Consider the following 144,179-nt stretch of genomic DNA (forward strand, 5'->3'; position numbering starts at 1 on the left):
TCTAAACTAAAATTCTAAATGAAGCAAATCCTCCAAACCAAATAAATTCTATTTATCTTGAATTGTCTTTTGCTCACAAATCAACATTCATATTTCACTCGCAAAATCCCTGTTTGCATTATACAGAGATGCTATCTAGAAATTAAATCGCTAGAATGATCAATCTTTAGAAACTACTTCATCCACACTGTCTAATTCTTATCTCTCATACTGACTTGAAATATGTCAAAAACACCAGTTATTTTACTAAATACTTATCATCTTTATTGATAACTACAAGCTCAATTAATTTAGTCAGGAAAAGTGTGTTTTAACCAAGCTTATGTGGCACTGTGAGTTTATAGCAGATAATTTCAATGGCTCTGATATATTTTATGTCTTACAATCCCTTTCTCATATAATCAATAATATCTTGCTGACAGTATTCTTTAGCTGGAGTCCAGAGACAGGGAGACAGATAAGCCCGGTACTGTGGCATGATTAATTAGCAAAGCAAATCCACATACAATTGAGTACACTGTTAGGTCTACAGACAGGCACAATTATGCAATATCATCAAGCATATATGATGCTTGGACTCCTGTTTGTTTCTAAACTGGAGCCATTATATATTTCTCAGAGACAACCAGAAGATTGTTCCATTTACATGCTGGCAAAATGTACTTGTTCAACTATATTTAATGTTGGTCACCTGCAGAGAAAATTCTGAATGGAGAGTGTGTTTGGCTTTTATCTGAAGGACAAAGGCAGAGGCTCGATAGGCTCTAACTTTTGAACTGTTTCACAAACAGTGACCACCTCGTGATATTTTCTTGAGTGAATGGTACCTATTTACATCTGCTCTTACTCAGGTCAACAGGAGTGCTACCACTCATTGCAGCGTTAGCCCACTGCCGCTGTCTTTTGAAAATGTCATGTGCAATGAATATGCAAATGATTGCAGTAATTTTTAAAGTCCATATTAAAAACTAAATTCTAAAGGGTATCTGCTCATCCTGTTTATTTTTTCCTTTTAGTTTGTAGAGTTGTGACACATTTAAACACACGCAATGGCTGTTTTTCCAGGTAGCTCCTCATAAACATTACAAAATATTAATGAAGTTGTTAAGAAAGCAAAAGGCACAAAATATCAACAGTCATTGCATATTTAATTCACTGCTTTGTTCATTCTTTCCCCATTGCAAATGTACTAAATGACAATATAATTATAACCTAAAGCTGTTGATAATTATATGCAAAGTGCTCTAATAGCAATGAAACCTTAATGCTGAGAGAGAGCTAGAAAGAGTCTGAGGGAAGACAGATTCAAAATAACCATTACTCATTGTACTCCTGAGTACCCCCTAAAATTGTTTGATTCTGATGGGTTACCCAACCTGCAAATTACCTGAAAGAAATTCAGGTCAGGTAGAAAGAAAACAAATTAATTACCAGGAAATTACTTGCTGGTGTTGAGCCAAGTATTAGCTCGTCAGAATTCAGCACCATTGGAAGAGTGAAGGAGAACAATACAGATTGCATCAAGAGCTGGAAGAGGAGAACAGAAAAAGGAAAAATCTATTAGAAACTTTGTTTCTAATGCTGTCACCTTTCTTCCAACCAAATCTGAGCTCTGCGTCCAGCGCCAGAGTGTGTGCTGCCAGCAGATCACCATTCTCCTCACCCTCTTGCCCTGGATAATGGCTGCACCACCTGCAGGAGCTACTTTCTGGCTCTTCATAGGGCCTGGGATGAGCTGTTCTGTCAGGTGCCATCCCTACACCGCCTGGTATTTTATGGGTTCTAGAAGAGCTCCTCTATTCCTTTGAAATTTGGAATAATTCCACCAGCAAAGCAGCCAAGACCAACAGTCTCAGAGCTGAGATGTATAGTAACTTAGATATTCTCTCCTCTTAGCTAAACAGATTTTTTTCCAGGATAGAAATGACAGCCATGCTCACACAATTTGTCAAGGGAATGTTTGACTTCTGCTTATTCTGTGTTTGCTGGAATCAGAAGGAAATGCCATATAGCTATCACTTCATTAGCAGAGCAGTAATATGCAACAGAGCAATGTGCTCTAGAGATGGAACTTAATTGAGATAAAGCACATAAAAACTGTGAATTACATGACAGGAAGAACTGGCAGCTCATAATGGTGAAGTGAAGTCCCTGCTTATCTTACTGATATGTACAGTATGCTACAGCTGAATTAGTTAAACTTAAACAAATACCATCAGAAGTTATGGCCCCTGCTACACTACTTGCTCTTGCAGACTTTCTGCCATGTTTGAAGTTCTCCTGCTAAAATATGTTTAGAAGAAGAAAAGGCATGCACCACAGAAGAGAGCAAGAAGCAGTACAACTCAAAGATTCTGTTCTGAACTGTCCTTACTGTCTCCATTCTTTCCCAATTCTTCTCCCTAGCAGTGAGGGGAAAGTGAGCAAGCAGATGGTGGGTGGGACTTTGTTGCCAGCTAGAGTTAAACAAAATGATGACTTAGGAAACAAGTATAATCCTAAAATTTAAAACTGTTTCCATTGCACAGTGCTCCTTTGGTGTTCACCCTTTCCCAGGCTGGCAGCTGAACAGTGAGCTATGAACTGCTTGGGCTCTTAGACCCACCTCCAGGGGCTTCCTCTGTCTGTGCTCAGGAGATCTGCCTTGCAGCGAGACCCCTCTCTGCCTGTCCTGAGAGCTCACAAAACCCTTCCAGTCTCACTGCTGAAGGGGTGGATGTAAAAATGCTCAAAACCACTTGCTGGCTGCCCTGCACCTTACACTGCAGCTGACACACATGTAATGTAGCACCTCGTGTACGTCATGTGCAAGGGATTTCACAGGTGGCTTTAGCTGCTGGCAGGAGGGAACTGGGGTTCTGCAGCAGCAAACAGTGAGCAAGAACAGCTCATTACTCCTTTAGTGTACACAAGTTTCCCACTACGCAAGGTATTTGAGCAGGGTTGTTTTTAAAAAAAAAAAACCAAAAAAAAACCCCAAAAAAACCACAAAACAAAACAAAAAAAAACAAAACAAAACAAAAAAACCCCACAGGTCTGAAATATATGAACAATTTTCAAGTAAAATCACTTCTGCATTTTAATATCCAAATATTGATTTGTTTGCCTATGTGCTCACTTGGTTCAGTGTATAGAGTAGACAAGCACTGACATATGTGACCATGAGTGCAAAGCAGCTGTAAAAAATTATTGAATCTGAAAGGCTGTGATAGATATCTGCACTGCACTGATTATGTCCTGGAAAAAATATTATGTGTGATTCATAAATGCTTAAGCCAGAAAATAAAATTACAGTTACCAAGTATTACTTCCTTAATTTTAGATTTTTATCTTGTGTTTTTATCTGAATTAAAAAAAAAAAAAAAAGTTTTGATAAGGAATAAATTGCATAAAGATGCAAATAAAGGATGAAATTATTTTAAGTAGTCTGGGCACCTACCCAAAAAATGAACACACCACTCCCAAATGAATGGGCTGCTCTTGAATATGTGCTTGAAAAAGAATGACTCTTCTGATACAAGACAAGATTTTACACTGTTTATACCTTTCCAAGGTTTCTGGGATGAAAGAACATTCATTCCTTCAGTTTGTCTGACAACTGACAGCTTACACGTTAACATGACAGAACAAGAACCAGAATCCCTTCTCCACCTGTCCTCACAGCACAGGTATAACATGGGGGCACTGCCCTTGGGGTGACACCAGAAACACAGGCAGGAGACCCACCACAGTTCCCATCCACTGCTGATTCTGCCAACAAAACCAGCCACAGTTAGTTCTAATTGCAGTAATGGTGTGTTTGATACCTGTCCAGGGATAGTCCCATCTCTGAGTTGCTCTAAGCCCATTTTCTGCTTTATGTGGTACTCTCTGCCACTCAGGGATATCAGGCAGTATGTGGCAAAAAGCCTAACTCAGCACACTGCTGTCCAACAGCTAGCTTAGCTATGCTGCCAGAAAAAAATAAATAAGAAACCTGAAACTACAAAAAAAAAGGATTGCCCTTGTATGTTTAGACAAAAACTTGGAAATGTACTGGCCTTCAAACTCACAGCACTTTATAGCTCAGGATAGCCAGAGCCTTTTTCTCCAGATCTGATTCTAATGCAACAGGAATGATAAACAAGAATCACTGCAGTCTTGTATCCATGCCGGTTCTGTGTCACACAACAACCTCAGCTTATTTCTCTCTAGAGAGCCACCCCTCTTTTGACAGCTGCTAGCAGGGGATGCTTATTGGCAGGATTTGTCACTGATGAGTGACCACCAACTTGCTGTGGTGAGGCAGTCTGATTTGACTGCTCCATGGAAAACTTCTGCCAGCCTCAGACATGCTGGAGAACTAACAGCAATAAATACTTGTAATGAGCAACCACACGTCAGGTACTCTACTCAATACCATCACCACATGTCTACAGACAGGTCAGATCAGGTCTGGAAGTGATTCAAGATATCTTGAAGAAAGCATCATCAGGAATTAAAAACATGATAAAAGATTCAGGAGATGAGCTGACATGATGAGAGGGCAACAACAGACTGCAGACTGAATTGGGACAGGAAAGAGGGCAAGCTAAGTCACTGTGGGTGAAAGCAAGTTTAGCACTGTAGCCTGGTTCTCTAAGGAACTGAGTAGAAATTTCATTGGATAATCAGAGTTGACAACTCCACCAGCTTTCACATGGGCAAATAAAGACATATCTCATGTGACAAGGCATCAGATTTCTATGTCTCAATTAGGTAAATGGAGCCATTTTCCATCCATCTTTGGTTTTCATTTTGTTGCTTGGTTTTGGCTGGCTTTTTTTTTTTTTGTACAATCAAAACAATTTGATGGACATTGTGCAAGTTGGTTTTGATTAATTCTGTGATTTTTTTACATGCAAAACAGTACAGATATGCTTTGAATGGGTGAAAGCTTTTGGTGTACTACTACCAGCAGTAGTACCTTTTAAGGTGCTAAGGTATCAAAGAAAAGAAAGGAAATAGACATGAGCTAAAAAGGCATCAGTGAAATTGGTTGAACAGCCTGCATTTCTCTAACTGGAATTCAGAGTCACTCCCAGTCTTTACAGCCTGGTCTGCCCCAGGAACACGTAATACCTATAATTCCAAAACAAGGTTGATGCACCTTTGTTCTTAAAGTGTTTTACCAAAGATTCTCAGTACACCGCCTGGATTGATCTACTGAGCTCTGGGGCTCAGGAGCATAAGAAGGACAGGGACTTGTTAAGAGTGGGTTCAGAAGAGGATTATGACAACGATTAGGGTGCAGAACACCTCTCCCATGAAGACAGCCCATGGAAGGGAGATGGAACTAGGAGATTATAAAAGTCTCTTCTAAGCCAAATCATTCTGTGATTCTACAAAGCTAAATACATCACAGTAAATATAATTCTAGACCATCAAATTGTTTGGGGTTTTTTTTCAAAAGAAAAGGAAAAGAAAAAAATGTCCAGGGAACTTCTCTGCCTCAGCTAGCTAAAAACTAGCTAAAAAGCAAAGGAGAACTCTCTCTTTCTGTCTGTGCTTCAGACAACACAGTCCAGGAGGAGAATGCATTGGAGCGAGTGCAGTTTCTGCAGACAAACTGCGTGCTTCTTTTCCCCCCTTCACTCTCAGAACAAGTCTTAGAGATGTAGAACTTAATATCCAGCATAAACAGAACAGACAACTGGGGATACAGGCATCATGAAGTCACCCCAGGATGAAGTTGTACCTGTGTTCAATCTAAAACATTTTGTTCAAACCAAAATGAAATATTTTATGAGCTGGGCCAATAGCCAAATTCCCATCCTCTGAAAAACACATACATTTCTCTCAACATAACCCACCTGGTTATTCGGGGGTTTATGCTTTTCCTGCTTGGGTCACAACGTATATGTGAACACAATGAGACCTTAATGACAGAGTGACTTTCATTAGCAACAAGCCCTCCAACTCCAAAACCTTCCTCATCACAGTAAAAATCACTTCAGACCTCTCCCTCCTACTTAACCTTGCTTTCTAATGCCACACGTGTTTGTGTGTGAAGAGATGATTGCAAATCATGTGTTTAAGCAGCAGAAGCAGGATTTATACATAAGCTTCAGTGTGGGGTTAGCTACAACCTAAAACAAATTTTGCAGTGGATCTCCAAACTTAGGTAAATGGAAAAGCTAGAAAAATGAAGAGAAAGTGTCTTCACTCCTCTACTGCCCCAGCCACGCTCAGGGAGTTCTTACAAGAGGTTCTATATGTAGATAGAATGGATTCTGAAGAAGGTTTCTTTCACTCTGAGCTAATGAAAACATTTCCTGTGCCGTTCCCTGTCCTGAATTGGAAAAAAAACCCAGACTTTTTACAGCCTTCCAGATCTGAGCTGCCAATCAGCCAGCCTTGCACTGGATGGTCTCATCACTAGGCAACCATCTGTGAAGGCCACTTCTCCTTGAGGCTGTTCACTTATTGTTTAAATGTATTTCATTTCCGTGGAAGAGTGTTTCACCTGAAAACTGTCTTTTGTTAACCTTGTGCTGGTGGCCTTTAGAATTATTTTCTGTTGTGGAAGTAAGAGAAAGACAGAAACCTGACTGCACAGAAGAATGAAATTTTCCTTTTGAATGCACGTCCTGTAATCTGAACAGTGTCCATACCTGAATAATCCTGTTGAAAATAGTTATTGGGGCACATCAAAAGGTGTAATGTGGTCACACTTTCACTGTAAGTGTAGACTAATAACAGAGAAAATATTTCTATACTAGTCTAAGCATTGTAGAAGGTATCCTCAGAACTGACCTAGCTTCCACCACAGAGAATAATTGTATCATGTGGGGCAAAAGGCTCCATTTATTGTGGGAATGAAAAATGTCCACAATGGTGGTGAAGATTATGGGAAAACTTCTGCAGGAAGCTCCTATCAGACATGGCAGATGTGCAGTGTGACTCTCCACTTCTGTGAAAAGCCAAATAATGCAGGAGCCCTGACTCATACAGTGGCCCAACTATCTCAACAGCCTGGTGTAGCTGTGCCCTCAGGCACCCTGCTCTGTGTGCTCTGACTTCAGGGCAAAGGGAGCAGGGAGAGAGGGACAAGAAGGTTGCACAATTAGTTGATTAACTGCAGTATGGATAGCCCAATTCTGCTTGCTGAGTGAGTTTGTAAGTGATGAGATTTAACCCTGGCTGCTTATTTGTTGTAACTGCACATTGTTTCTTGTCCTGAAATAACTTCACCAACAATATTGCTTTGTCTTCAGTTTGCTTCTGGGATAGCATATCAAACAAAAACCGAAACCAATCAAACCAAAAACAACACCCCACCCCCCCCAAAAAAAAAGACATGAGGCAATAGCCTTGAAACTCCTTTTCTGATATGGATAGTGGTATAACTTCAAAATGCAGCACTATTCTACAAACCTGGCCTGTAAAAACAGATAAATCAACAGTACTTTGCAAACAGAAAATAGGCATGTATATATACGTGGCTGATTCTTTCCTTTAGCAGAGTAATTTCCATCTCCCTGATGAAATTATAATCAGTGTCCTTTCTTCCGAGGTAGAATAATTAAGAATCAATTACATTTTAAACTGTAACACTGACTACTCTGTAACTATTGTGTAATTGGGAAGCAAGTATATTGTCATCGTTATGTAGTTACACTGAATTACACAATCCTTTAAATGGAGTTATATTGAGACATTGCATGTAAAGTTATTCATATTAAGTTCTGAAACTTAAGGAACCAATGTGGAACAATTGCCCACTTGGAACAGTCTTTGACTCTAACATGTACAGCCCTGTGACTTTGAAGGGAAAGAAAAGGTTCCTTAATAAGTCTGAAGTGTTATCATTAGTATCTTTTAATGCAAAGTGGTTACATGCTAGTGAATTATTTCAATTACTTTATTATATGGCTGAGCTAAATAAAAGGAGCAATTGGTAGAAATGTGGTGAAAACTTCATAATATGCAGAAATTAAGAACAGGGCTCGAAAAGCTATTATGGAGTGCATTCAGCTGGTACCTTCAAATTTCTAAAGATACTTAACATTAAATGGGAGAACTTCAAATCACTAATTTAGTTCACAGTGTGCTTTGGGGATTTGAGTGACTTCATATACATAGAATGTTATAATGCTGCAAAGTAAAAGCTGAGCTAGGATTTTAAATGTTTCTTGTGGCACAGTGAGATATAAAACACTCCTAGAGTGAAGCAATAACTAAAGTTTTCGGTTTGAAGTGACCCAATATACGAACCTTAGGGCCTGAAAGAATTGAAAATGTGGTGCAAAAATAAATGCTACAAAGGAGAACCCCACCTGAACACAGCAGAAAGGTATAAGAGGAGAAGGGTCTGGCTGGATTCATGAAAAAAGCTGACAAAGACCATTTCTTGCCCTTCAGGGGACTGATAACTGATAAAGTTTGAAAATCTGGGACTGATAAATAGGAACCAAACCTGAGCTAGGTTAGGGTCTAAATTAATTATTTAAGGATTCTAAAATATTCGCCAATCCTACACCAATTTAGCTGACAGAGGAATACAAAAAGAAAGCACAACCATTTTGAGAAGCTCTGTTTTTTCCTCAATAGAAAACTTTCCCTTTTAAGCACAGTTTTAAAAAGAAACACAGAACTTAAAAATTTTATCAACTCTAGGGCAGGGACCTATGGCTGAAAGTAGGGTGCCGTGCTCTAAAACTGCGAACGTCGCAGGATTTCTCTCAGACCAGAGCTGCCAACAACTAGGACTCTGGCTGCCCTTGGAGCCCCAGGTGCCACCTCTGGCCTGACCTCCAGACACTGTGGGAATGAGTATTGTCTCCTGTGGAAAAGGGGCCACCATGCATGTCCAGGTGCCTGTGGACAAAAAGGGGCATGCTGGCTTCTAAAACTGTGAATGTCGCAGAACGTGGCCCTTTTCCACAGGACACCATACTCATCCTCCCAGTGTCTCAAGATCAGGTCAGAGGTGACATTTGGGGCCCCGAGGGCAGCCAGAGTCCTAGTCCTGGTGGCAGCTTTGTTCTGGGACAAATCCTGCGATGTTCATGATTTTAGGAGCCAGCGCCCCACTTTTGGCCACAGGCTCTGTGCGCCTTTCTGTTGAGAGCACAGAGATGTTCACATTGATCATCTTTCTAGCACGGTCTGGGAAATGTCAGATTCAGATGTAAATATTGAACAATCTCGTCATTAAGCACAACATATTAGTCACTCTCATCCTCACAAGAAAACACATTTTTAAGTAACATAAATTTTACTGAAGTTTTTCTACAATCCTCAATGTCATTAGACAGCATTTGTTTTCAAGTTGGTCCCTTCCAAGGTACTTTTTTTGTTTGTTTTGGACAGTAACCACTACCCTTTGCTCAACTGAGATTATGACTTTGTACCTGAATCTGGTAATGCCAGTGCAAGACTTTGGCTTCTTTCTCAACTAAGAACAGTGCTTTCTAGCCTGCAGACTCCAGCAAACCTGCATTCAGTTTGGCCAAAATAAAATCAGGCTTTACTGGAAAATTCCTTAATTAGCAAGGAAAGCTGGAAAATAAGGCATACAATGAGACTCATTTAGTGGGACATCATCACAAAAATTCTGTTATGGGAGAACAAAGATTTAATTAGAGTTTGGGAATATTACCTGCAATGCTCAGAACTGAATTTTTTCTCTTATTTTTAAGGTTGTCTCTGACTACATGTCTGAAGTCCTGCATAATTTGACAAAATTGCCCTGCAACATACCTCATAAATACGACTCATTCTCTGCCTTCTCTACTGCCCATCCATCTCATGAAAAAGGTGACAGCTGATTCATAATGCTACCTTATCAAAGTGTTTTGTTTTGATTCATGTGACTGGCCTGTTTCAGCCTTGCATAATCTAAATAAATGTGAAGTTATTTCCCAAGTAATACTTTACATAACTGCACCAAAAAATTGTTACTATCTTCTGCTAATTCAGCTTCCTTATCAGCTTACAAGAGGTCTGTCTGAATATACTAATCCAAAGCTAAATGTCTGAGGACAGTGATATAGGACCTTAATACAAAAGAACATCACAGGTTTTGTAACGAAGGATGCATTAGCCACATCTGATGAGATACCCATCATAAGTATCAAGGCTTCCGAGAGATTTCTTAATGGGCTCCACCCCTGTTTTTAGAAATGGTTTTGAAATTTGTTAATGATAAGATGGCACCAGTAAATGGGTGGATAAACTCAGGACTAAGTAGCATGCTCTGAGCTGGTTTATGGTTGACTTTGAAAAAGACCCCTTTCCTTCAGGCCTCCTATGAGAGCACAGTGTTGGTATCTGCCAATAAAGTCCTCGCCAAGCACCACCACTGACAGTACTCCTGCAACAGTGGAAATCCTTGCCACTTTCAATCCAACAAACTTTATACATTGTTATATAAACACTCTAAATCTTCACTAACTTGTATTTTTACTGTTCTCCGTGATTTCCATTTTATAGGTGGATAAATTGAAGGACAGAAAAGCCATGACTGCTCTAAAACTGAGTCATATTGACTTTCATCCCTTGGCTTCAGCTGACAAAATGTGCTCGATCCCTTATGTCCCAGAGCAAATCAAAGCAGCTTTTTCATTAAGTTTCAGACATGTCCCATCCACACTGTTGTCTGCTGGTCATGGAAAACATAATGAAGTAAACTAAGTTTGCACATGCACCAAAGTGACCTCAAATTTTTTCTCTTCTTTTTGTACTCATGGAAAGTATATTGTCAAAAAAATTATATCAAATTTTATAAATTACCCAAGAGAGTTTCTTTTACATAATAGGGCCCTGGAAATTTGCAATAGAAAAATTCTGACAAGCTCTTAGCTAAAGGCACTAGCAAAATTCTCTGGTCTGTGCATTCTGACTAATTCATTGGTACATTTTACATTCACTTATGCTGTGTACCCTCAGTTGATCTCATTTGCACTTGAAATTTTGGCTAAAAAGGAGCAAAGAGCGCAGTTAGGCATGTTACCCCCGTCCAAACCATAAAGACAGTGTCAGCCTCCACATTTATCATTAGATTTCTATTAGACATCTAATGGAGAATCCAGCTTAAAATTCTGGCTAAAACGGAGGAAAAGTAATTAAGATTGACATAAGGGGTGCAAAATCTTCTATCTTCTTTTGAGGCATTAATTAAATAGAAAGTGTTTAGTCTTTTGATCTCCTTTATTCAAACACTACAATCCCCTTGTCAAGAGTATTTTGACTAAATGGGCCTGTGCCTAGTAAAATGTGGTTTATATCCTCCATTGTGATTTGGCTAACAGTAAAGAATTTATTACACAGGCAATCTGGATCTAAGTGTGTTGAAAATCTATCCACGCTTTCTGCTCCACGAAAATATGTTTAAAATTATTCCAGTGATGTTTCCTTTCTGTGATATTAGTTTGCCAAAGCCTCTGTATGAGCCTCCCTAAGCAATGAAAAACGAGGTCTAAGCCCTTGGTAACCCACAAATCACTTCATGTCATTTGTGGCTAAATGAATGCATTAGCCAGTGAAGTTATCCCCAGCTGACACAGTGGAGATGTAACACAACAGCACGATCTTCAGAGAAAATTTTAGCAGCTTTGCTACATCAGTGGGGCATCAGTACTCAAGGTCACCAGCAGCATTAGTTAAGTAGTTATGAGTTTGTCCATCATTGTGAGCAACTTCTCCAAGACTGCAACTAATTTACATGGGGCTTATGTATATTTTAACTGAGCTGTAGTGGTGACAGCAGTTGCAGCATAGACTGACTCCTCATCATTAATCCTGGAGCTCTAACATGCAGAACAGCTTTGGCTGCAGTTTTGTACTGTGTACAGCTAATACAGATGTATGAATTTGGGTGGCACCTTGAGCCCGCTCCTCTGCCTCCTTATTTGTGTTCCTGTTCAGGGGCAATAAATCTCTCAAATACAAGCTCCTTAGTTTTAGGCTATGTGAGAAATAGCCCAGCAGCAGCAGTAGCAAGGAGTAGGGGTAAAATAGGAGATGTGGAACCTGCTGAACCACCCTGCTCTGGCACCACGCAGGCCCTGTCACAGGGGAACATCACCCCATACAATGAGGTACCTGCCAGGAGAGAAACCTCAGCAGGACAGTCAGAGGAACGAGCCCCTGCCCACACACCCCCAGGGGTGTCACAGGACAGCCCAGCTGGGAAGCCCAGCACCACAGGTCTATGGGAGAGGCTGTCTGGAGCACCTCAGGATCTGAGAGGTATGGGGCACATTATGGGATGCCGGCAAGACCATTTGGGGATGGCACTTATTACAGAACCACTGCAGGAAATGAGGATAAGGGGATAAAAGGGAGCAGTTACTTAAAAGCATGTTACTTTACAAGTATGTCTGCACATTGGTTTGGCTATGCCCTGCACCTGATCTGCACAGTCAGTTCTGTTGTCTTGAACTCTCTTTTCCCAGATGAGGAAAATCCCTAATCTATGTACATGAATATGCATGGAGGTCTAAGTTCCAGCAGCTGGACTGAGGACCCTGTGTGTGGGGTCAACTAAACTAGGTCAACAACTAAAGGGACAGCTCTTAATCCTGATCAGCAGAATGGGGATCGGGAGGAGACTGTTGGGACAGCTTATTTCTGTGTGTGTACTGCATACTTAGTTCATCTGTGTGGGCTGCTGTGCATATGTGTATTTTACACCTGTCTGCATGTGTACCTGTTGAGATTACATGCTCTGTCTCACCACTGCTTGGACCTGGAGCACTAACTGTGGCTGCCTTCCATCTATCAAAATTGCTGGACTTGGTGATTCCCTAAAACTGTATCCTCTTTTGAAATTATACATCATCTATCGTAGCTCTGGAATGTAGTTTCTACAAGTAATGTGTAGTAAGTGACAACCTAGGCCTCCTTTCCACCTGCAGACAGCAGTGCACTGTCACGGAACTCCCACTAAACTCCTTTTTCCATGACTCTGCAAACACTGCCCAGCAGATCACTGGTACAAGAGCTATTTCCCCTCCCCTGCTGTTTCTGCAACTATTCCTCCTGTGAAGTACAGTAAACAAAACCAACACAAACCAAAAAAAGAAAGGGAGAGGCATAGCCCTAAAACAAAATTCTTTTGAAGTTGATGAGACCCAAACTCATTACATTTTAAACAAAAGCTTAAGCCTCTCATACAGATGAGCTATTGTATTTTGGTCTCCTTTTTGATGTTGTTTTGAAGTGCCTTGAGGATACTTGATAATAAGGCACTCTATGAGTTGTGTTACCTTGCTCTGTATAGCAATGTTTTATTAACAACAAATGCCAAATGAATAATGAAAACACAAGCTGGAAAATTACATTTTCTTCTTCCATTGCCTGTTTTAGCCTGATCTAAGCAGCTTATTAATTGCTTTCTTTTTCATGGTATGGATTTATGTTTGCTTAATGTGAAAGAATGGAAATAGCATCTATCAATACCAATTACAATACCATCTTTCTTTAAAGGAAGGGTCTGAGGTAGACAGTGCTGCTTGATGGATTTCATGGAAACATAAGGATTTTGCACAAAACGTTAAAAAAAATTTCTAAAATTAAAACAAAACAAACAAAACCCCCACAAACAAACAAACAAACAACCACAAAAAAAACCACAAACAAACAAACAAACAACAAAAAACAAAACAAAAAAAAACCCCAAAACCAAAACACCACAACCAGCAACTCCCAAACTGTAAACTGGAGTTTTTCCATCCTAGTTTTGACTAGGAAAAACAGCACAATTCTCCTACAGATGCAATTACTAAAGATGCAAGCCTACGAAAGCCATCCATAACAGCATTTTATACTAGAAGCAGTTTTATGCCAAGCGGTTACTGAAAAACATACCATGAGAACAGAATTTTGGATGCTGTCCCCAAAGTTAGAGTTAATCTCCAATCTGAAGCTCAAATTCTTTCACATTTTTCCTTCTCCATCACACAGTGTTAGTAAAGACTAATTTATAACTCCAGGCTTTCAGGTCTCATAGAAATTGACTGGGTGATTTTGTCATCAAGAACATAAATTCTTTTATTGTAAGCCGGATTTCATCCAGGATATTTCATCTGTAATGTAATTAAAGAGGTAGTTTAGAAAAGCTACAGGGAATAGACGCAAAAATATTCTCACAAATGCTACCAGTAGAGTTTAAGGTGGTGTTGCCACAAACTCGCTGGGGAGCTCCAGGTTATGGTACTTTTATTGTCCAACTGTGTAACAAGGATAACATCAGTCCCTGAAAAAACAACATTGCTAACCCAGCATTCTCATGGTCAAACTGCACAAAAAGCACTTTAGCAGCAAAAAACACCTTGAGCCCGTGTTTGAGTACGGGAAGACAAGATCAAGTACTTCTATGTATCCCAGATTTAAAGAGGGCCTGTCTGGGATGGATCAGCTACAGGGCAGTTCCTCTTCAAAACAGGCAAATGTAAATACCTACTTTATATATATTAAATAGCAAGACCACTACTACTATTGTTAGAAAGACATGTACAGAGATGAAAAGGAAAATTCCACTTACACATAACTAAATATTAATTCATCTTCATGGGATTTTTCTATGTCTTCCAAATACAGAGTTACCAGATATTATAAATAGGATTTGGTCTTCAGGTAAGACACATTGGGTGATGCTTTTTTTTACCAGGGTAAAAGCATATGCCGATTTCTGTCTGAGATTCAAGTCAGAACCTTATTTAACCCATCCTCCCAGGATTTTCTCTGGCTTAAGCGCAAGTATCAATTACAGATACAAGTATCAAACTTAATCAAAATATCAAGTTGTGAGACAATAATTTTCTTTTCATTTTTCATTCTAATTTCCCCCAATATTTGAGACGCTCATCACTGTGGAATTAAAGAATTATCTGCTATTCAAACATAAAGGAAAACTCACTGCTGAATTTGCTTGAGCCCAAAGGTGCAACCATAAATGACTATTCAGTTCTGTCCCCATTAAGAGGGAAATGAGTAGACAACCCAGCTAACTGGCTGAAACATCAAAATGCAATTTTCTTTTGTGATAAAAACACATTACCTCCAACAATACAAAGTATAGTTCATAGGAAGTAGAAAATTATACCTTCAGATTGTTGAAAATTCTCAACGGAGACTAGACATAATCAAAAATATGTGAGCAGCAATATTGGACAGGGAGGCAGGTTCAACTTTCAGAGGACATGACAAACCTGAAATTGTGACTGATGTTTATACAAAGGGACTTTCGTTCTTCCCCTATCTCCTTCACACCTTGTGCATAAACAGCAGCTTGATCCTTGAAGCTCTCAACAGCTATGGATAGGAAAACTCGATGGGTGCCCAAATACTAAAGTCTTTCCATTTCCTGCGTAGTTCCAAAGTACAACTGCTGAATAGAGAAAACAGAGCTTTAAGCTTGAGAGAGAGATCAGGCAACCAAACAGACCTTCAGATGTCTTCCTAGCTGAGAAAACTGACAGTAGTCACACTTGTGCGCCATTTGTCATGGCAGTGCACAACCTGTGTGAGACATTCCCTATTTAACCGCTTCAATTTAGTTACGGTCACACCTGTAATAGCAAACCAGAGAAATCACCACCTATTCTGACTGGAACACATGAGGATGTAATGTGAAGAAGGAAGGGTAAATCATTGACTCATTTTCACCACACACCAGTAATACCTCATGAGACCGCATTTTGAAAATAGCTGCACTGCTGTAACGTGTCATTAGTTAATTTGTGAATTTACAAATATGTTAATGAAATCAGAGGGCTTTTATAATTTTTAACCCAATACTGTTGCTAAAAACACTGCCAAGAGGATCATATAAACTGTACAGTAAATACTTCTATTGATTTGCTTAGAACAGTAATGGTATTTGGAAACTTCTCCATTCATAAGCTTCTGGTAGAAATAAATGCTATTTTTTGTGGACTAGACATTTTTAAAATATTTTACAGTACCTTAAAATTACTATGAATAAAAAATAATAGAGCAGAGAGACAGACATCTAATGAATATATCTGAACAATGCTTCATAGCATTCTGTACTTGCAAGAATTTCTCAAAGTCAGAAAGTGGAGTTAGTTGTCCAGTTCCTATTAAAGGCTCATAGATGTCAGGCACCTTTTTCTCTTTAGAAGGTTCTCTTTTAAATAATCTTGACATCATTAGCTCACTAATGACAATTTTAAGTGCAGACTGTGTATGAAATCTAGTTCTACACTCTTTCCTCTTTTGCTCAACCTGCTACATATTTTTCTCATAGGATTTTTCTTTAATTCCTTTTAAAGTACAATTAACACATTTTCTCTTAAGTAATTGGTACTTCTAAAGAAAATGGATTAAGACAATATAAAGCTGGTTTATTTCATCATGTATCACACTAACTGTTCTAAAACCTCCGGACTTATGGACTGGGAAAGCATGGAAACAGGTTTCCTTTCCTTTCCAGAGGTTCCTGGTCCAGGCTGAGACACCTCATGAAATGGAGATGCATGCATACGTGATAGGGTTTTATCTTATTTATGGTTCAGAAAGAAAGCAACTGCCTTCCATATATTTGTGAATATATATATTCATATGTTCAATGACATTATTCACATTTCCAAAGCTCATTATTTGCTTAAGCACCACATTAACATAGAATCTGTATTTCCATACTATTAAAGGACTAATGCACATCTTCAGGGCGCAATACATAACTGAATGGCCCCCAGCACAAAGCTTAGGAAAAAGACCTTGTACAATCTTCTGATTTTATATTTTTCAATAATTGAAGTTTTATTTCCTCCTATTCCATGACAGAATCCTTATTCTATGTTCTGTTGAAAAATCTAGCTGAACTATAAACCTGTTACTTGAAACACCGAAGAAGAGAAAGCATACTTGGAAAAATTATTTGTTGTCTAACTTTGAGATCAAGACAAATTCGCATGAAATTCTGGTTCTAAGGAGGCAGCATGTTTATCTAGAGTCAATAGTACTTTCTTTTATCGTTTTACCTTTCATATCAAAATTCAGTGGCATTCTATACCATTTTCAGAATTAGATTGGTCTTTTAGACCACATCAAGCCACTATCTTTCAGTTTATGGTGGGGTTCTATTTTCATGGACTTCTCAAAAGATACTTTTCTCACTTTAAAAATGGAAATTGACATAAATATCTTTCCAGTTTGGAATTTGATGATACTGAATTTTTTTTTATACAAAGCAGTATAACAAAGACTGATGAAAAAAAAATGGGAAAAGTTCTTCAGAATTCATCCCTTTCTAATTCATTTATTAAAATTTTAATTTAAAAAAAAATCAGAAAACCCTGCTGCTTTAGAAGATGCATTATACACTCAAATGTCACCAGTACTAAATCATTCCAATGGGAACTTTGGCAACCAGATATGATGGAAGTTATTTTAATTCCTGCTTTGTCATGAGTTGGATGTCACTACCCTTCACCCAAAGCTCAGTCACATTAGCAATGCTTTCAGTATGTTCCAAAAGGAATAGACATTGAACCTGCCTGTGGATTCCTATGTTCTATCTCCTCCAAGATCTGCAGGAATTCAACCCAAGACAAGATCCACGACACAAGGTCAGGTTGTGCAAACCCTCAAGCATGTATGTGCATTTGCTTATGTGAGAAAAAGCTACACGTATGCTTCAGTGTTTGCCACATGAAATATTAATTTGCCTAATTTCCATTATGCAATGCAGTACCTTTACTGATTAAATACATTAGGTGATTACCTCAAAAGGATGATCATTTTAATAATGCAGTGTGGCACTACTTAGCTTTTCGAAAATAAGTTCATCACTGGGACATGACCTAAGAGTATGTAGAAAATGAGGAATTCAAAACCAAAAGGAAAGAGGATATTAACAGAGAAAAACAGGAGAATGAGCAGTACCATGCAGATAGATTAATTTCAACATCTACTGAGCAATCCTTTTATAAAAGATTATTACCAACATTATTTTAATTCTCACAAGGTCAAACTGATTTATGAAATGAGTTCTTGTTAGGCATTCACAAAAGTACCTAGGGTAGTTTTAAATCACACAACCATTTTCTCAAGAATTTTAAAAGTTTTTTAGAATGGGAATTTAATTCATCAATTAATATTCACAAGTTATTTTTAATCCTATTTCAACATACATTTATCAAGATATATACCAAACCCTAGGAAATGAAAAGATGATTATTAATTCCTTGAAAAAGAAATGTTAACTTTTTTCAGTTCCTTTTCATATTTAAAAAAAGTCATCTGCAAATTCATCTGCTTTAAGGCACAATGCTGGCACTGAGATGATTTTTGGTTTTAAAAGCTGGCAACGAAACGGAGGGGGTAAAAATTAGGATGTTATATGTTGAAAGGCACAAGAAAATAAATATTTTCAAGATCTTTCAAATAGAGCTGTCAGTTTCAGCCATATTTTTTTTGGTTGTTGGGTTTTTTTCATGAGGTACATGTATCTTTCCAGACAGCTGCTCCCTATTTCTTATTCTCTCTTTTGAAAACATTTTTGTTTGCTTTCTTTCTCTGCCTTGTTTGTAGCCTTTTTTTATTAGGCAAAATGTCAGAAAAGATTGATCCTTATTTATCTTTGTAAGGGAGGATGTCACAGTTTGCTGTGTCTTTGACTAAGTGTTTATATAACAGATGAAAGAATATCAAGCAGTAAACCAGAAACCTATTATTACATTGAGAATCTAAGCAGAGATGGGCCAAAGTATTTTTATTGACACAATCAGTTGCTTTGTTGATCAGATGAAAAAATCCTGTACACCTATGCTATACAGTTAGAGACTCACTGAAAGTTTGAAGATTGGAAATGCTCCTGGATTTCTGCTACTTCAGCAGTGATTCAAGTTCAGGTTTGGCTCCTCCCAGCACTAGGTCATTTTATGTAAACCTATATCCCTAAAGATAAGTAGGTAAGTAAATAAATTAGCTTATGCTCTTCCCCTGTTTCCAGGCTTTGCCGTCCTTACTCCCCGTGGCTGCTCCATCTTTATACCTGGAGATATTACACACATCCTTTCTGTATGCACAGGCTGAGGCTAATGTGTCTCTCCATAAGGAGCTTGGTGCAAACACAAGCCTGAAATCAGCATTTTTCCCATTTACACTTGAAGCTTACCATGTTAGGGATGCTTTCTTGCATGTTTGTGCAGGGAAGAGGCTCAAGGGAAGGCTATCAAGGAACAATGAATATATAACAATTCTAGCCTGTCTCACATGGACATTATATTGATAGATTTTTATTTTATGTCATATGGAAAATTTTAAAAGAGTGTGTTGGAAATACAGATATGATATAGAAAGATTTCTTTCTGGCTATTTCAGTAAATCTTAGCAGTTTACAAAATATGCTTGTAGAGCAAGCATTTGAAACGTGTTTGGTTTTAATTATTCTCAGAAGTTGCCTGCAGAATCATAAGTTGGTACATAGCAATTTTAGGAGTAGTTTTAGAATATCTGAACTTAGTGCATTTGAACTGATTTAGTGGAATCTGTCAAAGAAAAATAAAGTAATGTGGAACTTTTAAACCTACTGAAAACTAGTCTCAGAGGTGGTTTACTGGTTCATACTGGTTTTGAAACAGACAAGGAGATGGACTATAGGAGATGTCCCTACTGCTAGGAGGTAAGGAAGAGCAATATTCCCCCCACTACTGATTTTATGTCAGATATTTCTTTGTTCAATGACAAGCTGTGAAAAAGAGGCTTCACCTGGTATTCAGGATGAAAACAGAGCATAATCTAAGATCTTCAGCCCTTTTCAACATCCATCTACATATTTCAGCAAGTAAGATAAACATTAGACCCCGGAGTTAAGAACCACCAAGGGGAATCCGGGCAGGACACATCTGTCATTCTTTGGCTGACTCAAAGCTAGCTAAGGGATAAATTTGGACTGTGTGCTTCAGTCATGAAAATTGTCTTCAGCCACAGACAGGATCTTTTTCTCATTTTGTTGTAATAAGTGTTTAACACATCAAGGAGTAATTCTGAGGAGTAAACACATAGTTCTTATCAAATCAAGAATTCAAAGCACTTACAAGTAAGGCACCAAACTGGAGTATATGACTGTAGAATGTTAATCTGACAAAGAGGAAAATGATTCCTTGAATACTAGATATGTTTATTAAATACTAAAATTTCCAAGCCCTGCTGTGACTGAGTTACAGAGGATTCATGAATGAACTCTATATTTAGTCAGTGTCCTGCTAGAATGCTCTTCAGGATTCAAAATGACTCATTTATCCCCTTTCCCTTGTCAGCATAACCTGCCTCTGAATTGAAGTTCTAAAATAAAGTCACTGTTGACCCTGTCACGTGGCAAAACTACCCACTCTAAATGGTCCCCTATACAACAAAATGTCTCCTTATCACAGGGCTCTCTCACCTGCCAATGACAGAGAAAAGCCAATTGCCATCTTGCCTGAAGGTGAGAAAAGAAAGGAAACACTAGTGATTTTATGAAGTCTGTTAATGACCGTCTCCAGCAACCTTGGTTAGTAACACAGCACGTGCCTTGGTGCTGCAGTGTGAGCCACAGCCCACAAGTCTGTCAGAGACTGATGTGAGCTCTGGGAGCTCTGACAGCTGAGTACCTTTCATTACAATTAATACTGGGAATATGTGGGTTACCATTGAAATATTCAGCAATCCTCACCAAATTATTTGCCCATCGCAAAAGTGCGAAATAGCCCAAGCAGAAACAGAAGAATTAAAAATAGCACAGCACTGTCCATATTCCATCAAACCCAGAGCACTTTTAACACAACAGAGTTGAAAACGAGGGAATTGAATGCTACAGGTTCTTGATTCTTTAAAAAAAGACAAAACATCAACAGCAGCCCTAAAAAAACTGAACAGTACCTCAACGAGCCAGGAAAATTTTACTAAAAATAAGAGTCGTCTGTGGTTGCCCATGTTACTGACTTCTTCCCAGAAGAAGCGTGAAGTCTGATAATTTCTCTTCAAGACAGAAATAATGCTTAAAATCAATTGTTGACAGAAACACAAGGCTCCTCTTAGAAGGAATTACAGACATTGAAGGGGATAAATTGTCTAGCTGCCCAGGCACTTTGATTTACTCGTCTGCCTATACTGAATAAAACCTCCTAAGAAACATTTTGGGCCACCAAGAGCACTTGTGTATTCATCTACATGATGCTGCAAGGAGGCCTCAGTTTGCAGAAGCTGTTTGTTCAGTGGTGACAAAGATGATGGGTGGATCCCTGGTTTGGGGTGTCAGACAGTGTGAGGAATTTACAGAAAGCAGGCCCAGCATGAGAGTTGGAGGAACAGAAGCTCTGCAATGGATTGACCTTGACTCTACAGCTGGTCTCCCCCTGCTCTGGGTACCCCTGTTAAAAGCCTGTTGTACCAGCGCACTATTAGCAGCCCAGACCCAGGAGTGGCAATGCTTGCACAGTGCTCCTCATCTAGGGATGGTCGAAAAGGCATCATGTGGCAGTTAAATTCTGGAAGAGTGAAGTTTTACTGGATGTAAATACCCGCCTCTCACAGACTTCTCACAATTTGCAGCCTCCCAGCATTCTCAATCCATCAGCATTGTTTTCTCTTAATGTAACAGATGAAGGCTAGGTCCTTGTAATTAATATAGTACAGTGGCAAGTAAGCAAAAGAAAAAGCTGTTAATAAGATTACATGAATGGTCTGTTCTTTCATGGCATCAAAGTGCAATACAGGACTCTGCTTTGCAAGATCTCGTGCATGTAAATGTGTATATATCCATATGGGCAGTGTGTGTGTATAAATATATATAAACATGATTCTTCCTAGAAAGAATTAAAGACTTCAGCCCTTCTCCTACTTTTCAAAGACCAGTAAACCACTAACATCATATATACAAATGCCAAATTAATTTCTTTAGCATTAAGATAGATTTTTTTTTGCTTTCTGAACTATGGGTAAGAAATCCAACAGAAACTAAATCATAAATTCAGCATTTTCCTTTTCAGTCAAATTACAGGAACAGTACTAGACAGAGACAGTGATATAGTTGTGCTATGAGCCTGACATCCATAGCATATGCACTTCCCAGGATTTTACTTCCTAGCAGCTCTAGCCCGGTTCTGTCAACTGAGAAGCCATCAGCAGATGCAGCACCAAATGCAGTTCCAGACTGCAGCTTCCAGTTCAGCTTCAGCTGAAAGGAAACAGTGAAGAGTGAGACTGCTCTACGGAGACAAAGCACAGCCACAAGGATGCTGCAGAGGCCACCTCAAAAAAGTGCATTTCTGGTTCCAACTAAAATGCTGCAATAGGTGCACCCACAACTTCCATCTAGGCCAAGATTTTTAAACTTCATAGTTTTATTCAAGGACAGTAATTTTTACACATATTTCTTGTGACCTCTTTTCCCCGCCCCAGCTTTAAGTGTGCTTTAGTACTAGTTTCTCAATTAATTCACATAAAAATATTACATTCTTTTTATTTGCTATTCTGATCTCCTTCTTTAATTAAGATTAAAATCTTTTTTTTTTTCAATATGCAGATGCACAGAATGACACACACAGTGTTCCGGATGAACCAGTGAGATACTCCCTGTCACTGCTAGCTCTCATGGAGCTTGTCTAGAGTATTTTAGAATGGCTTTTGCCTTTTGAATGGCATAATTGTAGGAACAGCTCCTAATATCTCTGTGAGCAACTACTAGATGCACATCCTTCTCCTTAATGATTTCTTAATGGTCTTAATGACCAAGGAGCGCCCCTGATAAAGGATAAATTCTGCTTAGACATTACTGACTTTTTAACCTTCACTTCCATGATTATCACCTAGGTCACCTGGTTATTCCTGAAAAATACCCAGTTTCTTCCCTCTACTGTTATCTTTTGGACTGTGCCACCAGCAAACTTTTCACACCACCAGACATTGCAAAGCCCTAACAAATGTACCAGCTTAAACACCAGCATTAAACAGAGCAACTCCATGTTACATCCCTGAGAAATCAGACTAGGTAAAGTCTCCTGGTAAACTTCTCCTGTTCCTGTTCAGGGCATTTTAACCATTTTCTTTGTAGATGTATTCCATTTAGATTATAAGTACCTATCTGTATCTCCTCTGTTTAATGTAGTGTTTCCCAGATGTTCTAAATTTCAGAAATCAAAATTACTTCCATTATAAAAATAGTGGCTGCACACCTGCATTTGTTGAAAATTACCTTCTCAACCTCTTATTTCTCTTTTCCCAGTAAAATATTTAGCTATTCTATGCCATTAATTAAAATATTTTTGAAACTAAAGAACTTATTTTTTCTTCTTTTATTGATTAAACAATCTTCATATACTTATGCAGTGATGATATATTTTCTGCCTTTCAAACTATTGCAACTTATACTTCAACAGAAGAATTCTGACTTACTGCCATTAAAGAATAACTGAAATTATTATAGGAAACAAAGAATTTGATATGCTCTTACTGAAACCAATGAAATTTGCATTGCATTGTTTCATCAGTGTGACTTCTTAGATTTATTCCTTTATTACTGCCCACTATACATTTCTGAAACACAGCAAGAAATGCCTTTGTTTTCCCCGCCACAGCTGACTAAAGCTATCAAGAGACATAACAATTTTCAGCAGAGCTTTATCTTGTACTCCCATGCTCCTGTGTTGTGACACTTCTGGGAACAACCATGACATTTTGCTCAGATTGAAATCATTTTGCTTCTTTAAAGCACTGTGGAACTGTGCGGTGATTTTTTTCCCCTTCTTCATCTCAGTACAGCTATGCCAGACAGTGTCTTGTTTATTACAGAGGAGCATTTCCCTTCTAGGCTACTTCCTGGAGTGAACAGTTCTTCAAGTTAGCCATGGAAATACTGCATGAAACGGAGAACAGTTCAGATAATTGCTCAAAGACTTAGGATTTGGAATTGTATTTCACCTTCTCCTGAGGCTGTGTAAAGAAATGAAGACCCTTTCACTCCAGAGATGTGAATGAAGCTGCCTATACCTCAACAGACACCACTATTGTCATCAACAGCAATAACAAAGGACAGAGAGAGACGCACACAGACAAATATTAGATGTCCTGTTTTCATCAGCTTTGTCTCTGCTTGGCTTTGAACTCCCCATTTCACTCTGCAGAATTTTATCGCAAGCAACCAAGGACAAAACTCTGACAGAGACACAGCACTCCAGAAGGATCCCTTGTGTCTGAGCTTTTCAGTGATCCCCATGTTTCTTTTCTGGCAAAACAAATTTCTGGCAGAGATCTGCTGCTGTTGTTCTTTTACTTTACAAACTTTGAGAGAAATTAAGTTAATTATATTTTTAGCAGATACAACCCATGACTCAGAGCGCTGTTTTTGTTCTCAGTCTTTCATGGTGTCTTTAACAATAAAAACAGGGGTTTAAAATGCTCTACAGTCCTACTGCTGTAGTCACAATGGTCTAAGGATATAAACAATAAAAGACATGAGTAGCATATTTTCTCTGAAGAGTTGCTAAAAGTTAAAAAAATTACTGGAGAAGATTTTGGAGCCTTCATAAAGTCTGAAAAATACAGACATAATATAGTGACTAAAAAAACCCCAGTCCAAATCCTGTTATAAGTGCTGAAGGATAACAGTGGGAAATAGAAATGCCAGTATGACAAAAAATAAGAGCCCATTAAAATTACTGAAGATATAAACAACAAAAGAGCAGATATTTTAAAGGCCAGAAGGAAACAAGGACAAGGAAATAGAAGTAACTTCGATGGGTCAGAACGTGACTTAGCATAACACCAGTTTGACACTGTAATACACTATTACAGGATGTGATGAATCATTTCAAATACCGGTGCCTGTAGGAGGATTGGATTTTTTCTTTCTTCTTGATGGAAAGCAGCATGTGGACGTAATTGGAAGATGTAGAGTGGTGCAGTGTAGAAAGATCAGTGGTTAGAGCAAGTCTGTTTCTGTTAAGGCTGTTAATTCTCTTTCTGTTCTTTTCACAATTCAGGGTTTTGTGTTTTTGTTTTGGCACTTTTTTTCTTAAGCCTCTTTTATGTTCATTTGCTTTCATACTTCTTAACTTGCCAGCTATGTAAGCATTTTCTCTTGAGTTTCCAGAGGGATAAATGCAAGTTATTTGCAACATTTGCAAGTACTCAGGTATCCAACAGGTAATTTAGCACACTGCAAGCAGCACCTGCATGTGGATTAGCTCTTTCTCAGTTTCCACTCTTCACCTTCTCCCACAACTAAATGTGGCATATGGGATACGTGGTGTTAATATTTCCAACGGAATACAAACTATATGACTCGGATCAGTGTAATAATTTCCTCATAGGCTGCACAACCCGCTTTCTTTTACAAGCAAATAACACAGAGATAAAGGCAGTTTCTACAAGCATGAGGAGTTCCTTCCTTCTCACTTACATCCCACTTACTTCCATCTGCCCCAGATTCAGAGCTGGATAGTACCAAAGCTGATAAGAGATACCCAAACTGGGCTCAGAGCTTCTTCTGAAGTTAAACACACGCAGTGTTATCTGCAATCACAGTGGCTTGTTACATGAGATAACGTGAAATGGTGTAACACATCAGAGGGAGAACGGAGAACTTTGAGACTGACTAACTGCTGGCAACGCCACAGACAACAATCCCATCACAAAACAGCATTACAGATAAAAGCAGAAAGGGCTGCTGTGCACTGTACATTGGGTACTGGGTGATCTGTGGGTGATCTGTCTGCTCAAAAGTTCTTCTGCAAACCTTCTATGAAAGGCTGAGAAATGGCTCCTCATTTTCTACTTTCATAAGCATTTGTTTAATCATTATTGACACAAAATGTAAAAAGCTGTAAGTTCAGATAAGGAGAGAAATATCTAATGAGGCTATCTGCCAGGGCGACATAGAGATTCCTGGCACATTAAAGAAATATTGAATACTAACTTAAAGAACGCTCTTCTCTCTGAGTGCTGCTTAAAAGCCATTTTTTAATGGCAGCTCTATTCTCCAACATATTTATTTTTAAAAAATATTTTTATTGCTAGGCTTTATTTTGGTGATAAATAAAAGCTTAACAGGATCAATAATGAATTAGAAAACAGCTGTCTCGCTCTACCTAAACTGGACTGCATTATGGCTGTGCTCTTTCTCATTTTGACTTTGGCTCTACAAGGTAGCTGGTCTCAATTTAAGCAGTGGTTTGTGCCACTGGCTTAAGGACTCTGATGGTCAGGCATTTGTCCTGCTGCCCAGGTGGCTCAGTTAGACACAACCTCGCACAGTCCAGTGAAAGGAAACATCCATGCAGATGGGAATATCATGGTGTATCATATCTGGAAGACACAGAGTGTTCTGGATCCAACTTAATTATTTTGATAGTTTTTAAATGGGTTTATACAGTGTTTAGCTAACAAGCATTTAATCCAGAGGTTAAAAAAGGAAGTAACCCTAGAGACTTGTGTTGTAAAGGGCTGTAAAGATTTCTGAGGTAGAAAGTCATCTTTAGCCCTAGGGAGTGGACTTTAAAGGCTGAAGGGGATTTTATTAGCATCTTTAATTAAGCATTTATTTGACTCCTTTATTTGGCATTGAATCAATTTGTCATTAGTTGTTTTGTTATTTAATTAGTGCTCTTAATTACTGTAAATACTATTAGGGCTAAATCCTGCAAGTTGCTGAGAATTCTCACAACTCCTAGAGTTGCTTTTGAGGTACTGCTTGTGACAACCATAATATTACTGTAAATTTTTTTTTGTTCCTGAAGTGACTTGAGAGCAAAGTCACAGTGGTTGTTCGATGTACAAGGAGCCATTGTGACTCCATGAAGTGAATGGAAATTTTCATTTGACTTCATTGGGGTAATTGTCGTGTCCTTGGAAATGGAACACTCAGAAAAAGAGCACAGAATCTGGCTTTCTTGTTATGGGAGAGTATCACAGAAAATTTAGTGAAATTCACTGTTGATGTGAGACGCTCCGCAGGAAGTCACAGGACGGTGGTCTTGAGTGCAATGGGGCGCAGGCAGCATTATTTGGAGAATGCAACAACAATTATTCCAGTCTTGTACTAGACTGAAATATCAAGGAAATAAACACCCTGTCAAAAAATAAAACCAAATTCAATGGTAGAGCCACAGCAACCCTGCCCTTTTTTTCTCTTTTTCATTTTCACATCTACGAAAGACATGGATGATTGGGAAGGATCTCAGCAAGAAAAGGGGTAGCTGGTGTTTTGGAATACAGAGGAAACCATGAGAAGAAATAGCATCAAATAACTGAGTAATTAATTCACCACAAAAGAAAAATATGTTTTGGTGTTATTAACATAATCCATGATCTGGGGGGGGAAAAAAAATATATATATATATATTTATAGAAAACTGCCTACATTATTTCCAGAAAGGCAAAATATTTCACTATATTTCCAAAAGAGGGAGGCCTAGCTTCTCTTGACATGATTTTTCATTTCAATTAAAAATTAAAACTCAAGTGAAACAAAACATTTAACTTTCATTCCCATAATATTTAATGCAAGATTATGTTCCTGTTTTATTTTCTGGCTAAGTGGGGACAAAACTAATGTTGTTTCAGAGTAATCCAAACCAAAAATTTTTATAGGCTTTCTTTTGAGCTACTGACCCAAGCCATATCCATTCCACACAGCTTTCCTGAAACCCTCCTCTGCTCTGCCAAGGCTTTTGGCAAAGTGCAGGAAGTGAGAGGAGAGATGAGGCACAGATAGGATCCAAACTGTTGAGAGGTCAGAGCAGGAATTTGAGTCCAGGCATTGCTGAAGGGAGGGGAGATGGCAGGGAGCGTGAGGCAAAGCCAAATAAAGTCAGTGGGAGATTTTTCCATTGACTTCAGCGGGTGTTGAATCCAAACCAAACCGATAGAGGAGTGTGAAAAATGAACAATGGGGCATGAGGACGGAAAGGACAGAGAGTGATGTGAAGTGGGGGAAAATACCATCTGCTCTACTTGCTGCAGCCATAGGAAAGCAGGTATATTTTTTCTCGGCTGTCAGCACAAGCTCAACATCCCCCTCTAACTTCATGTAGTGTAACGCTGAGCACACAGGGGAGATGTAGGATTTTGCAGCGGATGCTACCAGCACGCTTGCTCAAGCTGGGGAAGTTGTTCTTATATAATACAGTACCATTTCCACAAGCATCTACTATAAAAAATGTAATCTAAAAGCTTTCACTGAGTTAAAGAGATGAAGCAGATGGACAGGGAAATTAAAAGAAATTGGCAAGGTAGAAAAGATAAATGGTCAACTGAGATTTGAAATGAAGAAGAGAGTCAATGAGGCAGAGAGCCACAGTGAAGCTATTCCAGATGGTAGGGGCTGCAGAGAAGGCAGCTCTCAAAACACTTGAGAGATTTGGACCTAGAGAGTGGTCCAGTGGCAAGGAGGGCATGGAGACTCAGAGTCCACCTGAACCTGTGAAGATATTTGGGCCAGAAAAGAGGTCATAGCCCAAGAGAAGGACTTCAGTGACTCAACAGAGGCCAAACTGTTTCTCTCAGACTTTAAAATCTCAGCCTGCACATTGCACTGGTCACTCTCTGCCTACTGTTAAGGTGCTTGCTACAGCACTCCCTTCTCATGAATCAATGGACAGTATGTTCCTATGTGGGAGAAAGAGAAAATGTCAGAAACAACTGTTCAAATACAAACAACTCTGAAAAATGGGATTGTTTGAAACCCTGACTCTCATCCAGATCCAGCTGTGCCTTAGCTTTCCTTGCCTGGATCTGAATTCCTTTTCTTCAGACTGGCTTTTTTCTTCTGGCCAAACAGCAAAATTTGCTGGACTTGCTGTTTGTTGTGTCCAGTGTGTTATCTAGACTGCTACAAAGAGAAAACTATACCTAGGGATAACAATTGTTAAGTTACAAAAGACTTACTGAATGTGTATTGGCTTTAACAACTGCAGATTAGTTGCCTAAGAGCAGTCCACAGAACCCATTGACTGTGTGTGACTGTTTCAAGATGTTATCCTTACCCGATCCTGAGCAAAGATGCCAGCTAACAGCCTCGGAGCACCTCAAAGCAGGAATTGTCACCTTAAAACTTCTTCAGTGGCCTGCTATATTTTGCAATAAAGTGCAGCAATCTGCTCCCAACCCTTCTTTTCATAACCTATACTGAAGTAATGTTGTAAAAATGAGAGTCTGAAGTCTACTTCTAATTTTTAGTAATATTTTGGAGTGCAATCTTAATAAGGTGAGGGGTTATATTGTCAAAGTCCATGGCATCAACTGTACAATTTTACAGCTCCATTTTGTGGTAAGATCCACGTAATTGAACCTTCAACATCAATTTACTTGATTATAAGTCTGTGCCACTGAGCAAATGGCCGTCAAAAGCCTCTCCTGCTACTTCAGATTTCCTGAACTTCAAAATGGAATATTAAGTGCCATTTAGCCACTGACAGTTGCAATACCCCATTTATCAGCCTATTAGGTACAGCAAGTAACACTAATGGGGGTGAATGTAAAATAACAAAAGACTAGCACCCATGTTGCTTTTCCCCTGCTGAAAGGAATAATTCAGTAATTACTGAGCATGCCTCATTTAGTACCCTGGCCAGAGGATGGGAAATGGATTATTCTCAAGATTTCAGATGGCTATATTAAACAGCTGCCATTATATGTATAAATTAATTGAATCTTTTTGCATACTCTAATAGCAAAATTTCACTGAAGAAAGATTTTTTTCATTAACTTCACATGGGAATCTCAGGATTTCTCATACACACTAAAGTCAGAACAACACATCTAAGATACAACCTGTCATTCTCCACACTTTAAGGTGCTGTGAAACCTGTTGTTTCCAGTCAGTTTGATGAATTACTACTTGGTTGAAGTGAACAGTGCAATCCATACCAAAATACAACTCTGAATAAGGGATCTTCCTTTTATGATTGCTTCCAAAGCAGGAAACCACAATAAATATTATGCACAGCATAATATTTTGAAATTAACAAGCAGATTGTCAGTTAATGTAAATAATTCTGCTTATTTGAGTAGAAGGCTTTTGCTAATTGATACCATAAATATAATTAAATATTCACATATTTATGTATAATCTGGCTTTATGGGAAGCTAAATATACTGAGGATATGGTACTGAAATACCTTTACATTTGCTGTCCTACCAAAAAGCTTTATACCTCACAACTCCTGTTACTGAACTGTCCCTGCCTCATTTCATATCACAGGGTGGCCTCAGCACAAACTAGATTTATTCTGCTTCAAAATAAACCAGAATAACTGCCCCAGGGCTTCACGTGATCTGCTTCAGCCTCTAAAGGGTGGGTCAGGGGCCTGAAGCAGGGCAAGGTAAATCCCACGAAATATGTACACTGTGGACCTTTCTGCTCTACAAATCTGCTCATGCAGGCTGCAGAATTTGCTAACATAGAAATGGTTTGTGTGTGCTAAACCCAAATACCAAACAAAGTGATGGCAGTACAGCAACAGAAAGCCAGGACAGCAAGGAGAAGTACCATTTTCCAGAAAAATCTGTCTGTAACCAATATGAAGGTTATATGGCTAAGCAAAAATTTGGGCTTGGGTTAAAGAAAATAAACAAAAATATTTAGGGAATAAAGGAATTTGCTGGTGTAATCAGTATTATCACAGGACAGAAGATGTTGGTTGCCAGCCTTTGATGATGCATAATAGGGCATCAGAGCTTGGAGTTTTGAACTACAGCATAGCTCTCATCTCCAGTTCCCCAGATTAATTATATAGATTTCTAGAATTTCAATTTCCTGCAGAGAGAGTTTACAGATTCAAATCAACAAGGTATTATTTATTTACAAATACAATTATGCTCCCTCTTTTTGGCTGGAAAAGGTAGAAATCAATTACAATTTAAAAAAAGGCCTGACTGAGCCTGATCTGGCCAGTACTATGGCCAATAAGAAAACTCAGCTGAGTTGTGGATAAGACCTGAATTTTAAACTTTTGACCTCAACCTCGCTGGACTTTTCTGAGCAAAAGAAAGGTACATCAGACTAATTTATTTCCCTTCTGCACAAACACACAGATGATATATCAATGCTTTTGTGAGATTTAACAATATTCTTATACAAAATTATACATTTTCCATTTTTGTTTGTAATTCCACTTTAACAAGTGAAAACAAATATATAATGGTTTTTTCTCTCTTCTCTTTGAAATCTTTTTTTCAGAGTAAGCATGCATAGAGTATCATGCTTGTCCCATTTTAAAAAATAAAAGGTAATTGAAGGATTATCAATGCAACAAAGCAAAACTGTGGCTGTGATATATAACAGTGTTCTGCTAATAAACTTTTAACAAGAGCTGATATTAATTACACAGAAGATCAGGCAGAGACAAGTAATAAGGAAAAAATTCTCAAGAACTGCAAAAGAAATGGTCTATCACTGGGATTCTGGATGTCCATCACAAAGACTCACCTTTAAAAGCAGTAAAGCTACAGGAACAACATTTATAGTAAAGAAAATTTTCAACAAATAATTGCTCTGAGGGTACAATAAGAAAGACAAACCTCAATGCCATGCTGAACTGCATAAAAGACAAGGAATGTTAGACAGACTGACAGATGTTAGTAACCCAAAGATAGCAGCTAATCTAAAGGGATTTTTGTAGCTTTGCTTTGCAATCACAAAGTCCTACATAAGAAACACTAAGTTCTTCTAAGCGTTGCTCTTTTTCATCCTAATTTTGTAATTTTTCAATGTTTTCTGAGTTTTGAAGAGTATATAAATTTGCTTAAGTCCCCCATAGGAAATTCCTGACGTGTAGCTATTAAGGCAGTATTGGGATGTCATCTGGAGATGTTTACAAAATACAAGAACTCTAGTTTCCCTAATTCCACCCTTACCTCCTCTTTCTCAAAATGCCAAGAACTCCCAAAAATTTTAATTTTCCCTGAAAGCAACGAAGATCTCACAAAATACTGACTGAAACACTGACATGGGTATTGTTCCCAGGAACTGTGTTCTTCAGGAGTCGGGCCTGGCTGTGAGGGTTGGGTGACACAGCTGTTGTGCAAAGACTCACACCTGGGATGCTAGCACTAGAGGGTGGTAGGGAAAGAGGGGAGCTCCTTGAAATGAATGCTTTTCTTTCCCCAGCTCTCCTATTGCATCACCTGAACATAACAATTCTTCTCTCTCTCTCACTTTTTTAAGGCCAAAGGGAGAGAAAAAAAAAAAAAATTAGAGAGATCACACAAGTTAAAGGTGTGTATACAAGTAGGTTGTAATGTAGCAAAGTAACCATCAACAAAATAAAAATACAAGTGTGAATTGGGGTTCAGAGAGCAACTCCGTACTTTCCTGCTGTGTTGGAGAGACGTCCACATTTATATTAAGAGCCAATTTTGCCCTGAGTAACACAGGGAGTCTAAAGACTTACATAGCTGCAGAATTACAGCTGGGCTATTTGACCCTGAGGATTCACAGTCCAGCCAGAAAGAAGATTCAGTATCCTTCTCCCTGAATCGCCATGTTTGCAAACATGTTCAGAGACTTTCACTTGCCCTTCAAGAAAGAGGTGTTGCACAGTTACACACCCTATATAAACACGTATATAATGTAACTATTGTGTATTTGCCTCACAAACACACTTTTTATTTTCCAATACTTTCCAGAAGAAATTAGGCAAGAGTCTCTCACTTTTATCTTGCAGGCACATATTTTAGCTACTGCAGGCACATTCTTGGCTCCAAGGAATAGAATCTAGCTAGGCAGAAGACTGGCACTCATAAGGAATCATAAAGGAAGTGGCACATTAAACAGAGGTTTGTACATCGAAGTTTCATTTTCAGAAAGAAAAGCTTACATGATTTATGAAATGTTTTGTCTTCAGTCAGAAAAAGGGTTGATAATTTTCTCTAGATTCAATCCTGACGTGTTTAGATTTAATGATTACCATCTACAGAAATTCAAAGACCACGGCAATCAATCATTCCATATTTTTGAAGGAGGAGCTATTGTAGCTGATGCTACAGTTCAGATTAATATAAATCATTTTTTCCCCCCCTTTCAGTTCTTGCTTCTTTATAGCAAGTTGCTACTGTGTTACATCACAGTCAAGCTTTTACATGGTTTCTTAACTCTCTGTGGAACCAAGATTTCAGTCCAGATATCAAGAAGGTCTAGGGAATATAGAATTAATTTTCTCCTTTTTTTTCTACAGAAATTAGACTTTTATTTTCTCCACTGATAATTCAAAAATAGATATTTAAGAAATATGGAAGTTCACACTTGAACAGCAGTAAGCTGAGTAGCTGTTGACATTTTAATTAGAATTAAATTAGCTCCACTTTTAGTGGAAGAAGTTCCAAGAACAAACTGAAATGAAAAAAACCAAAATCTACTTTTAATTAAATAAACCCAAACAAATAAAGCCATATCTCTAATTTGAGAACTGTCATTAGTTTGTTTAGTTGGGGCCTTTATCCCCAGTTCTGGAAAAAAGGGCAATATAGTTTATTAAATTTGATATTATCATACAATTATAAAAAGGTTCTCATAACATTTAATGAAAATGATTACATAAATACTAATTTATTTGCTCTTCCAAAGCAACTCCCAAGTCCCAGTTTCAAAACAGTTTGCAAATATTACACTCTCAACCTCACATCAATACTGTTATCACACTGCATCCTATTAGCTCCTGCTACTGCCAGCAAAAGTGCCTGAGGCAGAGAGATGCAACCACTTAGCGGGGACAGGGCTCATCAGTACTTCTAAAGACTAAACAGTATCGAGTCTTCATTTGAAAAGTGTACAAAACCAGTTAATAAGTGGACTAAACTTATTTGGTCTCAGATGTCATAAACAGCATTCACAGTAAGGAGTCCATTAAGACCTTAGCTGTGAGAGTGCAAGAAGGGGAAGCCTTGCATATCCATGCATGAATACATCTCATTCCAGTTCATTCACAACATTGTGCCTTATTTTAGGAATTCAAATCCTGCTCCTCTTCCAGCAGCAGGTACAGCTGAAATGAATGGGATCATTCATCCACATCAGAAAGAGAGCAGAATTTGCCTGGCAATAATGAAAGGAATTCTTCCAGCCTATCACCGCATGCTTCACTTGCGGCAAAGGGACAATTTAACGGTACCGGCTCTTCCCACATTCACCGGCAGAAACCCCCTCATCTCAGGGGGACCATGCCTTGAAGGACTGACCTCTATTATCTGAAATGTCAAACTGTCATAAATTTGCCTGCTTGATTCCCTCCCTCCATAGCTGTGGCAGCTCCTGACCCAGCAGAGCTCTCGGGCATTTCCACATCATTTCTACAAAACACAATTCTGAAAAAAGATCAGTGAGAGCTGGGGATAAATGTGTGGAAATGCACGCAGTCGGACGGGTCCAGGAGGAGACTTATTTTCAGATTAAAAAATTGAAAATAACATTTTGTATTTGCCTTTTAGCTGTTGAAAAAAAAACCTCAGCTATTTTTTTTTTTTCCTAGTCTACATTTCTTGGGGATAAAACATTGGATTTCAGCCAAAATACAAAGGAATTATCTTTATCCTTCTCCCTCTCATACACTGGCATGCAGGCACATACTCGTGTGCTGTTGTCTGAGAAGAGGTAGCAGAAGAGCCTGACAATGTTTTAGCCAAACTTACCTCCGTATTTTTTTAGGTACCATGCACCCAGTCATCTCCAGTTAAGTGACTTAAACTGCTAATGAAATTTCATGCAGCTCTCTATGAAAATGACACCTTAAATTGTAAAAACTGCTGTGTAACTTCAAATTCCTCAACCACAAAACAAAAAGGTTTTGACAAATGTTTACAAGAACGCACCTGAACATGAGGAAGCTGATGGAGTGCAAGTAAATGTTTTCTGAAGTAAATCCAGAAACACATACGTGTTGCCATAAGGGACACCCACCTAGCTTAATCCATGACCTATGCCATGATCTTATCAGCATGGATAAAGTTGATACCTCTGTTTTGTAGACCAATATCTTTACAGTCTCAGAGGTCTTTTTTTTTTTTTTTTGTGTCAAATACCCTTTCTTCCATCAGGAATGTCAAAATGCTGTCCCATCCCCAGTGACTGAGAAGATCTCCTATGCATAAAGTGCTGCAATATTGTGTTGTGATTTAGGAATGGCAGTCTCCAATTTAGTGTCCCTGCCAAAAAACTCCAAATCTCGTGCCACCCCCCTCCCCTGCACAAAAGGTAAAGATCATGGGTTGAGATGAGAATGATTTACTGGAAACAGCAATGGAACAATAAAATGAACAGTAGCAGCTGTAGGTACCAATAACAAAGAGTACATGAGAGGCAAACAATTCACTCACAATTTCTCATCCTGGAACTGGCACTCCCCTGTTATGTGACTGGAAGGGACCCCTTCCCCGCCACTGCCCCCACCAATGAGAGACATGGTACAAAATATTCTTTGTGTCCTAGCCATGCCCCTTCTTGCTACTGAAAAATTAACCCTGTCCTGGCTGGAACCAGGACATTTTAACATTTCATACTCCAGTAACAGTAACCAGTACCAGGAAACGTGTGTGAGACATGCAGTGCACATGCAGAAAAAAAATGTATAGTCACTGCTTGGAAGATAGAGAGGGAACTATTCCAGAGGGTCAGCCCAAATCCAACACATTGCAAATAGGTTACACAAGCCCAGAGGCTTGAGCTTGCCTTTTAGAAAAGAATAAATTTCGGTCCAAATGAGTGACTCATAAAACAGCACTTCTGCCACTCTGCTGGCCTGGGGGTGGCCATGTTAACTCTGAGAAAGGGAATACTTTGGGTTAGGAAATGTTTTGCCACGGGTATGACTGCAGTAGTTCAAGAACAGTGAATCACAGTGTATCCTAACAGTGCTCAGAGAAAGGAAAGAAAAAAAATTTAAGTAAGTTAGGCTTGCTTAGATTGATCAAGATATGGCTGAGAATGAGGAGGGATATATAAAAGCTGCATAACTCTAGGCTGAAATTCTATCTCTAAAGACACAGTGATCTTGAAACAGGCATTGTGTTAAAAAGTTCTCTTAAAATCTATGAACTCTGCTGTTAGATGGTGCTTTGAAATCAGATATTGGTTTCAAGGAAGACTTCAAGAAGGTTGGGAGTTTTTTTCATATTGGTTCTCTTGAAGCATAATCCAGGAGATGTTAAATGAAAGGCATTTTACATAACCCACAGGCTAGTTAAGGGAAAAGAGATCAGCTGGTGAAAGAAAACTCCATTGAAAGCCCATGTAGCAAAGTACTACATAGAACAAAATCCAAAGAGGAAGGCTGGAAGAAAGGGAATGGGGTTTTTGTGTGATTTTATGTCCCTCTGTCCCAGTTCTAAAATGAAGATTGTGTAGGTTTCCCATGAACTGGATGGTGTCAACTTTTGCAGTTTTGCTTTTGATTTAGTAGTGCTAATTTCCTAATCCATCCCTGCGTTCACGTGCTACAACATTCTCATGGATTACCTAGGCAACTGGCTCACTTAGTTTTGGAGTCATCAAACTTTTACCTCTAGTCATTACCCCTTCTTTTCCACACAGGTGACTTTCATTGCCTGTTTTAATTTCCTCCACAAGTTAAACCTAGAGCAGATCTCATAAGATGTGTCTTCAAAAAAAACCATAGATATATTTTCCCTTATGTGCTTTTTGTAAGCTTTCTGTTCTCATTTAATATCCCTCTAGGTTGTCACGAAGACTAGAGCCTCTTTGTTTGCAACAGACTTTACAGGCTCCAGGAAATATCAACGCTTCTTAAAGTCATGCTAAATTTAGTTGATTTGTCTTTGTCACCTACATCATTTATGTCTCTATAATTGTTAGAGTCAAACTTCTGTAATGCTCTCATCTCCTTCTTGCTGCAAGTGATTTTGACCCAGATGGGTGGTATTGCTGACAATCTATTCCTGTATTAGCACACACCAGGATCTCTACCTTTATTTTTTTCTTTCCTTTATATAATGTACCCCACAGTACATGTACTGTGAATCCATATTTCTGCTATCCTGTAACACTCAATTTCACATTTTCCACCAGCAAATCTCTTTCTTCCACCTTTTTGCCCATTTGTCTTGCATCATTACAAGAGCATTTCAGGTGGTTTTGAAACCCAGTAAAGAAACAGCTCTTAATTTTCCTTCACTACATCTGTCTCTTCATGACACACAAGAAGTACCGCTTTTTCCCTGATCATCCTTCTACTCTCCAGTATCTTTCACCCTTTATGTTCTTTATTTTGCCGCCTCTGCTTATTTAAGAATGTCTACCAGCCATGCCTAGCTCAACCCCAGAAAGGTACTAGCCCAGCTACGCCAGTGGAGTCCATCAGTCCAGAGGAACTCCTGTTCCATGAATGACTCCTAATGGTCAGACATCCTCAGACTTTCCTCACAGCATTTATCCTTGAGCCATCTGTTCATCTTTGCTGTCTTGCCATGCCTTTGCCTTCCTTTTCTGAGGACTGGAAAGCTTCCACTGAATGTTACGGACATGGAAATATCATCGCCACCTGGCAAGAAGAAAATGTCATCCATATCATGGATAATGCCTATAGTCTTCATTGTAAACATGGTTTAGTTTTAAAATGCTGCTTCCTACATTCAAATTCATTCTTCCAGTGGCTACTGGGACAGAAAAGTGAAGCCACTTTCCCAGCTGCTTTTTGCAATCCTATTAGACAGCAAATCAGAGAAACAAAATAAGGAAAGATGCTGGCAGCAACACTATCAGAGGAGATATCCAAGGCAGATATCCAAGAACAAGATGCAAGTTTTCTGCAATTATTTACAGGTAACATGTATTTGTGGTTGGAAAAAGTTACTTCTTACAGCTACTGTGACCTTGTTGGGCAGCATAGTGTGCTGTTATTTTATAGTAGATATTATAAATGGAAATATGGAAAAAGATAATAAATATCCTCAGGTAAACCCCAGCCAAAGTCAAGTCAGTAAATACTTTTTCTTTTATTTAAACATGGGTGAGATTTCACATCTGTTATTTAGGAGTACTGAATGTACAACAGTAAAGAAAGAAACAGAGGGAGACAGAAAAGCAAGTGCTTGGAATACTTTCCTATCAGACTCAACAGTCCTGGTTCAGAGGCCTAATAGTTTTCTGAGTTAAAGGACTTTTATACCACTGCATCAAAACCACTTCACGTAGGAAGATGCCCCAGCATTGTGTTGGCACAGCTTATCTGATGGCAGCTAACATCAGCCTACAGAAAAAAGGAGTGCATGCAGCTACCAGGGGAGAGCAGCTCTGCCCACATCCCGCTCAGTCAGTACAACAAAGCCCAAACTCAAGGGCTGTGTGACAATGTTAGCAGGGTGCTAAGGCTCAACAGCTTTGCTATCCTCAGCTAAGCTCAGCTCAGCACCCTGGCTGCTTGGCTTCTGCTCACCTTGGACACTAGGCAGAGTACAGACAGTTTAGACCGGAGATTACTGCTCTAAACCAATACCGCAGCTCTTGAACTATACCATTTCACACCCTCTTTTTTGCTTTGACACACCAATGGTACCAGTTTAGAATTCTTACATATTACTATTCTGAACATATTTAAACCTTTAAAATATTTTCCACTGTTTTTCACAAGGACAAAAATTAACACTTTGATTACCCCATGGGTGGCTTTTCCCACCTAGTAGCACCATGCAGACAAGAGGTTTCTATTCAGCTGAGCCATTTGTTCCTGAAAATGGCAAATAAACACAGCTTGGTAATTTTCTTTCCTTTTTCCTATCCCTCTCTATTTCACTACTCAATAAGCAGTAACCATTTAACATTAAGTCAGCATCGCCCTTAAGAGCCACACAGCACGACTCGGATACAAAGGCCATGTTTGTGATGCAGCTCAAGTGCAGCTCCATCACAGCACTAATGCAAGCTGTGCAACTTGACAACAGAGAGCCATCACTGAGAAGCTAGACAGGGGTTTAAGGACACAGAACTATTCCCTGACTTAATAAATGAACTGCAGTTTGATATGCTCCATGGCCACACTGGTTTCAGTACTAGGAGATGCAGACAGTGTTTAGATCTATGGAATTATGTCAACTTCACTGCATAGATGAATGAGAACCTAAAGAGTTTTGTACTTTTGTAAGTTCTTGAAGAGTATACAGGAAGAAAACATGAGCTACCTCAAACAGGAAGAAATGAAAGACTTTGCTTTAGCTAGTATTTCAAAAGGCAAGCAGTTTTCTTTGTATTTACTTCTATCCCTGCAGCTATAATGAATTATTTAAGCAATATCTATAGAGTACAGGATTTGTGCTTTTATTTTATTTATTTGTCTATTTTATCACAGGCTACTTACAAGGGCAAGTGTGCTGAGTCAACACAGGTGTAAACCACTGCACTTTTCTTTTAATCAGCGGAACTATTCAAATTGACACCCATCACAAAGCTGACTCAATCTATTTAGTGATGAACACTTTTTATTGGGTTATTAATAATGGCCTTATTTATTACTATTTCTCTAAAAACAGGGTCGGCAAGGTGTACTTCTTCCCTCTCCCCCCCTTTTTTTATTTTGCACCCTAGCAAGGTGGACTTCTTCCATTTCCCCCCATTTTTTATTACCCTCTCATTTCTTTTCAAAAACATTAAAAACTTTGAAAGGTCCAATGCATCTAACCAATCCCTAGTTTAACTCACAGTACACACCTATGGGAAGGACTCTCCAGGTAAATCCTGCACTGTGAAATGTGCTGCAACACAGAAATCTCCAATCTACTTCTGAATGACCTGGTAGAGCCACTTGGCAGAGCACTTCACTACAGAGAAGTGTCAGATCGGTTTCTAAAAGCAGCAAAATTACATCAGTGCTGCCTTCTGCCAGGACTAACTGGGTCAGCAAAGCAGCCCCTGAAGGTGGCCATGTGGTTTGTAGCTCTAGAGGTCCTTGTTTCAGAGCTAGGTCATACCTCTGCATAGTGCTCACCCTCCCACCTTAAGGTCTAGATCTTCAGCTGATTACTCCGTGCACAGTTGAGCATTAAGTCTCACTCAAGTTTACTCAATTTACATAAAAAGATCTCCTCATCCTGCATTTTTTTATAGGATAATAAGAAAGTTGATCAAGTTAAATGCTCTCAAACCCCATTATAGGAATGTGATAACTTTAGAAATCAGCTCCACCAGAGAACAAAAAATGTAAGTCCACACTTCCCACTGGCAAACCTGCCCTGCACAGGAAACACACCAGGGAAAAGGGAAAAAAAACTGTTAAAGTGGCTTGTTCCCAAGGCCTAAGGTAATCTCTGAAAGGCAATTCTGGCTCCTATCAATACTTTCTTGGCACTAGGAGGCAAAAACTGTAGACAGGAGACAGGGCATAAGTCCAAAGAGTCACTCTGTTCCAGGTAATGTTGGCATGAAAACCCCTTGAAACTGTAACCGGCTATTATTGTTTATAGCAGCACTAAGAATAGAGAAGCCACAGACATACAAATCACAGCTGATAGTCTGGGCCCTTAAATTGTTCTGTGTTGTTTATAGAAATGTATTAAAGACTATTCGTATAAGCTACGCAGTTATACAAGTGTTTTAAAATTTAAACTGCAATAATACTGCTCTCTGTCAAATCCATTCCTTGAACTAGTAATTGAAGGATCTGACCCTAGATCAGTGTAATATAAAATGCACAGACCTCCAGGTATTGTCACTGAATGTGAGCCGGTTGTGTGACATTGGTTTATTAAATTGCCATAGCTGCCCTTCACTCCCTTGCTGAAACACACACAGGGGGGTCAATAGCCTGAATTTGGTCATTGCACGTGAAATGAATTGTATCTGTCCTGCTGATATTTCCAGGGATGTTGAGACATGTTTCCTTATGAGTTTCTGGAGGTGGGAACCACACTGTCTGAGGGCCAAAAAGACTGTGATTGTTGTGTAGGTCCTGCAGAGTTTATCCTAAAATAAATCAGTTCCAGGATCCTTTGAGATATGAACTGTAAGGTATCTGCCTGTCTGGGCACATATTTCATAACAATGTGACACCCCAAATAGTTAATGCAGGTCTGCTAACAGATCTAGGATTGTTGGCCAGTAATATCAGCAACATATTGCAAGTTTGCAGGAGGTTTTAGCTTTGAGATGATGGAGCATGAGTTTGGAGTCAGTCAGGGAATCCTGCTTTCATCCAGGTTGATAATTCTGATCTGAACTGGCCTGGCTTAGGTTTTTCCCTAATGTGAAGGTGGGATCCATTACACTGCTGCTCATCAAAACAAACAAATAAAGGAACAAACAAACAAGCAAACCTCCAAACAAAAGCATCCCCTAAAACCCTACACGAACAAATCTGCAGATTTCAAGTTAACATAGTCCATGTTTTAAGGAAAGTTCAGGACAGCTGCCTAGTCATTTAGCTGTAACAAGCAAGAGAAAGTACAAGTGAAAGGGCAGAAAAGCCAGGGTGCTTATTAATTCCAGAGTTTCAATTTGATGGCATTTTGTAAAGTGTAGAAAAAAGCTTTAATTCTAGTCATTCAGGACTCTGAGATCAGAAGCAGCTTTTGGCACCTGAAGAGCAAGTTCAGGTCATGTGCACTGTAAGACTCAAAGACAGAAAAGCAGAAAGACCAAAACCTTGTTCCAGTCAACATCTTTCCAAACATTTTGAACTCAAATGAAAGTAGCAGGGTTTTAGGCTACTGATATTAAACCTATATCATGTAGACTCAGAGTTTACACGTAGATACACAGGTATCTAGTTGTTTCACAATATTTTGACTCAGCAGTTAAGTGCTTCAAACTGAAAATGCAAATGAATTCAAATCCAGTTATTCTGCAGCTCATGCAGCATTCGATTAAAACTAGATTTAGAACAAGATCCCAAAGGCTACAAGAAAGAGACTTGTATGCTGCTGCTAAGACTAATACAGACATAGTTTATTAATGTAGATGGTAATGCATAATGAAATGTCATTAATTCCTGTATGTAATACTGATTTCTAATTTGAGAAATTGTGTCCATTTATCTGTAGTTTAGTTATTTAGATTTATAACTTGGCAAGTCAGAACAGGAAAGTGCTGAATTCTCTGTTACCTGGGAAGTCTGAAAAATAAAATGTCTATTCCTTATTAAGACAACCTGTATATTTCTCAACTCTTTTTGTTCTGGATTTATGATTCAGTTCTTCAAGGGAGTCAATGAAAAGCCCTTTGGTAACATCCACAGCATGCCTCATCCCAGATCTTTTCTCTCTCTATTAAGGCTTTTATCTGTAAAAGGGCATTTTATTTCAGTGCCACTCTTAGGGTTGACTGTTGTTTTGGTGCTCAAAGGCATCTTCATGAAATATTTGTCAGGCTTTCTATCAGTTATGAAGGTCACCAAGATGATGTTTAGCGTCTCAGGCCATGCCTTTCTGTCAGGCAACTAAGGATGTATTAACATCAACCAAGATAGTACTTGTAACAGCCAAGGGTCATTTTTTTTTAAAAAATGCCCATTGGCACTTCATTTATTCTGCTCCCTAGTAGAATCCAGGGACACTCTGAAGTTCTTTGCCGAAATAGCTCAAGAATTGTATCCTTTAAACAAAAAAAATCTCAGTCATTCCCCATAGAAAGCACTTTGGATCTCAGCTGCAAGGCTCCCTCAGCCTGCTCAGCAGGGAAGCATGAAGATGTCAGGTAAACATAATCATGCTATTTGTGGAAAGTGTGAGATGAGAAAGAGGGAGGGTAATGAAGCATAGACAGAGCAATTCAGTTTCCCAGCCTATTTAGGTAGATTGTCTTTCTCTAATTGTTTTTCTCCCTGGAGGTACAAACACAGCAAATTTCAATACCATAAAGTTAAGCTTTATTATTGCAGCTTTCATTTCTTTCACAAAGAAATATGTACTGTATTATAGCAGTGCCTAGTAGTGTACTATAGTTAAGGATGTCAGCAGTTGTGCTACAAACCTCTATTTTTCCATGAGAAGTAAAAACTAGTGTTAGGCTAAGATGATGCATATAAAGTGGGTGTCAAGTTTCCTATCAGTTCATAGAAAAAAAATCCTAGGCATGTTCTCTGGTAATTGCAGATGATAAAAGTCCTTCAAAAAAAACCCAAACAAATGATCCCCCACCAAAACAAACCCCACAACAAAACAACAAAAACAAACAAACGCCCCCCCCCCAAAACTCTGACCCAATATCATCTATGTTACAAAAGGTTTGATAGATATAAACATGTCATTTTGCAAATGTTTAAATACTGACCCCAGTGACTTCAGTCATTATCTTCAGGATGAAAGGAATTTCATCCCAGTGTCGTGAAAGACTTATATTTTAATGGGTTTTGTCCAGCAGAAGCCAAACCAACAAAGCACATATTTATCTCATTAACACTTAAATACATGAATGGCTCATTTGAAACCATCAGGACAAGATTATTCATCACCTTGCAGGACAAGTTCAGAAGAAAACAAAATGAAGACATTCCTTTAAAATTCATGCAGACACTCACATATTTGTGTGGTCAGTTTTATATTGAAAATTAGCAACTTTAGGAACTAAAGATTTTATAGAAGTTACTAGACAGCAAATACTCAAAGAAAGATTATTCTAAAAAGTAAGGGCGGTAGGCATGCGTTTACATGTAGACACTGGGCATATGCTAAGATCTGAAGATACAGCTACAAAACTGCAAGACATCAGAAAAGTAATTAACTTCAGAGCAACAAAGAAGAAAGTGAACCCCAAAGACACACACAGTGACTGACAGGAAAGCAAATTGATGATGAATTAGGAAAACCTAACTCTTATATTGTCTCCTTCTGACTAGATCTTAAGGGAGCTTTCTGAGCAATCTGAGAGCATTATACTCAGATTTCACAGAGAGGGAAAGCAACATATATGCAGATCAAGAGATTTAGCCAAGGTCACCTATCGGGCCCATGACAGGAGTAGGGAGCAGAGGCCCAGCAGGGCAGTTCAGTTGCAGCTCCTGTGATGGTTTTTCCTGCAGCAGAGGAGCAAGGCAGTTTAAATGCCAACCACCAGTATGGCTGCTTGAGCCATTGCCTGGGAGAGGCAACCTGAGCTGCCCTGCCACGCCTCAACTGCCTCCTGAAAACTGCCTCTCACCTGTTTTCAATAGGAAACAAACAATCGCTGGCTGCTCAGCACTCACTGCAAAGTGCAGAAACCTGCCCTGGGGTGGTTAGAGCGGCAGAGGGGATGCAGAGCATCTTGCTGCCCCTCAGTATAAATTGGCCGCAGCTGTGCACTCCCCTCACTTGTGCCCAGACTGTGACAGCCCCAGTCGAAGCAGGACTTGTTGAACACCTGAGTTAGAGGCAGGGCTTGCACACCTGCCTGCAGACACAGGGCAGAAGCGGAGGGGAGACAGGAGCATGCAGTAGGAAGGAAGCGGATCTTTGACAGACAGGCTCCTGGGGTGACAAATGTGGGGGGGAAAAAAAATCATAAAAGATCAAAGCATGGGTCTAGAGGCAACAAAATGAAAGCTGAAGACACGAGTACAGGCTGTGCTGGTGTGCAGAGACACGATAGCAGGGGGTGTGATGGCACACTTTCTCATAGTGTATGGAGACACGTACAAGGAAACGGCTGGAGGAAGCCTGGAGAGTCAGACCAAATGCTAATGGACACCATTATTTAGAGGACTGTGCTAGAGGATGTAGGAACCTGGGCTTGTGCATGTGCAGCAGATGGAGTGAGCTGACCCCTAGATCTCACGTAAAGGGAGTAACAAGACTGTTTCATTAGCAGCAGGTCTTTAATGGTCTACGTATTTGAATTGCATAATGATAGATCAGAGAATGATTTTGACTATTCTATCCAAAGCCATTAGCTTAGGAAGAAAAGTAATATTGACTTTATAAAAAAGAGTCCAGCAGAAAGGTTTGAGAAACAGAAATAAAGGCTACAGTTAAAGAACACAGAAAGGAGAGCACATCGAAGGAAATTACATCACTTCCTCAGAGACCCTGTCACAAGGATTACACTTGCTCAATTCTGAGGTCTCTGCTACAGCAAAGTGTCAAAGACTAAACAGGTTAATGAAGACAGGCTGGCATTTTACCCCCCTGGTTGAGGGTATGATGCATTGCCTTAGCACACTGCCCACAACATTTTGCCATTGCTGTATTGCTCTTGCAAATCCACCATGTGACATTTTAACACAAGGACTTTTCACTTCTTTTAGGTGTAAAGCACCTGAAAGCATAAGCACAAGCCACAAACAGATTGAAAAATTAAAAAAAATCCAACTGCCCTTTTTTTTTTTTTTTGACCAAGTTTCTCATTAATTATCCTGTGACCTGTGAACTACAGCAAAATAGTTTTTTAGCAGAATAATTGCATTCAACAAAATTGTTTTCAGGCTGCCAGCAACGGAGTTAAGATTTCTGCAGGTCCTATTTTTTTTCTCTTTGTAGCTTTTGCCTTTTACATTCCCTTTCTCTTCCAGAATCTCATTTGCAATCATGAACATAAAAGTAATTTAGAACACACCAAGAAGCACTTGCATTGGCAAAAATGCCTGGTTGAAAAGACACCAAACTATTCAAATTAGACGTTGGTGGACTAAAAGTCTGGAGGATGATCTGCTGCAAGTAGTATCATGCAAAACCACAAAATCATAAAGTTCTCTGATTTATGTGTTTTTTTTTAAAACAAGAAACACTGGACCCTTGCAGTAATGTAAGTATTTCAGTTAGTATGTACATGTATGTAAATATATATATACACACACACACACATCCTATTATATATCTGAGAAGAAAAGAATTGAATTAAAGGGCTCTAACCCCCTTCACCCCTCCCAGGTATCAAGGAAAAGTGAAAGAGTAGGTAGCAGCATGTGTATGAGGCTAAAAAATTTCTGACAGGACACAGTATGTGATTTACTCATAGTGCACAGATGCAACACTCAGTTTATGCAGCTGGTTGTCGATACTCATTGGAATATTTTGATGACTTTGTCCCCTGCAAGGCAGTGGCACCTTAGAGCAAAGCATTTTGTATGACACTAGAGCACTTCTGTAGTTGCTGTAAACCAACACCATTCTTTAAAGCAACAGAGCCACACTTGTGTAGAGTGACTGAAGACTTCCCATCATGTATGCTTTCCATAAAAACATGGCAAGAATTAGTTCACAGATAAGAATAGCTTGATAGTTTTATAGGAAACCTTACCAGGATACAAATTTTTGAAACCAAGTGTTCACAGAACCTTATTAGAATATTAAATAGCTGCCTCAATTTTTTATTAGGTCTTCAAATTTTGGGGGAAAAAAATATAACCATCAAACCAATATATTTTAAATACTTAAGAGATAAAACCTCAACAAATTGATTTCCTCAGTGATGTCATGAGATACACACACTGAAGAATTAATGGGAATGTCATGAGTTGAAGGCAGTATTTTGAGATTATCTTACTTGTGTGTACGCTAACATGTGTTTCAGAAAAAGAATATACCTAGTTGACTACACCAAAAAAATCAGATTAAAGTGTCACTTTGCTTTGACTGCACTGAATCCATGTCAATCTAATGGCAAGATGAATAGTTTATGAAAATAACATGCCAGCGCATAGAAGCAAGATTCTCTTCTCTACCTGGCAGACGGTGCTTTTGTAATTAGGAAGAATAATTACAACTTTTCTCTTAAGTGCATAGTCATTTGCAAGTGTTAAAATGCAACTCCCATCAAGCTGCACAGCGCCCATCACTTGCATACTTTTGGCAGTGAGGCATTTAGACTCATGATTAACAATGTACAGCTCACTACACTTGAATCCAGCAGCAATAAGTATTGATTTTTGAACTGATGTGATTTCTTTTTGTATTAGAAAACCTCTCAAACTGTGGCTTTTGTAGCATATGTTTTATTGCTATGTTTGCTAGTTAGCATTTATTTTCTATTCCTATTGGCATATACTTCCCCTCACACTGGCTGGAAGTTTTAAATATGCATGTATGTCTTCTCCTACATTTTAGTGATTGCTTCACTTCAAATTACAGTACCGCTTGTGCTGAGAAGTCAGTTTTATATCATACTGGAAACAACTTTCCTAAACAAAAATTTAAAGTTGGAGCAGGTAGAAACTCCACAGGGATCCTATTTCTTGTGGAGCTGTTTTCAAGCTATTCCTACTATTTAATTATTGAAGGGGAGGGCTTGCATTTGCACAGATTTTGTCTACCAGCAGCTTTGCTCCTCTGATAATACAACAAAGTTCCCTTCTAACTTCCCTACTTACTGTTATTACAAAACACAGATTCCATAAAAAGCCAAGGGTAAGATAGTTCCATTTATAAATCTAGAGATGTCAGGAGGGGTCACCTTCAATAATTCAGGACTTTTCATCCTAATTCCATATATTTTAAAAATGCCGATTTATCGTATTTTCAGGATTTTTAGCAAACAACAGAAAAAAAGCACAAACTTTTCCCTACACCTCAATTTATTAGATGAAAACAGTATTTCCTACTTAATATTCACTGAACTTCTTGGAAGAAAAGCAGTTTCACACAGGATGTGATACAGAGTATTGGAGAAAGATTAATTAAAACATTACAAAGTCAAAAATCAGAAAATATTTAGAAAACTCAGGAACAAGAAGAAATAATACCAGCTAATCTGACCTCTTATGCAGTATTAATTACTGTGTAGTGTTACTGTTATTGCTGAGGTGCTTACACAATTACTACTCCAGGAAATTACTGAAGGAGTTCTTGATGGAAAATAAAGGATTAATGTATTAAATCCTTTTTAAAATACATCATTGATTAATAGATAGAACAGTAATGGCATAAAAGCTATATGCTATATCTGAATGCCAGTACACAAAGGCTGATATGAAGCCTAAGACTTATATTTCATTTCAAACATGAACAATAAACATTTTAAAAATTAATGTAGTGAAACAGGGTTTATAGTAATTTATCCTGCAGAGAAGTTCATATTACCATGAACACAGTAGGTAGTGCAAAGGGGGAAAAAAAAAAAAAAAAAAGCAGCTTTTCTTTCCCCAAGAGTGGTTCAGAAATGGCACATTCTGTCAGCACCATCATTCAGTATATCATAGGCCTGACTGCATGTTACCTCATCTTTTATTCCTACAACTTGAAATTGCTGTTTTGTACTGTGCCGTGCTGTCTACTTGATGCCCATTAGGAAAAGTCAGCCTGTGGACACTGGGAATTCGTTAGAAAGCTATCAATATTAACAGCAAACAGTGTCCAAAGAAATAATCTGTGTTTAGCTACTAAAATGAATGAGTCAACTTCTGTTTTGTCTTAAACAACACGATGTTTTCATATATGATGGAGCCATAAAATAGAAACAGGTATTGTGACTGCAGTTTAACCCACTAAGTATTTGCTGAAGTCATAAAAGAACATAAATCAGACTGGAACAGCTTAAAAATTCTGTATAGGAGAGAAACATTTCCAGAAGAGAGGAAGTAGTTATATTTATAGTGCTGGACACTGGTGTATAGCTTTTTATTGACTCAGTAGGGTTTAAGATGTCAAAATGAGTGGTAATTTTACTGAAGAACAGAGTAAGTATTGTGAAAGACATGAGACACTTCAGCATCCATCTCTGGGTACTTTAGCTGGGCATCTAAAATCGCCAACTGAGATTCTGAAATCTGAAGCCAAGCTATTTGAATTTACACCACCTGCCCTAGAAGCAGAGCACTTTTCCTCATGCCAGCATTGATCACATTGTGGTTCATAATCAACTATATTTTCATATCCTTATCCTCTCTGTGAACAGTAGTAGCTCTCAAAGTATTTTAAAAAGTGACAAGCAGAGTAAGTGATTCTACCTGGCATAGTTAGGAGAATGACAAGGCACATTTCTGAGTTGCCAGGTGAGATACTAGGCTTCCTTGTAAGGGCGCCAACTTCTTCCTTTTATCGATTTTCAAAAGTACATGCAGTTAGCTCATTATATGAAAACGTCTTTCAAATAGCGCTGAGTGGGTAAAATCTCCTCCATAAAACAACGTTATTAATAATTTTCCCTTAATCTTTAAACCCTTAGGTCAATTTTTATTTATTCACATCCAGTAAACCTTAGTAAAAATGTTCCCAGCAACTTCTAGACAAAAAATACACATGGACCAAAAAAAATCAGACAGTCTCAGGAGAGGGGCACCACTTGAAATTTTATATGAAGCTTAGATCATTTTTCCATCACAGTTTTAGGCCTGCTCTACAATTGCCCATCAGATGCTGAAAGGCAATGAAAACACTACAGTGCAGATAACTGTAAACTGAGTACAGGGCAGGGGGGGTCTTACACTAAGGTCAGTGCCAAAATAAAGCAATAGAGTGTTAGCAGTATTTCTTATTTCACATGTGGGCTGTATTTCAAAAGGAGAGTGGTAATCTATATCTGAAATATAGATAAAAATCAGCAATATACTCCTGTGGGGGGTTTTTGTGGTTTTTTTTTTTTTCTTCTATGGTGTGCTGCACATGCATGGCCAACAGAAGAGATAATCTAGGATTTCATAACACATCCAAATAAAAAATATTGTGATTTTGTGGTTTCAAGAAAAAAAAAGAATCCAACCTGAAATTCAGTAACTTTAAGGTTTGGCTTAACCAAGGTATGAAAGCCTTATTTCATCAGTCACATAGGTAGATCAGTTCAGTAACAATCAAGCTCTGTAGTGTGGGTGCTACCTGAACCTGAAAGTCACTGTGAACTAGGATCTCAACAGATCCAAGTCCTTTCAGACCAAAGAGCCTTGCAAAAATATTGGTAAAAAGTGTTTGTGTGGTAAATGTGCCAAGTTTGGTTGTTCTGTTAATTCACTAAACAATCTATTTCCCTGAGAATGGCACATTGAGAACAACTTTTTTTTTTAAATCAAGGATTCTCAGGCCAGCTCATTTAAAAAAAAATCTTAGTTTTGAGGATATTCTTGCCTATTTTTGCTGTTTCATAGCAGCAACTGCAGCATAGCAATAGGACAACCCACAGACCGAATTGTCCCGGCCATCTCAAGTGACTGATTTGCAGAGCTGCATTTGCAAGCCTACAGTTCTCAATGTGAAACAGAATAAGCTGTTAGAAGCAGGCTTTTTCCTCCTGGTGCAGTTTATTGCACACATTCTTATGTAAAGGTAACAAGCAGTTCTTCTGAAGTTGTTCTCACGTCTAGCAAATCTAGAGTTTGGACTGCAGATTTTAGAAGATTATGACTTCTTCTGCAACTGCAAGAGTACCTACAGCCTAACAAATACATTTGAGGCCCTTCCCTTTCAGTGTATTTAACTACTACCACTCTCTTCTCTAAGCATGAAGATTGATGACCTTACCAGTCAACAGCACTCCTACTGCTTCAAGTACCACACTTCCTTTTTTCCTTTCTCTTTGCAGAATAGATGGAAGATGAATATCCATTTATGCTTTAAAGGGATTCAAAACTACAAAGGAATCTTCCAGTCTCTGAAGAAAGAGCTGAAAGTCAGTAATGGTGAACCATTGCCTCATAAGTGCTGTTCTTGTTTTCTAGTGGAAAGTGTGGTAAAAGCTTTTATTGTTTAATTTGTTGTATATATAAAATTGTTACCTTTATAGATGCTGTGAATAAGGCTAGTACTGTATTGCGACATAGGCAGCTATCAAGCTATCAGCCTTTTGATTTATGTTCCTTGCACCTTTGTTTCAAACCCTGAAAAACACTGAGACCCTTCTGTGTCGTAGTAAGAAGTAGCTTAAAGTCAACCAAAGAGAACTGAAGTCCATGACTTCTATTTTCACTGAGCACAAAGAACTTTATCCACTTTTTTTCAGTGAAACTATGATTTAGCTTTGCTGAACGTGATACAAATTGCTGTTTGTCCATATATTCACTTTTGTATTTACTTGATTGTCTTGTAAAGCACTTTGGTACTCCATGGGTAGGAAAATGTATCATACAAGAGTGAAATTAAATTGTCTGTTCTGCTGAAGTTGAAACGTTCTCTTAAATGTTTATACTGCTACAAACTTAGAGCTCTGTAGAGATAAGGGAGTGTTGTATAATTACTGAGCTTGAATTCTACTGCCAGTTTTATATGTTTAATAATATATCAAAATGCTTAGATCCGTGGGGTGCCGTATAAAGACAGAAATAAAATGCAGACCTCATTAAGTAGTGTTTTGTTCTTTAAAGGATCTTACTACTACCAAATACTGAAACGTGCCTGAAGAGTTCAAATGGCACTTTGTCAGAGAAATCTGTATCTGAAAAAGTGTCCACCCTGCCCCAAGCTCTGTTTTTGAAAATCCTTGTCTGCCTCTATAAACATTATTGGAGATTCAGAAGTGTAGAATAAGTAATATAATTTCAGCAGCCTGCAGAATTTGAGGAAAGCTATTAAAAATATACCCAAGTATCACTTTTTTTTTTTTCCTTTCCATTAGTGGCAACACTGCTTTTTAAGTCAGTGGCTCTTGCAAATGACCTTTTTGTGTCAGCAGCAGGAAAATAATATACTCTGTTTACCTTAATGGACAGTGGTAGGAATACCAATTAGAACTTCAGCAACCTCCTTTGCTGTTATTGCTGTCTACTAATTTAGGGGCATGGAGGGCATATAAAACTTTCTTCAGATTTGCATGGCCATAATTTAGTTCTCAGTCTTTCTTTGTTTCTGGCCTGTATCACCAAAAAGATGGTCAAGTGCACCTGAAGAGAGAAAGGTCATGGCGTGCCCTCCCCGCTCTGATGACAGACCAACAGGTAACTGAATTAACTACAGGAATTGAACTATAGGAGTTATGAATCCAAGAGCAGAAGGATCTTATCTCTCTGAATTTAAGTTTACAGGATGACTCAAAAGATTCACTCTTCTTAATGAGCCTGAGGCATGCAGACTAGTTAAGAGGCAGAGAGAAAAGATAGAAATGGAGAATGCATTATAAGAAAATGACAAGTTATAGTTTCTTTCTGTAGAAATAAAACAGCTACTAGCTAAGTAGCTAATGCATTCATGAAAACTGGTGTATTCCATCTGATGCTGGGCAATATGGTTTGTATGTTTTCCATGGGCTTTGCTCATCACCAAGCATCCCTACAAATCAGTGAAGAGATTTGGCAGATCTGCCACATTAAGTTCCTTACTGGCTTCAGTTTTCCCCACATGCTTTTAGGATACAAAACTGTCCACTCCAAACCTGTAAGTTTCTCAAGGATTCAACCACATTTGAGATCTATTCTAACAGTTATTCTTCTGTCAGAAATTTGAACCATCATGCCCCTTGAACTGTTCTCACTATGAGGAAAAGAAAATGCCATGATGAAACCCCAGCATGGGCTAATAATAATAATAGCTTCAATGGAGTCAGAATACTGAAGATAATATGGATAGCTTCAGGGCAGTCATTAATTCAAACAACGAGAAGAGATGCAATATTTGTCTCCCACTTACTTTCATCCAAAAATCAAATTCTGGGAAACGATTCTAAAACTCAGTAAACATTCAAAATAAAAAGTAATGCACAACCATGGTGGGGTGTAGAAGCAGTAAAAGATGCTGGATAAGATATATTACTAAACAACCTCATGTTTTGATTTTGCTATCAGAAGAAAGAGGAACACAACACAAACTGAATAACATTTTCAGAAGTTATGAGGTTTTCAGCCATGCAACTCTGATTCTGACTGAAGGTTAGTTCAGAAAACATGGTTATTGACTGAGCTAAGAAAAAGGAAGGCTATAACTGACACACAAAGTATAAGACTTCTGCAAAAAAAAAAACCACACCAAGAACCCCAACAAAACAAATAAAGAAACAAAAAAACTCCACAACAACAACAAATCAAACCAAACAACCAAAAACATAAGAAGCAAAGACAATACTCTCCAAAGGCAAGAATGACGTGCCATAGATAATGTCTTTTACAAGCACTGAGTTTGCTGCTAGGAAGGTGCAAGTCACAAGAGAGATGTATTATAAATATAATTTTCTCAAATCAGAGGTGTTAGAAAAAACATCCAGGGATCACACAGTCAAATGAATAAGGAGAGTATCTCCAAACAAAGAGAGCCAACTTCTTAAGCTCTTTTTCCAGAAATATTTTCTTAAGCAGCCCTAAGTAAAAAAATAAGTTTCAGGCAGATGAAAACAGATTTTCTGAGGGGCTCAGAATTTCTGATAGCAGCACCAGCTCCAAGTGAGGCAGACCTGAGGTGACCCAGGGGAATGAAAACATTATCTGTTTCACTTCCATAACCACAGGGCAGCAACAACGAGATTTTTGGTTGATGAGGCAAATCACAGGTAGTAGGAATGTGAGCATAAAATAGCCTATTGAGAAAAGCCACTAAAATTAATAAAGCATTTCCTTCTTCTTTTTACTTGTGGACAGTGCACCAGGGAAACCTGGACAGTGTTTTGTAAAGAGTTTCAAACCACAAATTGTTCAAGCACAAGCATTCAGATATTTTATGGTAGAGTATAGTACAACCAACTTAGAAGCATTTTTATTTAGTGGCCAAAAAGTGTTACTTCTTATTTATCATTCTCAGAGGAAAAGAATGCAGTATAGTTTTTTCCCTACAAAACTGTTCTAAAAACTGTCCTGATGTCAGGAATACTTGAGCTAAAACTTTCACCTTATCCTGCAATTCTATGGCTTCTTAAAAAAAAAAAAAAAAAAAAAAAAAAAAAAAAAAAGGGCAAAAAACCCCAAAACAACAACAATTTGTGAGCAAGACTTCCATAAGATTGTAAGCACCTATGTTGCTCTGAAATCTTATGCATACAAAAGCTTTGGAATTTGCTTCACGAGAAAATTTCAGTGACCTAGAAAATTGGGCAGTGTACAGATGACAGCAAGACCTTTATAAAAATCAAAGCAAGACAATTTACCAATGCATCAGCAGTGCTCTAAATGGAGCACAACCAAGATTAGTGGAAGATAATTTACCTTAATTAAGAGGAGAGAAAAATCACTATCATAGAGACTGAAGAGTATTATATAATATGTTACATCTGTGAAAAGAAAAACTTCCTAATTTTTCAACGGAGTGTCTTGCACAGGTAAGCCCTGATTTCCTTCACTGTAGTGAAAAAGATCTTCCATTTCCAGAAGACACAAATTTTTCACATACACAGAGCAGCACAGGAGAGTTTAATTTACCTACGTGACTTCAAATTGATGTGAACCACATTCAGCTGATTGGATAATATATGTAAGCTAACTAAAAATCCAGACAGTCTGAGCCTATCTATCCCTCATTAAAGCTGACTTGCTGTCAGCTGGCTGGCAAAACTCTCAGAGTCTGTGCCCCAGTTTACCCACCTATAAATTGGGTTTTAATAACACTGTTCTTCTGCACTCACGGAGGCCTTGTGAATTAGCATGCACAATGTGGAAGTAAATAAATGATAAATCATTACGTAAGACTAAGTGCTACTATTCTGAATGTGTACAGTGATAATAACTTGCTTTTATAGGCTAGTAAAATCATGAGATCATAGGAATAAATTTAAATTAACACATGTCAGAGGGTCACAGAAGACTAGATAAGGTGACATTCTGGCTTAATCTTCTAAAAAGCATTTTGCATAGCAAAATCTGTTTTAGAAGGGTTATATAAAAAATATAATGTATTTCATTTCCGATCATAGAAATTCCTAGTAGAAGCAACTTTACCTGAGAAATAGTAATAATTTCAAATATCAATTATTCATATTTTTCAATATATCTCAAAAATTCAATAAACTTTGAAATATAGAACTAAGCACTCACAAGTCTATGAAAGGGGAAATGCTGGGTTACTTTAAATTATGTAAGGAATTGGTTGAGCTATCTGCCCTTAACTTACTACTAGTTCTTCAGAAGAAACTCAAAGATCTTTTCTCATTCATTACTGCGTAGAAAGCTTTCCATCAAAAACTGTTGGCACAGTGGACCACAGCCACATGATCACAAGCAGGACTTTGGTGTAAATTCCTCCAGTTATGGTTTGCAGAAAGCTATCTTCCCTCCTTCATAAGAAGGGAAGATACCTTTCAGCAAGGGAGCATATTGGGCAGACATTCTTATGCCAAACAGCTGCAGACATGATGCTAAGCACATATATATATATATATATATGTAAAAAAGAAGTTACTGGTATTTCAGCAAAGGAAAACAGGACTCTGAAGGTGGCTGTAAGAGTGGTGTAACTCTCAAAGAAAATGCTGGTCAGAGGGGAAGAAGAAGATGCTCACTGCGGAGGTGGACATGGACCAGTGACCAGCCCACAGCATCAAAGCCAAAGTGTGTTTTGCTAAGAAGGGGCCTAGAAAACCCTGTTTGATTCTGAGTCTGTCATAGCAATGAAGCGCTGCTCCAATAAAATATTTATATATATTTTTGACACACAATGTTGTCCATATTTATATCCTCACTTACATACCTGTAAGCCTGTCCACATTTGTAACTGCATTCAAGGCAGATGTTAAAGGGAGTTAAACAAACTGGGAATTCTGAATGAGATTTTGGGTTGTTCCAAGACACAGTAAAGTAGTTATCAGTGCCCTCTGTTCTTCCCGGTTCCACACACTTAAGAGACTTGCACATAAAAATATTTTATTTATGACTAAGTCTATCATGGGGGCCACTGCATTGGCAAAATCAGATTTTTGGTCATGATCCAGGTGAGCCAAGAACAGTTTGAAACATGAAAAAAACCTTTTCCCCTGAAGACTTGCAATTTAATTAAACATATATTTCTCATTAGATTTGTGCTTGATATTTTGAATTAATTTTCCAGTTAAGTAACAAACCTATGCTTGAACCTGTTTAATTAATGAGAAACCAAATATTCATCTTTAAAAACTACTACTTTTATAGGATAAGGCACTGTATACCTTCTCTTATTTCCCCTCACCTATCAGGTTTATAAAATACACATTCAACAAACAAGAAGGAAACTAAGAATGTATTGATGATAGCATTCACTTTTCTTTTTGCCTTTTTCTGCCCCAAAAATGATCAGTAAACATCTAGTAACACTTTCCACAACAGAGGAAACAGTATTTTTTCAGGTCTACAAGATATAGGCAAACACCTGCTTTAAACCCTATCATCCAGAAGTGATATTGTGATGTTTATTTCCGTTTTGGAGAGAAGTCTTGTCCTGACTTGAGCCTAGAAGTTCTGTTGCAGCTGGGTTTTTTGTTTATATTGGAAAGAATTATTGGGCTAGGGAGAGTCGATTTAGTTACAGTCCTTGCCATGGAGTGACTTTGGCCACATCACAGAAGTTATACCATAGTATAACAATGCAAGAGAAGTATTTTTTCTTTCTATTTATTTTTTGTAATAGGATAAAAGAGGCCTAGAAGGAAGAGGGACTATGCAAGCTGAAAAAAATACATTGTGCAGAACACGACAAATGGAGGCAATACCTCACAGAACAGATAAGAGAGACCAAAGGACACACAGTTCCAAGGCAGATAGAAACACACCACATAAAAGGGTTATAAAAGCAAAAAAGTACAAGTAACCAAACAGTGAAAACAGCCACACTCTATTGGAAAAGTAATCAAAGAAAAGAAAGCTGGCATGAATTACAGTTAAAACTAATTTTAATAATTGTTTCTCCTTTGAAATTAGTGGGTTTGTAGCTACAGAAATACAAAATTACAGAAGAAATGTAAAAGAATCAAAAGCACATGAATTGTGTATTGGTTTGATATAAAAACTTCTTCAGCAAATGAACAGCTTGTCTAACAGTAGTTTGCTGACAAGTGCTTAAACAATGCTTGCCAAATTCTCTAGGGGGCCTTCTGGAAGGCAATCTGAAAACTTTTGATATTAGTTTTGATAATTTGCTAGCAAGATGAAGAATGATTCAAACTACAACTGAAACAAGCTGATCGGAAACTACTAAAAGAATGGGTCATTATCCTGCATAAAAATCATCAGGGAGAAAACTGTCAACTTTCAACTTCTTCCCCATCTCAATTCTGGAGAAAGGATAAAATAAAAAATACATAACTCTAAATTCATGGACATTTGATTGCCAGTATAAGAAAAAAAAAATTGTTTTACTTAGCAAATAAAGGAATTTGAAAAACAAAACAAAAAAGAAAAACAAATAAAACCACAAAAACAAACAACCCCAAAACCCCCACCCCAAAACAAAGAAAAAACATAACACAGAAAAAGCCAAAATAAAAGAAGACAAAAAACCCCCACAAAAATAAAAACAAGGAAAAACACAAACTAAAAAAAAACCCAAACAAAGCCTATAAAACAAACAAAAAAAACAAACAAAAACACCAAAAGGAAAAAAACCCCAAAACTAAAAAGCCACAAAAAAAGCATAAAATGCAGACAACCCGCCCCCACAAAAAGCCACAACAAACAAGCCCTCACAAAAAACCCATAAAACGCCTGAAAAACTCAAAAAAACAACGAAAACACACCCACCCCCAAATCCCTAAAGAAAAACCCACAAAAAAAGCCTACAAAACCATAAACAAAATACCCACCCTCCAAAAAACCAACAAAACTCAAACAAAAAACCTCAAAAACCCAAACCACAACAACAACAAAAAAACAAACACAAAAAAAGCCCAAAATAACCCAAAAAATCAAGCCAAAACAAAACCCCCACAAAAAGCTACAAAATATCCCAAAGAAAATAAACAAAAAAACCAAGCAAAAACCCCTTAAAAATTCACAAAAAACCCCCAAAACTCCCCCAAAAGAAAAACCCAAAACCAAACAAAACAAAGAATCCACAAAAAACCCACAACCCCCCCAAACAAATAAAAAAAACACACACACACAAAAAAACTCCCCAAACGATAAAGCCCAGGAAAAAACCCACAAAACCCAACCAAACAAAAAACCCATAAAAGACCACAAAAAGCCACCAGAAAGCCACAAATGCCTAAAGAGACTATGAAAACCTAACAACAACAAAAAAAACCACACCAAAAAACCCCCAGAAAAAAACCAAAAGCACAAAAACCCCCAAACAAGCCAACAAAAAAACAGAACAAAAAATCCTAACACACCTAAAAAATACAGAAAAACCAGCCCAAAACCACCAAAACCCCAAAACAAAGGAAAAAAACCCACAAAAAATACACCCACAACCTCCCCCCCATGCACAAAAATGAAAACAAAAGGCTGAGAATATTTGCCAAAAAAGCTATTTCTCTAAGAGGAGCCCATATGCAGGCAACATCTATAGTTAACAAAACTGTGTTCCACTGCAACTCTATTTTCATTCATAATAATTTACAAGAGCAGTTGTAAAAGAGATTTACAGAGTAGAATTACACCAAAATGAGTTGTTGAAAACCATTCTGGACAAACCCCTGATACAGTTACAAATGGCCACAGTGGATGTCTCCTGCCATGTCAAAAGCCCCCCAAAGTCCAGATATACAATGCACAACACATGGTCATTAACTTTCACAAATATTTCTGCCAAGGAATTACTACACCCCACTTCAACAGATACATTCAGAGATAAGAAAAACACATTTTACGTATGTTTAGGCAAAATTACAGTATATTTGCAAAAAAAAAAAAAAGAGATAATTAAAAAAAAAAGACTTGTATTTCACTGCTCAAAATTACAAATATATAAACTTGCCAGAAGTGCACTGAACATTCCCAGAAACAATAAACAAGAACCTGTATGTACTACTTTTTTGTTAAGGCTTTAAAACACACATCATTACCTACAGGGAGTTGTCTTAAAGAGTTCCCTATTACCATTCTCATTTGTCTGACTAATTCCCCCAGATGCTTTTTTTCATGGCTGTTTCCATCCTTCTAGAACTGGCTACTCTTAAAAAACATATATATATATATATTTGCATTTCAAGTGGTGTGCGACACCCCATTCCTACTGCCCTGGTGTCACGAGAGCCACAGGTTGCAGGAATAACTGAAGGCAGAATGTACCCGCGCAAGTAACTAACGGAGAGCAGGTGCCCACAGGCACACCTCAAGGAGCCAGGAATCCCCAAAGAAACAATCACACTAGAAATCCTCGTGGGGCTGAGCCAGCAGGAGCCCACTGAAATGCTTTCGAAAGCACAAGTTCTTTGTTCTTTACAAATACAGCTAAAATGAAAGGTTTTCAGTAATAGCCAGCAATGATCAAAATTCAAGGGGAGGACGCTCGGTACATAAACTACCCATTCCACATTTCTGGTCTGCAGAAAAGCTCACAAAAATATTATGTGGGATGCCCATGTACACACTCATGGAAAACCAGCTATCAGTGGGAGAAATTCCTGATCCATATATTAACACCTACTGACTATTTTGATCATGGGAAACTATTTTGATCATGGGAAATTTTGATCATGGACTCCAGAAATGGAGCAGCACTGTACTGAAATTGCTTGCATGCACAAAACAGATTTGTAACAACTAAAAGAAAAAACACCTCAGTACAACAGTGGAAAAAAAGCAAGTGGAGAGATCAATATTCTCACCAAAAAGAAAGCTCAATCATTTAAGGATTCAGAGACTAAATTAAGATTTATTCATCATAAAATGTCAGTGCATTAGATGGAACTCGTCTCACCAATTCTTTTGTTAAAAGGAGCTGAAAACTGTCACCTATGACCAATGCTTCCAGAAATTGGCAGGAGGGTAGAGGGGGAGCGAAGAAAAGCATAAGCACACATTTAATCTCCATCTCCTGCTGGAGAGGGAGGGTTACAAATTCAGGCCATCACAGAGATGCAGTATTAGAGTTTTAAAAAGATGCTAAAGGTCAATCCATTCAAGAAATTTATGGAAAATTTGATAATGCTGAGCTACCCCATCCAATCCCTCACGTTCAGGTCAAATTTCAATTATTGAGAGACCTTTATGTCAGTGGAAAATAATTCTCTGCATTGGTAGCATATGCCCTGTCCACATAAATCACAAAAACTGGATATATACGCATCCATGTGTAGTTCTCAAGTCTGCAGTTAGAAATCTTTGCAAGTACCATACTCTACTTCCAGAGCTTAGGAAATGTCCTTGATTCTCTTGCTTGGCTGCATTAGCTTTCTTGCTCTCTGAACATTTAACAAAAGGTTGAACAATTTTGTTACTCTGCAAAACACCTTACATCTCTCTAATGGAATTATGAAAGCTTTTCTTCAGGTCCACAAGTAAGCTACTTTTCCAACCAGAGACATTGAGGCCCCCTTATAATATGCAAAAAAGCTTAACAACAAAAAACTTTCTTGCTTTCTCTTCCCATTTGTCCCCATGTCCTTCACAGTTTTTATTCAAGGAGGAACAGGAGAAGGTGGAAATTAATGCAGAGGTTTGGTAGGTATAACATTTAAATAACATGTCGTAAAATAAAACTTCTTGAAGTATTATAGATACAAGCTGTTTTTCTCTGATTTGTGGTTATTTTTTCTAGTGTGCTTTGACTGAAACCATTAGAAACACACTCCAGGAAACACAAAATGTCAGCATGTGACAATACCTTGATTATTACATCTGGCTAAAGAATACATGCTGCACCTTGCAGAGATTTTAGAGAGGCAGATACATTTTCGGCATGAAGGAAAACATCCGAGGGGTTTCCTTATGTGCCAAAAAAGCCTGTTTTAAGTCCCATCCCCTCTCAAAGGGCTTTTCAGCACTAAAGTGGAAGGCTCCTGGCTGCAGCACTGCCTTCTCTGTAAAGTCACCAGGTGATGGAGTGTGCAGCAGCAGCCAGGGAGAACAAGAGCTATGGCCCAAATAACTGACCTTTTGGGGAAGCGTTTGACAAGAGCCATAGTGTTACTTAAGGGAAATACTGGTGGTGTTCTGTTATGAAAATGTGCAAAGAGCTTCTTCCACAAATGTCAATTTAGAAAGTCACATCTGTCACAATTGTGTCCATTTTCACTTCCATTTACAGTTAAATTTAACGATTAGCACCAAAGAAAGGAAATACACTCATCACAAATTTCCCAGCAGAGAAAGGCTGCATTAAAGAAAAAAGCACATTCCCACTAGAATAGTAATCACAACAAAGGAAATTCTGAGGGCATTACCTATCAAAATCAGCACATCTTTGATGCATAGCAAATGGCACTTGTTTCACAACACACTGCTTCTCAGCTATGTCTGGAATTTTTGCCTAATACTCAAAAAAACTCCAATAGTGGTACTGTAAGTTTTCTCTTTAAAACTATTGCCTGAAATAATAGATGCAAAAGTCCAGTGAAATTTTTCAGAGTTGCACAGTCCAAACTTAACAGTAAATAAGAGAGACAGCAGAAACATACACAATTACTGCAGACATTGCTTCACATCCCTTACAGGCCAAGGTGCAAAATTAACCCCTCACACCGACTGCTGGGGACAGTTCAAAGCTAAAATACAGTGCAATTACATTCTACATCTCAGCTTTGGCTGCATACAGCAAAAAGATACTGAACAACACGAGTAAGTCAGGCTTGAACACCACAGCACAGAAACAGTTCCTTAAATGTGTAAAAATGAAGACCTTAAATGTATAAAAATGAAGATGCAGCAAACTTTGTTATGCGCCAAGAAACTCAAACATCAGTGTTTGTCAATGAACGCTTATCTTCGATGGGATTTTCCTACTTCATTAAGTACTCTTAGTTATCTATGTTTTATCAAAACAAGTAAATTCCTTCAAACAAATGTGTCCCTGAGGAACAGCGCTGGAGGTGTCAGTCCTGTTCAGCAGTGAGTGTTACAGTCTGCAGGGGAGCAGAGCTCCAGGCTAGCACATGTTTGCCTGCATTTTCTCTCTCAGACTGAAGGCTTTTGAAGCTTATTCTCAAAATCCTAGTTGATAACCAAAGGTGAATGCAAACGTCTGAAACGTTATGTTTCCTTACTGTAATAAGAAATAACATTCTTGTTTTTCATTTGTCAAATATATCTTCTAATTGGGAAACACTGGATAATCCAGGCAGCGTTGGTCAAAAGTCTGGTCTTTGGGCTGTGAGCCCTGTACTTTTGATATGGATACAGGTTATTCTTTTATTACTACTCTGTGACAAAATACACAAAGTGCATAAAAATTCTTCATCCAGGTGAGAAAAAAAAAAAATTCTATTTCAGCTCGACATGGGTAGAGAACTGCAGAGAAACTGTTTTTTCCACTGGAATGATCTGCTGTAGGAGTTGGCCGCATGCTTTAAATGTGACTGACATGTCTCTGAATTTAATGTGTCATCTGCTGAGTTCAGGATCTGCTGTCTATCTCTCAATGTGTAAAAAATGAATTGCTTCAAAATGATTTATTGCCAGCAAAATAGAATGTGAAAACAACAATAGAAAGAGTGCTGTAAAGGTATCCTACATTTAATAGCACTGTTTGATGAGTAAATTATTTCAGAAATATAATCAAACATTCTTATTGTGAAGCTCTCAGACTTGATAAAGCTATTGCAGAGTCTGGTACCTGCTTCCTGACTCATTAAGAGCTAATGCCGTTAAGAACATGGAGAAATGCAGCATTAAATCCCAGGTTTCCACTGTTGTTTTTAAATCTGTGCAGAAAACACAGGGTTGTATTTTCAGTACCAATCTGCAGAATTAATCTCTCTGCTTTTATCTTTTGTCCTTTTTTCCCCTCTCCTGTGAAGTATCTAGAGAGGCATCTTTAATAAAGGATTTTAATTTCTGTTTTTTTCTACAAATGGCTGGCTTGTTTTATAAATCTCATCTGTTTACAAGCTAGCAAAAGCTTCATATACAGAACTATTTTCAAAATATACTGGGTGATCCCTCAGAAATAATGGGTTACCCTTCAAAAATGTTAAAAATTCAACAGATCCATATTAATGTTTAATACTTTTACCTTAGAAAGAGTAACATAAGTTTTAAAAATCAGTGATGTCTGGAGGTAAAAGTTCCAATTATTTGAGAAGTTAAAGCATAAATATAATTGAACATGAGGACTATTATGCTTACAAGCAGCTTAAAATGAAATACATCACATTGCATATTGAATCACACTCAGCTTCCAAAAGCACCAATTCAGTAAAGTTCCATAAAGAATATTTTATGTCCTTTAAAAGCAAAGTGTAAATGCTTACCTCCTTTTCCAGAATGCACCCATGCCATCCACACCACTGGTATAGACCAGAGCCATTCCTAGGGCACAAACAGAAGATACTCAGAACTACTGGCCTTTTTTCTCATCACGTATGTCACCAAAAACACCATCAGTAAGAAAAACAAGGGCTACACATTATTAGGTGTTAACATAATCCAGTTTGGTTTTCTTTTAATCTGGAGTAAAATAACCCTTTGCACACTAGTGGTTAAATGAGTCAAGCCTATAGCCAGCACTGTTACTGGGCCCTCCACCTTCCCCTTCAGGCACCTTCTGTCCAATATTTGGGATTAGAAACTCTAAGATTAATGAAATGTAGTTGCACCAATTAAGGAACTTATGAGAGGGATCCAAGCAAGCAAAGAGAAATGAGAATAAAATGTTGCTTGCTTGGGCTTTTTCTCTTCTAGTAATTATCAGTGCTTACTTTCTACTTCCTTCTACTAAATACTAGTGATGGGTAACACAGGCAGTTCCTGCATTTAAGGCTCATTTTGCCTGAAATGGTTTGTTGCTGTTTCCTTTTACAAGAAGCTGAAGTAGTGAATACAAATGGCAGCAGTAGCTTGCCAAGTCATGGCAGGTTATTTTAAATATTGACAACATCCAGCTCCTTCCTTGACAGGACTTAAATTTATCCACTGCCTTTCAAAACATATTTTTCCCTGTTTTGTGAACATTATCACACTATTCTACCTGCAGAGGAAATCTGACATTTTAATGACTATTAGTCACAGAAACAAGACTAGAAGCAGGGAGGGAAGATCATCTTTCTGAAGTATTTATCTTTTTTTGAATGCGTGCAGAAGTCCAGAGGGAACTGCCTGTTTCTGATGTTCATGAAACTAAAAACACCTGGAGATAAATAGATATTTCCTAGGCCCCCATTATTAGTTAAGACTTCAAAGGGCAATTGGAATCACCTGTGATGCATGGCACATAATTATTGTCCAACTTTACTCTAGGAGACCCCAAAGACAGTCTTGGAAAGGAAAATGCAAACAAACACAGAGCCACAGACCAGTGCAGTGATTTGCCAAGAGTTATGCATAACGTTAATTACAGGCTCGACCATCTGATATTGAACTGAAAGTTGGAATGGTTTTGCTGAACTATAGGTACTATCTGGAGTATTCTGCCCAATCACAGATTATTTGTAACCACCAGAAGTACTTTCCATAGCAAAGTTAATCAAAGGTACAGATTTCTTACAACCACATTTCTACATGACACAGAAAGGAGTACTCAGCAAAAACAAGGCCAAATATTGGACTACAGGCTTCCAACTTGCATGTGATTCCAAAGTTAACTTTAAGAATAAGCTGTTCGTAACTTTACTGGTGGCGACTTGCTTTTATACCTTGAAGGACAAAGACTCTTCCCAGCCTCTCCCTGTTAGAGATTATGAAGGAATTCCTTATCAGAATGAGAACAAAACGTTTGTGATGCCGCATGTATTCTCTTAAAGCACAAAGAAGCTTATTGGAATGTTTGATAAAACATGAAACAAACCCATTTGACTTAAGAATGTAAATCTTCTTTTTATTATGTACCGGTCACCATCTTTTCTTTTTATTATGTACAGGTTGCTCTGAGACTACAGGGCACAGATCACTGAAACCTGGTTTGATTTTGTGACCTGTTATTGCTCACTCCTTTTCCCCCACCTGCCTCAGAACTACGAACAACAAAGGCTACAGTTTGAAATCAGAGCTTCCTGTTTCCAGCACGCAGTTTCAGCTGCTGGCAGTGTAACCACAATTCTCAGTGTAAAAGCCTAAGCTTAATATTCAAAGGTAAGTTTAACACATAAAACCAAGAAAAGTAAAGTTTGGGAGTGAATGTCACCTTCTTTCATTAAAAGGGGAGGGACTGGATAAAGCATAGAGGAGTTTTTTTCCAAGCACTAAGATATAATAGTATTACACCCCTATTAAAACTAAACAAAACCCCAAATTGGATCTCCAGTGAGCACTCCAGCATTGGAGTGCATTGCAAGCACACAGCAGCAGTGATCCCATGCATACCAGAACCTTCATCACCGCAGAAAGTACAGGAAAATTATTGGCAGTAGGATCTGTGCCACATGGGTTAGTGGCAGTGTCTGCACACATCATTGCTAAGTGACATGAGGCATGCATAGACAGCTGACTGCAGCACTGGTGTGCTAGAACAACACTTTTATAGCTGAGCTGTTTCCTCAAATACAAGAATCATATAAAACACAGAATTTGAAAACAAGTATTTACCTTGAAGAGCAATTTTTTTCTTTTCCAGTTCCCTTTTCCTTACTACCCTCCATGAGTAAGACTCCAGAGCCCATTATGATAATTAAGTTCATCACAGTAATTGCAGCTTTGCCATTTCCCTTCTTTGCTGCATATATCTGGCTCTGAAGTCAAAACCTTTCATTTTGCTCTATTGTTTTTTAACTACTTCAACAAAAAGTAAATTAAAAAGCTAAAATTATATTCATTGCCCTCAGAGGAGGCTCTGATGGTCTGGACAGATAAGTCTTTTGCTCACCAGAAAGACTGGACAGCACGCTGTATCATGAATATAAATATACTGAAGCTTTAAGGGTCTGAAATAACTCCAGTGTTTGTATTTAATTTCTGTCACTAACCAGGTTGTATTTTTGCAGCACTTTTAGTTCATGGAAAGCTTGAAAACCAATTGACTGTCACAAGAAATTGCCAATAATAGATTTTTATGGGTTTCAGTAATTAGCATTAGAGAGAAGTCCCAAATAAACATAGTTATTGCATATGTGTTCATCAGCATTAAACCTATAAAAATCCTTGTAATTTCCAAGTCAGATGCAATTTCGTTTCAAGGTCTCTAACATGAAACAGTATTAAACAATAAAGAAATTGATTCTGTACAGTTACTTAAGAACAAGCTTTGTTGGATGTAAAAATGCAAAGATATACAGAAATAAGGGGACAGGTAAAAAGGCATTTACCTACCCATCTATCAAGATAGATTGACAAATGTACTCCAAAGTAACATAATAGTCTTTAGAACAGGACAGACAAATTTTGTGATTCCAACTGCATACACGGCAAGGGGCAGAAAATTTTGTCTCATAATACACAAAAAGAGCGAGAATAATTAGTGTTATGTATTTTCAAGGCACACAAGTAAATAAATGCGCTTCCCGGCTTTGCTTTGTGGAAACACTGCCAGCTTAATTATTAATACATTTTTGACAACAGGAAGCATAAAAGAGCATAAAGTTACCTCTGACACGTCTGTCCCTGCCAGCACGCTCAAGCCCAGTGCCTGTCCCCGTGTCCCTGTCAGGTGAGGTCACTGCAGCTCAGTGTGCCAGGGAGCAGCCAGGGCAGCAGTGGGGAGCCTGGAGCACAGGGAACACCATGCCAGCTTCAGCCAGGGAGAAGGCCCTGGGGATGGTGGCCAGGTCCAACCACGAGTCCAGCTCATAAGGTGGTGAGGTGGGTCTGCAGTCAAACAGACATTGATTGACTCCTCGTATGAGCCCTGGCTCAACGTGGGCACCAGCACCAACAGAGCACAGCCCAGGAAAGGAGCAGCAGCCTGAGGCTGAGCTTAAGTAGAGCCTCCTCGGAGGTGGATGTGGGGACAGGTCTGGCTGATCAGGGCAATTAAGGCTCATTAGCGCATTCGCGGCTTCACTTAGTAGAAAGTTCGTTTGCCTTTAGAGCGCTGCTTTTACCAATGTTAGGGTGACACCAAGTAGGAGACGATGCGATTTGATGCGTTATTTTGCTGTGCGCGAGGCTGTACATAAACTACAGAATATGTTCGCTCCTTTTCTAAAAAGGACTTATTTTCCTGCAGAAGGGGAATAAGAAAAACTGCACAGACTTGATTTTTGTCATGGTGGCTGCAGATAACTTGTAGGTATTATTTCGGCAAGGGACAACCTGTTTTGTTAGAGACACAAAATATGGCACGATATTACATCTACTCACCCAACAATGAAAGCTAGAGATGGAAAAATATATTAACAATATTATTTCACATTTGGATATAAAATCCTGGAGATAGTAAACCATAAGTTACATTGCTTATACATTTCATACAGATCCATAGCGTGATTTTGTATATTATTATATGATTTTATCGGAGAAGCCCTAAAATTTGAATAAAAATATTTTTTTCCTTCAGCTTTAGCAATGTTAACCATTTTCAGAAACCCAGCTATTTTCAACTATTTTTTCAAGAAGGATGAATAAATGCCCATGTTTCTTTACAGAAGTATGCTGCCTAAATGTATCTCTTAAGTGCTCTCACAAATTAATGAGATTAAACACATTAAATCAACAAATGAAAACATTTGTGAGACATTGATCAGTAAATGTGAATAACAGTAATACTTCAAGATGATATGGTTTTATATATAATTTAATAGGCATAAGATTTCTAATAAATGTTATGAAGCTTAATCATTATAAGCGTGCTAGATGCTGGATTGTACAGTCTGGTTTGAATGTGAATGCCATGTTAGACATACTTGCCAATATTAAACAGACTGTGACTATTATCTGTACATTTGTCTCTCTCTAGGGCATTTTTAAGATTTTTTCAAATTAGCTTTTGTTTCCAAGCAGTGCTTTCTCTTTTCTTGATAAAGCTCTTGTGTTTCCAGGGTTCTATTGAACTCAGATTAGGTTCTGCATTTTCTATAGTCATTACAATAAGAATAGGAAGCTTTTAATAATCTATGAAAACTAGCAATGACAAGTATCTTACAATGTTTTCAAATCTAGTTAATAATAAAATAGTTTAATGGTTACTTTCTTTTATTGTTTTAGTTTTGGCACTATCTTGTAGAAACAGTGTTTCCCATTAGAATATTCAAATAATAGAAGTCTATGAAAAATGAATGAGAGGTTGAGCCACCATGACAGAAATTGTACTCTATAATATAGGTGCTAATCCTAGCCCTGTTACTCTGCTTTTCATGGTCAAGGAAGAAGGCCCTTGTCCAACATTTGTGTTCATTTAACCTTTGCTGTGTTTGTCTCTGTCTGGCAGTAAGTATAAATATGTTAACTTAAGATAAGAGGAGCCATATTCCATGTGCTGCCTAGAAGGTATAAATCAAGGTGTGGCCAGGATATAGTTCAGGATGATTTCTATCTTCTCTGCACCCTGAGAGCCTGTTGTGATGCTTTGAGTCTTCCACGCAAGCTTTGACAGTCTGGACACCCTTGAGACTCAATTTACTAGTCTGCACCTCTTTCCTTTGTTCCTTACAGTCAGTTTTTCCAACTGACTCCAAATAAAGCCACTAATTTGGTGACAAAAGTTTTAACCTATTATTTTGTACCAGCAGTCAGGTGTAAGTCAGTGGTTATGAACCGACATGATTCACAACAAATTAACCAAGCAAGAGTCATTTACCCTTACACATATTAACAATGGGTTTACCAAGCAACAACATTCACTGTTATCTTATAAAAAATTATGTTTTCATCACCTCTCACAGCAGGGTTCCTCATCCTAATTTGCTATCATTATTAAGTCAGCATCATATTTTAAGAACAAATGTTATTATTATTCACCACAGTACTCCAGCAAAGCTTCAGTAGGAAGCAATAAAGAACAAAATACGTTATTTTTTATGTGTTATTTATATTTCAAAGACCCTTATTTTCCCCCTAAATACTTGAATTAAGTTGAAGACTGCGGTGTTCTGAGAACTGAGCTATGTCCTAAAGCAATGCTTCTGAAGAAGTGCATCCTGCCTGGAAATTGGGTTCTGATTTGCCTGTGAGTTTTTTAACACAGGCTTCTGATATTCTGTAGCTGTAGCTTCTGCTGGATTTTGCATCCTGGCACGGGGATTCTTTCTGCTGCCAGAGAGAATGATGAATAGTTGTCTGAGTAGCTCCGAGCACATACTTATTTCCTCTTCAATAAGAACAACAGTCAATATCATTTAGGCACAGGAAAGCATCATTACAACACAACAAATCCACAGAATGCTTTCTTTTTTACTGCTGATTCTACCTCCTAAATTGTAGCTTTTTCAGAACTTATTTTGTATTGCTGCTGTGCTCCACTGAACAGGTATGGCTAGAAAAAGTAGAGGCCTTCAAATACCCTAACATAATAAACTGCAACAGTTCTAAAGACATAGGATTCCTTCACTCCAATTGGAATCTAATTTTAGTGACAACACAGAATTCACACCAACAGAAATTGGAGCATGCAAGGAACATTGTGTGTCTTGGTTAAAAGCTCTTTAAAGTTTTTTACACTGAAAAAGAGTCATTTTTTTGGAACCAAGAAGTTTTCAGACCTCAGCTCTTTTGATAAATTTCATTATTTTAGATTTCTGTTTGTCTGGGGAAAGAGATGTAAACAGGTAAAACAGGCTGTTTTTACATTTTCAAAATGAAAACCTGGAAGGATAATTAATTAGACATGAACCTTCCTAAGAGAGACTGAAATGAAAAGGAAAAAGCTTGAGGTTAAAATTAAATAATTTGCAATGGCCTAAATGAAACATTTATATTTTCAGCTTACAGAAATCTGACACACTTAATGTCTTCTTTTGTTGATATCCCACAGTGAGCTGCAGGAAAAAAAACCAAACCCACAAACTTTAACATTTCTTGAAATCTCTGTATCACTAAATGGGTGTTACTTAGAAATGTGTTTACAGACTTGCAAGGTTCACTACGTTTTTAACCACAGCACATTAAATAAATTCTTGCTAATCACTCATCCCATGGTCTGTGATTTCTAGGAAAGATCCCACGGCTGAAGGGTTTAATGAAGACCAGAACACTGTTTGGAGTATTCTGGAGCCTGAGGTTATGGTGTAGCTTTGTATAATACATCGGTAAGCATGTGTCTGCTCTTAAATTACCTATTGTGTTAACCAGAAGTTCTAAATTATTCTAATGAATTCCCAATTGTACTCAAGTAAATTTAATTCTGTGAATATAAAGGAATAATAAAGCTCAGCAACCAACTCCAAGCCCTGTGTTTTCCTACCATTCTATGGTGTCACTAGTCACTAGTCAATGGGTCAGAAGATTTAAGAGTTCATGATCGGGCATATTTTAGATAATTTTTTAAGAAAAATTGTTAAGAAAAAAATTGTTAAGAAAAAATACTTTTCATCACTACAACCAATAAAGTGTAGGGTATGACATGTAGTGCTCTGATGTCACCCTGGTTTTTCTGAGTTTTTTAAAGCCTTTTGATTGTTCATAAAATGGAGTGAGACTTTTTAGCTACTGCACAATATTAGGAGCAGTTTTCACTTTTTCTCACAGATGTAACACAAACAAATCCTTTGTTTTTCATTCTCTGTCCTTTGTTTGCATATTTCTAATCTGAAAACAATTGTAACTGACAGTTGGTCTGGCCATTCGGCTGGGGGTTGAAAACTCCAGAAGCCAATCCACAGCCAGACCCACAAATGTATGAAAAGTAAGAAATAAACAGGCAGAGGCTCTATGCCTTGTTCTCCTCCTTGGCTCAGCCTTGAGCTGGCTCGGAGGAACCCTCTGCCCTGTGAAAATCTCTTGACTCTGTGTGATTGCTTTGCGTATCCCGATCACACTCTGTGCTGCTCAGTATCTTCTTGCATGGTGCACAAACATTTCATCACCTCTGCCCACTAAAGATTGGAGATGACAATCTATTGCTTTCATTCAGGGCAATATTTATATTTGAAAGAAAAAAAGAATACATTTGAAAATGATGCTACATCCAGATTCAGGCCAGAGAATGGAATGGTGAGCAGAATGAAATCAGACACAAAAACTCCTGTGCATGGGAGCCCCCCTCAGCCCTCACGGGAGACACACCCATCCTGGTCTCTGCAATCCATGTCCCAGACAGCCTTAGATTTAGTGTTCTCTGCCTATACCCCCTCCACCTCATTTCAGAGCACAGCAGCCTTGCTGGGGCTGGGCTGTGCCCGTGTGGCACAGCAGCATCCTTTCGTGTACTCAGTAAACAGATAAACATGAGAAAAGTCCAAGATTTATGAAGCTGGCAAAACCTGCTCTCAGGGCTCTGCCTCCTGTGTAGAACTGGGTAATAACTAGGGCCAAGTGAATAATGTATACATTTTCTGTTAATTTGAATTTTTAAATGAGCCCACTCTGTCTGTTGTTGCACCTGTGCAGCTGCCACTGGAGCCAGAGCACTCTCAAACAAAAGGAAAAGAAAAAAAAGATTAACTCTGTTTAGACCTCCTTTTATTAAGATGAGTCAGCCTGAAAACTAAGGTGCTTTTCACAGCAACTCCGTGTGCCTTGTGCACTAAAAAATTCCTATATTGTTTCTGGTCATTGATACTCCATTTTCACATTGTTGTTACTCTATTGTCATTTCCATCTGGTATTTAGCAGTTTCTAACAATATCAGACACTGAGTATCTAATTAGCAGCTAAACATGCATTCTCACGCAGATGCTTTTAAAAACAATAACAAAGGAAAGAAAAATACATGGAAGAAAGGATCTCACGCCTGGGATACAGTCACATTTTAAAAACAACTTTTATTGGTAAGTAAATTAGCATGAGCTCACATTTGAGAGTCAGCATTCCTACAATTTGGGATCTAAGGGAAGATGGCACTCCATAGCTATTACAGAGCAGCTGAGAACAGAGCCGTTCAGCAGGGGTGCGGGAAGTGACTTCTGAGCATCTGGGAGCCTACAGGCTGCACACTGCCAAAACAACACTCCTTTGTCAGGACAAATCCATCTTCTCCTTTCCCATTCTCCTGCACAGCCAAGCAGTTTCCCGGATGCCGTACCGAGATGCGAGCAGCACAGTCGAAGCACTGTGTCACACGTACTCCTTGTTTTCTCTCTCAGAAGGCCACCAGAGCCCTGTGGACACTGTGAGGGTGATGAATCCCATCCCCTGCTCTCCAGGCATCAGGCACCCCTGCCTCCCTTAATGCAAGCAGTAGCTGGGAAGTGGGAAAGAGCCCATTTCTTCACAAGTGTGCTGCACTGCTGGCTGGAGGCCAGGCAGATCTCAGCAGGGCAGGTGTTTCTTTTTTTAGGTCAAATCTTCTTAGGTTTTTTTTGTTTTCTGTTGGAAAGCTCGCCTGCATGCATATCTAGTGCAGCATTTCAAAAAGAGTCTGTTAGAAGAAAATATGCTCTTGACATGAAGCAAAGTTTACAGTATCCTTTGATATGTCAAAATATATCAGTGAATATCAACGATATTCTTCAAAACAGCATGCTTTTAATACTTGAAGCTCTTGGCAGAAGTGTGCCAAAGTTGCTACGAAAAACTCCTTAAAAAATAAAAAATAAAATAATTAAAAGAAGGAGTTTTGCAGATATTTTTCCAGGTCTGTCAGGTTTCCTGGCAATTTATCTGTGTTTGTGAATTTTTAGGTTACTGAATATAAAATGTACTCAGAAAACCTAAATCAGTAAGTCATATAAAATGCAAAGCATTTATGTCCTTTTAGGACAGAGGGGAAAAAAGTCTTATTTAATTTCTTCTTCCAGTGAGATGTGGATTCATTGGGAAGATGAGCAAGTACAGAGATACTGAATTATCTCACCATTGAGTTCAGGCAGATTGCCATGATTTGATGAGTCTCTCTTAGAGAGCCTTTCTCTAAAAATTGATGTTGTGTTATCCACTCTTCAGTGCCAGGATTTGTATTAACATTGATTTACCCTTGAGGCTGAACAAAGTCCTCACAGATAGTGACTTCCTCATGATGACTTTCTTTAAGGTTTATTACTTGTTTTTTGACTGGTTGCCATCAAAGGATCCCTCATTTAACCATTTTATTTTTTATGAAATGCTTGACAAGGCCAACAGCACAAAAATTTCACCCTTTTCACCTACTTCCTTCTTAACCAGAGTGGTCAACATGCTGTGTCAAAAGTCAGCAGTGGAACTGACAAGTCAGTTAAACTATTTTAAAAATTTTAGACACTACCTACTTAGCTGAAGATGAAAACGAGTCTATGCTCCTCAGATTTCTGATGGTCTTCTTTCCTTACTAATGAATACATTTGAACTGGAAAGATTAATGGGTTATGTGTTGACACATAATGAAAAGAACTTTCATGGTACAAATGTATGGAACTCATCAAGAAACAGTCCAATTTGAAGTATCCAAAACCCCCAGCATCTAACAAGCCCCTTCAAAAGTGTATATGACTTAGCTGATTTTCAGCGTAATGAATTAGAGGGCTGTTTCAAACTCATGTGTCGAACTGGTTCCCACACAAGGTTCATTAACTATAGACCACCATAAGTTGGAGAAATCAACTCTGGCATGAGAAACAGCACTGTGAGGATAAACCAGGTCAAAATAGAGTGACACACCACTACAGCTCAACTGAGAACGTAGGGATTGTGCTTGTTTACTCCACTCAAGAAATTGATCTACACAATATACTAGCCTAGGGCTGTTTCAAACCTCTGTTGAAAAATTCAAGCTCAACTTACCGTTTTTCTTCTGCTTTCTATTACACAGAAGTCTTGCTATCCTTTTGTGAACTCAGGGTTGTTGGTTTCTTTATTACTGATACTTTTATTTGTTATCTTACTTTCTGATTTATTTCATCAGGAAATGGGAGTTCAAAAAGACCTCAAGATAGGCTATTGTATCAATAGTTCTGGCCTAAATAGAATTAGGAAGTGGTAGGATCATGCCACAAATTCAATTTTAGCTCTCTCCAGTTGCTAGCCCAGTACCAGAGACTTCCCAATTTTGCTGTGTTTTTCTGCCTGCGACAGAGGAAAGAAAAGAGGCCCAAGAGAGAGTAAATTTCATAGGGGATAAGAGTAAATCCTATCTGCACACTATGCTGGCTTTGACCAATGGAATCCAAGAAGAATCCAGGCCTGAATATAGGGAGCCAAAGGTTTCCTGGGCTCTCTATCTGATTTGTTGCTTCAGATTGTGCCTCTGTTTTGCTCCTTTCTTGACCTCTATGCCTGCCAGTTAAATATATGACTCCCTGTGAAATGGGTTTGGAATTATAATCTTAAAAAACAGGTGAGAAAAAAATGTGAGCTAGAACCAATAATAGCATTTCCACCACTGTAAACCCTGTTACTCACTCTTGCTTATTATGAGACCTGTGCCCAAGAGAAACATTAAAACTTTTATCTTTAAAATTTATAATCAATGCTGAAATCATGGATTATCCTTTCTCATAGCTTTCATGTTTTTGTGGTTGGATGTTTCTAATAACTGCACTTCTACAAGGTGTTAAGAATGGCGCTGCATCCCAGTTAACATTCACAGAATGGTGCTTTAGAAAATAGCACACAAAATGTATTTGTGTGTCGGCTACATGGACTGACTCTAGCTGGAATATCTTTCTAACAGGGCCTGTTGGAAAGAACATGTTTTGGAGCTGTTTTAGCAAGTGTTGTACTAATGGTTCGACAGTAGTTAAATGAATGCTTTTGTTCCATCTCCAACTACATTTGTAAAATGAATGAATTACCATCAGCCTTTCTCTTCTAGGCAGCAGCACCCTTACTCACAGCTCATACATAGGACAAAAGTAAAGACATGTTTTCTGTTACTTTTCTGTAATTAGCTTTCCTTACTAACAGTATTGAATAAATATAATAAAGTAATATCAGATCTTACTGATCTGAAGGAATGTGACATATCTGACTGATATATCAGGAACACATGCAGAAACACTGCTCTGGTGTCCAGAGACTTGTTAAACATCTGCATTACACACAACTTCAGTTAAAGAAGTACCTTGCTTAAAGCAACACCTAAAATCTGCCTCTGAGGTGCCGAGCAGGCTTAGGGCTGCTTGTCATAGGAGAGCTGATTTTTATATACATATGATGTAGACACAGGGGAAGCAACTGTTTATGAAAGTGTTAGCAGGGAACTACATTCTTTGAATTGACATGTGTTAATAGTTCAATTTAACTACAATAAAATACTTTGTGCTCACTATTTAATGCATGGAAAGGTCAGAAATCCTTTCCATGTGAAACCTGTAGTAGCCTACATCATAACTCAGCAAGAAAGATCAAGGGTCTGATAAAAGCCTGAAAAGCTGTTAGCTGAGGCTTTAATACAGAGCTGCCTCCTGATCTTATTGTCGTGTAAATAGTGTTCATCACAGTGTGGCCTTTTACTTGGCAGGATAAGCAATGAACTTCCACATTACTTGCAAGGGCTTTTTATTTATAGACATCTCTGACTATTAACATCGAAAACCATCATGAGCTGTGTCATATTCCTTGACATAATGAGAGTATAAAGCAAATAGGCCTCCTGTTCAGAGAAAAGCCCGTGTGCGGTATCTACACAAGGGTTTCCAAAGATAAGTGGCATTACTAAAATGAATTAAAAATGCAATTAGTGTCTCTAGAGACATATTTGGCAATGTTTGTACACATGGAGAAAAATTGTAACTAGTCACAGAAGTCCTAAGTTAAATACAGAGGAGACAAAATGGGAGACTGGATGCTGTGTAATGGGCAAAAGAACAACCCAAGGGATGATTTATTTTAACAGCTGTGTTTTATAAGTGCTATGAAGCAAGTTTTGCATACTGCAAATAGCCCTGGAGAACCCTAGGCGTCGAGGCCTGTCATTTCTTGTCTGTCTCGTCTCTTCTATTGGAAAGGCTGGGTTTCATTTTAAAACTCAGATTCAAATAGGTCACTTCTCCCGAATATCAGGTGGAAACTGCACCACTGCATAAAAACAGCAAAAACAGCAGTAACAAACACAGGCAAGAAGCAAGCTGACAACATTACTATGCAAAAACCCCAAACTTCAAAAATAAATTTAGTCGGCAAAAAGGTACGTAGCTGTACTGTTTGAATTCTGACTACTCGCTGTGAATGAAGTGTGCGTGTCCCAAATTTAAGAATCAGTTTTGTTCATTCAGGTTCATGTATGACAGCCAGGGTAAGATACACATGGGTGTTTCACAGACACAGACAAATAGAGCAAACTCAGCAGGTGTCAGTCCAATAGTCCAGATGTTTCTCAGCTTCCTCTACGCACATCCCGGATTGCACTGGCATATGACCCTCTGTAGAAAAGTACAGATGATATTACCCAAAACAAACTTAGCCAGCTTTAATTAGCAGTTTTTGAGAGGTCCTGAGCCCTGACTTGCAGGAAGACTTGCAGGGGCCTTTTGCAGCAGGGAGTTTGCAGAAAGCCACTTTATTGCAGGCGAAGATACTTGGTATGAACTACTTCCCCCGTCCAGTTTCCTTCAATGCCTAAAAACATTCTGAAGAATGTTAAGTTTACATCAAAGTGTAGCCCCAGGGCTTGTTTTGAGGAACTGCAAAATCTCCATACAGGCAAGCAAGCAGAAAAAAATGAACCATGAAAAAATTAGACCCGAAATATTTGACTGTAAATGAAAATCACCATGGACACACTACAATAGGATGATGCAGTAGGCCTGTCACTGTGTCTTCTAAATTCTGGACACTTTGTATGAACCATACCTTTGCTCCACAGAGAAGCAACAAGGGGAAGGAATACAAGGAGCTCTTTTTGACCCACTGCAAGGTCGCAGGGCTGAACAGAGTTTCTGTAAGCCTTCCAGAAGTTAAAAGTGTGCTGGGGTTCCCCATCCCTGCTTCAGCACAGGTGCCTAACGCTCCACAGAACCATTCCTATTAAACTCACCAGCAGGCATAACATTATGACATCTGCCAATTCTTTTGATATAAAAGTCTTGTTTCAACATTCCCAAATTTCTTGCATGAAATTTCAGGCCTATACGTGAAACTTCTTGTAGACCAAACATCAGCAATGAAAATTGGGCAGGGACGTAAAAATGAAATCAATAGCTATGTAAATCAATAGCTCTGTTTGGTAATCCTCCGTTTCATCATCCTGCGCCCTTACCTGAAGTGGAGTCCCTTCATAAATCTAACACTCTGCACGTTACCCAGCCTCTCTGTTCTGTACGACAGCCAGGGCATTAAAAGCCTACTGAGGCAATGCTTGACTTCAGCCCAGCACCGGCAAAACACACAGAGCACATGAAGGATGTTCTCATTACGAAAGAGCTATAGGTCATGCCATTGTCCTCACCCCATTTCAGTGCTGCTCATTTAAGCAGAAATGTGCTCACTCTCCTTGCTTCCTTTCAGATCCTCTTTCTTTCACAGGAGACTGCCTGATGTTGGGGTTTTTTCCCTTTCTTTTAGGATGACTTCAAAATTCTTGCCAAGCAGGTTCCTACACCTCAATTAATTCAAGTTCAGTTGGTAACTGCATTGGAGCTTAAGTAGTCTGAACATACTGCTTAGTCACGCATATGCTTTGTTTCTGATCTCTGACTGGGACTAAAGTCTTCCTTTTCAGAGCAATCCATAGACTTGCACCAGTGATTTGAGATGGTGTGGGTTGGTGCCCAGGTGAATGCAAAGAGTAGTGAACTCCCTAAATAAAGGGAGGCAGTGGGGAGTAATTGTAAATATGTGAATATACTACTAGAAATGCCGTAAGTGTGTTTCTTCTATCACTTTTCCATGTCTTCCACTCCTTGGATCCCATAGCTCAGCTCACAATTGTTTTGCTTGCACAGTATTTCCATGCACAGAGTGGGAACTCCAGTTAGATGTCTACTGCCGTGATGACACAAAATACAGTGCATCGTGGAAGGATATAATAAATGCAATCATGAAGAAAAAAAAGACATTAAATTGCCTACAAATAATTTAAACTGATATTTCTGTAACAACTTGTCCATCCAACTTGTTTTTACCAGGTTGGGAAAAATTCTGGACAAAAGATTAAGCTTAGTCTCTTCATATGTTCTTTCATAGGAATGAAGTAGCAATATGTGTTGGTTTAGGTATCAGTTAAGTAGAATGAAACAGTTAAAAGCAGATGAAAATCACAGAACCACTGATAAATTGCAATGTAACTTCCACCTGTTTACTTACTGAATCTTAGAATTTTGAGTACAGATCCACAAGCAGATTTGAATAAACTTGTAGCAAAAAACTGTTCATGTTATGACACAGCATTTATTAATCTCTCATCTATGAAATCAATTTCTTATTCCAACAGATAAAGGTTTTGGATAATCTTATTTTGAAGAAAAGTGACCTATCAGTGAGTAAATTCTTCTTTTATTGATTTCAGTCATAGCTGTTATCACATCTGACCCCTAGAACCCTTTCTGTACCTACAATGGAACTCTATCTTAAAGTGGACAGCAAGTAAATATGGAATTACAGCTTTTCTGTATCAAATTTGAGTTGTTTTATTTTTTCCAGAGCTTAACAGATCTAAGGCAAAAAAAAAAAAAAAAAAAAAAAAAAAAAAAAAAAAAAAAAAAAGCAAACACCAACAACAACAACAACAAAAAACCAAAACCAAAAACCCCACGAACAAACAAACAAACAAAAAAACCAAACCAAAAAAACCCCACAAACAACCCCCCCCCCCCACACACACACACACAAAAAAACACCCCCAAAAAACCCACGCCATGAATTCACAACATTCAGAAACAATAACCCTGAAAACTGCAGGAGATGTTTGGTTTAAAGAGTGCTATACCCTCTGTTTCCAGTAACTTTAGCTTTGAGAAGACAGCAAGAAATTTTGCATATAGCCAACAGTGATATTATATTACTAAACTCAAAAGAATTTGGCAAGTATGAGGAAGACCATTCAGGGTAATGCTAACAACTTCTGCCAAAGCTCACAGGCAGCCCAGGAAGAGTCCCTAAGGCTAAAGAAGGTGGAAAAGGCTTCTGATGATTTCCTGTGTCTTTGATGTTAAGCCACACAGAACTGGATGTGTGTGTTCTCTTTAATGTTACCCAGGAGAAGTGTTTTTCCTACTAACTTTCAGGGCAGCTCCCAAGACCGACTTGTGCGGCACTTTCCCAAATAAAAAAAAAAAAAGAAAAAAAAAGAAAAAAAAAAAAAAAGAAAATTAAAGCAATGATGTCAGTAATAAGAGAGCAATGAAGACAAAATTCAGAAATCTGTATCCATGCTGGGGAACATGCTGTTCTGCGAGTGATTTCATTGGAAAAAGAAAAGCCTCTGCCAAGTGAGGCACAATCACAGTGGGGATCAGAAGGGAGATATCACTGTCATAGGTGGTCAGTCCTGCCCAGGAGGGAGAGAGTGAGTAAAACACAGTAACTTCAAAGTGAGCCAGTCTGAAACACATTTAGACTCTCTACTGTCCGACAGCTAAAAAAAAGATAGGGATTGCAGTTAGCCCAGAACTTTTCAGCTATAATCTTTTCTCTGCCCATCCTGTCCTCTTCCACTACCCCTTTCCAACTTCAGCAGACTGACACGGTCAAGTGTGTGGTGTGGCTGTGCACCTCCACGCCTGTCTGCATCCGGATGTGTGTGTTTTTGACTCACAGACCAATTTCAGCTTAATCTTTCCAAACATGAAAGGTTTCAAGGAGAAATGAAGTTGCACAAGTTTAAATACCATCGGCAGCTGTGCGGACATGGATGGTCAATGGCCTGCAGGGGAAGAACAATGGTGTGACCTGGACGCTGCTGGCTATTAAGAATCCCAGAACATTTTGTACATGCTTAAGCACCTACACTGAGTTTACTTTTTTATAAACCATATCCATAAAATAAAAAGCAGGTGCTTTTGTTCCAGTCTCCTCAAAGCACCTTGTTCATGCTGTGTCCTTCTACTCCATGAAGTAATCCTGAAAAAGGCCTGATGTGTACAGCTGCTTAGCATGAGGGACAGCATCTCGGGCTCTAAAGTGCAAACCGTTAACACAAGTACAAGATTTTGAGCTCTAGGGAACCATTAAAGTTTGATAAATCTCAGCCAAGGTAAGGAAGGGGCTGAATAATTCAGTCATAATTTAATTTCTTTTGTACTTGGTTGTTGCCTTCAAGTACTTGCTTAGAACAAAACCAATTTGGCTTTCATTAAGGATTAAAAAGTCTTAACCCCATTGAAAATTTCTTGTGATTTCAATTTCATCCTATGAATCCAAAGGATACTAACTATGTGCAAAATACTCATCCATTTCTTACAGATGTAACTGTTCTTGTTTCAAAAGTAAATTACAAGGTTATAGGGGAAACAAAAAACCAAAAACCCCACAAACCAAAAAACCACAACCAACAAACCAACAACAACAAGATAAAAACCCCCCAAACAAACCCAACAAAAAACAAAACGCCACACCTGATTAAGGTCTTTAATTCTGAACTGTGGATTATTTGCTGTCAAAGAAAAATGAAGGTTCTTCCAGTTTAGATATCAACTATAATGCTGCCAGATAATAATGAATGCATTTCTGTTTGAACCAGATTCAATGTAAAATAAAAGCTAGCTTCAAAACAGTCAGTGCAGTAAGGAGATGATCTAGCAAAAAAAAAACCCACCTTGTTTTTCAGATCAGAATTTTTTTTTTTCTGCTGATGAAAGGTTGTTACTTAAAAAGTAAAATCTTGTTTTCAGAGAGATGGAATATTTTCTAGACCTACTTACAGCAGCAGGGGTTATGGCTTACACTTGTTGCTTCTGAAAACTCAGCTTTGACAAAAGGAAAAATACAGGCAAGGGAATCAGACTGTGCAATCCACGCTTTCAGAGGGGAGAAGGCAAGATTAAATACAGTAGACCATTTCTAATGTCAGAATTTGTGATGCTAAGTCCCTTACTGCACAGTGACAGCTTCTCTTGCTCACCAGTTGCCTCAGTGTTCATGTTCAATACAGCCGGGGAACCTTCTCATGGCAGAGTGCATGATGATGCAACAACGATCATGCTTTAGCTGAGTATTAATTTAGGATGTAACCTCTTTTCTACATTACACACAAGTCTGTTGGGCACATTTCAAGGCGATATGCAAAAGTGCAAAGATTATGGAAAAAGCAGTTATGGGACTATATATCCAAATGAGTAAGAAAGTGCATCCCCATGACAGACTGGAAAAATAAGAGACCATGTGATAGCTCTCCCAAACTGTACCCTTCTAAAGCACAGTGTTACCCCAAATAAATATATCTAAATTCCAAGACAAGTAGGTCAGCAGTGAAAATGTCTAGAATTTTTCAGACCTGGCAATAAGTTTGATCATCAAGTATACTCTTACTCCCTCCCTCAGCCCACGGTAACTATTTCAGTGAACAATACAGACATGGTACAATGCTTTTCACTGCAGCGGCAGCTCTGGTAAAGAAAAGATACTTGATTTCCAAACCCACACATAGTTCTTGATATCAAGCGGATGGAATGGCTAGGCCAGGTGCCAGACTGGATCTCTGGAAATTTATGTCACTTTCTCACCCACAGGCAGCAGGAGTTTATGCAGCTGTCCCCTCAAAATGACCCGCTCATTTGTCTCCTCTGTCATGGCCAAGAGGTTTCTTCCAAGAGGAAGAACATAGTTCATACTCAACTCTCAATTGTCAGTGGCCCTCTCAGATGCTCTGATGAACAAGAGCACTTGTAATCACAGCTCTTGATTAAAAGCATTTCAAACAAAAGGACACAGCTAAAAGCACTAATTTGTTTCATACAAGCCAGCCCAAAGCTTATCATCAGTTCCTGCCACACTGGGCCAGATCTAATCTTGCAAAACTAAATAAATGTATACACTTTAAAATGCCTAAGCCACCCAACTTTATACTGAAGAATATATTTTTATTTATCTGTAATTATTTATTTTTTAAAAAGAGAAACGAGAGGTTCTGAAATGCTGTTCTTCTCCTTGATCTTTTATCTACTTTGTGACAGCACAATATCTCTAATGCAGCTTAGATAGAAAATAATAAACTAGATTGCTTAGGCATTACTTTTTCTTTTTTTTAATCATGTCATCATGTCAGGATTTCTAATAATCATATACCAGATGCAAAATAAGTAGGCCTATTAGACCTCTACTGGTTTGTAAGCTGGAGGATAATTGAGGTGATGACAACCTAAAGCTCTTCTATTATAAGAAAAATTGAAAATAGAAGCTCCTGGAGAGCTGGATATATTGCTAGACTGGATACTACTCTCACATACTCATATAACCTAAAGAATTCACCTTCAGCTATCAGCACAGGATCTATATGTTTAGAAGAGGTTTAGTCAGGGAAACTAAAAATTCCTGTATCTGTACTGTGTAAAAGATGTCATAAAAGAACTTGAGAACCTGAGTAAAGTAATTATGAGGTGAAAGGAAAAAAAGAATCTTTTTTCTACTGTAAAAACCAAAATAGCACTTACAAAATCAATTGGCACTAGCGATATCAGTCAAGATCTCCTACAACATTTGTCTTTATTCTCTAACTTGCGCATGCAGTACCTACAAACCAGCCTGAAGTTTCAAGAAAATTAACACATTTTGATTCATTCAAGAAAGCTGTTTTCCCTAAGGCTCTACTGAATCCTTTCACTCTCCCTTCCTTTTGCTCCCTCATCTAGAGAGTTACCAGTTCCCTGGCTTATTCTCTGCTGTGCACATGAGATTCCCTACTCTCAGTCCAATACTAATCACCAACAGTTCCTCCCGACAATCTCCGTATCCACTAAGGTCACTCCTGATATCATTGAGATAATGCTTCTTTATTACTGCCCTCAAAGCATCAGTACCGATAAAGACAGAGCCAAGGGAGGCAGAAAGTGATTCCTCCCATTCATGTTAGCATGGGGAACAGAATTAGGCTCAGGGCAAAGCTGCCTGGCCTGGAATGCTGCAAATAGGAAAAGAGGCTATTTCTCCCTCCCAGCTGCAGCACTGCATGAACCTCAACGGTGTAACTGATACAGAAAAAACAATAACCCATCTCAAAACACAGAAAGAAAATGCACCAATGCTAGAAATCCTCCTCTCCAAACCAAAGAAAATTAACAGGAAGCATTAGCAACTTTATCTGTGCAAAGAAATTAAGTCTGATCACTCAATCAAAAAATAAATCAGATAACACACTCCAAACTGATTCCAATGAATTAGTACTCAGGAGTTTCTGACTAATTGCTGCCAGCCAGCCAGAAAACACGTCTTCTGTAGTGCTAATTTTTGTTCAAAAGGAAAATGACACTTCCAAGGGAAACTTTTCTGTGTCTTTAGCACTATTATCGGAAGTGTCTTATTACACAAGGTTAAAACAACTGGCATTTTGCACTGCAGACACATCAGATGGGTGAGAGGAGTTGCGGGAGAAGAAGCAAGTGAAAAAGCTGCCTCCTTATCTTGGCATTAAACCATAGAAACCAATAAATCTTTAATCATCTTCTTTCCAGAAAAATATGTGGGGAGATGGATCTTTAGAAAGTGGAAATGACTTTTTCTCATAATAGAGATTAGGTGATCTACTGGGATGGACTCAAGAACAATGCAGAATTTCGCCGGACTTTGAAATACATCTATATTTCAGAAACACCGTTATATTTGTCTCTGGCATCATTTTCTCAAGGCAGTAACACTGACACTGCTCCTTTGAAGAAGAAATGTAACACAGCCATAGAGGAGATAAATGGTCTGTGGTGTTTAAAAGTATATCCAGGGCTGGAATTAGCCCACAGTACAGTTAAGTTGTCAGTGTACAGCCAATTCTGGTGCCTCATTGCTGAGGTTCACTCAACAAATAGTCAGTAAGGATCCTTCCTAGGTAGAAGAAAAGACCTAATCAAAAGCAGAGGCACAAACCAGGGAAGAAAAATCTTAATCATTCTGTGATAGCCATGAAAACAGCTACTGAAAACGACAGCCTGCCTTTATGGCAACACAGTTTGGAATACTCAGCTCCACTTTGTATTGTCTGTCCAACCCAGAAAATAATTCCTCTGGAAGAGATAACAAAATAATTCCTACTCTTTATTGAATGACAGCAATACCTTACCATGTGTTGGCGCTTTATACTGTCCATAAAATGACTTGCAGTTACAGCTAATTCAAAAGCTTGTCCATTGTTGTACAGGAAAATCCTACAACATGGCTGGATGGTGTTAAAGAGATCATCTCTTAGCAGTGTTAGTACTTGTATCCCCAAGTATATAATTGTATAATTAAAATATGCATTCAATCATAATATAAAGTTTTAATATACTTAGACACACTATAGAACGTGTATATTATATAATAGCTAGCTTTCTGTAATCACTGTGCTTCATCCCAGCCCAGCCTTTTACATAGAAACCCAGGACACTCTGAGTTGAAAGGGTACTGCAAGGATCATCAAGCCCAGCTCTTAAATGAATGGCGCATACAGAGATCAAACTCACAAGCTTGGCATTATTAGCACCATGCTCTGAACAGCTGAGCTAAACATCCCATAGTTCTTAATCCACAAATTAAGATTAGGCAAGTTTCTTCTACCAGATTTGTTTCTGAACTTGCAATCTTATTTATCTCATATAAAGAGGCACTGATATTTGTGATAAACTCTGTGTGCATCTGCCAAACATCCCGCACTGCACATTTGTGCAAACAACATTTTCATCCAATATTTATTTGCACAAAGGAACCCTGTGGAAAGGCGCATACACAGTGCATTTTGATTTAAGCTCAGCCTGTACCTTTAAGCTTCAAATATAGGCAAATATCCCTGGAGTGAACCAAAGAATAACACAGTAACTGCAAAATTATTCTGAGACTTGATGGAAAGGTTCCATGCTTCCACCTCTAAATTTCCATTTCCATTATCATCATCCAGAGGAACCAGCCACAGGTTCAACAGGTGGCCAGGGGTATGATCCTGTAGAATTGCCATGGCTGGTTCTCAAGTTAGGAGATAGGGTCTCAAGAAAGTGAGAGAGAAAGGGAAAAAAAACCCACGTTCTCTGTGAAAGTTTTATTTATAATTTGGAATATCACTGTCAAACTCTGTCAAAAGGAATAATATTTGTTAAAATGAATGCAGAAGTAGGCCTTTCCCTCTCCTTTTCTCCCCTCTTCCTCTCTGTTTCCCTTAATTATAATTTTTAGGAAGGAGAAAAGCAATTTTGGATGAAAACTGGCATTGGTCTTCCTGATCAAAACGAAGGAAGAAAGATATACGGCTCCTACATTAGTAATGGATGCTGAAGTCCTGACCTCTGTTCTCCCACTCTGGTCAGTAATATTTATTTTGGTGTAGCTGCTGCAAGATGAGCTTGGAGCAAGAGACAAGAAGTGTGTGCAAAGGATAAACACAGAGAAAGTAGGGAAGATTGTTACTCTTTCAGCTTTGTACCTTAACTGCTCCAAAGTGAAGTCCCAGTCACTTGCACTACATCCCAGTCTCTGCAGACATCCAACACCACCAGTCCAGATGCAAAACACTATTCCCCTATTTCTCCTTCTCCTCAAACACTCAGTCTTCAACTGAAGTCATTCAATTCTATTCAAAGTAGAGTTTCTTCATATTGAACAACAATGTTTAGACACATCCAGGACCCCTGCACATCTACACTCATCAGCAAGCAACAAAAGCAGTGAAAAAAATCCATTGCAAGGAATAATTCTTGGAAATAAATTACAATGATTTTAAATTTGGAAAATACAAGCATTTACAAAAAAGTCTGGAAATATTTACAAACACATTGTGCTGGAAGAATATTTATTTATTTCAGTTTCTTGCTTTATTCAGTGAAGTATTTCATCCAATTAAAGAAAGGCCTAAGAAATCTCACCTATGTCATAAACAATCACGGAATATAAAAAGCTTCAAAGAAAACCTCTCATTACTTATGTATCATTCTCACATGCAGGTCCAGCTGCAGTCACTGGAATACAATATTGCAGCTTTTTTGCCATCTTCCGGGGGGGATTATTGCTAATAATGTTGGGAAAGAATACTTGTATTTGAGTTAGGACATTTTAGATTTTAAATAAAGCATTTGATAAGCAGTTTTGAACATTAAGTCATTGTAAACTTGCAAGCTGTTACCAGAGGATTAACACGTGAGAAGGGTTTCCTTTTGCAATTGGACAAGTCTTCTTTCTTAAAGGTTTTGAACACATTTTCTCAGTTCTCATGTTGAAATCAAGCATACCAGGCTTTAGTTTTGTTATCTCTAGGCCTACAGCACTCAAGGCATCATATAACATCCAGTGAATAATTTTAGCTCTGTCCAGACTATTTTGTCTATACCCATACTTTACAAGAGTCTAAAGTGGACCTTATCAGTTAGCAAAGCAAGAGCCCCGGAGGCCTAATATCACTGGGAATGGCTTTACAAATGTCTAAGGATGCAGGGCTCAAAGCACGATCCTAATGAATCAAAGACAGATGTTCTTCAACCTAAAAGCCATCAGAGAGACCAAATTGCTGACAGATGATACCCTTGAAAGCCACAGTAAATAAGTGACAACTATTCACCAGGAGTGCAGCAACCAGAGGAAATGGGTTAACCAGTTTGCACATCAGTTGGCCTTGAAAGTACGATATATTAGTCCTTGTGATTCAATTCAGATACTTCTCAATGAATATGACACTAGTGGACACCCATATTCTACACTAGAAAAGAACAGTAAAAATTTACTAAAATGCTTTTGTAAATCTTTGTATTTAGTTTTCAATCTGTAACGCAGAGCAGTGAGGCAAACATGCCTGAGGTTTGGGAAAAGCAGGTGAACAAGAAGTGCTTCTTCACACACACAGGTGTTTTACATAATGCAGTTTGTGAAGAAAAAAATTCAAATGGAGCTGCAGTTGAATTTTGCATAAACATAACACTTCTCGTGTTTTGCTTTGTATGAGAAGTGTCTTCCAGAGAGAGAAAGGCAAAAAGGGGTTCTCACTTAGCTACTTATCAGTTGTGAGGAAATCTGAAAAGGTCAGAACCTCAGCCACAGTTATTGGCTGTCTGGCTGGGGTGTGTTGATGCTGCAGGCTGCATTGTGGTCCCAGATAAAGATAAAGCCAGTTATTGAGCTAGTTCAGACATCAAAAACAATCCAGCCAGAGCAACAAAGGCCTCAGCATGATCTCATTTACTCAGTCTGCCTTTGTTTCTAAATATGTGTTTGATGTTTTTTACAGTATTCAAAGGAACACCACAATAATGAGAAAATAATAGCCTATAGCCTTTTTTCTCCTCATGTTGACATTTTAAAGAACATAGTGATAATATGACATTGTAATTACAGAACCGTTAGGCCCAGTTCTGAAGTTCTTACTCGGTTTCTGGTTCAGGAAAACAGAGCAATTTCTGAGGTCTGACGAGTAATGAGCTCAATTCAGCACTTTTTTTTTTTTTCCCCTAATAAAATGTGCTGAACAGTAAAACGAGAACAGCAAAAGATTTTGTTGTAAAACCCTGGCACAAACCTCGATTCCTCTCTCCAGCAATATACATTAAGACATATGCAAACGCACAAGTCACTCATTCAAGAATATTTTCTGTTTATTCGACTCATCTGGAAACAATAACATGAGGAGAAAGTGAGTAGAAAACAATGCTTTCTTTTCTGCTCATTCTCTCCATATATCCCTTTTGCCAAAAGAACAGGTGCTGCTGCTCTCAGGGGCGCCACTGAAAAGCTGGGCTCTGCAGAGATAGTGCTTCCCAGAAAGGACCTTCTGAGCAGTCCTTTTACTCGAGTAAAGAAACTGCTGACAGGAAGCCCTGCAAAACCAGGAATATGAATGGGGATATTTTTAAGGAATAAAAAAGGATATGAATGTGGATATTTTAAAGGATAAAAAATACATATGCTGGTGCACACTGGATTTAAGTGCTATAACTTAGTTTTAACAATAATGAGGGTGGGTGTAAGAACTGTGCCTACATATACACACAAACCCACTCTCTCTCTCTCCTTGGTAGGGCAGTAACAATTGCTCCTCAGCCTATTTCTGCCCAGATTTGTTATGAATAGAAAAAGGACACCAGCTTGGCTGTCCTGGCCTCCCGCAGACATCGGCATCAACTGGCTGACAAAAACTCCCTGATGGAGAGCTCTATCTGCAGTTCTATGTTATGCTTAAATGCAGTTTTGTAGATGCTTGTTATATATTCACAGCATAACATGTTTCCATAGGGTAGGTTTTGCACATGGCTTGAGGTAGCCAGTAGGCCACAGAGCTGACTGTGGTTGGCTGAATTACAATAATTCATGGGCCAGCATTTCAGGGAGTCTCAGCTGACACAGGTGAAGAAGGTGTCACAAAATGTCTGTTATAGAAATCCCCATGACCATCCAGACAGTCAATGGCCAACCTGTTAATGGCATTCCCTATGTGAAAATTAACCTTTGCAGATGATCCCAATAAATCAGTTTCCTTAGCTAACAGTCTGTGCACACATATCTGAGCAGCATGCCAGGGGAGAAAAGAAACAAGTTTAGCTGGGATATGACCCAGATTGTGTGAGGTGGAGTAGCAGTTTTCCAGGGAGAAAGAGGAAGGCTGTTCAGCAGTTTCAGCTTTAGCTCAAGGCTTAGGAGACAGGTTTAATTCCCTGCTCCAGCTATTTCCTTCCTATATTGTTTTCAGAAAATTTCAAGATAATAAACATCTAAGTATCTTTAGTACTTCACCCCTAGTTTTCTTGTAATACAATTCTTCATTTTTACAGTGAGTATTGTAGTAATTCCTCATCTCATGGGGCTGTTTTGAAGGGCAAGTGCACTGAAGGTGATCAGGTGCTCAGGTATTGCGTGGGTGAGGGCTGTGGAAACATCTGGCTCATAACCTGTTGATGTGGTGTCTGACTGTGACTAGAACAAATCCTTCCACCTCTTAGCACCTCATTTTATCTTCAGAACTAGAAGAATATTTTTCTACTCCCTTTCCAAAGCATATTAAAGCAGCACTCATTAATGCCAAAATGAGATGAGAAAAATAACGATGAGCAGCTTTTGAAAGCTTATAAATAAACAAAACATACTCTTGTAATCAGGATCTGTGATAGCTTTACTATGAAAGGAGACCGTAAACAACCAGAGGAAATGCAGCCTGAACTAAAACCCAAGGGAATGAATGAATTTATGATTTAGGTTCCTTGATATCATGCAGATAAAGAAATAAGACTGCTTAAGAAAAAGATAAGACCTTAACTGCTCAGTATAAGATTGAGATCATCTGTGTATTTGGAACATTAGGAACTTGGGGAAATCCTGGACCTAACATTTTTGGGGTTTTAGGCATCTGAAATATGTTAATCATAAATCTTGGTCCCTCAATTCCACTTGGATCAAACTCTATACTCTTCAATACTTAGATCTTTATGTTTCTTTACGCTTTGACTTCTATAGTCCAAGACTTACGAAAATACCTGGATGTTTAAAACGTTGAAGAGAAAGGATCACAGAATTTTCAGATGCTTGTGAGAAGATAAAGTTCTAAATGCTACTGGAATCTGCATTTACATTCTAGTCAATGCCTGACTCCAAAGCTGTATAGCTCCAAGCCCCCAAAATTAGATCTTCTACCATTTAGGTGCATTAGAAAATTTTTCCCAAATCATATTGTCGTGATTTATTTTGTGCCTCTCTTATCAGTAAGAGATGAGCAACTACTAAAAAATTTCATGCAATATGAGTCATCTGGAAATACTTTGGTATGGGTTTTACAAAAGCTTAAATAATTGAGGCTTAGTACTTGTGACTTTGTGTAACAGTGGTAATGCAAGGCTATACATTATCCAAAATGGTATACTTATATGAAAAGGAAAATGAAAACTTACAGCTCTTTTATATAAATTTATGTTTATAGAGAAAAATGTAGATTATAGATACTACATCAGGTAGAACTTCTACCAATCCATCACATCTTCACTTGAAAATCACCTGACTGCTGTGCCAAAATATAAAAGTGCTTTAAAGTAAGAGATGTGAAGTAATAGCTATTAGTCTTGTTACTTCTGATGCATCACGGTGCCAGCCACTTTCCATTAACAGATGATCCTAAAGAGACCATATAAAATGTTACGTAGATGAGAAAAGCTTGGAAGTGTTGTTCAAAAGAAATTGCTGATTTGGGAACTTAATTCCCTCAACACTGGAAGGATGGTAGAAAGATCATTGATGCCACTAAATGAAACTCTATGTTAATGAGCTACATGAGACCAAAGTGAGGGTCAAGCCTACCATTTCTACAAATTTTAGTTTCCTTTTCACTGATCTATCTTCACAGAAAGTGAGGCTTCCATTCCATTATTAAACTGCCATAAGATGCTCATGACTGGCGTGTTTGGCCAGCGAAATGATTTGTAACAAGAAAAAAAAGACATGAAACTAAAGAGAAAATGCAGAGCTGAGAGATTCAATCACTGATTGTTTCTGTGATAACTTTTTCACATTCATTTTACCTAATCAGTGTAAGTATGAATTACTGAGAATCAGCTCTGTCCTGCATGTCTGGGAGAATGACCTATCAAGTCTTTTGTTGAATGACATTCTAGGTCCAAGTAAGGAAACCATGAGGAGTCATCATTATAATTGAAATGTTACAGTTCAGATATACTTACTGTCAAACTGAGATAAGGAAGCAAAAGTAAAAATTCTTGTTATTTAAATGTGCAAATCTTTCATTTAAGTGCATAGATCACTGTGTGGTTAGACACAGCTATTTTTCTGTTTTACAGATAAATATGTAAATGTGCTCCCTTTCTTGTGGACAAATCTCTGCACCTTGGAGATAGAGATCATTATCTATTTTCTCAGTAGTGACTCCTAAAAGCCAGTAGCTGAGAAAAATCACATTTTCTATTATTGTGGTATAGTTTTCTTCTTTATATAATCCATGAATGGGTTCAAAATTATGTTTTTAACATTATCGGAGGATTGAGAATACACTTAAACCAATATATTTTTCAGAATGTTCCCAAATGTGTAGTTATTAATACCCTTTATATGCGTGTTTGACTTTGCAAAGTGCAATCACATTTTCCCAGAATCTATCCAGGTTGTTTGCCAAGGACTATGCTTATGCTGAGGATGGCACATTCACTTCTAAAGAAGTGAGTTTTTTGGTAGCTAAGAAGCCTCAGAAACAATATTTAGATTCTAAGTGAATTAAAGTTTGTCGTAAGACAAAAATCTGCCCACAGACTTACCCGATCAATTACTGACACACAAGTTAAAAAGAGGAAAATGTGGAGTTGTTTTTTAATTTATATTTATTTTTATGCAATATATGGTATTTTCTGCTACACAGAACATCAAATTTGAGCAACACATAAGTCATAAATCAAGAGAAATAATCAGTGATCTCCAAAATGGCTTTGAACTCACCAGAATGGATAGAGGGCTATTTTCTTGCCTTGGATATCGCTATATATCAGGAATTTCAATTTGGTTAAAAATTGTCCCATAATATTCACATCCTTCTCTATTCTTTCTTTTTCTCTTTAGAAGAGAAGACAAGCAGAGAACATAAAGACAGAAAAACCCAACCAGTTTATACATTCATGCCCATCTCAGTCATGTTAGAAGGCTGAGTGCTCCTTCATGTACCCATCCAGTGTGGTTCTAAAATTCAAACATGTTTTTCAGCTGAAATTGCAAGGTCTGCTCAGACATATCCACTCACTACCTGACACTTGGGACATTTGCTGTACTAAGGGGAAAGAACCAGTAAGAATAGTACTTTAAAACTTCAAGCTTACAGTAGTTGTTTCTAACGTATTTTCCAGTATATAAAAATATTTTGACTCTATATTGTACTAATGTTGTAGCTCCATGAATATTCACCAGTTTTTAATAATAACCAATTGACTTTGGGCAAAAATCTAGCCTAAAATATCTTAAAAGGGCAAGAAAAATTCACTAGGGTTCTCACTGAAAGTATTTAATTGTAGAATCCATAGCTTTCCACTCCTTTAGAATTTGCATAATTTCAGCAATTCATTAAATAATTTCAATAGGGAATTTTATTTTCCTTCCTCAGAGCCTCTTAAGGCTGTCCTTCATGTCTCAGGCTGTCATTTGCAAAGGCTAGTTCGATAATCAAGTGTCAAATCCTTCAGTGTTTTTCAGCCAACTCTCTATACGTGCATTGATAACTTCACTGTAAATTCACCTATTGTGAACAGTTTTTATAAAGTAACTGAACACACTAGCTTGAATGTTTGACTCATGTGTTAGATGTCCATTGATAATAACAAGGTACTGCAGAAATTATTAATACATTCTGTTCTGAAAAGAGAAAAAAAAGCTGTGTTTCTGTTAACATGAGGACTTTATTTTACCTCAGTTTTCCTGTTACTTCCCAACAATAACACACTAGGGCAAATTCTCAGAAGGTATAAATGCTTGCAACTCCCACCAGTTTTGAGGACTTCTAAAATACAGGCCAGTAGCACAATAGTTCTTGCTGCTTATGGAATACACACAGGGTTTTCTAATGGTCATACAAAATCTCTGATTTTGTCACCCTAAAGATTTACAGATTAAATCTGTTTATTATAATGTTTCCTGTCTCTGAAAGATGAGAGCATGCTGCCCATATTTGAGTCTTTCCAAGGAGTTTTTGAGTTTCGTGTCAGAGGCGGAGTTAATTATGCTAGGTATAGAGACACATCAGTAAACAGAAAAAATGAATCATAAGCACTTAATAGCACCGATGCAATTACACACACAAACACACAAACACACAGAGACCACCCACCATCCCACCCCACACTCATTCAGCTGAAATAATACAAGCAATTGCACTCAGCTTCTGGGATTTGAAAAATGCTATTTCCCTCTTTTGTTCTTTGACATACACTCACTCACCCTATTAATTTTCTGCCTATTCCCAGAAAGCAGTTAAATATCAGATTTTACTTTCAATTGCTTCATTGCAATGCATAGTAGCATTTGTAGCTGAAGAGGTATCTGAGTTAGAAAGTGAGGACCCAGATATAGGGGGGAAAAACAAGAGAAGACAGAGATGTTCTCTGTAAGTAGAAACCGTCTGTTGGTGTCTTACAGAAACAATTAAACTAAAGAACGTAAAGAAAAACATCTCTAGGGAGATACTTCTCTCCTGGAAAGCTGTTTGAGCATAAAGGACTGCTCTTACTTCCCCAGCTCATTCCTTCCCCAACCTCAACCTGCCTATTAAACTCATAGAGCAGTAAAATGAAGGGGTTGCCTTTGAGCAGGTTGAGAGACTCTAAGGCCATGGACTGCACCCTACACGCTGCCATTGTGCTGCACCAAACCTGTCACCACGTGGAAGAGTTCAGCAGGCTCTCCCTCTTCACGTATCTCCAACGTAATGCACCACTCCAGAGAGAGGCTGTCAAACTCTGACAGTGGGAAAGGCATAATTACACAAAGAAGTCATTCGATTGGGAAGATTATCACAAAATTATAGTTTTGAAAGGCAAGACAATGAAAAGTGAAGGGAAAAATTATTTGAATCAATATATATATATATTTTGAATTTAATAATCTGGCACCAGTTTGAACAGTTAAGCCATTTTTTTTTCATTTCTTTTTTTCACTGCTTGCGCATCCAGATTACACAGCAGGCCACACTGTCTTTATTTCTGGCAGCAGTGCTAAACCAATCAGGTATTTGTTACTTTAAGAGGCTTACATTTTGTCTCAGCTATGATTACACTCTATCATACTGTATCTCATGTGTGTGGTGTTGCTTCCCTCTTGGCAAGCTAAAGATGCTGCCATTTAGCTAGTTATAAATAAGTTGTAAATGTCCTAAACCTTTTTATTCCCTGTTTGACAATCTACATGACATTATCATGTAGTAGTTCTGTAACACAGTTTTAAAACCTATTTTAATGCAAAATAAAGCTATTACCTCATACCTAAACATGTTCAACTTGACTAGTATTATTCAGACTAGAGATTTGATTGTATTTACTATCTATCTCTCATTGCTAGGCTTGCATGTATTTTCCTTTGACCTTTTTTTCCCTGTAATTAAAGGGGAAATAACACATTTAATTACTGGAATGTGTTTTATTATTATCAATAATATCTTTGTGGTGAGTTATTATAAAGTATTAACTCAAGAAAATCTTATTGTGAAAGTGTCACTGCTTTTCTTTAGCACACCAGCAAATTTCATCTTTATTTACTAAAACAAATAGGACATAAAAAGCTAATAACTGCAGCACATTTTTTCTTTCGGACATTTTACCCTCTCAGGCCAGTTACCCATTTTTATGTGTAACTGCATTTTCTTCTACCCGCTCAGAAGCACAATATTGCCCTCACTGAAATTTTCAATGACACTTAACAAAAATTATAAGCATGTTTTGCAGTGGAATAACAAACATTCTGGAAATTTTTCCTTCTAATGGAACTGGCATGTAGGTCCTCAGCCTCTTGATAGTGTCTCTTTAACAACTAATCTCTTTGATAGAGGATCTCAAAACTGTATAATTACTCCAGTTAATGGATGGATTGTTCTCATTAGGAAATCAGAATTTCTAGCATGAAAGCCAGCTAAACAGAAACAAGAAGTCTAAGCTTATTGGCTTTGACAAAGAACAATCATTACAATTTCAGTGTATATTCATCAAAACTGATCTCCCTGCAACTATGTCTTGCAGTTGTGATTTCTGGACACTTGAAATCACATACCTCCAGAGCATCAAAAGGGTTGAAACAGTCCTGCAGCTATTAGTTGCACATTCAAAAATATTTTTTAGGGTCCTATTGCAATTAACCTGAGATGGTGTTATCTGAGAAAAGAAGTCCTGTGTAAGGATGATTAATGTGTAAAGCCATGTATCAGCACAGGTTTGTTTTATGTGACTTTTATAGTGCATTGTAAGTTGAAATTCAGCCTGTGATTTTCATCCACAAGCCTCTGCTGTTACAGAATCCCGGTTAACTCCTTGTAAGACCAAGTGGTAAACAATCCCTTTACAATCCCTTTACAATCCCTTCTGGAACACTTCTGTAAAGGACATCTCATTACATTAAGCCAAGCTGGCAGAGTCATAGATACTGTGGAGCATTTATTAAAGTACCTCCTACATTACTATAGCTGTGCAAAATCTAATTAGAATGGAAGCCAATGTATATAGCCTTATAAATAAAATAAAGCCTACAGTAGAGACCTGCTGTCTTTGCACATAATCAGAGTGATCATCTATACAGCAGATGGCTACTTAGTCAGTTGGCTAAGGGTTACAGCACATTTACATTTGTAAAAATGGATGAGAGTTTGTTAAAATCCTTTCAAATAACTGATTTTCCATGATGTACTTGCCCAATAACGTAACTTAAAAGACACTTTATTGCCTAATTGAAAAGATCAAAAGGGAAATCAAACTGGCTAATTAAGGGGCTGTTGTAATAACACCTTTTTATCTGTTTCCATTTAATATTCCTTGATTTTTACTATCCTGAAAAAATAATGACACTTCATTGAACATAAAGCTTAACCGCACTGCTGCTCTGGATAATCTTCCAGAGATTTAACAGCTTTTTAGCCATATGGACAATGCATATACAGCTAGAAAACAGTTTTTATCCAGATACACATAAATTTACAGTGAAATAGAAGGGCCATATGTGTCTTTGGAAGTTAGGGGCAAGTATCTGGCAATCCCAGAAAATATGAAAATGCTTACTTGTTTACCAGGTATATTAGAAAGTTATCTTCAAAAATCTTCCAGTAAAAAATAACATTAAGCATAGATTCATGAATTTATAATCTCTTTCTCTTTAAACAGAGTACAGGAAGGTTGTGGATCGCTCTATAACAAATTTGTTTCAGAGCTGCAGTTAAAAGTGTCTCTATATTTTGATATACTTGAAAATTACAATGTATCCTCCCCAAAATTACCACATTGACTAATTAGGAAATGAATTTATACAGAAAGAATACAAAATCTGCTAATTGTTTTAGGAATTACAATTAAGTAAAATTTTCTAATTGAAGATACTTAACACTCAATTCCAAACTAATCATAGTAACATTGAAGCTTCAGGCCTCTGATAAAATAAAAAGAGAGAAATGCTATAGATACGATGCGTTACAATTTTTCAGTTAAGGTAGTTTTTCCTTCCATTCTTTTTATTCATTGAAAAAAAAAAAAAAAAAAAAAAAAAAAAAAAAAAAAAAAAAGTTATGTATTCAGTACATTTTAAATGATAAATATTTGACTCCAAATCATACTGTGTAGAACAGCCTCTTCTAAAGCAATTATTTTCCCTTATTTTTCCCCGGTGGGGCTGAAACCAAAGCTGAGCTCCACTTCTGGAACAGACTGAGTGGCAGCCTCCACACCCTCACAGATGAGGTCACCACTGTGCTCCCTATGTCTGTCTCAGATGGGACTGAATTCCCACCGTGCTTGCAGCTCAGCATCTCACAAAAGTTAAAACCCAACACTGCACAGAAATAAAAGACTTACAAGGCATAGATCATGTATACCCTAGTTACCCCCATTTGGTGGGCATGCCTACAGGTGCAAGACAATACAGGAGGAAGAGAAAATCTAGCCAGGCAAAATACAGGATCACTTGATCCAGTTGAAAGGAGTTAAAACCCTGCTAAAGTAAAAGGTGGGACAAATGTACATGTCTATGATATGCAGCAAAATACACTAAAGAGGTGTTGCAAGTGTTCTTAAAAATGCAATACTACCCCTCAAATTAATAATTAAGACTAAGCTTTGTAGCCTTCCAAACAGATCAAGCTAGAAATGTACTGTAAAAGTGTTGAAGGACTCAACAATAAATAAATAAATAAATGAGGAAATTAGGGTAATTCATAAATTACAAATGAGGACTGAAGAATTTGTGACACTTTGCAAATGAATGATGAATTTTTTCAATAATGGAACCGTACAGAAGCAGCACTTGCATATTACTTTTTGACTAAATTGTCTGCTTCTTCATGTAATTTCTCAGCATTTATACTCTTTTTCTTCCAATAGACCTATTTACCTCTCAATGATCCTACTCTTTCTATCACTTGAGATAAATGAGAATGGAGAAGAACATCCCACTTGTCTGCAGTGGAACAGGGATTTTCATCTCTTCTGAGTTAAATAAAGTTTAAATTAAGTTGAGGTCTTTTTTCTTCACATCCCAGATGATTTTTTTTTTTTTTTAATTGAACTTGATTTGTTCTTCTTTTAGGTTTTAAAACACTTGAATTACTTCCTCTTTCTGCCTACCAACCTAAAACAAGCACTTGTTTTAGACTTGAAACTAGGTCAAGAACTGACAAAACACAGTGATAAGCTTGCTTTTTTTACCAGCATCAGCCCAAATACTTTTTAGCTGTTGGGGATCCTTTGCTGAGAGCTACTGCACAGCCACCTACATTTTCATCTCCTGCGCAGGGTGGTGCTGGGCATGGTGCTGGTGTATGAAACCCTGCAATCCTTGCTTAGTGCAATAGGAAAACACAGAAATTACTGAGAGGATGTTTGATCAGGGACTGGTGGGCATGGCAGAGCTTCCCTGTGGAAAAAAAGCCCCTTCCCTGTAGCATTCCCAGTAGGCAGCAAATGAGGGAAATACTGGTAATTCCAAAAGAATACCTATCAAGCGTCTCCACTCCCTCAGATGAATCTCCCTATGTATGTCTACCTCAGACCAAACCTGCTTCTAAACCGTCTATTCCCATTTCCTCCTTCAAGGATTTCTAAAGGGATTCCTTGCCTTTGCAAATATTAGTAGAGATCAAACTACAAATCACTGTGACATCAGACTTCATGCATTTGCCAGCTCTCTTCAACACCAGGCTACTTCTTAAAGTGAGCCCCTTTAGACATTGCTGGATATTGGTAAAGTCTCATTATATACAGTACTGTGTCCACCAAAGTGAGCAAATATGAGCAGGCTGTCTGTAATATATAGATTTTTTTTTTTTTAAATAAACAGGAATGTTCATTTTAAAGGCTTTTAATATATCAAGTTGCATTTACTCAAAATATTTTTAAATCTAAAAACCTGTCATAGTTCTTGAGTGCAGTCAGTGAATTACAGTAATTAATGAGCTGGTCACTTCTCATGTTTCACAGATTAGCAATAAAATGCTTGTAGTGTTTCAGATTTTTTTTTAGAGTTATGTCTTCATGAGCAAACACCTGAGGCATTAGTGCCTTCTAATATCTTTAAAAAAATTACTTGCTGTGTGAGAGTGACATTTTATCAACAGTTCATCCATTGAAACAGCTTTCTATCTCATTAATATCCTGGTCTTTTTTTAAGATTTTGACATCATTATAGTATGTCACTGCAAAAAGGAAATCTCTGATGTTTTTAAATACCAAAGGAATAAATACATCTTTCTGTGGTGATAACTTATGATTCAAAATTTTCTTCTTTTTGTAAGACCTTGAGCTCCCCATAAGACATATACAAAACAAACAGAACAGAGTGTAACCAAAAATTCCAATAATTAGGATGTTTAATCTCCTGTAAAAGTTACCTATTCAATGTTTTGAGATATTCTTGTTGTCTAAGACAATACTGTGGTGTATATGTGAAGTACACATACTAATTATTTACCAAAAAAAATGCTACTTTTGAAATTTAACATTTCCTTTAACATATTAATTATCTCCAAAAGCACAACCTTAAAGGTTGTTGTAATTTGTAGCATTTTAAATTGTATGTGCATTACAAAAGCATGTCTGCTACTTTCAATTTTTTGTTTTTCTTGGTATTTCTGGCAGAATGTATGATAATTTTCATAATTTTATTCTAGATGCAATCACATATATGCCATTTTAATGTCATGTGTCAAATATCTGATAATCTGATCCAGTGTGTGCTGAAACTTATATGAAGCCTCTTATTCATTTCACTGAAGATTAAACATGACCTCATATGTAAAACAGGAGTTAAACCCATTTTTACATCTGCAGAATACGAAAGTTTAAAAGAAATGGTGAATTGTGACTGTGAAATTATTTCATCTCTTCCTGTATTTTCAGCATCTCTGCATTATCAACATATAAAAGTCTTAACAGAACAAAGAAGAGGTGGAGGACTACTCTGATGCATCTTAGAAATAAGATCTGCCTTTTCTAGCCTGTTTCATGTGAACATGTGCAATTCAGATTTTTAATGTGAAGCTCTGCCTGTCTGTCCTGGTATTGTATGCCTATGACCTCGAGCAATTAAGAGATATCATATAGCTACTGTGCATTGGAAAGATATGAGAAACCATTAAAAAGAAACAAAATACATACTCTTGTAATTGACTGAAATGTAATGCTCTCGCTGCATTAAAAATGGAGCAAAAAAATCAAAACCAGATACAGAAATAATCAGAATGCTGCGAGGAAGGAGGAAAGATTACCAGTTACCAATACTGCACTGCTAGAGTATTTTAAAGTCTGTTCCAAGTAATTCACACACAACCTCAACCATGTTTTTGTTAAATAATTGCAAAACTTCAAATGATTTCAAGAAGGGCAGATTCAGGTTTACTTTTCTTGAGGAACATTGACCCATTATTTTTTGTAGGTTCCTATTGCAACTACAACTTTGTTTTGTACACTGGATATTCCGGCTGAGTGACTTGAAAACAATTCAAAGCTGCAAGAGTGAAACTTTAGTGTATATTCTTGTTTTGAAACAATGTATCTAAGTTAGATTGACTAAGTCAGAACAGGCAAGTTTAAATAAACACATTTTCACACAACTTTCACATTTCAAAAAATATAGTTCAAGGAGTGGTAGGGAAGAAGAGAGAGAAAGCAAGATAATTGTCAGGATTTATATTGGTCTGCAAGGCTATCACTGAAGAATATTAAAATCAGTGCTAACATCTATATTGAGTGATGGTATTGCTTATCCACCAAGTCTGGGGAAATTTTTCTACTAAAGGCTGCAAAATTGAAAATAAGAGACAAGACCGAGACTTCAAAGGAGAGGAGAAACACGGAAAAAGGATATGTAGCAAACTTAGAACAAAGTTGCATGAGTATCACCACTCCTGAGATTTTCCTTGAACCTCTATCAACAGGGCAGAACGTCCTCGACCCTGCAGTAAAGAGACTGCCAACTTGTTCCCTAAAGATTTTTATTCTATCTGTGAATCAAACTGTATTCCCCTTTGCATCATATGTAGAAAATGCTTATTGAGGTGAAAAATGGTCTCTTCCAGACAACTATGATTTCATTTACTTCAATTAATTTATATCAGTAAAACTGACATCAGACAAATTTGTTCTCAATTTAGGTAATTAAAACATATAACATCATCTTTATCCTTTTGTATGTATGTATAAACATACACAGTTTGTCCTTCTTTAACTATTTTTTCCTTCTTATATAAACGGGTCTGAATATGAATTGAAACATGCCATTTAAAAGTGAAATTACAAAGGCTTCCTCTGGGTAGATGTCTGTTGCATTGTGCTCTGTGTTATTTATTTTCTTACTGTGTTTTATGTCCCTGCCCCTTTTCCCTGTCAGTTTTCCCACACTCCTCCCAGTCCCCTCCTGCTGGCCCTGTCTGTCATTCAGCTGTTCCTCCTGGCTTCTGGAGAGTTCGGGTGAGGACATCGAATTATAGAGGAGGAGCCGAGGAGGTTCCTCCCTTTATGTTCCCATTGGTTTCTTTGAATGTCCCTCCAACCCTGTTCAGCTCCCACCTTATCCCTCACTGGATGTTGATTTATCCCCTCCTTTAGCCCCCCCCCCGCCTTTAAGCCCAGGTCTCCGTGCCTGGGGCGGCTTGGCTGGAGCAGCTCCTGTGAGATTCAGTCCACGGGTGGGACTGAATAAAGACCTTGGACTTCTGCCCTCCAGCTGAGTCTGACTCCTTCCTCTGCCGTCAGCATGGTCTCTCCCACGATAAGAGGAAAACCCCCTTTGCTGCTCCTCTGGTTCCCAGGATCCAGAGGAGTGTTCCCTGACTGATCGCAGTGTCGGGCTAGCTTGGGTGGAAGGAGCCGCTGCTCTGAGAATGACACTGCAACAGATGCCAGTACTGACATCAATTTATAGTACTTCTGGATGCTTTTCAGTTTTTTGGTTAAGGATGCTCCTTATTCCGCATTTGAGGAAATGCAGACCTGGTGATAATGTGGCATTTAAGAGTCGAACTTCCAGCACTGTACAGGAATATCTTTTTTGGTGAATTAATCTCCACATGAATGCTGCAATGTTTAGGCTCCAATTAATAAATGCATACCTTTGTTGCAAACATAAACATTATTGATCATCCAGCTGTATGACCATCTTTCATTAGCACCCTCAGCACACTCCACATGGCTTCTTTATATCCAGGCTCACCATAACAAACAAGAAGCAGCTCTTGGAAGAGAAGACACATAGAAAATTTCATCAATCCTACTCACAGCCTACCTCCTTATCAGCTCCCTGAGTAAGACAGAAGGATCTCTTTAGTCTTGTGTGGATTAAGGAGATGAAAGCTAAATTACTATTTAGAAATGCCAATGCTTTCCACACACCTATTGCAGCAAATAGTTTGTTGATATTGGTGACTATCCATGCTCGGGTGTGTTCCCATCCACTGGGAACGAAGCTGGTGCTTTATGTGATGCACAAAGCAAGGTTTATATCTCTTTCCACTTCTCAACCAAATTTATATTTTGGATAATATAAAATAAAACTTGAAGCTAGCAAGTGTGAACAAAACAGCAAATCAAAACTTATTTTGGAGAGCTATGGCTGGACTTTTATTGTAAGAAATGCTTGAAGACTGAAGTTGATTAGAAATTCAAAAATAAACTACATAAATTAGCAGGCTAACAAATTTAAATCTTCCTCACAGATGTCACCTAGGTGATAAAACTTTTACATCACCTTAAAGAATATTTTTAACATCTTCCCTTAATTCTTTTTTTTGCTTTTCTTTTTTTTTTTTTTTTTTTTTTTCCTTCTAGGATAGTGTGATTAAATAATGGTTCACTTTTAAGCTTCCTAATTAAGTCAGTCGCAATCTTCCCACTCATCTAAATGGATTGCAAGTTAGAACTGAGCTTTTACCATAATGCTTTCACTTTTACTAGGGCTAGTTTTAACTATATATCTAGTACTTTTGGCATTTGAAAAGAAGCACAAATACTCCCTGAATCTTTGATCTCAAGAACAGGTGTTTGCTTTTTTACCTTATGTCTTTCTAGGCTGCTCAGGACATGAAGACTGATGTAAAGAACTCCTTCTATTTGAAATAAAGATTTTCCACTTTTTCCAGGCATAAGAGGATGTGCAGGAACAAAATATACTTTTTTGAGAGGGTAGAGCAGAGACTGGCTTACAGAAAATGATTGGTAAGAAAATCAAAGCAACAGTTTTGTGAGACTCTTAGGGTCATCCTTATAATAAAAGAGAGAATCCCTTGCAGAAGTTTTGGTAAAGAGTTCCATTGAAAGCCATTACCTTTAAAGATCAGATGGTGTGAGAAGCCATGAAATTAACCTACAGTGTAACTCAGAAAAGAAACCTTTAAAAACAAAGACATTAACCCTGACAGAGCTAAGTAATCCCACTAACAGATGAACATTTTGTCTAGACTGCAGTGCTAAAAGAAATGCTGAGCCCCGCTAAGAAAAAGTGGGAAAGATTTTAGAACTGTGACTCAGTTTCACATGCCCTCTAGATCCACAGACTGCATTACATGGTTCAGTGCCAAATGGACAGATCTAGCTGGAAGCTATCGAGTACAGATGATTGCAACAATACATTTCTCAGACCTGCTTATCTGCAATAGATAACACAAGAATTGCTCTGTTTATCTGAACTGCAGAATGTGAGGTGTTTAATATTGCTTATCTTAACTTCAGACGCATAAATCCACTGTTTTATATGTCAATACTCATATTGTATGTAACTTTCCCATTTAAATGTCTTAATTCACATGCCGCAAAACAATCCTCAAGCTTCCAAAACAGGTATAATGTGAGCAAAGTTAAGCCTTAACCCAACATTTAACATCACCGCTTCCAACTTTGTATATCATTGTAAATATATTACAATAAAGATCTTGTAATATTGTAATTACCGGTTCAATTACAATGAAGTAAGGTAAGCTACACAAATTCATCATTCTTCTTCATCCCAAACGTTCAAGCCACTGTTTATAACTTCAGGTCTCACAATGATGAACAAGTCTTTAAGGATGCTTTCCTAAAAATAAGAATTTGTAGCTGCTAAGGGTGTTAATTACTGGAAGGTATAACATGGTAGAAGGGGTTAATTCCATCTTATTAACGCAGTGACCTCCAGACATTGTCAGTTTGGCCTAGCTGAAGTGACTGATGACTTTAGAGAAGAGGACAGTAAATATACCCCAGGAATTTGTGTACAGCATCCTTGCTTACACCCTTTCAAACATCTCCAGAGCAAGGCTGATTTATTGTACAGCTTCAAAAGGGACATAACAAACTCTTGATCCAGGGATCTTGTATTAGCACACTAATAATAACATCAATGCCAGTGTCACTTTTCTCCACTATGCTTTTTATATCCTGCAGTTTTAAGTGTTCTAGAAATTTTTATTCATAAAGGTATGGGTATGAAGAAACAAGCCTGAAGGAAACTATTGCCTGAGTGCACTAAAGAAATAAATTACTTTGACTCAGAATTTTTGGATCAATTATTATTTCCCACTTGAGTTCATACTTAAAAAATTATTGGATAGAGGTAAGCTATGGAGGTTAGATAGAGGTTCCAAAATCCCTCCCCCTGCCCACCCCCGTGTACAGAAACCCTCCCCCCCCGCCCCAAAATAAAATTTTGAGAGTAACAGAAAATATGTTCAGGAAATTCATGGGAATTCAATAGGATTAGGAGAAGAGGCTTGTCTAGGAATCCCCATTCAACATTAAAGCACAGCCAACAAGTTTTTGTTACACGCACTGTGGATCTGCTTTTCCCCAACACTGCCAGCAGTATTGCAAATGCAAGAGAGAGTATTTCCTCAGAACAACCATGGTCTCTGTTCACAAACTGCTCCCAAAATGTTCCTGGAATTTTTAATCCCTATGCTAAATATATGAATATTCACTATCATCCAGAAAGTTCTGTGTACCTTACAAAATGACTACAGCAGAAGAGTAAATTATAAATCTCACCAGAGGCGAGAATCAACATGTTTTGCAAGAAAGCAGCAGAGCTTTGCCTGATTGCACCATTCAAGGAGTGCTTGTTGACACTCAGACATCATACTACTATCTTCAGCACAAAACCCTGGCACTAAATAAGGAGAGAAAAAAAGGACAACATGATCTAGTATAATTATATTTGTATCTACTAATGAACATTTGTGTTTGATATCATGTACAGAGGACCTAGACATTTTCAAATCTGTACAATATTATTATTTCACATATGTTCATGTATTCTTAAGCACATATGGATTCAATTCAAGGCACTGTGATTATTTTCTGCATTTGATTGTGAAAACTTGCTTTTGTTGAATGCCACGTGATGGAAAGAGACAATCAGTTCAGTTACAAAGTAAACGTATTTTAGAAAGCCCTTGATAATTTCAAAACCTAGGACCAGTGTTTCAAGGACATATCACTAACTATTGAAGTAGAATGAAGCATTCTCATCATGAAGAAGATTTCATGGTAAAAATAGCCTTTGAGTAAGTCACACAACATTAGCAGAATAATTAGTCTTTGACAATTGCCAAGGACGATTCAGAATAATTTATTTTAGAGGCTGGCTTTTTTTTTCCTTAAATCCAGTATGCAGAGGTATAGAATGACCTGTGAGGTACAGCTTTTATTTTCCTTATATTGTAACTGAAATCACTTGTACTCTCAGCTATTAGAAAGCTCAGACAAACAGGATATGTTATATTTACAGTGAGAATCCTGGACCTCATTGTCCACACACACAATCCAGAAGGTTTAACTATAATGCACTTCTAATCCTGAGGTATTCTCACATCTCCCCCTTTCTGTAGTAACACCTTGGCTATGTTGGGAGAGGCTGTAGACTTGCTAACCAAAACTTTCTAAACATGCTATGTATATTAAATATTTATTAAAGGAGAGTCACACAGGAGAATGCATAAAATCTGAAGGTTAAACTACAACACACTGCTGAACTTCCAGACACTTTAAACAGAAACGTTACTTTGGGTATTAGATATAATTCCATCTGGGAATACAAAGAGGCAGCAGATGCTCTCCAGTACTTTAGAGCAATATTCTTGTTGAGGTTATTCACTGCAAAATTAGGCATCATCTTCTGCTGAAAGTGATGGAGAGGTTTTCCCTGCCTTCCTGAATCAGGACCTTAATAATGACGAAAATACATGAACTCCCACAGCACAAAGGACGTCAATCCCTCCTGCCAAGGACATTCCAGAGTCAAGTCTAGATTCTCTAGGTTTTTTATATTTTCCCTGAAGGAAAAAATAATGCACAGGTACAGTATTTCTGTTGGCACCATCAAGAGGGCTGAGTCTGCCAGCCCTTAAGCTTTACTTTGGGACAAATTAGAGGCACCAATTCATGAAAAATTGGATGGAAAAATGTCCTTGTCCCCCAAAATTACTGGCTCATGAGAAAGAATGTAACCACATTTCTCTGACACATTCCTTGTATCCAGGCACTGGAAAAGGTCAATGCTCTTTTGTGCTCTTTTCCACATGCTCTTTTTCCTTCCACGTCTTCCTAGAGTTTAGAAGAGGTACCTTAGAGTGCGTCATCCCACAGCCTCAAAGCCAATGCAGTTACTCTCAGAGGTCATCATTTCATGCAGATAAACTGTTGGGAAAGGGGCCTTGGTCCCTTGCAAAAAGAAGTGGCCAGGAATTTCCAACGGTCTGCTGATTGCTAGTTCCTGTATCCCAGTACAAGCAAGCTCCTGGTATTTTCCCTGAGCAGACCAGGTTCCAGCAGCATAACTCTGTCTTTTCACCCCTCTAGCTCTGAACTGTGCTATGTGCAGAGCTAGGAGTATCTGGGTCACACATTTTGTACCACAGCATGCCAGGGGGACTTGTTATTTCACTTGTTTGCTCTCCATGGCAGCCTGATGCAACTTGGCACGCAAAAATATGTGCAATGTCACACTGGCCAGGAATGAAACACACATCACCCTTGGGTGAATCTGAAAGCCAAGGTTTTTCTGATTAAGTGCATCAGGCAATGTTTGCCCCTCGTTTGCACCAGCTAAACTCTGTGCTGCTCACCAGAGCTGAGTTTGGATATGCGTATGAGAGTGCAAGTAAGAAGACAAACTGAGACAGGATAAAATTTATCTGTTTATCAGGATCAAAATTTCCTCAGGAAATTGGGAATTCTTCTCACACATTTAAATTATGATAATCTCCAGGGCTCGTACTTAAATTATTCTTATGCAGTGCAAATTAGCTACAAATTTGGGAGATAATGAATCAGTGTTTTGAGCTGTTGCATCTGTGTTTTTCCCATTGAGTTGATGGGTACTGGTTTTTGCAGCATTATGACCTATTTTTTTGTTACATCATGCATTATTATGAGTCTGGACAGCAGCTAATATTTTTTTTTTTTTTTTTTTTTTTAATACAATGCATAAGGCTTTCAAAGCTCTACTGCTACAACTAATGAGCAGTTTCTTAGAATAAAAGACAGCGAAGTAAAAATCATGTCCTCTCTCAGAAATTATTAAGCGTTATACATCTTATTCATCCTAATTCCCTCTAACAAGTAGTAAGTTTAACAAATTCATTGATATTTGTATAACTCTCTTCATATATCGTTATATTAAATCTGTTAATTTTTTTTTTTTTTTTTGTGATAAAAGTATATGTTAAAACGTAAGAGAAAAAACACCTCTGACGATAAGAAATGGTCATGTTTTGAAGGTGTATTTAGTTTAGGCGTATTTTATTGTGGCCAGCATTTAAACTGGACTAATCTTATACTTTCTAATATTATACACCTCTATACAATTTTCAAATTCTAAAAAGGTATGCTGGGATTCTTATTTTTGCTTTGGAGAGTGCTCCATGAATAAAGCACATATAAGAATGAAATAAAAGCTTTGACATTAAATTGGATATTTTTCAAGAAAAGCTTTGAAAAAAGAAAAAAGCTTTGAAAAAAGAAAAGCTTCTTCCTGAGCTGTGTAAAAGCTTCTCCACTGCCAGTCAGCTAGGAAAGCTTTTCGGTTATGTTTGTATACACCACAGTCTGCTGGTTTCTCCAGTGGTGTGCAGATATTTGCAACCCCAGCATAACGTGTAGCTTTATGCACTGCAGAGAAAAATGCCTGTGCAATTCCACTCTTGTTTCATTTTCTTTTGTGAGCAATGGAGTTGCTTTCAGAATCAAGAGAAGCAGAAGCTGCAACAGAAGACAGGTAAAATAAGCCAAATTATCATCGTAATGATAATATGATGATAAAACCCAAGCACAGAGCCTCCATCCCATCTATGGCATGACAGATAACACAGGATTCCTAGTTCCAAACCCGAGGAGCTGTGACACTGCTTTCTTTCCCAGGATGTGATGAAAAATTACTAGAAAGACTAAGTATCATTTTCTCACTTTGCTTTAGCCTTCGAAGTGTTACTTTCATTTTGTTTCTTTGTATTTGCTTCCTTGGCACGGTTTCCCCTGATACATCATTCCAGTCTGATTAGACTCTCGTCGCGTTTTAGCTGCTATCAATTTCATCTTTCCTAAAAAGGCTGCAAGGCAATCCATCTTCATAGCTTCGTTCCTGCCTTGTTCAGGGAAGCACACACCACTGAGATGAGTGTGAGCTGGTCATATCACACGGAATGTAGCACAACCTCCACACCACCAGGCATTCACTGACCAGGCTTCCCCCTGTCCACTGTTCATCCAGATGGGACAGTTCAATAGAGAGAGTTGGACTGATGACATTCAGTATCAGCAATTCCTCTCTGTAGAGTTGAGCATAAATATAGCAGTTCATCTGTCTTCTCAATAAAAGGAACTTCTAAAAAAAAAAAAATCGAGTACTTATCATCTACTCCACCTAAGGTTCTTGAAGTTTGGAAAGATAAACTGAAGGAAGGACTTGTCTCTGTTCAGTGACAGAAGTCCAGACTAAGACTGGTGGAGGAAATTTGGGATTTCTTAATCCTTTACTTCATAGGAAACATGAACAAATATTTTCCATTCATAACCTCTTTCAGTCAAGAGTTCTTTTTATGATATATGTGTTTAGTTGTTTCCATTCAGCTAAACTATTACCAAAAGTAATAAGAAGACATAACACTAAAGAGAGAAAAAATTTGCACATGCAAAACTCAAACTTTTTTCAAAGAAAACATATTTTCCTTGAGAAAAATACAGAGCAGGAATTTAACTTTCCCTAAAGCAAGGAAACAGGAACACAGTGTTCTCTTCAGGCTTTTGCAATACCAGGAGCACTACAAACAGAACAACAGTGGAATGTATGACCTGAATTCTGATTCTCTCAATAGCTGATCAACCTTTCTCTAATATCTAATGCACCTTTCTTACTTTCATTTTTAAATAAGGAAAGACTTGAGCTGAAACAGTGGTCAGGCATTGGAACAGGCTGCCTGGGAAAGCAGATGTGTCACCATCCCTGGAGGTGTTTAAAAACCATGCAGATGTGGCACTCAGGGACATGGTTTAATGGTGGACAATGATCTTACAAGACTTTTCCAACTGAAATGATTCTGTGATTCTATGATACTGTCTTCTTCAGAACACAACTGAATCATCTGCAAATGTTGTCAAATATCTCCCTTCCAGTAACTAAGCTGAACTGTTGTGTTACTTACTGCTTTGAGCATTTGGAGGAAGAGAGGACAGCAGATTATTTTTTCTTGTTTTTAAATGGTATGCTGCTGATGCAAGAGGTAAGGACAGATCATGAGATGTGGGAGATGATAAAACTGGAACTGCTGCCAAACACTTTGCACTACCAAATCTGGGCCCCTAGCACATCATCCTGTGAGGCCACAATTTTCAAGCAAGCCATTAAATATGGGCGTGTGGGAAGGCAAAAGAGAAGAATCTAGAGTTAGTCTTTTTCTTTAACAAGGAGGGCTAATAAGTACTGAAATGAAAATTACATTTTGGCTGTTTTTCATTTTATATGGTTGTATTTTATTTTATTTTAGATTTCTACTTCATGTAGTTGCATATATAAAAACCTCACAAACCATCAAATTACCCAAAGCATAGAACATTTACAAGAATCCCTTAAAAATTGTTTAGACTTAGGTTCTGCCCAGAGATTAAAAATAAAATAAAATAAAATAAAATAAAATAAAATAAAATAAAATAAAATAAAATAAAATAAAATAAAATAAATGCAGAAATATATAGAATAAAAACAAAAGTAAACAAGCTGAATGGCCAAAATTAATGATGCCCTAGAGGTTAGAAGCTTGAAAATGAAATACCAAATATTTCTAAATTACTCTAATCTCCTAGATGTAAAGAATTCTCCCGGTATTTTCATTAATGAAGCATTTCAGAGGGTAAGTGTTCAGGTTGCTATGGTTGAAATGCAATTTCAGGTTGATGATTAGGTGGCTTGTTTGTGTACGTGGCAGGAGCACAGGGAGTCATGTTTACATTTGAAGTTACAGTTTTGTAGAGCACTTTGTTATAAAGTAAATAGCCTTACTGTGATTTGAACAATAAAAATCTGTTTGGTTTGGGGCTTTTTAAAAAAGATTATTTTCATATTTTAGCAGCACAAAGAGAAATACATGTTCAGTCTATTCAGCTGCAACACACAAGTCATCACACAAATTACTATCTGCCTGAAAGCTCTCTGTAAAATACCTGTGGAATAAATATCACATTCATTCTCATAACTGTATAGAAGGGTCTTCTGAAAAGAAAGATGGGAACCTGGGGAAAATTTGCAATATCTCAAAAGACAACCTGGTAGCACTAGCCAAAGACTAACAGTAACACCACAGTTTTCGGTTACTTCACTTGAAAATGTTTTAGGTTCATTTAGTCCCAGTTAGAGGATGAATCAGTATTTAGAAACTAAAATGTTTATGTATTTCACCACTAAATTGAATCACTACAACTGGTCAAAAATGTAGACTGTTAATATAAAAATGTTTGAAGGAATATGAGGGTCTCAATGAATTTATTGAGATGACTATTCTATATGCAACTTGGAGTACAGTGAACACATAATTTTGAGAATGGCATTGTTTTGACTAATGTTGCAACCATCATCTCCAGGTACTGATTACAACACGATATTTGCTATTTCATACTCCAGCATATTGCCTCCTAGCCTTAAAAATAAATATTTTCCTTAGTAAATTGAAACATGCAACCTTAAAATGACTTAACTCACTGTTTAAAAACTGAACTTTTTCAAACAAGCAAAATGTTCCGATTTCTTCTTATTTCAATCCAGCACAGTGCGTGAGAGGCTAGAAATTTCTTCTTTTAGATTTTATTAGTTAGCAGCTGATTAATAAACATTCTTGGTTTTGAAATAAAGTACAGACATACGGTGCAACTAGGCACTGAAGTTTTATGTGGACTAGGCTGTTTTAAACAGTAGCATATTCTTAGAGATGTGTTGAATAAAAAAATATAGAAGGAGAAAAAGAAATCTAGGTTTCCGGCTTCCATGGTCATTGGATACAAACTGTGACCAATCCTCATTCTTCTTATTGTCATGTGAAGCCTGGAATATTGTTAGACCTTCATAATACAGAAAAGAAAGTACATAAAAAGCAGGGACTAATTAAAGTACAGTGAAATGTGTTTATGTTAGACACTAGGCACATATCAAAACATCTCCCTCTGTTTCCAAGTCCCGTATTTCCTTTACTTAAACCTATCCATTACTTCCCTATCTGCAGGATTTGTATGTAAACATTTATGGAGATTAAATTATTTTTTCCCATAGTGATAAATCCTCCAGCTTACCTCAAGATGTTGGTTATATATTTGCTACTTAAAACCCCTGGCATTTATAGAACGTAACCCCAGAATATAAATATTTGTACCAGGGGTCGTGGCTTGTATTCTGTTCCTGAACATTTTTAAACTTAATGGCTTAGACAAACACAAGAATTACCTAGACCAGGACAGCATATGGTGACTTTGCAATACTGTTTATGGATCTCGACATGGAGATGTTTATTAATACATTCTTCTTTCTAACATTCTGGCAATAGTTTTACAGAATTAGACAAGGCAACAAGAAATCTCTAGCCAAATGCTAGAAAAAAGCCCACTTGAAAAATGCTTCCCTGTCATTCCACTAAATGGCTCAAAGACATGGTCTATTTTTTCTACCAGCAGAATCCTGACTGATACCCAATGTTAAAAAAACAAACAAACAAACAAAAAAGAGTGCTTTTTTTCTTATTTATAAAAAACATGTATGTATGTACATATGCATGTATAATATAAACTTAATGCATAAAATTGATAAACCATGTATAGTTTCTTACAGTAAAACCAGAAGAAATTACCATCTCCTGCTTTATTCAATTGAGAAATATTCACCTTTTCTGACAGAATTCCCTCCAGAAAGAAAAATCATGTTTGATTTTTCATGCTCAGGATTTCCAAACTGCAGTTCCTTGCTGAGACAGGCAGACATCCACTACAGTTTGTGAGGAAAGTATCAAGAGTACTATGGAAAAAAACCCCAGAGCAATCCCCAAAACCTACACCACTGTCTGGTCCAGATACAAACACACCAACTAGTCCAGATAAGAGAGTTTTGCCTAATTCACTGGCAATAACATAATTGTACATTCAACCCCATCACTCAAATATCTTCACCCTTTATCAGCTGTGAGTTACATCTGCACTATGTAAGTGTTTCATGGATCTCAAATGCCGTGAGTCTCAGATCAAGCAGGAATATGAAGCAGTTTCCATCCAAGCATTAGTTACACATATGCAGTGGTTACTTCACACAGACATTCCTCTCTCTTTAGTTAGGGTCACCCCATTTCAGTATAGATACAGTCCACAATTTATTACCCTCTATGTAAAGTGCTGCGGATTGAATTGTCTTAACTTTAAAAAATCCCAGCCAGTGCAAACAGAGAAGAGCGATAAACTGAATGTCAGTGGTTAAATCAATAATTTATATTAAAAAAAAGTTAGAGGTGAATTGCAAATCTTTTTATGTATTCCCCAAACTTCAGCAGCAGATGTTGAGCTGGAAGATAAAGTGGGGCATTCAGCACAAATGAAATGCAAACCCTACTGGTTTTTAGGTCCCACCACATCCATTCTGTTAAACTTTCTGCCACCAGTTCTTCAGTGATGCCCCTCTATACAATAAAGTGTTATTATTAACTCAGTAGCGACACCAACCTGAAGCATAAAGGTGACCTTTAGAAGTAGGGAGGTCATGTAAGTGACACTTTTTAAATATTTAATAAAGGCTTAGAATATATTTTTATACACTCATAATATTGAAGACATAAAAAGTGATTTTTAAATCGGCCAACTGAAGATAGAAAAAGTAAAGTTTAAATTTGTCAAAAAACTTTACTAACAACTGGAGATACAGGAAGTTTTTTAAATATATATTTTTATAATTGACATAATAAAATGTCAATAGAAGAGAAACTGACTATAAACATAATTCATTTCAGTACTTGAAAGAGTCATGGATATTCTCAAAATACTGTTGTAATATTCTAATTCTCTACTGCACCTAAAGTAATTGTATATGTATAGCCATTCTTTATTAAGTTTGTAGCAAATCTCAAAATCTTAGATGCATATGTGCATTCTCTGATTGAGTTTGAAACATGCATCATGAGAGTTAAAAAAAATCCTTAGAATATCATGCACCCCATAATAAGCAGGCAGTGTGATTACTTGTCTAAGCAGATTTTGACTAAGTGAGAGTTCCACAATCATACTCCTAATTTTCCCATTCTGAGTCCATACTCCACATTTATTCCATTATCTCCTCTAGGAATAAATTTCTTTTAAACTAGGAACTTGGTTGTCCAACCCTCCCCAGAAATCATCTTAGAAATAATCACAGCTAAGAGACACTTTAAAGGAGCTGTAGCCATGAAATAACAATATTTGGTATTTAATTGACCCATGACAGTTAGACTTTGTTAAAACTGACTCCATAAAAAGCTGGTTTCAAAGGACCATGGAAAGCAGATGGATTCTGGGAAGGAATTAAGTATCTGCTGGTAGGGGGGTGATGGTTTGCTTCATTAATAAAATGTGAACAGCAGGAGGACACTAATGAATAGGCACCCTAGAACTGGCATACCAAATTTATTTCATCAGGCGTGCACATTCACACACTCTCAAAATGAAAAAGCCCCTCACCTACCCACCAGAGTTTGACTGCACTGAAAAGCTGAAGGAGTCTACAAAGGAATTCTTCTAATAGCAATGTAAATGATGACTGCATGATAACTGTGAAAACACTGGAAAGACCTCTGAATGCTAGGCAGCTTTCCCCAACAGGTGGTCCAGCTTTTATGTTGTGTTTCTTCTCAGGCTTTAGCTTTCCCAAAATTATCTCTCAGTGCACTGATAGCTTGTGCCGTATAAAAGACTTTTTGCTATTTTCCTATGAGCATGCATGACTTTTGCTGGAATGTGGTATCAGCACACAAGGAAACTGCAGCAAATTTAGATCCCTATTCCATGCAGCAGTTACTTAGGTATCCAGCATCAAAGACTGTGCTGCTTTCCATCCCTCTTAAGTAGAAACACTTCTGGTTATGATTGAAGATCTCTGACTCGAAGAAATACTCAGCCATAATGATGGTTGTATATGGCAGATCTTTACTGTGGATTGTACAGACCAAGAAAAGTTTTATTTAATTATCCTGTACAAGGCTTAGATGTATGGATCACGTCATACACTTTGAGAAGGGAGTACAGAAACACCAAATGAGTGTTCAGACACGACAAAATGCCTGAGAAGCCCTTATGGAGAAAGACAAAGATACATAGGAGGGATTCACTGACCATCAGTGGTGAGGACTGCAGCAAAAGGAGTGATATGGTTTGTTTTTAACAGACATTAAGGAACATATTTAGCACTGGATATTTATGTAAAAAGTGTCACTTAAATTAACGCTTTCTTTTGCTGTACCATTGTTTCTTGAGGGTTTAGCATCTCCTACACGGATCAAACCCCATCTCCACCAATTATGAGATCTCATGGGTTAATTTATCATATAAGTTTGGACACTGTGGTCCAACCTTGTAAATAAATGGTAGGTTTTCTTAGCTACAACAACACCACATTCCTGAAGAGTCAATTTGGACCTTCAACAGTCAGCATGATGTTTCTCCCCTACAAGCTGAACACAGTAGGAAAAGATTGTCCAGTCTCTTGGTGGAATGAAAAGACACTGGAAACCCCTCTGGGTTCTGCTTGCACACCAGAAGATTTCAGCCTGTTCTTGTAACCTCCTTGTTCTTGGAATTGGTTTTGCCAGGCAAATGTTGAAGGCATAAACAGGTAATTGGTGCTTTTTGTGCCACAGCATGTTCATGGCTTCCTCGCTGCTTCCTCATAAAACTCCTATGGGACAAATTTTAGGGGCATCTGAGTGCTGTGAGAATCACTGAGTAGCTTTTGTTCTATGAATGAATGAATGAATGTATTCATAAGAGAGATATGAAACCAGTCAACAAATCTCTGGGTTTGCTATGAAAAGGAAACAACCTAAAAAGAACTACCTATCTTAACATAGTAAGGAAAGATCATGAATGTTGTGTGAGTTGGCTGTTTTCTAATTTTTTGGGTTGGTAGGGTTTGTGTTTTTTTCTGGGCACCTACATGCTTTACTGGTGGCTTTTTTTTTTTTTTTTTTGTTTTTTTAAATCAATATCTATATATATATATATATAGATTACTCTAATATTAGTTATATTACATCTTATTTTCTCTCAGCATTGTTTATGCACTTCATAATATCACAGATATCACAGTACAAGGTGCAAAGAAAGCAGAAAGATGTTTGGTTTTTTTAAGCAGTTCCCTTTCAGAAATCTTACATGTATTTTAAGGCACTGAACAATTCCTCCCATCCAAAGTGTTTGTGGTACAAGGACTCAAATCTGTGAATTTAAAATATTTTGATTTCAGAGGCATAGTTTGGAGAATATATTTTCATAGAGTACTAAGAACATTTCTACTTCTTCTGGAGAACTCATGGTAATGGTCAGCTGTTCCCTCTAAAAGCCAGAAGAGGGGTAAAGGAGCAGATAAGCCACTCATTTTTACCTTTATCAACAGCTCATTGATGTGTTTTGCAGTTTTCACTTAGCTCTGTTAATAAGCCTCTAAGAAATCATTACTGTTTCCTATACGAAAAGAGATAGGCTCTTTTTCTTGGAGTTTGGAAGTTGGAGCAGTAATAAAACATGTATTTTCTCTAGAAGTAGTGCCATTTCCAAAAGTAGGCCTAAGACAGAGAAAAAGCCTGATATAGGACTGCTGTAATTTAAAACTAAAAGCCAAAAGGTGCTAAGAGTTAAAGCATCGAAAGGAAATTATTCTTTGAAGTCCAAAAAAATGACATTTTTTCTCTGTAAATTATTTGAAGCAAAATACCACAGCAATCTTCTTATGTGGAATTCAATGTAAGATTTTAACACCACTTTATTAACTTGGGCACCCTTTGCTCTCCTGCCCATCGTGGAAGATGAATGGTTAGGATGTAGGAGATGAACATGCCCTGTGTATCCCCACCTTGCTTTGTCCAGTCCTTTTCCTTCCTGAGCAGGATGGACTGTCACCTTCGAGGCCATGGAGAAGGGAGCTAGCCTTGCACACACTCTCTGTTCCCTGGTACTTAGGAGTTAGAGGACATCAGGTGCAGTAACTGGTTTGTGGCTCTACTGCTAATACAACCATGGTTTTAATGTCTCTAAAAGTATTTAGTTCAACTAAAAAAAATTACTTGGATCTGGTAAATACTTTTTTCCCAACATTAAAAAGGCAACAGTCTGGAAACAGCTTTAAAAATTGCTGATCATTACGTAACAGCTGTAATCCCAGATTTTTTCTCTTCTCTTCCTCTCTCTTTAAAAGTCTTGTGCTTGATTTTATACCAAAGATTTCTGTTTGCATAAGAAAGGAAAAAAAATCTGAATTGTCTTTAGAAACATAATTTTGTATTTTCTTCTTCCCTCATTTGTCACATGAACAAATGCAGACAGATGAGCTTAGAATTGTGTTTGCTAAAAAATTAATCCCTTACATTCTAGAAAAAAAAAATAGAAATGACTGCTTGACAGTGAAAAGGATGCTCATGGTTTAGATTAGCAAGCTCTAAATCGAAATATAAGGACATTCAATATACAAAAAGAACACAGTAATTTATAAATGCAAAATAATTGTACTTAAGGTATTTAAATAAAATTATACAGCTTAGATGTACATATGTAAAATACTTAAAATTTTCTTTCATTTGGCATATATATTAATGTATGTGATATTAACGCAGTTTCAACTCTACTTGATGAGAGAGAAGTAATTTCCTTGGATACATACAGTCCCAAATCCTGTCAAAATAGAACTTTTGGAAGATATTTACAGACCTAAAGTGAATGTGTACATGACTGTTTAAGATAACTCATAGTAATGATCTGAAATATTGCCCATTGCATCTAATCCTTCCACTGATTTCCTCTGAGAAAACTCAGGCTCCAGCCCCTCCACATGACCCCATCAGGCAGCTGTACACAGAAATAAAATTCCTCTCCCTCTTCTCCAAGCTGAAGGACCCAGCTCACAGCCTCTCCCCCATATGCCTCATGCTGCAGTCTCCCATTATCTCAGTGGCTCCACACAAGTGGCTCTGGTATATCTCTATTTATCTTGTACTGATGAGCCCACACTGCATCCAGTGTGGAGCAGAGAGGGAGGATCCTCTCCCTCAGCCCTCCAAATACATCCCAGAATGCCTTTGACCTTCTCTGCTGCAAGGACATCCTGATGATTCCCCTTCAACTTGCTTTTCACAAGGACAGCCCTGGGTTTTTTTCTGCCAAGCTGCTTTCCAGCTGTTTGGCCCTCCACCTGGTCTGAAAATGGGGTTTCTCATCCCATCTACAGGACTCGGCACTTGGATCTGTCATACTTCTCTCTGCCCACTTTGTCATCATTGTTCAGCCGCTTTCAGTAGCAGTGCTGCCTTCTATCGTGCAACCATCCCACAGTCTGGTATCACCTGAAAATCTTCTGGGATACTCCATCCTGGGTTTTAGGTTGTTAATAAAGACGTGACATACTCCTGGCCCCAGTATGAGATCCTGAGGCATGACACTGATAACTGCCTACCAGGTGACCTTAGCACCACTGCCCTTTCAGCCCCTGGGTCCAGTCAATTTTTCAGCTGTCTTGTCACCCACCTTGATTGGAAATTGCTTCATGTTACCAAAAATATGTTTGAGTTCAACAACTAGCAAAGATTTTCCCTTTTAAAGTGGTGAAGATTTTTAAATTGACTCAGAAGATCATTCCCCAAATCCCCCCAAATCTCCATATCCCTGTTCCCATGATAAAATCCAAACATGATGCACTGAAACCCCTAGGGATTCCTCATGACTGACAGAGAGTCTTAACGATGATAAGGTTCTTCAGGATCATTTGAAATAGATGCTACTATCTAAATATAAATGTACTATCATTATTTCAATGGGCAATCACTGAAGTAAACAGCAACATTTCTATCAATGTGAAGAGCTCCACTGCAGACAGGTGCACATATATTTGCATGTATCTGGAGCACCAGGCACTGGCACGCTGTTCAGATTCAATGGGAAGCCAGAAATGGAGGATTTTCAGCATGCAGTTTTCAAACACTTCAAACTATGTTATGCCTTGAGAAAACATAAGGGCATTTTTGTTCTTGCTGCAGGATGAAGAAAGGAAAATAAGCTGCTTCAAAGTTGCCTATTCAAAGAAACAATCTAAAATGGTCTTACAACCTGAAAACATCTTTCTATCTAGATATGGCTATTTTCAAAGCAGAATTATGTTTATTAAAAGCCTTCAGTATATCTGACATTTAAATGTACCAGTAAACAGGAAGGTTTTCAGGTTCAGGTTTCTACAAGCACATACTTTGTCTTACAAAAAAATAGAAAACAGAAAAGAAACAATGGAGATGGGTTGGAAAACCAACAGCAGCTTGTTTCAGGTTGACCTCTTCCAGATTATAACTTCCTGGTAAAAGTATTCCAAAGGCCAAACAGATGGGCATGAAGAGAAATGCTCATGGAAATAAATAAACAGATTAATAGTCTTGTACAGTAGAAATTTAGTGGAGATAGAAAACCATCAGAGATGTCTCATGAACCTTTCAGCCATAACTTCAATAAAGCACTCCAATTCCAAGCACCCACACTGGTAGACCTGATTTTACAAAGCAATTCCCAGCAGAAGTTTCTCCTGTTTCAAGCTCCTTCACACACTCTCAGTTTGGTGCTGGGAACCCTCCCTTATACCCCAGTTTCTCTGTGTTCGAAAATGTGACTTTCTTTGCCGAACAATAACATCAATGCATACAAAATGATGAAAAGATTTGCAGGTTCAGCTGATTTGGTCTACAATGACAAGGCTGCAGAATGCAAGCAAAGAAACGAATGTCATACGGACAGAGGAACATCACTGAATGCAGTGACTTGCATCAATGCCATTGCAAAACTCATGCAAGACTTTTCATATCATGAAGGCATGGAGAAATATCCTTTTTACACCCCAGAGCCAAGCATTTGGGTCACTACAGATGACAAAAGTTATTATTAAAACAACTCACTCTGATCTGTAAGGTACAGTATACTATTAAGTATGTAAGACAATTTAATTTTTATCAGATAAGTGAGGTAAAGGAATGTTAAACAGATTTTAAACAACAGTTTTGTGGTGTGTATTCAGGCACCCATCATCTCTGCTTCCAAAAATCTGCAATAAGAACGGCATGAAAGGGGGAGAAGGAACAAGCTTGGAATGGTACTCAGACTTGATATTCATAAGCAGTAAAAATTTCAAATTTCTGGAGCAAACAGGAATTCTGCTTTGCCTGGGTAATTTTTTCCCCTACAATCCCAAAGGAAGCATCAGGGATCTAGTAGAGAATTACTCTTCTTAGGGTATTCCTGCTGGTAGGTGAAACTGCATTCTGTCATAAATTGCAAATATGCAACGAAGCTCCTAATTTATTTGCATTTATGTTCAGCCCTTAAGGGACTTACTGCTACCAAATGCTATAAAACACACCATCATTGTCTCTGAAAAAAAATCCTGCCTTGCCTGCAGTGATAAAAGACAAGACTACCATCCCCTAATTACATAAATTATTTCCCAGGTGGATCATAGCAGATTCTACCTTCAGAACATAGATCATATTACTTTCATATAAAAGAGCATATAATTTTTAATAAATAAATCCATATGTGCATATTGATCTTTCATTACGAATAGCCATGGGAAAAAGTCATAGAGATGTAGATTCTGAATTTTTACAATGGATTAATATGAGACTTCAACAACATGCATTGATTTGTTTTAAAGCATGCATAAAATTAATCAGCCCAATATGACAATAAGAAGCAAGATGCCAAGTTGTTCAAAAGAGTAAATATAAACAGCTTGTTTAAAATCAAAAGCTGCTCCCTTCATGTCAAAAATTTCGAGATTAGTTTTCACAGTCTTCTATAAAGAGAAGAAATGTTTCAATACAAATTATTTTTACATCAAAATCTAATTTAACACAGTTAATATACCTTCTGGTAAATTTTAGATATGACATATATGTTTTATGCCTCAATGTGGTAAAAATATTAAAGACAAAAATAATCACACTAAACTAATTTGACCATTAAATTAAGAAAAAAACCCCACCAAACATCAGAACACTTTCTTTTATGAAAAATGTCAACTATCAACTTTCTCTTCCAATCTAGAACATATTATTTAGATGTTAGAATTCCTGATAAAATATAAATTTTGTTCTCACTTTATGGTACTGTTTCATCCTGGTCACTCAAACCTCAGGCTAAACCAAGGTACTTTTGCTCTGGGTTATCTCAACCAAATATTCTCAAGAGGTAAAAACACACAAAAGTTTCTGGGCAAACTACTTAGCCCACTGAACATAGAAAACCTTCAAGCCATTCAATGAGACATTCTGTGAGAGAAGAGTTGGAAGAAGAAGGTAGGAAGAAAAACAGAAAGACAGGAAAGACATAGAAAGACAAATATCGCTATCAGCTCCTGGGCTGCAGCGATGTAAATGTCCAAGATGAAGGTAGGGTTAAAGAACATGCACACTTCGAGGTGACCCCTCTTAACCACTTTTGGCCCATCCTGGGCCTTCCTCCCAGGTGGGACTTTGGTCTCTGGGCCACTCAGGGGTGGGTTAGGTGACACTGGGGTGCTGCCTCCAGTGTGCCATGACTGACAGACACTGTGGGGCTGGGGGTTGTTGGGGCAGGGCACCACCTCACCGGAGCAAAGCCTGACCCACCTCCCATCACACGTTCCAAGCCTTCAAGATGTCTCGAAGCAGATCACCTTTTCCAGTCTCTCTGACAGGCACTTTTAAAAAACAGCCAGTACAGCTTACTCGGCACAAACACGTGGCATGGTAGAAATTTTGTTCCTCCTTACTGCTGCTTTCATTGCACAGCTATGAAATTTTACCTCATCTCGCAAAGACGGCAAGATTGAATCAAAATGGTGCTTTTCTGACAAAGCTGCCATAAAATTCTATACAGTTACCAAAGAAACGACTTTCCCACTTGAAACCATCACTAGGAAAAAAAAAAAAAAAAAGTATGTTTGAAAAGATGAATTGCATCAAATCTGTGGGAAATGGCCATGCTACACTCTGCTCAGAGATTTGCATAGATTCTATGCTGTGGTATCTGGCCTGGACACTTGAGAGGGGAAATCTATGTGGGGCTGTTATTATGTGCAGTGTGTGTTTTGTTCCAGGACAGCTGCAGGTCCTTTATGTCAGATCTGCTGCACCTCTTGATGAGACTGATGGCTGCCTGAATAGCACACTGAAGATAAGGACTCATATTTTTTGTCTTTCATATTCCAGTAAATAAATAAAACCCACCAATCATAACACAAACCCTGAACCTAGCTGAAAGAACATGGATGGGAAAACATTAACTGATTGACTGGGGGAAGGATCAGGTTTCAACAGAGCCAACTGGTGCAACCCCAGAGAGGATACTAAATAAAACACCTGCATAGAGCTTTTTTCAGCATATTTCTGATAGCGAAGATTTAACCTCGGTTTTCATGGTCATCTGGGCTTCGAAAGAAGTAATAAAATTGGATGTCCGGATGCAATTAGGAAAAAATAACAAAACCCATCATAATTGATATTCCCATAACTCTTATGATTAGAAGATGTGCCTTAATATTCATTTTTACACAATTAAATGCTTCAGCTAACTATACATTATAAACACTCCATAGTAGATTAAAATTATTATAGCTATTAAGACTTTAAAGAGCATTATGCAAATTTTCTTTTTACTATAAAATTATTTCATACAGCTAGAAACCAAGAAAAATGAGATTAGTTTAAGGAAAGCATACTATTTTAAAATTATTTTTGCATGTGGCATGTAATACAATATATGTTCTATATTCTTACTTCAGATGTCAATGTTTTAATCAAGGCCAAGGTGACTGCAGTAAACAAGCATCAAGCAGTATTTTTTGAGACAGCCTGAGAAAAAACTTACTTCAAAATCCTGACTACTCCTAATTAATCAAGTAAACAATAAATGCAGCTACATGTTGTAAACCATACAATTTTGCTACTAATTCTCAGTGCACAGTCAAATAAAGTTATTTACTTGTTTCAAAAGGCCAGCAAATACAACATTCCTCTTTTTGCACTTGCTGATTATTTTATGGATGTATATTCCACTTATTTAAGGTGCTCAGAGGTCCTGTTTCAGAAAAGAGCAAGGAAATAACTGTTTCCAAGGCTCACTAAAAGCTGGTCAGTACCTTTTAGGAGTCATGGAGTTCTTGGCAACAGGAGAACCTCCATCAAAACTTGTGCTGTGGTCAGAAAATCAACAGACTAACTGTAAGGGGGCTTACACAGATGAAGGGCATCACTGTTGTCTCATTAACCAGAAATGAGTCACCTGCATTGACCTAAATATTAATTGTTTACATTGAGTGGTTGACTGCAACTTTTTAATGCGAGTTATTCGCTCCAGCACAGGAAAAACCCTGAAAATAATACTTGTATTGCCTTAACTGTGTTAAAAGCATTTTCCTTTCTCACTGGGTAGTTGTTCGGTCAAGCACAGAAGCTATTCTCGCTGTAATAAATGGGCATTGCCACTTCCAAGAGATAAGTCACATTCCTTGTGCTGGCTGCTGTCACTTCTGAATCCAGCTCTGCAATTTAGCCAGCGCCAGCTGCCCTCGCTAAATGTGCATAAAACTAGCCTCAAAAAATGAGTTTATCATGAGTTTAACTGTAATTACATTCAGTTTGATTTTCTTCCCTTTAGTCACCCAGGTCTTTGTGAATCTCATTTTCCAGAAACTTAAACAGTGTATTTTGGTTTCATAATTATTTTTTTTCCCCACATTGCCACAATGATTGGGGTTTTTTTTAAGTACCTGTCTAACGTATGTGTGCTTACTCTGTAGAGGCACAATCATCCTCAAATGAAGACAGTGGAAAATTCCTGCCATGCCCAGGAGATTCACAAGCTCTCCTTGGAGCCTGGCAACTGGGTGCCTGCTCAAGGACAGCACTAGTATTAGTCAGGCAAGTAGCCTAGCAACAGAAAAGTAGTAAGATGAGTATCTGCATCTTTAGGGAATCTAAAACATGCTTTTTACATTTTGAAACACTTCATAAAGCCAATCTGCCTTGCTGCCGGAGATCACAAAGGGCGTTGTAAGTAATTCTGACTGAACGAATGAGGAGAGTTTGGTTGATTTCTAGTACCAGGAGGTATTTTCCTAAACTCAGAGAGAAAATTAGAATTTTCAAATTGTATCTTGGCGGACAAGAAAAGTTGGGATTTTCTTCCAAGAAAAACCCAAATTATCCCAATCTTTTAACTCTTCCCAGCATCAGAACTGAAATGTCAAAGCAAAGCACAGATAGTTTGTACTTTTCACTCCAATTCTTCCAAGTCTTTCCATGTCATAAAGAGAACTTAGTGAATGAGAATCCCTTTGACCCACATCCTTGGCTTCTTCCTGATGGGAGGGATGTCACACCAGACGTATTTCTTAAGAAGTCAACTACTCTCCTATGAAGACAGGATGAAAAATTTGGAATTGTTCAGCCTGGGGAAGATAATGTTTCTTACAGCAGCCTTCCAGTACCTAAAGAGAGCCTAAAGGAAAGCTACTACAAAGGCATGCAATGACAAGATGAGGACTAAACAGCTTTAAACTGAAAGAGGATAGGTTTAGATAAAAAATTAGGAAGAAATTCTTTACTTTGGGGTTGGTGAGACACTGGAACAGGTGGCCCAGAGAAGTTGTGGATGCTTCATCTCTGGAAGTGTTGAAGGCCAGGTTGAATGAAGCTCTGAGCAACATGCTCTAGTGGAAGATGTCCCTGCTCATAGCAGAGGAGTTGGAAAGAAATTATCTTTAAGGTTCATTTCAGCCCAAGCCATTAGGACTCTATGAATCTATGGTAGGTGAAAGCTGCTTCTCACTCCTGAAGAGTGGTATGTGAACCTCTTGGAGGCAAGAGGCCTCCCTCAGAGGGTCCACCCTTACTGAGGGGAAAGTCTAAATGTGTAATAAGCAGTGAACATGAGAGATGGGTGAGCACCAGCTACTGCAAGGGTGGCTAACCCCCTCCTTTCAGTGCAGAAGGACTGGAATCAGTAAAAACTAGATTCTGTTCTAGAAAAAGCTATTGTCTGTTGCACTTTGCAGCAGTAATGGCAGCTACATCTTAGATCACAGCCCAAGATTACAAAGCTCACTCCAGACCAAAAGGGAAGGTGAATTATCGCTTCTGTCTTGACAGCATCCATGGCATTTTTACCTGGTGCTGCCTTTAAGTAGAGATGCTGTCTTGAACCAGCACATATAATGGGTTCAGCTTCAGGGCAACAGAATTATCACTGTTTTGATAAAAGCCTGGTACTTCTACATCTGAGGTTTCTGAATGCCAGCATGTCTACTTCTGGATGCTTCAGGGATTGTGGAGACAGCAGATTGCATGATTTGCATTAGGGATGTCTCAGTAATGTCATGCTGTTACTACCTGAGGGACGTCTTGGTTCTTTGCTTAGCAAAGAGTCTGTTCTATGACTTCATTAAAATGCAGGAGGATAAAACTAAGTTTGCTGAGGATTTACTGAAGCTGTGCTGCTTCTCAAACAGGCAACTGTAAAGAGCCATGTACTGCTGCCACCACCAGTGCTGCATTTATGTCTCCTGCTCTTGATCCAGCTCTCACAACTTGCACATCATGGGTTACCTGGTCCCTGGCTGTCACTCAGCAGCTCTTGCATGCCAGCTTGATGTGCCTGCAGCTCCTCACACAGCAGAAGACTGCCTACCGCCTATCAGTGAAAGAGGTACTACAGCAGATCTGCTGGCTGAGAGATGCTAAGTCATGTGAAGTTGAGTAGGGAGAAGCTATGCAGAAAGTGAAGTCTTCTACACAGAGAAATGCCTCATGTCAAGATGTACTGCTTCATACATCCAATAAGTACATGTACAGCTGTGGGCTTTTATGACTCCTACTTTTGCTTGAGCTGAAAAAAATGAAAAATCTGCAAAGTAAAATATTTTAACTAAGCTAATAAAATCATGAAAAGCAGTGTTAGTGGGAAAATTAACTCTACTGATCTTACTGCCTTCTTGCTTCTGCCATGAGCTAACATTGTACAGCATATGTTCTCCATGATTGTTTTATAGGACCCCATGGTGCAAAAACTCTGGGATGGTTTTCTGTACTTACACAGATCACAGAACTGTTGCAATGCTTCTAGCTCTGCAGTGGAAAGAGTCCAAAATTCAGGAGAGTGGCTACCTGTTGCTACCGAGGAGTGGCCTGGCATGGTGAGAGCAGCTGATGAACCGCATTACGGGTTGGGGCACTGCCTAATCTCTTCCAGTTCATGTGGCCAAATGAAGTCCAGTAGAGGTGAAGGGGCCAAGATTGTTATCTCTGCGTGGCCATAGGGATGACTAATTACACCCTCTCCAGATATGAAAATTATCATGCAACATCCCTTAGTAACTTGTGTATCTGGACAGTAACCTGCAGCCATAGGGACTCAAGAAAACAATTGAACGTGCTGCTGGACTAAAGGAAGATGCCCTAAACTCCTCTTCCTCCACAAGTATCATTACTTCCTGCACCTGAAATAGGCAACTGATCTTTGTGGTCCTTTTCAGACCAATTTTTTGCCTATAGAAAAGCAACATTTTTCTGTTACTAGGGTTAATTTTGCAGAATTTCCACAATAGTTCCTTTATTGAATAATGTTCTGGGAGAAGGCAACCTGCTTCTTTTTCTCTTTCTAGAATGGCCCATAGAAAGAACATGCTTGTGAGCAGCCTCCACTGTGATATACCAGTACAACTAATTCACAAACTTTGTTCAGAAACTACTTCAATACTACTCCTTGTTATTTCAGGCAATCAGTCTGAGCTTTGCAGTTTGATCTGTGACCACTGAATTGCACAAGATGACTTTTCTGCACATGGAATGACCTTTTCATGGCATGAGCCTATGACTTTTCTGTATGTAGCCTTGCAAGTGGGAGCACATCCTAATGACTTTGCATCAGTCCTTTAAAACAATTTTCCCAGTTCACCCTTGTCTGAATTAACTACTGCTATTGATTAACAAAAGTGTTTAATATTCTTTTGAAACTAAAATAAATAAGGCAGTTCACTAAATATAGCAATTTCATGCCATAGTGACATTGTAAATAAGAAAAAAAATCTAATTATGTGTGTGACTGTGAGAAAAGGTATGTTAACAGCCTTGACATGCTCGAATATATCATAAAGCAGGCCCCTCTAGTCTTAGCTCATCATGCAAATGCAGATATGAAGTATGAGACTGTAAATTATTGACTGAAGAGCTTCATGACTTACACCAGGCCTGGTCAGAGTTACTAATTCACAAGTTTTGCAGGTTAAACTCTTTTATACTGATCACTGCTCGTCGTGTTTATAACAGGGCAACACTGACAATTCATATTTAATCTATGATCAGGTATAACTACAAGAACATTACTACAACAATTGTGTCTTTTCCATCCCATTATTGTTTGACTGGTAATTTCTATCTAAATCCAATATCATGCACATACCGAAATAGCATTATTGTGTTTTCAGATCACGTCTTCTATTTGTGAAGATATTTTCAGAAGTAAACCCTTTAGAAAATTTTGACAGGTTTCCTAGGATAGTGTCAGCAGTACCTGTGAGAAGCATACTCACATGCACTATTTCTTCACTTGTGCCATCAAGAAAAATATTGAATAGGACTAGAATCTGAAGAGATCCAACTGGGCATCCACCTATTTTGATGGTGAAAGGATGATAACTCCTCTCTGGGAACAGTTTTCTGGGCAATTCTACACAGGGACCTTAGAGCAGATTGAAAAATATTAGGATTATCAAACAACTTATAGTAGAGAGAAATTCCGTAGGGATTTTTAGGGTGTTTTATCATGCACACGTTTTTTTCATGTTTAGGATGTTTTTTCATGCACACAAGCCCTGTCAGCATCCCATAGTGTAACAGAATAATTTGGGTGCTTTTCATTCTTGCAAATATTGGGTTTTAATGTTCTCCCTCTTAAATTGTAGGCAACTACAAAGAGTTGGGGGATTTGTCTTTTTCAAAATTCACAGATGTAGAACATACCACAGGATGGAGAAGCATTGCTCCTTTTAAAGCTGCAGTTATTCTCCCATGCACATATGACACAGGTAAGGGCACAAAAGTATATGTTGGTATTTCATGTTAGTTGTGCAATTTGCATATTCTTCTGATAATGAAGAAACTGTGGCTTGCCTAATTAATGTAAGGGACGCATATCATTACTGATTCCAAAACAATATTCCCCTCCATGATGGATTTAAGTGATTTTTGTCAACTTGAGTAATTTATTGAATTTGAAAATTGTTAAAAATACTTTATACACTTCAAACATGAAATGCTAATTTTGCACTGAACTTCAGTTTAGTTATTGCCCTTTCATTTAATGTTGGGTATTCAGTAGGATTTTAATTTATATATTTTCTCAGTGTGGAAAATTTTTCTTTCTTTTCGTAAGGACATCTGAAACACTTGTTTTAAATTAACATGTGTTAAAATTTCACCATAAAAACAAAAATGCAAAACATATGTGCTTACTGAGATGCAAGAACTTCTCAGAGTTGTTCTTCCATGCAGGTTATAAGGTGACAATGGTGTAATAGATTAGAGAAGAAAAAGTCCATTGATAAATTACATAAATAACTGGCCTTAAGCATTCTGGTATAATGATATCATCCTGATTATCCATGTCTGATCAACTGAAGGCAACAAGATTATTAATTAATGCGGTCCTCTTTGTAGCTTCTACATTAAGTTTCTAGCCCTGAATATCTGAGTAAGAAGCATATTAGCAGGTCTTCACTCAGTCTTTATTCAATGTTTTTATTCATAGTGTCATCCACATTTGGCACAGAAAGCAGATGGATAGATAACAGGAAATTTAGAAACCTGCTATGACTTTCTTTCTTTCACGGTGCTATCTGGATTTCTTCAAAACAAGGGTCTAGAAGCAGGTTAATTTCTTCTTTTTAAAGCTGTATTATTTCTATCCATTTGTAAAAAAGAGAGAGGGTTCTAAACTAGATCTTTACTATATAGAGAACATTAACTTCCCAAGTTCTCCTGGAAAAGGCAATGATTATAAAATATGTTGGAAGGATGATGGTTTTTGTCAAGATCAAGTGAATAAGTATCATAAAATTTTGCCAGTTTATTAAAGTGAGTTTCTGAGGCGGGGCGGGGGGGGGAAGACAGGTTGTAGAAAGAGTTTATGTTATAACATCAGGTAGCTGTATGTCTGAGGAAAGAAAAGGCAATAAAAAAAAATCAATAATGGAACACATATTGCCTTTCATTCCCTGTATGGATTCACACCCACATTCTTCTTTATGCATCTATATAATTTTATCTGTGTGAAATTTTATTGGAAAAGAGGTGTAATTTATAATTAGTTGCTTCCCAAAGAATATTACACTTGTATTTCTTGACAAAATAAGTACAAGGTTAGCAATTTAAAACAATAATAAAGTCAGCAAAGAGAAAAAACAGCACACAAAAGCTTATCAGTTTGATTGCAAAGAAACCATGAGAGTTACGTAGTGATGAAAATTCTTCAGAAGAGTCAAACAAGCACAGAAAATGGTGATGCAAAGGACCACGCAGCTATTTAATGAAATGCATTGACAGCAACCTCCAATGATGAATATTTAAACTGTTTGGTTTAATTTAATTTAATTTAATTTAATTTAATTTAATTTTATTTTATTTTACTTTATTTTACTTTATTTTATTTTATTTGTTTATTTATTAAGACAAAATTACTTTTGTTTCCTTGTCATAGGTAGACCTTTAATATGACCAGGTCATGCCCTCTCAAAATAATTAGGAAAGCTGTGGGGTTATATTTTCCCTTTTGGGGAACATGTGCAGACATTGAAACTGCTTCTCTGACAACCTCAACAGCCTCCTTACCAATGGCACCACTCCACACTGCCCCTTCACAGGACGTAGGGTTCTTGCAAATCTTGTGACCGGAGAGGTCAGATCAGCACTGCTCTCTCATGATTTTATTCCCATCTTCATGGCAGATGTTCTACAAGGCTTCAGAAAATTTCCTAATCTTTCTCTACTCCTGCTTTATCCACAATGAAAAGCAGTGGGTGGGAAGGGAAAACAGTAGCTACTTTTCCTGATAAAATACTTAGTATGTTACACATGAGAAGTATCATATGCAGAGTAAGTAACTGCAATAAAGAAAGAATTACTATGAAGTTTTAAGCACTTGAAGTGCTGTGGGAAATTTTTGCACCTGATTTTTAGATGCTATTCATACTTGGATGGTTACTCTTTGTTTCATCATAAAGAGTTTTCTCATGTGTACAAATTTAAAGGAGTGTTTTATAGATCATAAAAATATGTACTCAATTACTTCAAATAACACTTGGGGAACTGCACGTAAATGGTGCATAAATTGCCCAATGAATCAAGACAAAATCTCTTTCAAAATCAGGAATCAGGGGTAACCAGCATCAACAAACACATACACACGGCTGAGAAGGAGAAGCTTATTACTGCAGAGTAGTTTTCATCTTAGCTGTAAATAAAACAGGGGCTTTAAACAAAGCCACTTCAAACATGCATCTGCAGCAATTCTATTATTAAAGCTGGTAGTGGCTCAGGGACAATCAATGCACTTTGCTTCAATACTGTTTTGATTTGCAATACAGTACATAGATTGTACAATGCAGAGATTTATGAAACAGCTTATTCTCCACTATAGTTGTTCCCAACAAGCTTACTTAAGCCCTATATATCATGAGCACTAAATCAAAGGTTTGACGCTGCAGAGCTCTGGTAAACTGACTCCATGAAGCTGTAATTCTCCTCTTGCCCTCTTCCAAGATGTGTATTATCATCATCAAGGCCTCTGAAACGCTTCTAAAATGCATTTCTAGAATGTGTTACATTTATTACGATGCTTTTAAAAATCCCCTGTCCATTGATTGGGGACTTATTGGATTTTGTCAATTTCATTTTTATTTTTTGATTAAAAAAATGTTAGATACAAATCATACTGAAATTAAGTGCAGAATTTTTGTTGTTGTTGTTGATTTCAGTTACACATTCACAATTCAGGCTTAGTAATGTACAAATACAGCATGACTTTTGGGGGCATTTATACACCAAAGCCAATTTGAAAGCTTGTACTAACTTATATGGAATACACTAAGATCTCATACAACAAATCTGGTTCCCACAACCTGACCAGCACAGAAGAAAGGGAAATACAAGCCCCTTGGCTACTTCTTACTTCAGGTTAACTGCATTACTCTATCAGTGCACATGGGAAATGTGCACTGGTACAATAACGTAGTTCATGTGCATTCCCTGGATGTTGGTGGAAGGGCTGGTGAGAATCTGTGTGGTTCGGCCCTCACTTCCTTCACACACACATGCCATGGGCAAAGGGAGAGCTTGTCCCCATCTCAGGCATCATATTACTTCTCTGAAGCTGTGAACTGCAGATGATGAGGCCCTAATTGCACGTAATAGTCTTCCTACTTTACCTTCATCAAGCACCCTCTACCTGTGGAGAACAAAATACTTCTCAAATACTCAGTAGTATTTCAGGCTCCCCTGAGTGAGATTAGTGGAAGAGGCACACAAGATTTAAATGATTGTCCTTAGTCACTAAGATATTTGACGGCTGTGCAAGGGGCACAGATTTTATAACATGCTTATAGGTTAACTTGTTGATGCTTCAATCTGGAGAACAAAGTACAGGAGAGAAGATCTACGTGGTTTTGAGACAGGGGTTATTGATTTTATGTTCACTATTGCATTATGAGACTGCATCAGAAACAAGGAAATTAGCATCTCAATACGAAGAAGAAATACAATTTAGTCAGTACAGAATGAAATAAATATCGGTTCTGTCATTCAACATCATTATAAACCATGCCAATCACTCCACATAGAGCAGAGGTCCATAAATACAGTTTTGACTTCTTGACTGTTTAAGATGGATAATTGCTTCTGAAGGCAAATGAGTCCACAAATGTGTATTTCATTGTGTACTTTAAATTATCAGTCTCCAGTTTACAACAAGTATCTGACTGGGCCTATGGCTTCTAATAATGCAGTTCAAAATAATTCATATCAAGCTGGGAATGGAAAAGCATTTTTTTTTCCCTAAGTAATGTCTCAACTTTTACTTCAATAATATCTCAACACCTTGCACTGGAAAAATAAATGGATATGCACTATGCCAATTATGCCAAGAAATAGTGCTTTACATCACATTTTCTGGCCTGCCTCCTTGAGCACTTTTTATACACAGAAGAAGTTCCTCATAAAGGAAAGGAAAGACAATTTATTTTTCTCCCTTAAACTGCTACTTTTATCTCTACAAGTGCCTTTCATGCAGTCTGTTTAAAACAAAAGTGAGTAAGCAGCTTGAACACTGCTGTTCACATCACACTGCTCAGGACTTGCTGAAGATAACTAGTACTTTGTGTTCAGCTGCAGATAGAGTTCATTCCTTAGGATGAACACTCGTATAGGTTGTGATGCAAAAAGGCTTGATTTTGATAATAGCATCATAAATACTGATAATAGAGAAGTTATAGAAGTAGCAGAAATAAGAAACATACCAGTTCTATCTGATGTGAACATATTATAATCCACCCTTTAAAACAGGACTGCCAAACAATGGGTTTTCTTGGCTACTTCACATATAACACAGTATAGAGAATTCAAACACACTGGCAACTCTATCACCAGTTAAACAAGGCCAATTTCTGTTCTTTCATTCGGTTTGGAACACTGCATTTCATTCAGTGACATTTTCATTGATTTAAATATGGTATATGTGAGATCTTGCTAATGAAAATCTCATCCACAAAACTTCAGACCTCATACGGTCTAAAGCAAGGCTTTTAGAGTCAGGGTTTAAGTAGGTGACATCTGTAAACCCTCTGCTGGGGTAAATTTAACCTTGAAAGTAATCTTTTGTAACAGCTTAGAGGAAGGGGGTCATTTTTTTATTCTTTGGTTCCTATTTATGACACATCAATTTAACCAGTAATTTTTATATAAAACAACAAATTTTGACTTCCAAGACAAATATTCTCTGCTACATCTAATGCCATTGCCTGACTACTGGCCAGCTGCTTTACAGTCCAGAAACTGCTCTCATTTTCAAGCCTCATGTGTACCAACAGAACACTGTGGTGTTACTGTATACCTTCCATGCAGAAAGTCATGCTTTCCTGAGATTTGGAAGCTTAAATTTCTCCTCTGGTTAAAGTAGACAGCAGTGCTATCTTTATCTAGCTGTTGGATGCTTCATTCGATTGCCTGAGTCATTGGCAAAATAGCTTGAGGCTAGACAGGTATATTACTCTTTAGAAACAGATGGTGTTGCACACAGGAGATTTGAGAAACACATTCTTAACGCAGCAACAGATCTCTCTAAAATGAGCTGTCCAATTTATTATGGTTTATATAAAAATTCTGCCATTACCCTCTATTACCACCTCCCCCTCCCCATTAGAAGTACAGTATTTGGAAAGAGGTATCAAAAGAAAGGAGTTTTATTTTCTGGGAAGCAACATCAACAGAAAAGAACAAAAATTTTGTGTGTGTGTGTTTGCAGCAGGTATTTTGGCAGAGTCAAATTTGGAAAATTAATGTTGAAGAGAAATATTAGATAAGGATGTTTTTGCCACTAGTGCCCGAAACACATCATTTTCTGAAGAAAATACAGTAGTTCAATATTATTTTTTTTTATTAACAGGTTGGAGGTGGGAGCCAGAGGGAAGAAGTACAGAAAATCAGTATTGTTGCAAACATTTTCTGATTATTATCTTGCTGTTTCATCATCCAGCTATCTGCCTGCACTTTTCTCATAGAATAAATGAAAAGCCAGCTATCTGCACTTTTCTCATGGTTTACTAATGATATATCAGTATTTCTTTCTAATCCTATCTATTTATAAATAAATAAATGGGCATATGTCATTATTCCATAGCACAGCATTCAGTATTTCAATCACAGCATTTCTAATGCCAGTTCCAAAGTGTGAAATAAGCATCATATGGTCAAAACTGCTCTTTAGTTTTCTAAGAATAACGAAACTTCATCTTCGAAAGAACTTCAGCATCTGGGAGGCACAAGAGAGAGCAAAGAAAACTACTATTCTTATACACTTGAATCCTTATACGCTTGAATTTCAGTTTTCACTTTGGATTTGGGCATCCACATTTTACTAGATTTGGACATTTATTATATTTGGCAAGAACTTTGGAGAGGAAAAAACATTCTCCTGATTAGAACAGTTTATGATTTTGCCAGCATTAATTCCAGTTAGGGACTAAGTATTTGTTAGCATTTTGCTTGTTTGTTTATATTTTCCAAGAGCTTGTAGTTTACAGCAATGCCATCTCTACAAAGGATGAAAGAGGGAAAGACCAAATATGTAATAGCACACAATGGTCTGTTCCTCACTGTTGGTCGAACACAGAGTTCAAACAAGCAATGGCAATGTATACAATTGCTATGAAAACGGAAGGGATGACAGCATTTAATTACCTAGATAGCCTCAGCAGGTGACATACCTCTGTAAGTTTTTGGACATCTAGGGGGAAGAAAACCACCAGTTCTGTAAGAGTTTTTATTTTCAACTAAGTAAGGATATACTTGCCTGCTTCTGGCTTTACCAGAACCTACCAGATACTATCTGTTCTTCAGGGAAGAAAATATAAACAGCATTAAGAATTGCAGTAAGAACAGACTGACTCATGTTTTCCTTTACAGAGTGGGGTGACATCACTCCCCCAGCTGCTCAGCGTGGGGGAGGTCAGTTGGTGATAATCCTTGCCGAATGCGTCCAACAAGCACAGATGAGGAGTGGAGATTTCACATCATAATAATCTTCTTCCCTCTGAGCTTGTGGATTCTCTTTTGGATGAACACAGCATGGTCCAGGGCTCAGCATAATTTCAGGGGATATGTCTAGCCAGAAGGAAACTGAGCCAGGCAGAAGCCACTCTTGGAGGCATTGTTCCATGGCAAGCTAGTCAATAATCCACCAGAAAATCCATTGATGTAAATGCTGATTGGAGATGCATTACCTTTAGCTTCTTGGCTTTGCTCACATCAATATGTGTGGTCATTGTGGGCAAGTACACTGAGGGACTAAACAATTTAAACTGGGCCACTAATGCTCACAACTGATTTTTTTCAGTAGGGAAAGAAGCCAGATCACAGCATGAACTGTTCAGAACTCTCTGATTTTGTCCTGAAATTTGCAAAGAGGTGATGAAGACTTCTTGCAGATTCTTAAGTCACAAGGCATATGGACATGCTTTGTGTCTCCTGGCCACATTCAAGAATTTGCAGCAAGTTTCTTTCTCCCATGCTGTTAACATGAAAGTGGTTAGATGTGCCTTGATGCACTAAAGGGAGTGGGTGTCAATCAAGGTACTGTTAGAGAATACATTACTTGTAATGCAAGCATTTAGAAATCTGAAGACTAATTTTATCAAGAGGTTGCAAGAATGAACAATAACAGCATGGACATAATTTTTTTTTTTTTTTTTTTTTTTTTTTTAAGTGCTTGGCTAAGTTTCTGGCATGGATAGAAAAAATTTCCCTAGATAGGAAAATCATTACAGATACTTGTTCAAATTCCATTCAATTTCAGGAAAGTACTTTCCATTGATTCTAATGGAAGTCTTAAAATTGATTTTTTTTTTTTTTTTTTTTTTTTTTTTTAAATGCAGTTGACCTCACTCACAAGCCACTCATGGCCATTCTCAATAGCCAGCTAGGTCTAAACTATGTTTATTGGGAAGTGTCTAGCTATGTTTATTGGGAAGTGTCTATGTTCAAACTAAGCACAGAGCAAAGAGTGCAACAATAGAAAGAAGCAGTCAGAACAAAAAAGGAATAAGTTGTAAGTACACTTTGTTTAAAATGTACAGTGTCAGAGGGCCACTTGACTGCATTGTTCCCATTCAGCTAGAGGACAATCAAATAGGTGCATATTGTCAGCACAGGAAAAATAATTTATAATGAACTAATAATATTCTGATGAATTCTAGACTACCTTCTTTGTTCAATTAACAGTCTGAACAAATAAGCAGAAAATAAAATCCTCTGTGGAAGGCACTAGTCAACTAAGGCAGCACAGAAAGTGGCAAAATCTATAAGAATGTTCTCCAAGGGCTTTTGATTAGTCAAGTGGTATTTCATGACTTACAAAGGATTTTAAAACCTTCCAGTATAGGAAGTGAACAGTAAACACGTACCTCTAAATATGTGGGGTGTTTGTTTTTGTTTTTGTTTTGTTGTTGCTGTTGTTTTTTGGGGGGTTTTGGGTTTTTTTTTTAGAATAGCACAACCCCACAACTTTCTATTGTGGGAAACTGGAATTTTAACAGAGCATCCATAAAAAACAGTGGTAGCTTTATATCCAGGTAGCAATTTACCCAGAACATCTGAAAATACTGAGGCAGAATAATACAGCTCAGTAAAACTATTCTGTTTACACTGAGCAGCACCTTGCTCCACAAAATTTTTCTACTAAAATTATTCTTGTGTACTGCATATAAGAAACAGATGAAGTGAATCAGTCATCAGATCTTTTAGTCTGCAATGACAAAGGTCTGGGCAATAAATGTTTCATTCAGGAAGGCCTGAAGAACCTCTACTTTTTATCCTGCTCTGTAGAAATCTGTACTTGACACTCCATAGGAAAATTACAGACACAACAGAAATCAAGGCCATATGCCTCACAAACAACACTTATGAATCTTGAAATAGCAGGGAATTTGTTACATTAAACTTGAAAATGATCCTACGACAAGACTGGTACTCATATTACAATTAAAAACTAACAATGACACAAGCTAAAGTCCCTGCCAAGTTCTCTTGACAGAGAAAAATTCAGCTTGACCACAAATCTAAAGATAAAAATCTAAACAAGTAGGCAAGACTCTGGTATTTTTCAATGGGATAAGCATGGAAAAGAATCTGATTCCATGTAATTAAAAGAATTTTAATCTATACAAGCCAGAACCAACAGCACAGGTGCACACAAAACAGAACCACAGTCATGCAAATCGATTGATCATTTGGACCAAAACAAGCTGTGTTCACAATCATGTAAGAAAATGTTGTTCTATTTTAATTGTACCATAAACTGCACATAGGAAAACCCTCCCATGAAGAGAAACAGGGAAATAAACAGGTGGTGACCATGGAGGCAATATTGTAAATAACTTATTTAACTCCATGCTACAGGATTTTCTCTCTCCCAGTTTTCAATTTTAATACCTGCTTCTAACTAAATAACTTGCACTAGGTCCATAAATGGGCAGAGCCTCTGCAGCAGCAGTAAAGAAAAAAACTTCCCTCTCCCTAGTTTCACAGCAGACATTTTGTAAATATATTCTCTCCTGACTTTCCTCCCATCCTTCTTCAGCTTTACTCCCTCAGACTGTCAGCTCCACTCAAGCCCATTCTGGATTTAGGTGTCTCATTGTTCCTTTGAATGAACTATTCGGAGCAATCTTATGAGTTGACTGACCAAGAAGACCAAGAGGAAATGGATTTTACTTTTCATGGAGTCAAGGCGAGGTAAGACCACCAAAAGTGAATGGAAGGAAATGGATAATTCTGGAAGAGTCAGAATTCCGGCTCAACTGTCTTCCACATAATATCTATAGCTCCGATTACAGAACATTAGGTCTTCTAGCATTTTCCCTTTCATTCTAGAAGGATTAAAATCAATAGCGTTAGCTTCTTCCTAGCAATCCACAAGCTTCTGAACTGAGTTCATGAGGCTCATAAGTCTATTGGCATGCTAGGGAAACATGAAGAGTGCCAGGTTTCTTTCTAGTGTACTTCTTGTTCTACTACTCCCAAGTCCTTCTCCCTGTTGAGTCATGCTTCTGAGCCAAAGATTTTGTGCAAAAAACATCAGAGTGAAATATGAGTCTTATGCTATAGAAAGTAAAGATTTTTGTCTAATTCTCATTCAGAGATGTACACTCCATGAATACTTCTCTGTATACAGTCTTCTCTGTTATATCCAGAATCGTATTGAATTCATCCCTACCTGAGAGGGATGAATTGTGTTTCATAAGAGACACTTTTTCCTGGAAATGTCACAGAATGCTTTTTGTTTGCTTGTTTTAATCATCCTTGTACTGGCAAAAAACTGAAGGCAGCTGCACTGAAACACTGATACTACATTATGCATATTTCATAAACACATGTTTAAAAGCAACATCCAGTGACACGACTGAAATTCTTACCTATTATACGGGTCACAAGTTCTCACCCAGTGCTCGGTGGAATGGTTTTTGCTTTGTTCCACTAGATGGAAGTTATCTCACTCCCAGAAATCTTTAATCTGAAGATTCATCCATTTGAGTTCTTTCCAAAATTTCTCAGGCTATATGATAAAGCTTCCCCTTGCCACATATTGAATCTCTATGACAGGATGAATTTCTTTGCTTAGGCTGATGCAACCACAGATTTTAAAAACTTTAAGACACTGTTAAAGCCTCTTGGAAAACTCTGCCTTATCTCTTTCTTCAAAACCCTGCAGTGTCATTTTTCAAAGACTGATAAAAAGGCCTATTCTTTTGTGAAACCATGATATAAAACTTCAGTATACTCATTGTTCAATAAGCTAAGAGGGAGCTGAGTTCCATTCAATTGCTGTGACCCTTCCTGCAGGTTATATTCTCCATCTACTGTGACAATCAAATACACAGTTTCATAAATACAAAGTTCCTTTAAGTCTCACTGTCTCCAGTCTTGGAGACAGAATGGAAAGATGTTCAACTCTGCCTCTCCTAGGAATGTTGTCAATTCTCTCTACAACAGTGTTGAAAGATAACCTTCAACTGATTTTCCATTGCTCTCTAGGAATATCCAGGTGGTGACAATATTTCATAGGGGAAGCCATTACATTTCCAGTAGTCCTTTCAGAGCTTTAAAGAGGTAAATGTCTTCCTGCCTCCCTTCAGTCTCACATGCTGACAGTTTACAACTCGCTGCACTTAATTTGACCATACACTGGGGTGAGATTAATCATAGGTACCATAGATATTTTTGTCTGATTTAACTAAAGGCAATAAAAGCAAAGCTTATTCAGGAAATTGCATTGGTGACACAATACCCCCAACCCTTGATCATTATTCAGGCAGCACAGAGAACTACTCCTGTTCTCAGGAGTTTGACTAGACCTCATTCTGGACACAGCAAGCTTGGTCAGATGCCCTTGACTCAGGCTACCTGCAGCTTCTCTTGAAGTTTCTTAGTAATTAGCGAGGATCAAGTATAAGAACCATGACTAGAGCACAGCAGCTTGTGCAGAATAATAGGAAATATTTATTTCATATGTGTGTGTGTGTGTGTGTGTGTACATATATATTGTTTATAAAAGATCCACTTTATTTTCCCTTGGGGTTTTTTGTTGTTTTTTTTTTTTTTTTTTAGTGCTTTGGGGACTCAGATCCTGGATTTCAGGTGGAATTTGGTAAATGCCCTTGTTTATTCTGGCTGCAGCTGTTATAATTCTGGACAACTTTAATTTTAATTCTGGACAAGCAAGCACAAAATAAGTTCCTTTATTTCAGAAGTACCTTTCCTGAGCTTGATTGCTTTCAGATGGCTTTGTGTTCCCTGGAATGATTCTACATGCAAGTCTTGTAAGTTATTCACTGTTGCTTCCACTTGAGTTGCTAATCCTGTTGCTTTGGGGAAGATTAAGTCCTTTTCTTTCAGCAACAATCTCTAAATATTCTTATCACAACACCAAAAGCAAATCAACCCACCACTTTCAAACATCCAAGCAAGCAAGCAAGCGAGTTATATGCCATTAGTCTGGCTGGTCATCTCCTCTGCAGCAAAAGAATCCTGTTCTAATTCTGCATCCTATTGTCACCAAACCTCATCATCTGCATCAGATATTCTTGTTTCAAGCTTCTCAGTCTTTTTTTGTACTTAGAGTTTTCCAGTCACCGCTATTTTATAAAACGTAGTATGAAGAAATGGTTCAGTTGGTGTTTTTCTTCCCTTTGACAGCTTTGTGCAGAAATTCCTTTATGTTTGACCAGTTTAAGCTGATGTACAGTGAAGAAATGTACTAAACGATTATGATTGTAAAGTTTCTCCACCTCACATTCTACAAAATAATGTGTTATAAAAATACTTGCATTCAGAACAGTAAGGGTGGCATGCTGTACAAATACAGAGTGCGTCTTTTTACAGGCTACACCTTCTCCCCTCAACCTCCTTTTTCAGCTTCAGGTTAAAATAAAACCCTCTAACATTGAAAGTACATAGCTCTTTGTGCTCAGCCATTCCATTACAGTAATTACATTCTACTTCCCAAAATTCCTCTTTCAGGTGCAAAAGGGAATTCTACCTTTTCTTTTGTTTGTTGTTCTGAACTTCAGATCTTTGTAAACCTTATCCCACTACCAGCTGTGTTTAATTCCTAGAAAAAATCATAAACATACAAAGCTAGCTCGTAGTTCTTGGGTCCTCTGGGGAGGACACTAATAATGCTGCATAAACTGTTATCGGATTAGCATTTTCCAGTGACATGACTGCTTTTCCTCCACCCTCCTTGGATGTGCAATTTATGCAGCAGATGACATAATGATCTTTGACATCTCACACAGCGTATGCCGTATGCATATGACAATGGATGGCAGTGGATGGAAAGCTAAGACCTCTTACTTCCTTAGCACTGCATCTGCTCACTCTAATCATTATAGACATTTGCATGCTGTTTTTATTTTCTTTTAATAGGAGATCTAAAGAGAAGGAAATAAGTAATAACTTACTACATGTAGTTTACTGTTTAGCTAAGTGACACCTGTCACTGAATGAGACTTCTATTCAGATATTTACAGATTCAGTTTTTCCATCCCTTTTACCTTCACAACTCACATCTTTCATTCTCTGTTGACACTTAGTCATTGATGGTTTTTCAACACTGAAAAAAAATAGTACTAAACTATATATGCTTCAGAAATACCTCTCTGTCCTCACATAAAGGTGCACTTCCAAGCTGCAAGCAGTGCACAGAACCAGTAGCTGTGCTTCTGATCTGCACAGACAATACCTGACTTCCAAAGCCAAGCCTCAGAAAAGCCGTGCAGGAAAGCACGAGGCTATTCTAAAACCCCACTAGAAGAAGCAGGCTGCCTGGTGCAACTTTTCTCCCCCCCCAGTTTAAGGGATCCAAAAATATTTTCTAAAGAGCTGCACAAGTACCAGTGCTTTAGGGAATGATTGTGTTCATAATGAAGTCCCTATACATAGAAGGATACTGTTAAATGCCTTCCATGTCAGTTGTCATTAGTGTGCTATTCAGAAACATGCAGAGAGATATTTTTTCAATAAGCTGCAGTCACCACACAGCTTCAGATATCTCACTTTCATTCTGCTCAGTAATTCATCAATCCTAATATGACTGTAATACCCACAATATTCCAAACTTTAGAGTGCTGACAATGACTACAGTTTCAAAAATAAAAATTGAGAAAATGTTTCCTCTCCTCATCATAAATTAGGACTTTTCCTATAAAATCAACCTGGTCTGGGACCAAAACTGGGCAATAATCAGCATTGGAATAGTGACAAGTTCAAATCCCATTATTTCACAAGATAGCCAGGCTAAAAACAAATGGCATCTGCAAGACATAACAATGAATCTCATCTTCCAGCAACACACAGAAACGGTATTTCAGATCGGCTTCTTGATCTGAAAAAGAAACTGAGAAATCACAAGCTAGCTGCTTTCTCGCATATATTTTAAAATCCTAAATCCTTTGTACCTTTACATCTCTCCTTACTGCTTTGAAAGATGGGCTTTTTGTAATAAATATTTTAAAAATAGGTAAGGAAAAGGTGCCTCCTTAAACATCTAAAAAGATTTAACCTACAACCTCTCTTCCACACCTAAAGCAGAATGCACAAGAGGATACGTGGGATTGCATTCTGTATTTGTCCTAAAGCACACAAAACCTAGTAACAATAGGCCAAGTCATACTAATGGATCTTTGACATTACACAAAAAATCTGTAAGAGCTTGTGGGGCAAAATTACAGTTCTATGAATGGTAGTCTTTAAAAGAAAATATTGGTCTGGTCCTCTGTTCTTCAAGCTGGCCTTTGATGGAGAAACAAACAATTCTTTTGCCTCTCAAAGGTATTATTTCAAATAGATATATATTTCATTCTATGAAGCTGGATGAGATTAAGTGTCTTGCAAATACAGAATAAATGAGAGATTAAATGAGTCAATGGTGGTGTTGTTTTTGTTACTATCAATTTTTAAGAGACAAAGGCTTCAATGTAGCAGAATAAGAATACATTGCTGTGAAAAACTCTTTAATATTTCACAGAGATCCACAAAGTAAGCAATCATCTTGAGCAAACAAATAAATACTGCTAAGTCGTAGAAGATGCAAATCAGATGTTTAAGCTTTTAGCCATTGAGTTTATCTGCAAACCAAACCTGAAATTTACAGAAGAAATCTGTAAAAGTAGAAAGCTGTGTTTGCTTTAGGTATTGGGATGTGGCAAGTCCTGCAAAAGATGTTATTTTAAAGGACTGTAGGTCATTGTTGCTACAAGAGTAAGAGAAAATGGAATGAGAACCTTTACACTGCAGTCACTGATGAGTAAAAGAATGGTGCACATTGTGTGGAATAAAGAGGAACAACTATTTTTCTGTATGTCTCCCTTATTTCTCATTATGTTTGACATTTCTGAGACTTGTTGTAACTTCTGAACTGCCCACTGCAGAGAGTGGTAGGAGATCAGACTTCACTCTGTTACACTATGGAGCTGCAGAAAAAAAGAAAACATGAGAAACTGGAATGACCTGGCAGAGGTTTGAAGGTTGAGATGGTGTCCTAGATCTTGCTGTCAAACAAAACACAAGCTGTGTGTACATACTGCAGAAGCTCTTCACACAGTGAAAGAAATGCTCTATCTCCCTTGTTCTTTTGCTGTGCTGCAATATATAATATTGAAGAGGAAAATAGGGCATGACTTCTACTTGTTCCCAGCATGTTTAATGGTACAGCTACCCCCCCAGAGGACACATTTGCCTGGGACTCCAAAGTAGGACACTGCCAACATAGACAGTTTAGGGTCAGTCCCTTTCCTGTTACAGCTTGCTCAGCATGAAAGTAGAAAAAAAATTGGGTTTTGGTCGGTAAGTCACATATTTAGAATCACCATAGATGCTACAGGTAAACTAGGCGCTGTTTAATCCTCTCCTCATTTCTAGAGACAGACCTAGCTATAGAGGTTCTTTAATGCCAATACAACAGAGAAAGGTAGGCTGGATTATTTTTTCACCCATCAACAGAACTGTGGTCATCACAGGGCTTAATTCTTATATCCTTCCTGAGTACACATGGAATTTATTCAGAACCTAAGTCCCCCTTGATGTAACTGCTCCGCGTTACGGATGCAACACTTAGTCAGAACACAAGAGAGCAGAGCTTGTTTTGGAATCATCAGTACTCGAGGATTAATTTTTCAGAGACAAATAAACAGTAAGTGTTACAGGTCCAAGTGTAAGCTGTCAATCAGAGCTCTCATCCAGTCTGTTAAACCATATTTAGTGACGCACGGAACTTGCATTTCATTTCAAGCATGCAAGACTGCATTTCTAGCAACCTCTGTCTTGAGCACATCATTTCTAAAGAAAGCAAAATTAGAAGATTTACCACCCATCTACCCATTGTACTTGGAGGAGGATCACATTGAGGCAGCTGTGTTTCCAGGGACTATTCTAAACTGGCCTTTTGGGCCAGTTTTCTACTTGTCTGGTGTCACTAGAGCAACGAAAAGGAGTCAGATGCATGACTGGGATCTAAGCCCCCAAATAACAAATCCTCTTTGGTCCGTGACAGCCAATTTTCTTAGACAAGTTCCTCTGGTATAATTTCTTTCCTCTTTTTCAGTTTGTTTTAAAAGTGCCAAAGCAATGATCTCAATATATTATAAGCCCTTCAGATAACAGTTTCAGAAGAACAGTTGAATGACTAACAGTGGAGCCAAGTTTGTCTTGTCTGGTTCTACAATATTTCAGGAATACTTTTTTTCCCCCTGGTGTTAAATGTTGAAACAATCCAAGCATTTCACATATGGCAGTATTGCCTTAAATCCTCCCTTCTGTTTAGTCAGCTTTCATGTGTACCACTAGACCACTGTTTATACACTATCAACCATAAAGGGAAGAATCACTTAAAATCTGCTGTTTCTTGGTTCCCTTCATGCTGATTCTAAAGCTTCCCTCCTTCATTGTAGTCGTCATTCTGATAAAAGGGAATCTGTTCTTTATAGCAACATAAATCAGGAATAGGTTCATTGCCTTGAGTGAAGTGATTCCTCACACTTCTCTGTGTGTATGTGAAAAAAAAAAATATTATCATGTTCCATTAAACCATAATTCAATGTCTTTGCAGAGATCAGGACATATTGGCATTCAGTAAAAGGTTAAACAAGAGGGAAAAAGAAAAAAAAAAAGAGTGTTCCTCCTTGGTTCTGGAGGATTTGTTCCTGCACTAACTCACTGGTTTATGGGATGTTGGAAGGGCAATGCTTAGAAATCACAGAATAAAAGACAAATTCTTGAAAGGGTCCATTGTGTACCAGAGTATCAAGTGAATTCAATAGAAGAACTATATATAGTAGGAAAAAAAAAAAAAAGTATTAACCTGTTGGAGTCCAGGGCATTCCTTTGGCTGCCCTGGAGGGTCAGGGACCTGGACAGGGGGGTCTGGGACCCTGGTCCAGGGCCCAGAGGGACATTGGCTTTGATCTCAGTCCACGGGAAAGGCTTCCTGCACTGCAGGAAGGATTGCAAGCCACAAGAGTGTGAAAGATTGTAGTTTAGCTTATCACAGGGTGAGAAAACAGTAGGTTTGGGTTTTTAGTATGGAAGTGAATGGGAGCAAGATGGAGGATTTTGGGCGTTGTCTCCTGCTTCTTCTTTCTTCTTCTCTCACTCCATTTTCTGCAGTGACGGTGGCACAAAGTAGTTTAAAGAGATTGGATCAAAGCAGAGATGACCTGTTTAGTATAAGTGATAGGTATTGGCAAATAATGATAAATAAAGAATACGTAGCAATTAGCATAAAAGATAGCGACAGCCCAATTCGGGAGGAGTCACCAGATGCCCAAGCAGCTGCACAGACCTTTGTTGGGCACTGAGAAATTTGTAAGAAACAATAAACGAAGTGCACAACCTTGAAAAATCAGAACCTGAAGACTCCGTCTCTTTCTTGCGTTTGGCTCAGAGCTTTGCAGAGGGCGAAAAGACTCTAAAACCACCTGAATCTCAGAGCAAAAAACCCCCAAGATTAACCAAGTATTGATGGAATAAAAGAGAAGATGGAACTATCGTGCAAAAGTAAAAATATTACATTGATGCACAGTTGTTCTGCATAGGTATAAATGATCAAATTATGCTCTTGCTACTGAAGGGGCAGGTGTACTGATACGAGAACCTGGGTGGCTGCATGTAGCATTGAAAATCCAATGGCTTTCAGCTGGGTTTAGGCTAAGGAAAGAGAGTAGGGATTGTTATGACCTTGACATATGCTGAAAAGCAATCTGCCA

General features: G+C 37.9%; 1 long non-coding RNA gene across 2 annotated transcripts; it reads right to left on the reverse strand.

The window, feature by feature from the left end:
• Window positions 1–13,583: 13,583 nt before the first annotated feature.
• On the reverse strand, window positions 13,584–66,540 carry LOC120753545 (uncharacterized). 2 transcript variants are annotated; one of them, XR_005701142.2, is made up of 4 exons: window positions 66,247–66,534; window positions 62,984–63,041; window positions 15,177–15,355; window positions 13,584–14,051 (listed from the first exon to the last, which is right to left on the reverse strand). It is a non-coding gene; the product is annotated as an uncharacterized LOC120753545 (long non-coding RNA). The 2 variants fall into 2 exon arrangements; XR_009207905.1 differs by lacking the exons at window positions 13,584–14,051; window positions 15,177–15,355 and adding an exon at window positions 59,621–62,434 and having other exon boundaries at window positions 66,247–66,540.
• Window positions 66,541–144,179: the final 77,639 nt, after the last annotated feature.

The sequence above is a fragment of the Hirundo rustica genome, chromosome 5 (genome assembly GCF_015227805.2).
Source record: "Hirundo rustica isolate bHirRus1 chromosome 5, bHirRus1.pri.v3, whole genome shotgun sequence".
Taxonomy (NCBI): Eukaryota; Metazoa; Chordata; class Aves; order Passeriformes; family Hirundinidae; genus Hirundo; species Hirundo rustica.